At 46.7% G+C, this 129,424-nt stretch overlaps 1 pseudogene; it reads right to left on the bottom strand.

Annotated features, from left to right (window-relative positions):
- Nucleotides 1–22,427: 22,427 nt before the first annotated feature.
- Nucleotides 22,428–63,232, bottom strand: LOC147086921 (Fc receptor-like protein 5; annotated as a pseudogene).
- Between the last annotated feature and the right edge of the window lie 66,192 nt (nucleotides 63,233–129,424).

Genomic DNA, 129,424 nt, shown 5'->3' with positions numbered 1-129,424 from the left:
TGATCACAAACTGACCGAACAAACAGAAACTGACCCATTGACCACAAGCTGACCGAACACAAAGGAACTGACCCACTTTCCACAATCTGACCGAGTACACAGAAACTGACCCACTGACCACAACCTGATCGAACACACAGAAACTGAACCAATGACCATAAGTTGACAGAACACACAGAAACTGACCACAACCTGACTGAATGCACAGAAACTGATCCACTGAACACAACCTGACCGAACACACGGAAACTGAATCACTGACCATAAACTGACCGAACACACAGAAACTGACCCACTGAACACAACCTGAACGAACACACAGAACCTGACCCACTGACCACAACCTGAACGATCACACAGAAATTGACCCATTGACCACAACCTGAACAAATGCACAGAAACTGACACACTGACCACAAACTAACCGAACACACAGAGATTGACCCCCTGACCACAACCTGAACAAACACATAGAAACTGACCCACTGACCACAGCCTGAACGAACACACAGAAAATGAGATGTTGACCACAACCTGACCGAGCACACAGTAACTGACAGACTGAACAACAACCTGACCGAGCACACAGAAACTGATCCAATGAGCACAACCTGACCGAACACACAGAAACTGATCCACAGACCACAACCCGACTGAACACTCAGAAACTCACCCACTGACCACTACCTCAGCGAAAGCACAGAAACTGTTCCAATGATCACAAGCTGACCAAACACACAGAAACTGACCCACTGAACACAACCTGAACGAACACACAGAACCTGACCCACTGACCACAACCTGAACAACACACAGAAACTGACCCACTGACCACAAACTGAATGAACACACAGAAACTGACCCACTGACCACAACCTGAACAAACACACAGAAACTGACCCACTGCCCACAACCTGAACGAACACACAGAAACTGACCCACTGACCACAACATGAACAAACACACAGAAACTGACAGACTGGGCACAACCTAACCGGACACACAGAGACTGAACCACTTTCCACAACCTGACCGAGCACACAGAAACTGTCCCACTGACCACAACCTGTCTGAACACACAGAAACTGAACCATTGACCACAACCTGTCCGAACACAGAGCAACTGGCCCAGAGATTACAACCAGACCGAACAAGCAGAAAGTGAACCACTGACCTCAATCTGACCGATCATACAGTAACTGCCCCACAGACCACAACCTGACTGAACACACAGAAACTGACCCATTGACCAAAAGCTGACAGAACACACAGGAACTGACCCACCTTCTACAACCTGACCGAACACACAGAAACTGACCCACTGATCACAACCTGACCGAACACACAGGAACTGACCCACTTTCCACAACCTGACTGAACACACAGAAACTGACCCACTGACCACAAACTGATCGAACACACAGAAACTGAACCACTGACCACAACTTGTCCAAACACACAGTAACTGACCCAGTGACCACAACCTGACCGAATGCACAGAAACTGACCCACTGACCACAAACTGACTGAACACACAGAAACTGACCCATTGACCTCAGCCTGATGTAACACACAGAAACGGACCCACAGAACACAACCTGACCGAACACACAGAAACTGACCCACTGGCCACAACCTCTCCGAAAATACTGAAACTGACACAATGACCACAACCAGACCGAGCACACAGTAACTGACATATTGAACACAAATTGACCGAACACACAGACACTGACCCGCTGACCTGAAGCTGACCGAACACAAAGAAGCTGACCCACTGAAAACAAGCTGACCGAACACACAGAAACTGATTCATTAACCACAACCTGACCGAGCACACAGTAAGTGACCCAATGAACACAACATGACTGTACACACAGAAACTGCCCCACTGAACACAACCTGACCGATCTTACAGAAACTCACCCAGAGACCACAACCTGACCGAACACACAGGAAATGAGCCATTGACCACATGCTGACCGAAAACACAGAAGCTGACTCACTGACCACAACCTGACCGAGCACATAGAAACTGACCCACTGACCACAACCTAACCGACACACAGAGACTGACCTACTGACCACAACCTGAACGAACACACAGAAACTGACTCACTGACCACAAACTGACCGAACACACAGTAACTGACCCACTGACCACGTGAACAAACGCACAGAAACTGACCCACTGACCACAACCTGAAGGAACACACAGAAATTGACCCATTGACCACAACCTGAACGATCACACAGCAATTGACCCATTGACCACAACCTGAACAAATGCACAGAAACTGACACACTGACCACAACCTAACCGAACACACAGAGATTGACCCCCTGACCACAACCTGAACAAACACATAGAAACTGACCCACTGACCACAGCCTGAACGAACACACAGAAAATGAGATGTTGACCACAACCTGACCGAGCACACAGTAACTAACAGACTGAACAACAACCTGACCGAGCACACAGAAACTGATCCAATGAGCACAACCTGACCAAACACACAGAAACTGATCCACAGACCACAACCTGACTGAACACTCAGAAACTCACCCACTGACCACTACCTCAGCGAAAGCACAGAAACTGTTCCAATAATCACAAGCTGACCAAACACACAGAAACTGACCCACTGACCGCAACCTGACCGAACACACAGAAATTGATTCAATGGCCACAACCTGTCCGAACACGCAGAAACTGACCCACAGCCCACAACCTGAATGAACACACAGAAACTGACCCACTGACCTCAACCTGACCGAGCACAGAGTAACTGACAGACTGAATACAACCTGACCGTGCACACAGAAACTGATCCAATGACCAAAACCTGTCCGAACAAGCAGAAGCTGAGCTACAGCCCACAAACTGTCTGAACACAGAGAAACTGACCCACAGACTACAACCAGACCGAATGCACAGAAACTGCCCCACTGACCACAACCTGACCGAGCACAATGAAACTGAACCACTGGCCGCAACATTTCCGAACACACAGAAGCTGACCCACTGACAACAACAAAACCGAGCAGCAAGTAACTGACCCACTGACCACAACCTGACCGAACACACAGAAACTGACCCATTGACCACAAGCTGAAAGAACACACAGGAACTGACCCACTTACCACAACCTGACTGAACACACAGAAGCTGACCCATTGACCACAACCTGATCAAACACCAGAAACTGAACCACTGACCACAATTTGTCCGAACCCACAGAAACTGAACCACTGACCACAACCTGACCGAACGCACAGAGACTGACCCACTGAACACAACCTGAACGAACACGCTGAAACTGACCTTCTGAACGAACACTGATCAAAAAGACAGAAACTGACCCACTGACCAAAACCCAACAAGCAGACAGAAACTGACCCACTGACCACAACTTGACTGAACACACAGAAACTGACCTACTGACCAAAAGCTCACAGAACACACAGAAACTGTCCCACTGAACACAAGTTGACCGATCAAAAAGAAACTGACACACTGACCACAAATTGACCGAACACTCCGAAGCTGACCCACTGGCCACAACACAGCCAAACACACAGAAACTGACCCATTGACCACAAGCTGTCCGAAGACACAGAAATTGACCCACTGACCACAACCTGACAGAAAATACAGAAAATGACCCACAGGCAACATCCTCACTGAACACACAGAATCTGATCGAACACACAGAAACTGACCCACTGACCACAACCAGACCGAACACATAGAAACTGACACACTGAACACAACCTGACCGAACACATGGAAACTGACCCACTGACCACAACTTGACTAAACACACAGAAACTGACCCACTGACCACAACCTCTCTGAACACACAGAAAATGACCCACTGACCACAACCTGACCAAGCACACAGTAACTGACCCATTGACCACAACCTGACCGAACACATAGAAACTGACCCACAGACCACAAGCTGCCGAACACACAGAAACTGACCCACTGACCACAGCCAGACCGAATACACAGAAACTGACCTACTGACCACAACCAGACCGAGCACACAGTAACTGACATACTGAACACAACCTGACCGAACACACAAAAACTGACCCACAGACCACAACCTGATAAACAAACAGAAGCTGATCCGCTGACCACAAGCTGACCGAAAAAACAGAAACTGAACAACTGAACACAACCTTACCGAACACACAGAAACTGACCCACTGACCACAACCAGACCGAGCACACAGTAACTGACATATTGAACAAAACCTGACCGAACACATAGAAACTGACCCACAGACCACAACCTGACCGAACACACAGAAACTGACCCACTGACCACCACATGTCCGAAAACACAGAAACTGACCCACTGACCACAACCAGACCGAGCACACAGTAACTGACATACTGAACACAACCTGACCGAAACACAGAAACTGACACGCTGACCAGAAGCTGACCGAACACACAGAAACTGTCCCACTGAAAACAACCTGACCGATCACACATAAACTGACCCACTGACAACAACCTGACCGAGCGCACAGTAACTGACTCACTGACCAATAAATGACCGAACACACAGAAACTGAACCAATGACCAGAAACTGATAGAAAACAAAGAAACTGACCCACTGACCACAACCAGAATGAGCACACAGAAACTGCCCCACAGACCACAACCTGACCGAAAACACAGAAACGGACCCACTGAACACAACCTGACCGAACACACAGAAACTGACCCACTGACCACAGCCAGGCCGAAAACACAGAAGCTGACCCACTGAACACAACTAGATCGAACACACAGTAACTAACCCACTGAATACAACCAGACCGAGCACAGAGTAACTGACCCATGGAACACAACCTGAACGAACACCCAGAAACTGACCTGCTGACCGAACACTGATCAAAAAGACAGAAACTGACCCACTGACCACAACCTGACCAATCACACAGAAACTTTCCCAATGACCACAACTGGACTGAACACACAGAAACTGACCCACTGACCACAACCTGACAGAACACACAGAAACTGACCCAATGACAACAACCTGACCGAACACTCAGAAACTGACCCATTGGCCACAACATAGCCGAACCCTCAGAAACTGACCCATTGACCACAAGCTGACCGAAAACACAGAAACTGACCCACTGACCACAACCTGACAGAAAACACAGAAACTGACCCACAGAAAACATCCTCACCGAACACACAGAAACTGAACGAAAACACAGAAACTGACCGGCTGACCACATCATGACCGAGCACACAGTAACTGACCCACTGATCACAACATGACCGAACACACAGAAGCTGACCCAATGACAACAACTTGACCAAACACACGGAAACTGACCTACTGACCACAATCTCACCGAACACACAGAAACTGACAAACTGACCACAATCTGACCGAACACACGGTAAATGACCCACTGACCACAACCTGACCGAGCACACAATAACTGACCCACTGACCACAACCTGACCGAACACACAGAAACTGACCCAATGACAACAACCTGACCGAACACTCAGAAACTGACCATTGCCCACAACATAGCCGAACACTCAGAAACTGACCCATTGACCACAAGCTGACCGGAAACACAGAAACTGACCCACTGAACACAACCTTACCGTTCACACAGAAACTGATCCACTGAACAAAACCTATCTGAAAACACAGCAACTGACCCATTGAACACAATAAGACTGAGCACACAGTAACTGACATACTGAACACAACCTGACCGAATGCACAGAAACTGACCCACAGACCACAAGCAGACCGAACACACAGAAACTGACCCACTGACCACAAGCAGACCAAACACACAGAAACTGAACCGCTGACCAGAAGCTGATCGAACACACAGGGACTGTCCCACTGAAAACAAACTGATGGATCACACAGAAACAGACCCACTGACCACAAGCTGAACGAACACACAGAAACTGTCACACTGGCCACAACCTGACCAAACTGACAGAAACTGACCCACTGACCACAACCTGACCAAAAACACAGAAACTGACACACTGACCAGAACCTGCTCGAACACATAGAAACTGACCCACAGACCCCACACTGACGAACACACAGAAACTGACCCACTGACCACAGCGAGACCGAATACACAGAAACTGACCCACTGACCACAACCTGTCTGCAAACATAGAAACTGTCACACTGACCACAACCAGACCGAACACACAGTAACTGACATACTGAACACAAACTGACCGAACACACAGAAACTGACCCACAGACCACAACCTGACCAAACAAACAGAAGTTAGGAGGTAAATTAAAAAATAGGACTTCAAAGGTAGTAATCTCCGGATTGCTACCAGTGCCACGTGCTAATCAGAGTAGAAATAGAAGGATATTTCAGATGAATACGTGGCTAGTGGAATGGTGCAAGGGGGAGGGATTCACATTCCTGGGAGAGTGGAACCGGTTCTGGGGGAGGTGGGACCAGTGCAAACATGCCGGTTTGCTCCTGGGTCTGACCACGATAGATGTCCTAGGGTGAGTGTTTGCTAGTTATGTTGTGGAGGGCTTAAACTAAAATGGCAGGGGTTTGGAACCTGTGCCAGGAGACAGAGGTAAGTGAAGCAAGGATAGAATCAAAAGACATAAAGGAGAAAATCAAAAGTGGAAGGCAGAGAAATCAAGGGAGTAAATCAAACAGGGCTGCAGTAATTAATAATTCCAAAAGGACTACAAGTTCTAAGAAAACAAGCCTGAAGGTTTTGCGTCTTAATGCAAGGAGCATTCCTAATAATGTGGATCAATTATCTGTGCAAATAGATGTAAACAGATATGATGTAACTGGAATTATGGAGACATGGCTCCAGGATGGCCAAGTCTGGGAAATCGACAACCAGGGGTATTCAACATTCAGGAAAGACAGGCAAAAAAATAAAGGAGGTGGGGTAGCATTGCTGGTTAAATAGGAGATTAACACAATAGTAAGGGAGGATATTAGCTCTGATGATGTGGAATCTGTATGGGCAGAGCTGAGAAATACTAAGGGGCAGGATACGTTAGTGGGAGTTGTATACAGACCTCCAAACAGTAATGCTGATGTTGGGGATGGCACTAAAAGGGAAATCAGAGACGCATGCAATAAGGGCACAGCAGTTATCATGGGTGACTTTAATCTACAGATAGATTGGGCTAACCAAATTAGTAACAATACTGTGGAGGAGGAATTCCTAGAGTGTATACGGGATGGTTTCCTGGACCAATATGTCGAGGAACCAACTAGAGGTCAGGCCATCTTAGACTGGGGATTATGTAATGAGAAAGGATTAATTAGCAATGTTGTTGTGCGAGGCCCCTTGGGGAGGAGCGATCCTAATATGATAGAATTCTTCAGTAAGATGGAGAGTGAAGAGTTGACTCAGAGACTAGAGACCTGAAATTAATTAAAGGAAACTGCGATGGTATGAGGCGCGAGTTGGCAAGGATGGATTGGGGAACGTTACTTAAAGTGTTGACGGTGGATAGGCAATGGCAAACATTTAAAGATCGCATGGATGAACAACAGAATATGTGCATTCCTGTTTGGCATAGAAATAAAACAAAAAAGGTGACTCAACCGTGGTTACCAAGGGAAATTAGGGATAGCATAAGATCCAAGGAGAGGACATATACATTGGCCAGAAAAAGCAGCAAACATGAGGATTGGGAGCAGTTTAGGATTCAGCAAATGAGGTCAAAGGGATTAATTAAGAGGGGGAGAATAGAATATGAGAGTAAGCTTTCAGGGAACATAAAAACTGACTGTAAAAGCTTTTATGGATATGTGAAGAGAAAAAGATTGTGAAGTCAAGCGGAGGTCCCTTGCAGTCAGAATCAGGGGAATTTATAATGGGGAACAATGAAATGGCAGTCCAATTAAATACATATTTTGGTTCTGTCTTCACAAAGGAGGACACAAATAACCTCCCAGAGATGTCGGAGAACATAAGGTCTAATGAATGGGAGGAACTGAAAGAAATCAGTATTTGTAGAGAAATGGTGTTAGTGACATTGACGGGATTGAAGGCCGATAAATCCCCAGGGCCTGATAATCTACATCCTAGGGTACTTAAGGAAGTGGTCCTAGAAATAGTAGATGCTTTGCTGATCATCTTCCAACATTCGATAGAACCTGGAATGGTACCCATGGATTGGAGGGTAGCTAATGTTACCCCACTATTCAAAAAAGGTGGTAGAGACAAAACGGGGACTTACAGACCGGAAAGCCTGACATCGGTAGTGGGGAAAATGCTAGAGTCCATTATAAAAGATGTAATAGCAGAGCACATGGAAAACAGTGACAGAATCGGACAAATTCAAAATGGATTTACAAAAGGTAAATCATGCTTGACTAATCTCCTGGAATTTTTTGAGGATGTAACTGGTAAAATAGATAAGGGAGAACCAGTGGATGTGGTGTATTTGGACATTCAAAAGGCTTTCGAAAAGGTCCAGCATAAGAGATTAGCGTGTAAATTTAAGGGATTGGGGGCAATGTATTGACTTGGATAGAGAACTGGTTGGCAGACAGAAAGCAAAGAGTTGGAATAAACGTGTTTTTTTTCCTGAGTGGCAGGCAGTGACTAGTGGGGTACCGCAGGGATTGGTCCTTGGACCCCAGCTATTCACAATACATATTAAGGATCTAGATGACAGAATTAGTAGGCGGTTAAGAAGGCAAGTGGTATGTTGGCCTTCGTAGCGAGAGGGTTTGAGTAAAGGAACAAGGATATCTTGCTGCAGTTGTACAGGGCCTTTGTGAGACCACATCTTGAGTATTGTGTGCAGTTTTGGTCGCCTTATCTGAGGAAGGATGTTCTTGCCATGGAGGGAGTGCAGTGATGATTCACCAGGCTGATACCTGGGATGGCAGGAATGATGTATGAGGAGAGATTGGGTCGATTGGGCTTATACTCGTTGGAGCTTAGATGAATGAGAGAGGATCTCATTGAAACTTATAAAATTGTAACAGGACTAGACAGACTAGATGCAGGAAGGATGTTCCCGATGGCGGGGGAGTCCAGAACCAGGGGTCACAGTCTAAAGATAAGGGGTAGGCCATTTAGGACAGAGATGAGGAGAAATTTCTTCACCCAGAGAGTGGTGAACCTGTGGAATTCTCTACCACAGAAGGCAGTGGAGGCCAATTCATTAAATATATTCAAGAAGGAGTTCGATATATTTCTTAAGGCTAAAGGGATCAAGGGATATGGGGAGAAGGCAGGGACAGGGTACTGAATTTGGATGATCAGCCATGACGTCATTGAATGGCGGAGCAGGCTCGAGGGGCCGAATGCCCTACTCCTGCTTCTATATTCTATGTGTCTATGTAAATGCTAGAGGTATTAATTACTAATCACAAATTCTTGGACATGAGCTGATTTGGTTACTGTGTTTGAATGCGGTTCAGTAGCCCGCACGGGCCTTGCGCTTTTGTATCTGCGTGCGGTTTGCAGTGTGTGATCACTTAACGTTTTGAGACTGAAACGAAGTGTAGTGTCTGATTCAAATTGCTGCTTCATATGGCATTCGGCTAAATTGAGGCAATTCGACACTACTCGCGGGATTCAAATCGCCTTCCCTCTCGTGTGCAGCTTTTTTCCCTTTATACGGCCACGTGCCTGTCAGAGAATGTGGTTGGAGAATACATCTGCCGCTGTTTGTGAGTGGATGACTTCTTCTTGTCACTGGCACCGCGATGGAGAAGCAAGCAGCCCTTGCAATCTTGTTTTCAGCCAAAAGCTAGAGGTGTAAATTTCTAATCACAAAATCTTTGATGCGAGCTGATTTGTTTACTGTGTTTGAATGCAGTTTAGTGAATAAATCTGCGGCTGCATTGTATTTCCTGCTGCTTGTCCATCCAGTTAAACATTGCTTTCTGTGGTGAAATGAAATCAGCAGACTGCACGAAGAAAGAACATATAAATTCTTTCAGGGCTTCACTGGGCAGATGCTGAGAGGCTGTTTACCCTGGCTGTGGAATCCAGGAATAGGGTTCAAAGTTTCAGAATAAGGGGCCGGTCATTTAGGACTGAGATGAGGAGAAAATGCTTCATTCTAAGGGTTGTGTAACTTTGGAATTCTCTACCGCAGCGGGCTGTGGCTGTTCAGTCGCTGAGTACTTTCCTAACCAAGATGGATTTGGACATTACGGGAATCAAGGTATATAGAGCTAGGTCGGTAATTTCAGTTGAGGTAGAGGATCAGCCATGATCTTATTGAATGGCAGAGCAGGCTCGAGGGCCGCATGGCCAAATTCTGCTGCTAATTCTTAAGTTCTCATGTACCGATCTTGGCCGGCGGGTCTGAGAACTGTGGCTCGTCTGGCTTAGTTCATTAAATAAGCATCGCAGTAGGAAGCAGCATCAACTGGAAGATGGCTGCGCGGACGACGGGCATTTTCTTCAATGGGTTGCAAAATAAATATTTTCGACGATTAAAATTGCTTTCACGGTTTCAAGAGCATTAAACAGTGCAGTATTTCTCCTGTGGCCTCGGCCTCTCGTGTTGCCATGATGCAATAATGTGGTGAAGAGTTTCTTTTACTATCTGCTTGAATCGTTATTTGATTGTAACTTTGAATGTGTCTCGGCACAGGACCCGAAAGGCAGCAGTTAAAATGAAGTAAACACGGGTCGTTTGGGAAGACATCCCCATTTCCGTAGTGATCAGAATTTGAAATCTTTGGGGAAACCCCAATGGATTTCTAGTCCATCACCTTAACCATTCCGCCATGACTACCCCGGCGGTCGATTAAGCCCACGCAGCTTCTCATTTGCTGCAAAATCGGTGCCTCTGATGTGAACGCTCTGGTACATAATCACTTGGGTTCCTGTGGAACAATTTCAATTGCAAAGTATTTCTTGACTGTCTCTGTGGCGCAATTGAACAGAGCACTCGGCTGTCAACTGAAAGGTTAGTCATTCAAGCATACCAAGGGACGTGTGTAAGCACTGTGTGTAAGCATACCAAGGGCAGCAGGGTGGCATAGTGGTTAGCACTGTTGCCTCACAGCGCCAGGGAGCCGGGTTCAAATCCGGCCTCGGGTGACTGACTATGTGGAGTTTGCACATTCTGTGTTTGCGTGGGTTTTCTCTGGGTGCTCCGGTTTCCTCCCACAGTCCAAAAATGTGCGGGTTAGGTTGATTGGCCATGATAAAAATTGGCCCTTAGTGTTAGGGGGGATTAAATACGTGGGGTTACAGGGTTAGGGCTTGGGTGGGATGGCTGTCGGTGTAGGGACCGCGTGCTAGGGTTTGGATAATCAGCCATGATCTCATTGAATGGTGGAGCAGGCTCGAAGGGCCGAATGGCCTACTTATGTTTCTATGAGAGCCTTTTAATTTTTGCAAACATACCTCCTGTATAAAATGGAGTCTTTGATTCCGTGAAATGAACAGTGGTGAGCACACTGCTGCTGCCTTCCTGCTTCCAATGAGAACAATCGCTTCACAATTAGTCTCCTGCCAGGCAGCCTGGATATTCTTTTACACATTTACCAATTGTTCAAGTGACGCGTTTGAGAACAATCGCTTCACGATCAGTCTCCTGCCAGGCAGCCTGGATATTCTTTTACACATTTACCAATTGTTCAAGTGACGCGTTTGAGCACAATCGCTTCATGATCAGTCTCCTGCCAGGCAGCCTGGATATTCTTTTACACATTTACCAATTGTTCAAGTGACGCGTTTGAGCACAATCGCTTCATGATCAGTCTCCTGCCGGGCAGCCTGGATATTCTATTCCACTTATAACAATTTTCCATGTGACGCGTTCTTGCCATGAAAATCAAGCTGGGAAATCGGCCACATTAGATAATCCATTCTGAAAACCCTTTTCTACACTTTCCTCAGTTTACACTTACATGCATAATAACGGAAAGCTTGAAGAAATAACAATTGCCAGACAACTTCAGATTCCTTGCAGCGCCGCACACCCTGATCATGTGACAACAACCAACCAATCACTTACAGCGGCGCGAGAACGCCCCCATTGAATGTGTCCAATCAGGGCCTGAGGATTGAGCTGCTCCATCACAAGCAGGTCCAGTACGTCGGAGGACTCGGTTGTGAGCAGATGATTTGTTCTTGTCGCTGGCGCCACGGCCGAGATGCGAGCAACCAGTGCAATCCTTCTTTTTTCAGCCAAATGCTAGAGGTATGAATTTCTAATCATAAAATTTTTGACGCGAGCTTATTAGGTTTTTACATAGAAGATAGGAGCAGGAGTAGGCCATTCGGCCCTTCGAGCCTGCTCCGCCATTCAACGAGATCATGGCTGATCATCCAAACCCTAGCACCCGGTCCCTACACCGACAGCCATCCCACCCAAGCCCTATCCCCGTAACCCCGTAACCCCACGTATTTAATCCCCCCTAACACTAAGGGACAATTTTTTTTTTTAATCATGGCCAAGCAACCTAACCCGCACATCTTTGGACTGTGGGAGGAAACCGGAGCACCCGGAGGAAACCCATGCAAACACGGGGAGAATGTGCAAACTCCACACAGACAGTCACCCGAGGCCAGATTTGAACCCGGGTCCCTGGCGCTGTGAGGCAAAAGTGCCAGGGACCCAGGTTACAGTGTTTGAAAGCAATTTAGTGACTTGCACGGGCCTTGTGCTTTTCTTTTTCTGTGCGGTTTTCAGTGTGTGATCGCTTAAGCTTTTGAGCCTGAAACAAAGTGTAATGTCTGATTCAAATTGTTGCTTCATATGGCGTTCGGCCAAATTGAGGCAGATCGACACTAGGAACTGGATTCAAATTGGCTTTTCTCTCGTGTGCTGCTTTTGTCCCTTTATATGGCCGCGTGCGTGTCACAGAATGTGGTTGGAGAATATATCTGTGGCTGCATTCAATTTCCGTAAATTCCCGTGAAGATGACCCCGATCCTCCGGTCGCCTGTCATTTTAATTCACCACCCCATTCCCACTCAGACCTCACTGTACTCGGGCTCTTACATTGTTCCACGGAAGCTCAGCGTAAGCTCGAGGAACAGCACCTCATCTTCTGATTCGGCACTTTACAGCCTTCTGGACTCAATATGGAGTTCAACAATTTCAGATCATAACCTCGGCCCCTATTATATTTTTACTTATTTTTTATCCACACCTTTCTTTTGGCCCTTCCCCCCTCCCCTTTGTTTCCTCTCCCACATGGCAGCTGTGTCCCATTCTGGCAGCACATTTCACACCTAATCTAGAAACGTCTTTTGTCTCCACTTGTCCTGTCACCATCTCGTCTCGTTTTGAGTACCTCTTAATGTCTCTTCACTTCTCTTTTGCTCTCTCCCAGCCTGGCCTCTTAATCTATTTCATTTCCTGTGCTTTTCCTGTCTTGACAAAGGGTTTGCCCCGAAACGTTGACTCTATTTTCTCTCCACGGATGCTGCCTGTCCTGCTGAGTTTTTCCAGCATTTTTTGTTGGTATCTACTTATTGCTGTTGCCCTGTGAATAAGTATTTTCTTCTGATCTAGTGGCTTGGAATATCAGAAGAGAGTTTGCAGTCTACGACTTTGATTTCCTTTGTTACTCTTCTTTTCCAATACAAAGCCAAATTTCAATCAGCTGTCAGTAGTTCCAGACCCAAAGCGTGTCTATGTAATAGTGTGGCCCAGCGGTCTAAAGTGCTGGACAGATGTTACAGATATTGCGGCGTTTATAACTCGTCTCTTCACCAAAAGATTTAAAGCATGTAAGCTGGACAGTTTTACTGAATATCTGTATCACTTCTTAAACATTCTATGCAATAATTGCTCTTCAGTTCCTATTGACAGGCAGAAACTAGTTGTACAAATGCCTCTTGTCAATTAGACTCCTGAACTCAGCACTTGGACAGTACGAACTCTGTCAACCAACTGACCTGAGGCCATTCACACACATGTCTCCACACCCGCTGTTTGTTCACCTAATAAGAGATTCCACAATTTTTACATATTTGTTCCTTCCATTTGTTACAATCTACCGACCACGCCCTCCTTGCTGCCACTCTCACAGCCACCATCTCGCAGCCGCTTTCCGATTCGCCCTTCCAAACTTGCCAGTTGAATGACACCTCCCATCTGCTCCTGTGCTCCAATCCGATTAATATAACATGACTTTATTTTCAACCTGACACAGAGAGAGGAATAGATTGGAATTTAGGCGGTGGTACTTTTCCCAGAGAGCAGTAAGCCTCTGAAATGCGTTGCCAGCCGTTGTTGTGGGTGCTGACTCTCTGATCGTCTGATAGGAAAACACATGGCAGACGTAGTTTAATGCAGAGAAATGTGATGTGATATATTTTGGTATGATGAATAAGGAGAGGCAATATGAACGAAATAGTACAATTTTAAATGGGTGCACGAACAGAGAGACCGGGAGGTGCATGTGTACAGATCTTTGAAGGTGGTAGGACAGGATCAGAGGGCTGTTGAAAAGCATATGGGATGCTTGGCTTTCTCAATAAAGGAATAGAGAGGAAAAGTAAAGAAGTTATGCTAAATGTTCATGGTATTATCCCGTAGAAGGAATCGGGCTCATCGCGAATGCCAACCAATTTTAAACCATGCTCAATTGTCCTTTCCACACAGCCTACATTCTCTAATGTGCCACAAATATACCAGCACGTTATAGAAACAACAAATCAATATTTAGGGGAATTAAACGCCTCTTGGAATCCTCAAACCTCACCAGCTTAAATTCTGCATTAGCATACAGAAGCCTAACATTTTTATTTTAATTTTTCAATTCTTTCCCCTATCCTGTAATAAGGAGAAGACTTACCCCGGAACAGTAGTCTAAGGGCAACTCCTATAGATTGTGTCCTTCGGTGGAATAGGCATGTTCCATGTCTGAGTCAGGTGCTGTGTGTCCGATTGCAGAGGGTATAAACATGGACACTGACAGTGTCCTCAGTGGACATCCACTAATCAACACCTGACAATGGGGCCACTTTCTGGAAGGATAGGCAGCAAGGAATAGTAGGTGTGGCAGCTCTGCTGATAAAGGATGAGATCAGTACTATAGTCAGAAATGATCTTGGCTTGGAATAGCAAGGCGTAGAATCGGTTTGGGTAGAGGTAAGTAATAGTAAGCGACATAACTCACAGGTGGGTGAAGTCTGCAGGCCCCCTAACAGCAGCTATACAATAGGACAGCTTATTAATCTAGAAATAATGGGGGCCTGTAAGAAATCTACTGCAATAAACATGGGCGATTTTACGGTTCATATACATTGTGGAAATCAAACTAGCAAAGGTAGCTTTAAGGACGAGTTCATAGAATGTATTCGGGTCGCTTTCCTAGAAAAATACGTTGTGGAACCAACCATGGAACAGGCTATCATAGGTCTGGTAATGTCTAATGAGACTAATTTTAATTAATGATCTAATCGTAATGTATCCTCTAGGAAAGAGTGATCATATCCTGATAGAATTTCATATTAAGTTTGAGGGTGAGAAACAGGGTTCTGAAACTAGTGTCTTTACCTTAGTGAAATGCATTTACAAAGGCATGGAATAGCCTGGGAAAATACATTAAAATGTAATACAGTAGATAAGCAGTGGTAGACATTTAAGGAAATATTTCATAACTCTCAACAAAGGTATATTCTCTACGAAAAGCACCAAACACCCGTGTCTATCTAAAGAAGTTCAGCATGGTACCGAATTGAAAGAAAAGGCACACAATGTTGCGAAGATTAGTGGTAGGCCAGAATATTAGGATTTTTTTAGAAACCAGCAAAGAATGAATAAAAAAATTAAGAAGGGATTGAATAGATAATGAGAGTAAACTAGCAACAAATATAGAAACAGAGAGTTGAAGCTTCTCCAAGTATAAAAAAGGGAAGAGAGTAGCTAAAGTAAACGCTGGTCCCTTAGTGGATGAGATTGAGAATTAATAATGGGAAACAAGGTAATGGCAGAGACTTTCAACAAACATTTTTATTTTTATTCACAGTAGGCGACACTAAAAGCATCCCAATAATAGTAGATAATCACGGGGCAACAGTGAGTTAGGAAATTAAAATGTTCACTATCACGAGAGACAAGTACCATGCAAACTAATGGGACTGAAGGCTGATAATTCCTTGGACCTTATGGTCTGCATCCTAGGATCATAGAAACATAGAAACATAGAGATAGGAACAGGAGTAGGCCATTCGGCCCTTCGAGCCTGCTCCGCCATTCAATGAGATCATGGCTGATCTTCGTCTGAGATCATAGCTGATCTTACCAGTTCAGTACCCCGTCCCCGCCTTTTCTCCGTAACCCTTAATCCCCTTAGCCTTCAGAAATATATCCAATTCTCTCTTGAAAATATTTATTGAATTAGCCTTCGCAGCCCTCTGTGGCAGGGAATTCCACAGGCTCACCACTCTTTGAGTGAAGAAATTCTTCCTCATCTCTGTTTTAAATGATTTGCCCGCTATTTTTAGACTGTGGCCCCTGGTTCTGTGCTCCCCGGCCATTGGAAACATTCTCTCTGAATTCAGCCTGTCCAGGCCTGCCATAATTTTATATGTTTCGATGAGATCCCCTCTCAATCTTCTAAACTCCAGTGAGTACAAGCCCAAACTATTTAATCTCTCTTCGTAGGTCATTCCCGCCATTCCAGGTATCAGCCTGGTGAATCGCCGTTGCACTCTTTCCATGGCAAGAACATCCTTCCGCAGATGGGGCGACCAAAACTGTACACAATACTCCAGATGCGGTCTCACCAGCACCTTGTACAGCTGTAGTAAGGTATCCCTATTCCTATACTCGAACCCCCTTGATATGAAGGCCAACATACCATTTGCCTTCTTAATCACCTGTTGCACCTGCATGCTCTCCTTCAGTGACTGGTGCACAAGAACACCCAGGTCCCTCTGCACTTCCCCATCTCCCAATCTATTGCCGTTTAGATAATAATCTACCCTCCTGTTTTTACCCCCAAAGTGGATAACCTCGCATTTATCCACATTTTACTGCATCTGCCACGTATCCGCCCATTCCCCCAACCTGTCCAAATCGCACTGTAGCCTCCTGACATCCTCATCAGAGCCCACCCCTCCTCCTAGTTTAGTGTCGTCAGCGAATTTGGAAATATTGCATCCAATTCCCTGATCCAGATCATTTATATATATTGTGAACAGCTGGGGTCCCAGGACAGATCCTTGCGGCACCCCGCTGGTCACCGCCTGCCACTCCAAAAACGAGCCGTTTATTCCAACTCTCTGTTTTCTATCCGCCAGCCAGTTCTCTATCCACGTTAATACTTTGCCCCCAATCCCATGAATCGAAAAGAAGTGGCTGCAGAGATAGTGAATGCATTGGATATAATCTTCCAAAATTCCCTAGATTCTGGAAAGGACCCAGCGGATTGCAAAACGGCAAATGTAAATCGCCTATTCAAGAAAGCTGCGAGAGAGAAATCGGGAAACTATAGGCCAGTTAGCCAAATATCTGTCATTGGGAAATTTCTGGAATCCATTATTAAGGGAGTAGTAGCAGGGCATTTATAATACTAGAATGCACTCAAGCAGAGTCAACATGTTTTAACAAAGGGAAATCGTGTTTAGTAGAGTTCATTGAGGATGTAACGAGCAGAGTGGATCAAGTGGCAGCCAGTAGATATAGCGTAATTGGATTTCCAGAAGGCATTCGACAAGTTGCAACATAAAAGGTTACTGAACCAGATAAGAGCTCACTTGGTTGTGTGTAATATATTAGCAAGAATAGAGGAATAGAGGATTGGTAATCTAACAGAAAACGGAGAGTTGGGATAAATGGATAATTTTCAGATTGGCAAACTAACTTGTGGGGTGCCACAGGAAACAGTGCAGGGGCGTCAACTATTAGCAATCTATATTAATGACATGGATGATGGAACCAAGTGTACTGTAGCCAAATTTGCTGATGACAAAAAAACAGTTGGGTAAGCAAGTTGTCAGGAGGACACAAAGAGTGTGCAAAAGGATATAGATAGGTTAAGTGAGTGCGCAGAATTATCGCAGATGGAGTATAATGTGGGAGGGCAGAGAGGGCCTGGGTTTAATGTGTGTTCTGAAAGAAGGCCCCTCCGACAGTGCCGTACCCCTTCACCACTGCCCTGATGTAGGCTGAGAATATCAAAGTCTCCAAACAGTTACTGGGAGCAGTGCTGCTGTCGACCTCTGAGGAGATTGTCTGCTCTCTCTATTAGATCAATAACTTTGGAGCATCATAAAAACAGGACCAACTTCAAAAATATATTGACTGAATTTCAGAAGCAGAAAACGAATGAACTGTGCAAAAGTAGAATTCCTGCCTTCCAACTCTCCTCAGTGGAGAAGAACTGAAATGAAACCTTCTGGCCTCCGATGAAATGATTCGACAATTTTAGAATTTTTTCCGAAACCCATGATGTTCATTTGGAATATGTGAATGAAGATGTGGAAGAGAATCTGTACAGCTCTGCTCCTTAAACATCTTTCCCTCTCCGCAGCCCTGCAGAACCATGTCAGACTGTGACTGGGAGCTCACACTTCCCTAAAGGAAAGCTGTGTGGTTAGTAGAGTACAGTTAAATAAGGGCAATTATAAACTTCACTCAGAATCCAGCGCGATTGCACCAAGACCCAGCATTCCTTCTTGGATACATCAATTTCACCGACATTTATTTTTAGAAGGAACAGGAACGTTTAGCAAAAGAGGCTGAGTTTGATATTTCTTCCTCCATTTGTAGCAGTATATGATCTAATGGGACCGCGTCTGGAGAGTAAAGGAATGGTAACATTCACAGAACGAGTGAATCCCTTATATGTCGTCTGGCAGTATACCTGCCCAAGAAGGAGTTCACTGAACTTCTGAACTAAAGGTGACCCTTTACCGTTGCAGGCAAAGTATCGTTCATTAGGTGACGCTTGCGCGAGATAATCACCAAATTCAGGATCTGCTTCGCATTGCTTGGGCACCAGCATTCATAACTGTGCTGTATCTGATTGTGATGATGAAGAGGTGTTCGATAGTGGTACAATTATAAATTCTCGAGATCACAAGTTACTGTTGGGGAACAGATGTCCTCTGTTGAAGAAAGTGGAAGTTAAATTGTAGCCGAGCACAGATAGTAGAGGAGAGCAGATTTGGCTCTGGGCTTTCCCTGGTTACAGATAACCTCTGAAAGAATTGGCGAGTGCTCGCGATCAATATGGCTGGGTGAGTGACACTGTATTAGAAGAGATTTATTGAAATTTCTTCTCTCTGTTCTGAATTCTTAACGGGATTAGCAGGGTACATGCTGGGAGGATGTTTCTTCTGGGGAGTCTAGAAAATGGGTCACATTCTCAGAAAAAGGGGCTTAGCACTGAGATGAGGAGTTTCTTTCACACAAACGTTTGTGAATCGTCAGGCTGTGGATGCTCAACCGCTCAGCATATTCAAGACAGTGATCGATAGACTTATGGATATTATGGGAAGCAAGAGATATGCAGATAGGGCGAGAAGGTGGAGCTGAGGTAGAAGATCACCGGTGATCTTATTAATGGTGGAGCAGGCTCGATGGGACTCCAATTGCTTATATTTTTATGTTCTTATGAATATCTTTCGCTAAGCGCCGCACCCCTACATCTCTACATGTGCGGTAATCTCTTTAAGTATGGGTCTGCACAAACATTGTATTAAGTCTTCAGCTGGAGCCCGACACTGAAGACCAAAGAAAATACAGTGATTTATGTCGCTGATTGCAAAGTCCAGTAGTCAGTTAGTTTAAGGTTTACTGTTTCTGTGTAGTTTGATTTACCGACACATCCAGTTGCTATTTTATTGTTGAATTAGTTGAACAATTGTTAGAACTGTTAATCTTTCACTGCAGATGAAGAGAGCTTATATTCATATGACTAATAAATAACGCACATTGCATTCCTCGTGAAATTAGCGCAGTTTCCTTTCACAAACCATTATAGCTAGTACAGACAGTGAGCTGATTGGATGTGTAAGAAAAATATTGTTTGCTTAACACTGAATTGAATCATTAATTAACAGTTTGACCAGGAGACACAAATTAAACATTTTTATTGTCACTGTGAAATATTACAAAGTTAAATTGTGACTCTCGGACCCTTCCTTGCCAACAGTTAGCAAACGTGATCTTCATGCAGAATGTACAAAAAGTGGCAGAGATACAATAAGTAAATGGGGGCACTGAACATGAAGATTTGTGCAAAGAATTTCCTTATACAACAGCACGAAATTGCGCTAAGTCATATTTTAACCAACCAATGCAACAAGTGGGTTCGATGGATCTGCACATTATGAATTTCCAACGTTTAATGAGGTAAGGTTTCTCACCATAAATGTAATTACACGTGAGAAGCGTCACTGGATAACTGGAGAGTATTCACCTGCCCAGGTCATTCGTTCACTCATTCATTTATGTCTGTCTGTCTGTGCACCTGTCTGCCTGACTGCCTGTCTCTCTGTCTATCTCTCTCTATTTATTTATCTCTCTATGTAACAGTCTCTCTGTCTGCAAGAACAACTGCCACATAATTCACCGATTTGATTTGGCCAACTCTAATTTCTCTTGAAAAAATATGCAAGTGAAGATGAGTTACAATTTGAAAGAAGTAATGCTCAAGAAAGCTTAAATACAGGCTCAGTTCCAGGAACTCTAGGGACAGGGCAACCGTCTACAAAACTAGACACGCAATATCACATCCATAAGACAGGTACCCTGCAACAATTAACTGCATTGCGCAATTCCAAAAGTTAATGGCTTAAAAGCTAATGTTATCGTTATGGATGTGGATCATAAGAGAGAATGAAACTCTTTGTCTATCTATCTCACACAAACAGGACAAAAACCATTGATAGAAAGAGATATGTACATTTCCTGTATCCACGATTGAAATTAAAATCAAGTGGTTGCGATTCGGTGTACTGTCGAACTCTGATCCGGAAATAATGTCACATGTATATGGCACCTTAAATACCTTCTCTTTACACATCAGTCTCTTCATCGCACCCTTCGACAGAATGTATTCCGGCACTAACATCACCTACCAGAAGATAAAGCAAGTGGGTATCAACAAGGCTGCTCACGGAAGAGATGGACTGTCACTGATATATTCATCACACGAATCGGCCATATCATTGCATGTTATTCGGGTGCACAGTTCTGGGGCACAGAACGTATTTCCAGTTAGCATAATTTTCTGTCGGTGTTTTATGTGAACATTTGCTGTGGCAAATTAACATTTCAACATTTCCGATTCAATTTTGTGAAGTCAGCTGTCATGAGTAAATTAGAGTTCCTAGCCACGAGGTTTCGCTCTATAATAAATTTTAAATGCCCTCTACCGACTTCATCGCCATTTCATAAATTTGTTGAACAACGAATGTTCAACAATTGATTAACGGCAACGCCACTAATCATATACTACCGTTATTAAAACACATTTGAGCGTGCGTGGGTTTCCTGTACAACTTACGGCTGTAATGATTTCTGGGCACCCTCTTATATTTACAGCAGAAATCGACTCTGAGAGCATTTACTATTAATCATGCAGTAGTGGAGTCCGGCCCTTCGGTGGCGCTGTGGAGCCAGATTCCTCTTTTCAACCAGGTCTCAACATTGAATGTGTAACAACCGTATTCATCACCTGAACTTGGCCCAAGTCAGGCAATTTCCGAGCTTATGTCTAAAGCATGGAAAATTACTGATTTCGGCATGTATTTAACTGACACTCTCAGATACAGTATGTTCTCCTTGCTACTACTACCAGAGTCACTTAGTAATTAATTGGATTATAATGGATTAACTCCATTGGTTGTAGTTAATGGTAGAATTTTAGACAAGTCTTTGTATTGGGAGAATGGGCTGATGGTAATCCTAACAATGAATTTGTCTGTGTTGACAGTTTTTGCGTGGTGAAGTGATTATTAACTTTTAAACGGTGCTTTTTGAGTGACTGGAGTTCCAGATTTTTAAAAGGGTTGAAATTACTTGAGCATAATTTTGCAAATAGTTGTAACATTCTAATTTTTGGCAACGGGTCTGAATTGTAACTCTCAGATTTCTGTCGCAACTGGCAATTACAACTGGGTAAATATCAATAAACTGATGCATATCTTGTTTCAGATATAATCGGTGCAAACAATTGAGAGGAATTTGCAAATGTCGAATCTAAATGCATTCAATTCGCTAGTTATTTACAATTCCGCCACTTTTTGATAGGTTCCCGGCAACCGTCACCTCCTTGTTATCTTTATCGCCATGTCTCATGCACTGTCAAAGAGTGAGGAAGTAATTTGCACATTTTGTGCGTAAGAGGAACATTGTAAGGCCCTTGATTTTCAGCATTGGTACTAACTTTTATTGTAATGTCGACATTTAATAATGCGGACATTAATACTTATTTACAGCGCAATGTGAAAATCAAAATCTCTTCCTTTCTGACTTTATTACAACATGAAATATTGCAGGGAATCAATATTCTTCAAATGTACCGTCACGATGTTTGTTTGCCTTTATCGGTTTGCACTCTTCTCCCAGGATAATCAGAGTCCCAAATAGGATAAATGCAGCGAGACACAAACGAATTGTGATTGAATAAGATGTTAAGTAAGATCCTAGAAGATGACAGAAAGAGAAAATGTCAATGGGTAATTCTCCCGTTTCCACTGAGGACACAAATACAGAGTCACTCTGTAATCATATCTAACATTCGCCTGGCAAGTACGGAACCATCGTGATATCCTCATTCAGCATTAATTATCAGAGACAGTCTCACTCTGGGATGACTTTAATCCATTCTTCATTTCACTGTGTGTTTTACCCTGAATAAACTCGAGCTCATCCAAATCTCTGCTGCCCGTATCCTAACTCGCACTATCCCCGTTCATGCCTGTGGTAGCTGATTTCCATTTGTTCCCGTTCAAACAACGCCGTGATGTTAAAAGGCTCGTTCTTGTTTTCAAGTCCTTCCATGGGCCTCGACCACTCTCTATCTGTATAAACTCCTCCAGCCCTACAAACCTGCGAGTTCTCTGCGCTCCTCCAATTCTGACATCTTTCACATCCCCGATTTTATTCGCTGCCCCGTTGGCGACAGTGCCTTCAGTTGCCTGGGCCCTAAGTATTGGCATTCCCTCCCTAAACCTCCAGAATTTCTACATCTGTTTCCTCATTTTACGACGCTCTTTAAAACCCACCTCTTTGACCAAGCATCTGGTCATCTGCCCTAATTTTTCCCTATAGGGCTGGGTATCATTTTTTGATAATTGCTCCTGTGACGCGTCTTGGGACGTTTTATATAGTTAAAGGCGCTATACCAATACAAATTTTTGTTGTTGTTGTCACTGCCGATATATGAATTATTGGAATCTGCAGATTTCTACCGGCAACAGCCGCTGGCCTTTAAACTCGATTCACTCGTTAATTGTTTGTTTTAACGAATTGTTAATATTTAAATACATGTCCATGTACAGAGTGACAGACTTTCGAACATGGTTGGCGGATATTTGCAGCAGAATATCATCAGTGGCACCCATCAGGGTGCAGTGTAATCAGGGGATGAGGTAAGCTAGATTCTCAAAACTGCGGGTTTATTGAACTTCACTACTACACCTGATAAAAGGGAATCTCAAGCGGAATACAGTATGGATAGAGCGGAATATTGTGAGTGAGTGTGTGTCAGTGCCAATGAGCATATGTGTGTGTATGAGAGTGTGTGTGTATGTATGGGTGTGTGTGTATGTGTGTGAGTGTGTGTGTGTGTGTGTGAGTTTGTGTGTATGTGTGTGAGTGTGTGTGTTTGTGAGTATATGAGTGTGTGTGTGCTTATGTGGGTGAGTGTGTGTGAGTGTGAGTCTCTCTGTATGTGTGTGTGTGTGTGAGCGTGTGTGTGTGTGAATGTGTGTGTGGGTGTGTCAGTGTGAGTGTGTGTGTGAGGGAGAGTTTGCGTGTATATGTGTGTGAGTGTCTGTGTGAGTGTGAGTCTGTATGTATGTGTGTGAGTGTGTGTGTGAGTATGTGTGTTTGAGAGTATATGTGTGTGTGTGTGTTTATGTGTGTGTGTGGTTGAGTTTGTGAGTGTGTTTGTGTGAGAGAGTGTGTGTGTGTATGTATGAGTGTGTGTGCATGTGTGTGTTTATGTGTCTGAATGTGTGAGTGTGTGTGTGTGAGAGTGTGTGTGTGTATGTGTGTGAGTGTGTGTGTGAGTGTGTGTTTGAGGGTGAGTCTGTGTGTATGTGTGTGAGTGTTTGTGTGAGTGTGTGTGTTTGTGAGTATATGAGTGTGTGTGTGAGTGTGAGTCTGTGTGTATGTGTTTGAGTGTATGGGTGTGTGTGTGAGTGTGTGTGTGAGTGTGTGTGTGTGTGAATGTGTGAGTGTGTGAGTGTGTTTGAGTGTTTGTGTGTATGAGTGAGTCTGTGTGTATGTGTGTGAGTGTGTGTGTTTGTGAGTATATGTGTATGTGTGTGTGTTTATGAGTGTGTGTGTGTGAGTGTGTGTGTGTGTGAGTGTGTGTGTGTGCATGTGTGAGAGTGTGTGTGTGTGAGTGTGTGAGTTTGTGAGTGTATGTGTTTGAGTGTGTGAGTATGTGTGTTTGTGTGCGTGAGTGTTTTTTCGTTCATGGAATGTTGACGTTCTGGCAAGGCCAACACTTATTGCCCATCCCTAGATGCCCCAGAGAAGGTGGTGGTGAGCCGCCTTCTTTAACCACTGCAGTTCGATTAGTGATGGTAGTCCCACAGTGCTGTTACGGAGGGAGTTCCAGGATTTTGATCCAGCGATGATGAAGGAATGGCGATAAAATTGCAAGTCAGAATTGTGTGTGGCTTGGAGAGGAACTGGAATTGGTGGTGTTCCCATGCGCCTGCTGCCCCTGTCCTTCTAGGTGTTAGAGTTCGCGGGTTTGGGAGCTGCTTCTGATGAAGCCCTGCTGAGTTGTTTCAGTGCATCTTGCAGATTGTACACACTGCAGCCACTGTGCGCCAGTGGTGGATGGCGTGAATAATTGAGGTGGTGGATGAGGTGCCAATAAAGCGGGCTGCTTTGCCTTGGATGGTGTCGAACTTTTTGATTGCTGTTAGAACTGCACTAATGCAGGCAATTGAATAGTGTTCCATCACACTCTTGACTTGTGCTTTGTAGATGCTGGAAAGGCATTGGGGAGTCAGAATGTGCGACAGTCGCCGCAGAATACCCAGCCTCTGACCTGCTCTTGTTGCCACATTATTTATGTGGCTGGTCCAGTTAAGATTCTGGTTAAGGGTGACCCCCAGGATGTTGATGGTGGGGAGTTCAGCGATGCTAATGCCGTTGAATGTCAAGGGGTGGTGGTTAGAGGCTCGCTTGTTGGAAATTATAATTGTCTGGCACTTCTGTGGCGCGAGTGTTACCTGCCTCTTATCAGCCCAAGCCTGAATGTCCTCTAGGTCTTGTTTCTTGCGGGCATGGACTGGCTAATTGTCTGAGGAGTTACCAAATACACTAAACACTGTGCAGTCCTCAGCGAACTTCCCCACTTTTGACCTTATGATGGAGGAAAGGCCATTAAAGAAGCAGCTGAAGATTGTTGGGCCGAGGACAGTGCCCTGAGGAACTCTGGCAGCGATGTCCTGGGAATATGATGATAAACCTTCAACCACCACAAACAGCATCACTTTTGCTAGGTATAAATCTAGCCAGTGCAGAGTTTTCCACCAGATTCCCGTTGTCTTCAATTTTACTCGGGCTCCTCGATGCCAAATTCGGTCAAATGCTGCTTTGTTTGTGTGTGTGATTGTGTGTCTGTGGGTGAGTGTGTTTGAGTGCTTTTGATTGTGTGTGTGAGTGTTTGTGTGATGATATCTGTGAGTGATACTGTGTTTGCATGTGTGTGAGTCTGAATGTGTGTCTGAGTGTGTGTGAGTGTCTGTTTGCGAGTGTGCACGTGTGTGAGTTTTTGTGTGTGTGTGAGTGTCTGAGTGGTTTTCTGTGTGTGATTGTGAGTGTGTGTGTATCTAAGTGATTTTGAGTCTGTGTTTGTATGTGTGTGCGTGTGAGTGCGTGAGTTTGTCCGTCTCTCTCTTTCTGCAATGGAAATAAACTGATCGTTATAAGGCAAGGCAGGCCGTGCTTTAGTTAACCATTACATTTTAGATACTATGAGTTAGGCTGTCAATATGATTGAAACATGCATATGAAGAAGCTAGCGTTAAATGTTGAAGGTAATCGCATTTGCACTAGAGGGCTCTGAGTTAGGGATCATATAGTGCAGACAGCGAGAGCGAGAAACAACACAAAGTCTGTGTTTGCCTGGCGGTAATATTAAACATGTTTAACAGCTGTTACATCTCCATCAAAGTTTTCTGTGTTAACTGGATAATTTTATCCTATTTTACGGTGAAATATTCCAAGAAGAATTGCAACAACAGTTACCAAATTAAATTCATATACAATTTCCCCAAATCTCGTAAGTCTGAATTTTACACAGTGGTTCAGCAGTTCACTGTCACTTACATTTTACAACGAGTTAATAGACGGCCCTCAAGCAAATTAGGAAGAACCATCAAATGTAAAGGACAAACCACAGCCCGGTGTGTTACAGGGACAATCACAACAACAGGATGAGAGAAATTCTATCAATCCTGTAACAGATCATAACGTTGGACGTGGCTGAAAGTAGTGGCAACGTTGTCATGTGTGACTGTTTGTTTGATTCATTAGCTGTTTCATTGAGCGATTGCTTTTTTAAAACTGTTTTAGTCATTCCTTCATTCATTCAGTGATTGATTGATTCATTCAGTTATTCAATCATTCATTTATTCATTCATTCCTTCTGCAATCGGTACATAAACCAGCTAAATGGAAAAGAAATAAACACAGAGACTGTGTGAATCTCACTGACCTCTTACAATTAGTTGTACCGGGTCACTCAGTGCCGATGTTAGCTGTTTCCCCTCCACATTCTCCTTATACAGACAGATGTAATATCCTCCTTGGACGTGATCTATATTCCTGATGGTGAAGGTGACAGAATTGCTCCATGCAGCAGCAGGCTGGACAACCGAGTAATTCTTTTTTCCGTGCCTGTATAAGTAAAATGTGAAGCCACGAAGGTCCTGGGAGATAGTATAGTTAAAGGTGACTTCTCCACCCTTCACAGCAACACTGGAATCCATTGACGGATTTGGTTTGGGTAGACCTGTAGTGCGAATGGAACAAATATTGACAATCTATTCACAATGCAATAACGACTTACTTTTTGGATCGAAAATATTATTGGCCTGGTCATGGGTATGCGGAGCATAATTTAAAATGTTTGCAGTTCTTACAGAACTGGTAAATATAGTGAGCAGTGTGGATGATAGTAAAACACATGAGCTGGGCACACACAGGCTGTTGAAACATGGGTGAATCATTGCAGATTAAATTTAACACAGAGTAGTGTGAATTTAAGAATTTTGGTAGGAAGAATGAGGAGAGACAATGTAAACTACAATGTATAATTTTAAACGGGATGGAGTAAGCAAGAGACACATCGTCTACGTAAACAAGTCTTTGAAGGTGGCGGGAATGATTGAGAAGGCTGCTAAAAAGCTCAATGAATAGAGGTACAGAGTATAAAAGTAAGGACGTTATGCTAAACATTTATACGTCACTGCTTAGGTTCCAGCTGGAGTATTATGTCCAATAAGGGGCATCACACGTTAGGAATGATTTCAAAGCTAAGGCAAATGGACTATTTGGACAGTTCTTTCAGTGCCGGCACAGGCAGGATGGACCAAATGGCCTCCTTCTGTGCTCTGTGATTCTCTGATTAATGGTGTCGCTGACAGGAAAGTGTCACTCTGTGAGTTCAGAATTACTGGTTACAGACAAGAGTTGAGCGCAGTGACACTCTCTGTGAGTATTAAACAATGTTACTGAAATACGGCTGATTTTCTCTACATACCAAGAGCATTGAATATGCATATTAAAATCTCTGCTCCCTTTCACTCACCAGCTAAAGTGACCATCAATTCTAACCACCTGCTATTGAAGGAGGTTCTATATTGGCGTTGGTAACGCCCTCATTGGTTTGTGGTATTAATCGATACACCCTGATGGGTCAGACATGTGGGGGGAAATTGGAAACCAGGAACATAGATCCTGTATTAAGACTCCACAGCCTGCACAAGATTTTATGGACCACACGTGGAGTATTGTGCACAGTTCTGGACTCCATATTATAAAAATGATATAGAGACGCAGGAGAAGGTGAAACTATGATTTACAAGGATGATCCAGAACACAGAGGTTAAAACTATCAGGAAATGTTGAACAGGTTGGGGTTCTTTTCACTATAAAATAGAAGGCTGACGGGTGACCTGATGGAGATCTTCAAGGTTACGAAAGTTTTTGATTGGGGAGACTCAGGGAAAATGTTTCCACTTTTGTGGGAATCCTAATCTGGGAGCCATGAATATCAGATAGTCACTAATACATCCCAGATGGTTGCGATAATGTGGATCTCGCTACCACTTGGAGTGGTTGAGGCGGCTAGTTTGGCTACATTTAAGGGGTCGCTCGTTACACACACGAGGGAGAAGGTAATGGAAGAATATGCAGAAAGGATGAGCTGATGTAATGTGGTAGCAGGCTCATGTGGAGCTGAAATTCCGGCTTACACCAGCTGGGCCGAATTGTTGGAATAAACGGGTCTTTTTCTGAGTAGCAAGTAGTGAATAGTGGGGTACTGCAGGGATCGGTCCTTGGACCCCAGCTATTCACAATATATATTAATGATCTAGACAAGGGAACTAGATGTAATATCTCCAAATTTGCAGATGACACAAAGCTGGGTGGGCATGTGTGCTGTTAGGAGGATGCCGAGAAACTCCAGGATGATTTGAACAGGTTGGGTGATTGGGCAAAAGCGTGGCAGATGCAATATAACGTGGATAAATGTGAGGTTATCCACTTTGGTGGCAAAAACAGGAAAGCTGATAATTATCTGAATGGCAATAAATTGGGAGAAGGGGAAGTGCAACGAGACTTGGGTGCCCTTGTGCACCACCTGCTGAAGGTAAGCATGCAGGTGCAGCAGGCGGTTAAGAAGGCAAATGGTATGTTGGCCTTTGTAGCGAGATGGTTTGAGTAAAGGAACAAGGATGTCTTGCTGCAGTAATACAGGGCCTTGGTGGGACCACATCTTGAGTATTGTGTGCAGTTTTGGTCGCCTTATCTGAGGAAGGATGTTCTTGCCATGGAAGGAGTTCAACGAAGAATCACCAGGCTGATACCTGGGATGGCAGGAATGATGTATGAGGGGAGATTGGGTCGATTGGGCTTGTACTCGCTGGAGTTTAGAAGAATGAGAGGTGATCTCATTGAAATTTATAAAATTCTGACAGGACTGGACAGACTAGATGCAGGAAGGAAGTTCCCGATGGTCGGTGAGTCCAGAACCAGGGGTCACATTCTAAGGATAAGGGGTAGGCCATTTAGGACAGAAAGGAGGAGGAATTTCTTCACCCAGAGAGTGGCGAACCTGTGGAATTCTCTACAACAGGAGGCAGTAGAGGCCAATTCATTAAATATGTTCAAGAAGGAATTGAATATATTTCTTAAGGCTAAAGGAATCACGGGATATGGGGAGAAAGCAGGGACCGGGTACTGAATTGAATGATCAGCCATGATCGCATTGAATGTCGGAGCGGGCTCGAGGGGCCGAATGGCCTACTCCTGCTCCTATATTCTATGTTTCTATGTCTGTTACTGTGGGTAAATTCTATGTCATACTATATGATATATCGCTCACTGATGCCCAGTGTGGGGTCCGCCAAGACCACTCGGCTCCCGATCTCATTACAGCCTTGGTCCAAACATGGATAAAGGAGCTGAATTCCAGAGTTGAAGTGAGTGTGACTGCCCTTGAAATCAAGGCAGCATTTCACCGAGTCTGGCATCAATGAGACCTAGTAATACTGAAGTCAATGGGAATAAGGGGGAAACACTCCACTGGCAACAGTCATACATAGCTTAATGGAAGATGGTTGTGGGGATTGAAGTTCAATCATCACAGCCCCAGGACATCGCTGCAGGAGTTCGTCAGGGCTGTGTCCCCTGCCCAACCATCTTCAGCTGCTTGTTCAATGAACTTCCCTCCAACATAATGTCTGAAATGTTGATGTTCGATGATGACTGCAGTGTTCTGTTCCATTCATAAGAACATAAGAACATAAGAAATAGAAGCAGGAGTAGGCCAATCAGCCCCTCGAGCCTGCTCCGCCATTCAATGAGATCATGGCTGATCTGATCCTAACCGCCAATCTACTATCACAGAACCATCTCCTGAATCTAACAGAATTAGACACACGAAATAGGTGCAGGATCAGGCTACACGGCCCCTGGGCCCGCTCCGCTACCCACAGGGCCATGTCCGATCCGAACCTAGACTCATGTCCAAATTCCTGCCCGCTCCCCATAACCCTTAATTCCCTTTACTTCTAGGAAACTGTCTATTTCTGTTTTAAATTTATGTAATGATGTAGCTTCTACAGCTTTTTGGGGCAACATATTCCATAGATCTGCCACCCTCTGAGTGAAGTAGCTCCTCCTCATCTCAATTTTGAAAGCAGCCCCTTATTCTAAGACTATGCCCCCTAGTTCTAGTTTCACCCATCATCGGGAACATCCTCCCCGCATCCACCCGATCCAACCCCTTCACAATCTTATTTGTTTCAATAAGATCGCCTCTCATTCTTCTAAACTCCAATGAGTAGAGTCTCAATCTACTCAACCTCTCCTCATATGTCCATCCCCTCATACCCGGGATTAACCGAGTGAACCTTCTTTGTACTGACTCGAGAGCAAGTATGTCTTTTCTTAAGTATGGACACCAAAACTGTATGCAGTATTCCAGGTGCGGTCTCACCAATACCTTGTACAACTGAAGCAATACCTCCCTATTTTTATATTCTATCACCCTAGCAATGAAAGCCAACATTCCATTGGCCTTCTTAATCACTTGCTGCACCTGCATACTAACCTTTTGAGTTTCGTGCACCAGGACCCCCAGATCCCTTTGTACTTCAGTACTTTCCAGTTTCTTGCCATTAAGATAATAACTTGCTCTACGATTTTTCCTGCCAAAGTGCATAACCTCACACTTTCCAGTATTGTATTCCATCTGCCAAAACTCTGCCGACTTACTTAGCCTGTCTATGTCCCCTTGCAGGTTTTTTATGTCCTCCTCACTCAGTACTTTCCCTCCCATCTTAGTATCATGTGCAAACTTTGATATGTTACACTCGGTCCCCTCCTCCAAATCGTTAATATAGATTGTAATGAGTTGGGGACCCAGCACTGACCCCTGCGGAACACCACTAATTACTGATTGCCAGTCTGAGAATGAACAATTGATCCCAACTCTCTGCCTTCTGTTAGATAGCCAATCCTCTATCCATGCCAGAATATTACCCCCAATCCCGTGATTTTTTATCTTAAGCAATAATCTTTTGTGTGGCACCTTGTCAAATGCCTTTTGGAAGTCTAAATACACTACGTCCACTGGCTCCCCTTTATCCACTCTATATGTTACTTCCTCAAAGAACTCCAGCAAATTTGTCAAACATGACTTCCCCTTCATAAAACCATGCTGACTTTGTCCTATTAAATTATGATAATCCAAATATCCTGTTACTGTCTCCTTAATAATGGACTCCAAAATTTTACCTACCACAGCTGTTAGGCTAACCGGTCTATAGTTTCCAGCCTTCTGTCTACTGCCCTTTTAAAATAAGGGTGTTACATTAGCAGTTTTCCAGTCTGCCGGGACCTTTGCTGAGTCCATGGAGTTTTGGAAAATGATTACCAATGCATCCACAATCCCTACCGCCACTTCCCTCAAGACCCTAGGATGTAAGCCATCAGGTCCAGGTGATTTATCCGCCTTGAGTCCCATTATTTTACCGAGTACCACTTCCTTCGTGATTTTGATCATGTTTAGCTCCTCCCCCCCTATAGCCCCCTGTTGGTCCAGTGTTGGGATATTCTTAGTGTCCTCTACTGTAAAGACTGATACAAAATATTCATTCAGTGTTTTTGCCACCTCCATGTTTCCCACCATTAATTTCCCGGTCTCATCCTCTAAGTGACCAACATTTACTTTAGCCACTCTTTTTCCTTTCATATAACTATAAAAACTCTTACTATCTGTTTTTATATTTTTTGCTAATTTACTTTCATAATCTATCTTCCCTTTCTTAATCAATCTTTTTGTTATTTTTTGCTGTCTTTTAAAGTTTTCCCAATTCTCTATCCTCCCACTAGATTTGGCTACCTTATATGCCCTTGTTTTTATTCGAATACTATCCTTAATTTCTTTACTTAGCCACGGATGGCTGTCTTTTCTTTTACACCCTTTTCTTCTCAGTGGAATATATATTTTTTGGAAGTTGTAAAATAACTCCTTAAATATACACCACTGATCATGTATCGTCTTACCCATTAATCTATTTTCCCAATCCACTCTACTCAATTCCGCTCTCATACCTTCATAGGCTCCTTTGTTCAAGCTTAGCTCGCTTGTTTGAGATCCAACCTTCTCACCCTCTAATTGAATATGGTATTCAACCATGTCATGGTCAATCATTCCATGACCTGGACGACGTTCAGGCTTGGTCTGTTAAGTGCCAGGTAACATTCTTGCCACAGTAGATCAAGGCAATGACTATCTCCAACAAGCGCCAGTCTAACCACCTCCCCTTGACATTCAACTCCATTTGCATCGCCGAGTCCCCCACCATCAACAGCCTAGGGGTCACCATTGAACAGAAACTTAACTGGACAGCCACATAAATACAGTGGAAGCAAGAGCAGGTCAGAGGCTGGGTATTCTGAGTCAAGTGTCTGACCTCTTGACTCTCCAAAGCCTTTCCACCATCTACAAGGCTCAAGTAAGGAGTCTGATGGAATACTCTCCACTTGCCTGGATGTCTGCAACTGCAACAACCCAGAAGAAGCTCGACACCATCCTGGACAATGCAGCCCGTTTGATTGGCCCTTCATCCACATCCTTAAGCATTCAATCCCTCCACCACCAGCGTACCGTGGCTGCAGTGTGTACCATCTACAGGATGCACTGCAGCATCTGGCCAAAGCTTCTTCAGAAGCATCTCCCTAACCCGTGGACTCTTCCCCCTAGAAGGACAAGATTAGCAGGGACAAGGAAACACCACCACCTCTAAGTTCCCCTCCAAGTTACACACCATCCTGACTTAGAAGTATATCGCTGATCCTTCATCGTTGCTGGTTCAAAATCCTGGTACACCCTCATTAACAGCACTGTGGTCGTACCTTCACCACACGGACTGCTGCGGTTCAAGAATGAGGTGCACCTCCACCTTCTCATGGGCAACTCGGGATGGACAATAAATGCTGGCCTTGCCAGCGACGCCCAGATCCCATAAATGAATTAAAATAAAGGCAATAATGCTCCCTTTCCACAATCGTAAATGCCGACTCTTTACCCATTGTTCAAAGGCACTGTAAGGGGCTGACCGCCATGAGCCTCCGTGTGATATATAAACACTGATCATTGAAACTAGTTAGATTTATTGGTAAAATACCAATATCGTTGAATAGAAATATTAACAGTCTGTATTCCTCTTCACTGACCTGCTTTAGTGACCACCACTGCGTCACTGATCGGGGACCATAACCACCTGCTATTGACGGAGATTCTATGTAGGCATTGGTACCGCCCTCCTTGGTTTGTGCCGGTAATCAGGAATGTTCCAAGATTGTCCTTTGTGACGATTTGAGGAGTGTTCAGACGTTGAGTACCTGTGTAAAAGTAAATTTGACCGCGATACTCTCTGTTCACTGTGCAGGCAATGGTTGCTGTCTCTCCCTTTGTGTATACTCCAGTCAGTTGATCAAGTGATATCCCTGGCGGGGTGAGCCGATCTGTGGTAAAATAAATGGAAAGAACAACAGAAATGGGGTTCTGCATTTTCTTGTGCCATGAAAGTTTGGTAACTCAATAACGATTGTGACGAGTTAAAAGTAAATGGCCCAGAAATTCGGGTCTCCACGGGTGAGTACGCATGGGGTACTCACGTGTAGGCCCAACAGAAGTGCTGGTTTCGTGCATGCACTGAGCATGCGTGGGAAACCGGCACTTCCGTTCCCCTGAAAGAAGGGGTTGAGAGGTCCAACGCATGCGCTGGAGAGGGAGCGTGTGCGCATCAAACTTACGATTTTTTTTCCAGGTTTCTCTGGGAGGGTAAGTCTTCAGCAGTTACACTTTTAAAAAGCAGGCTCAAGGCCTACTTTTAACAAGGTAAGTGGTGAATTAATTAACATTAAATCATTTTCTCCACAGATTTATTATTTTTAAACACTTCAAAGAAAGGTATGTTTATTTTTAGCCCCGTTAGAAAATGTAATAATGTTTTCAAAAATTTAAATGATTGTTTAAAATAGTTATTTCATGTAATTTATAGTTATTTTAAAAATTTGATTCTTTTAAAAATGTATTTGAAGTTTTAATGATGTTTTGGGGCTTATAGTATTTATAGGTTTGACAGCTCTTCCTGTCAAACTTATGAATGAAGCATTCCCTGCTAGCATTGGCTCTCCTTGGCGCACGTGATCCCAGGGGACGCATCGAACTAACTGTGCCCCTGGGATACGCAAGCACTGCGCGCCGGCAGTTGGAGCAGGCCCAGGATCGGAATCCCACGCGGGCCCACAGCTCAACGGCCGGCCCGCTAGGTAAGTGCATGTCGGGGGCTTGCAGCCGCGGGAAGCCCCCGACCGGAATTTCTGGGCAAGTGTTTGCATCGGCGATTCAATTTCTACAAAGATGGTTTCAAATAGAAGTGGGACAGGAAATATACCTGGGGAACTAGTTCCAAAACCTGGTCTCATCACTGAAATGTCCCTCTGTGATATCAGGAGAAGAAGTGGATGGTGTTAGTTTGAAATTTACATTTCTAGGAAACTTATTCGAGCCATAACCTGATTAATAGCAGTGAACAACTCCCATAAACCGTGGGGATTTGCATTTCATATAAAGGAGTTTAGTTTTGCTGGGCTGTAGGTTGTGGGCGTCGCTGGCAAGGCCGGCATTCATTTCCCAACTCCAGTTGCCACTGAGAAGATGGCGGTCGGCCAACTTCTTGAACCAACTTGTGCTCCCACAATGCTGTTCGATACCGACTTCCAGAACTTTGACCCAGCGACGAGGAATGATCACCAGATATATTTCCATGGCAGGATGGTGGGCGATTTGAAAGTGGAACTAGGAGATGATGTTGTTCCCATGCAACTACTGCCAGCTTCCTTTCTGATGATGGAGGTCGCGGATTTGCGATTTGCAGTCGAAATGCAATCCATTAGAGGCATGGAAACCTACAATGTACTTAAGATAAAATATTTCGCATATCAGGATGATTTTGAAAATCTCGTTCTGCAGATTCGGTTATCTGACTAAGAATCTGTAATCTGACAAGACCAGCCAGTCTGACAATGCCTGTTGAGCTGAATATACACTCAGTGGAGTTAAAACTCCGCCGGATGAAGCCATTTGATATTCACCATTTCGCTGTTTTAGTTCCAGACATTTAGGGAGTAAAATTGGAAATCAGGGACATAGATTGTTTGAAGATAACAGACAATTTGCAGTTCCCCTGTCAGAAGGCCTGGTTTTCACATCGCAAATTACCGAGTCTCTCAGCTCCCTAACAAAGCATTCCCTCAGTACTGAGTTACAGGAGCAATTGTAAACAAGCTCGATTTTACAGTCCATTCAAGACAATGGAGGGTATAATTGGGCGTAGTTGAAATGGGAGGCCGATCCATATCCGCCTCCCTCCCACCTGGATGATGTGGATAATTTTACCATCCGCGGGCTGCGAGCTCCTGTTTTAGGAGCAATTGTAATGTAGCACGATATTACCCTCCATTCAGTCAATGGAGGATATAATTGGGCGTAGTTGAAACGGGAGGCCGATCCCTCTCCGCCTCTCTCCCGCCTGGATGATGTGGATAAAATCACCCTCCGCGGGCTGCGAGCTCATGTTTTTCATCGGTGTTAAATTCACAAAATTCTGATGGAATGGGGCATAAATTCGTCTTGTACATTGACCTAAAACAGGCGATGGCTCATCGATAGCCTGTTTTACACATCGCCGGATTTTAGCTCCCATTGCCTACAATGGAATCAGAAATCGGGCGGGTGCGAAATTGGAGACCGATTCACTTTCGCCAGTTTTGCGCTACCGCCCGTGATGCTTTTCACCCTCGTATCTCCAGTAACACCCTTTGCCCATAATAGATTCACAGCGGGTGAATAATGAGCTCAGTGTTACAGGGATCCTGTCTAGAGTTGAGCAATAGGAACAAAACCAGTTCGGTTATCTTCCTCTCTCCTAATATGAAACCATTCATTTTTTTACACTGTTTAAAGCATGATTTCATAAAAATATCAAAAGCTTGAAAAAACATACAAAAACCTCCCTTTCACTCACCTGCTACAGAAATCATCACAGAGTTGCTGCGATGAGATTCTAACCACCTTCTGTTGACGGAGGTTAAATATCCGCACTGGTACTGCCCTCCTTGGCCTTCACTGCTAACCAGGAATGTTCTAAAGTTGTCCTTGGTGATGATTTGTGCGGTGTACAGCCATTGATTATCTTTGTAAAAGTAGAAGGTTTTATCACGATAATCTTCAGTCACGGTGCAGCTAAAGGTAACCGTCTCTCCTATAACATACACCCCAGTTGGTTGGTCAAGGGATAACACTGGCGGTGTTAGCGGATCTGTGGTAAAATAAATAGAAAGTAGAATGAGAAATGTATCTGCGGAATTTCATGTGCAGTGCAGGATTGGGAACCCAATGGTGATTGTGCAGTGATGAAGCGCAGTTTCACATCGGAGACAGAGATTTCACAAAAGGGGATTTCGGGATTTGATTACAAAGAAACAAAGAAAGGCTAGCATTTCCATAGCGCCATTCATGACCTCAGGAAATACCGCCGATGAAGGAGCAGCGATATATCCCCAAGTCAAGAAGGTGTGTGACGTGGAGTGAAACGTGGAGGTGATGATGTCCCCATGCGCCTGTTGTCCATGTCATTCTAGGTGGAGGAGGCCGCGGGATTGAGAGTTGCTGCCGAAGAAGCCTTGGCGAGTTGCTGCAGTGCACCTTGTAGATGGTACACACTGCAGCCACGGACATGTACATCTCGCTGCTCATCCACAGCTCCTAACTTCTCGCCATTTAGAAAATACACTGATCTATTCTTAAGGTACAAAGTAACTGCCCTCACACTTTCCCACATTGAACTCCATCGGCCAGTGATACAGGGATCCTGTCTAGATTTAAGCAATAAGATCAAAATCCATTCGGTTATCTTCCTCCCTCCTAACATTAAACCATTCATTTTGTTACAGTGATTAAAGCATGATTTTATACAAATACCAAGAGTGATTAAAAAAACAAATATCCTCTGCCTCTGTCAATCACCTGCTACAGTGACCGTCACAGACTCGCTGCGATGGGATTCTAACCAACTTCCATTGACAGAGGTTCTATATCGGCACTGGTATCTCCCTCCTTGGTCTTTACTGGTAACCGCAAATGTTCTAATGTTGTTCTCTGTGATGATTTGCTCGGAATAAAGCCAAGCATTATCTTTGTAAAAGTAGAAGGTTTTCTTTTGATAATCTCCGGTGACGCTGCAGGTAACGGTGACCGTCTCTCCTACTACATACACCCCAGTCGGTTGATGAAGAGATATCACTGGCGTTGTTAGCGGATCTGTGGAAAAATAAATAGAAAGTACAATGAGAAATGGTTCTGCCGATTTTCATGCTAAGTCTAAGGTTGGGAACTCAATGATGATTGTGCGGTGTTGAAACGCCGTTTCACATCAGATAGAGAGATTCTACAAAAGGGGAGTTTGGGATTTGATTACAAAGAAACAAAGAAATAGTTGCATTTACATAACTCTTTCATGACCTCCGGACTTCTCAAAGCCCTTTAAAGCCAATGTACTACTTTTAAAGTGTAGTCGCTGTTCTAATGTAGGAAATCAAATGGCGGAGCCGAAGAACCAAAATCATCTCGAGTTCTCTGTCCAAAATCTGGTTTTAGGCCCGAGATTTCACTCTGGAATACGAGCTGCATAAGGAAATGGTTGCTTTGAAATGCCCAGTGCTGCTAATGTAGCCCAGGTTTCGAGTTTGTGAAGTTCTGCCGAGATGCAATGCAGAGAGAGATATGGAAACCCACAATGTAATTAGATTAAATATCCTGCATAACAGAATCATTTTGAGAGTCTCAGCATGCAGATTCTGTTCTCTGACAGAAAAACCTGCACTGTGTCAAGGGCAGTCAGTCTGGAGTGCTTTTATGGCTGACGCTACATTCAGTGGAGTTAAATACCTGGCGCCCTGCTGTCATTGTGGCACTAAACTTTGATAGTTCAAATATGTAGGGGATAAAAAATGTCATAGGCAGTCCTTGAAGCAGGTGGTTTCGATTCGATTTGACAGACATTAATGGCCCGTATTTTCCGATCGGAGGCTTCCTGCGTGCGGAGGAGCCCTATCTGGAATAATCTACGGGTTAACTGAGGGCTTCCGAGATGCGTTACCTCCGCTACTGGGCCTCTCCAAACTCGAACTGCGCAGGGCCCAGGTATGCAAGAGGCGCATTCAGATCGCAAGCGTCCCTGGGATCAGGAGGCCCATGGGGAGCCAATAGGAGAAGGGAATCCCCCTTCATACACTTGACAGATAGACCTGTCAAATCTATCAACGGAGCTCATTTCAAATGAACAGTAAAACATTATTTTTAAAAATCACGTTATTAAAATGAGTTGAAATTATAATAAATTAAACATTTTAAACAAAGTTTAATTTTTTTGAAAAAAATAATTGAAGTTTTTTACGGGGCTAAAAATAAACCTGCCTTTTTTCAAAAGTATTTTAAAATTATAAATGAGTGAAAAGTTCTTTTTTACTTTTTTCCACTCTTATGCTGGTAAACACAGGCCTTACTCCTGCTTTTACCAGGTGTAAGATTTCTAAGGGCTTTCAGCGGGTGGAGGTTCTCCAGAAAGCGGAACTCTCCGCCCGCAGAGGCTCTTCTCGAGGGCAGGCGTCCGAACTGTCAAGATCATTCCTGAAGATCGGAAATACCGGTTTTCAATGCATGCTGAGTGCGTGAAACCGGCATTTCCGATGTCCCTACGGGTGTGTACACAGCTTGTACACACCTGTAGTCATCGGAATATATGGCCCACTGAAGTGGTAAACGAAATCAGGCGGGGAACAAAACCGGCAGCGGACTTGTTTTCTCCCGTCTTGTGATACCGCAGGAGATACATTTCATTCTTGTTTATTTTCTTTATGTGAGAGACAAGCAATGATACCGTTACCTCCAATGTATCCCTTCGCTCTGAATTAATTGGCCGCTCTAACACTGTTTCCCTATACACACAGGAGTAACCTTCTGACCCGGTCTGCACAAGGTCCGCGATGTCAAAGGTGACCGCGGATTCCCATGAACTGGTTGTGTCCATTTTGATTGGTTCATTTTTGCCTCCTCTGTACAAATAGAACATGCTCCCCAAATATGGAGACCGGGCTCCACAGGTAACTCTGACCATCTCCCCTCTCACAAATACTTTATTCTGACGGTTAAGAGAAATTGACGGGTTGTGAGAGTGATCAGTGAGGATAACAAGGAAACACATTAATGTTAAAACCATGAACCCGCCGGGCGCGTGCAGGTCCTTCGCCTGCTTTTCACCACCGGACTATTTTACTCCCCTCGAATTCAAATGAAAGTAAATTCCGACAGGTTGTGAAGCGATCAGCCGACCCGATTTTACACTGCACTAAAGTCAATGGAGGGTAAAATCTGGCGGAGTGTAAAACAGGAGGCCGGCCTGAAACCAGCTCTTTCCCGCTTGGTGTATTTGGTGATAATTACCCACCAAGTCTCACCATGAGCTGTGAGCTGGAAAAATCCAATAAAATTTAACTGGCCACTGGTCAGGTTTCTGCTGAGCGAGTAGAGATAAAAACTGCCCCCAATGGGATCGGATATAAACAAATGGAAACGAAAATCGGAAAAACAGGCTTCCGATTGTCTTTTTTGCCTGTTTTGCTCTACCGCCTGATACAAATTTCACCCGCGATATCTCAGTAATGCTGCGGCTGGCAGTCGATGCACGTCGGGTGAATTCACGGACCATTGTTACTGGGATACTCTAAAGCTTTGAGCAATGAGTTCAAAGATCATTCGGTTTTACTTCTCTCTCCCAATATTAAACGTTCAATATTGTTGAAGTGAATAAAACATGGCTTGTTGAAAATACCAAGTGCATTGAATAGATATATTAACAAAGGCTGTCCACTGTCATTCACTTACTATATTCAGCGTCAAAGCCTCGCTCAGCTGTTAAAATAACCACCTACTGCTCAAGGACATTTCATATCGGCATTGGAGCCGCCCCCCGTGGTCAGAACGGGTAATGCGGATTGTTACAATCTTGTACTTTGCAGCGGTTTCACCAGAGACCAGCTGTCGACCATTTACATATAAGTAGAAGGTTTTATCGCGATAAGCTCCATTCACGGTGCAGGTAATGTTGACCGTCTCTCCTGCTACATACACCCCAGTCGGTTGTTCAAACGATATGACAGGAAGTGTTAGTGGATCGGTGGTATAAGAAATGGAAAGTACAATTAGAGATGGAACTGTGGATTTTCATGTACAGTAAAAGGTAGATAATTCAATTGCACAGTGCTGGAGGGAAGTGTTTGCGTCGGGGACAGAGATTCCACAAAAGAAGAATTCGCGATTCGATTTTTAAAACAAACAGTATATGCTTTCATATTTTAGCACCTTTCAGGAATTCAAAATTTCCCATAACAGTTCACAGCCAATGAAATATTTTTGAATTGGAATCACAGCTGTAATGTAGGAAATCTAATATCAGAGCCATAGAAAATAAATCAGCTGTGGTTCTCTTTCCAAAGTCAGATGTTGGGCCAGAAATTTGACTCAGGGATACAAGCAGAACAAGGAAAATGCTTACTTTGCAATCACAAATTCTGCTATATTTCGCCGAGTTGAAAATGCGATTAAAAATGATGGGTGTCTCCGTTAAACTCAACGGATTCGCATCTGAAACAGTGGGCCAACAAAAATCTCTTTGAAAGAGATTTGCAATTTGTCTCACCCGTTGCTCTGTATCCACAGCCATGCATGTATTCCCTTTTTAAGGCATTTATCCAATTCCATTTGGAATTTAATATTCAATCTGTTTCCGCCACGACCTTAGGCAGTGCATTCCAGATCATAACAACACGCTGTGTAAACCAAGTATCTTTATTTCCTGCCAAGTTCTTTTACCAATTATCTTAAATATGTTTCCTTTTGGTAACAGTTACTTTTTTAAGTCTATCGGTGCCCCTCATAATAACACATCCATTGATTCGCCCCTTACTGCTTTCTGCTCTAAGGGTATAATCCCACCTTATGCAGTCTCTCCACTTCAAACTACCGGTGTTATAAGGAACAGCGCTGTTAGACAATGTTATGTGCTGGATAGAAATAAAACATACCAAAAGAGGGGGAGAGATAGGGACAGAGACAGTGTGAGAGAGGGAGACAAAGAGATAGCATCCAGAGAGGTTTTCGAAAAATGAACGTGATAAAGGAACCGCAAAACATGATGAAGAGAGGACACGATAGAAAGTGAATATGAGTAATTGGAGTCGTCGTACGTGTCTTCACACTGTTCCCTTTGGGGAACTGTATGAAGTGGTGGAAGGATTTCTGGCTGCGTTAATGCTCCTTCCGTGACCGTAACCATCCTCGTACCAGCCATTAGGGTTGATAGTCCTATGACTGGAGAGTTTTACGGGCTCCCACAACCGATACGAGAGGGGGGACCACCCACACACGCAAGTATCCCGCTGGATGTCAACGCAGAATTTAGAACCGGAGCTCCGACTCCACTTGCGGGGATTGTCTGGAGCGGGGTTCGAAACCTTACGCCTTCTAGCCCAGCGGTGGGGATGCTACCGCTACGCCAAAGGCCCATTCCAATAATTGGAGTGAAAGAGAATCAAAGTGAAAAGGATAGCGCGAGAGTCATTGAGCAATGGAACTGGAGGAAATCAGCGAGACTGGATGTGGTAGAAAAAAGAGAGCGGGGACGGAAGGTTAATGAGACAGAGTCATAGAGGCATAGGCCTAGAAATTCAGTTAGGGGCGCCCAGCTCGCCTGGGCGCCGGAATTACCGCTGCGCGCGGAGCCACTTGCGCCAGCGGTAAATTCAGTTTCAGCGCCCCAAGTGGAAGCCGGCCGCTTAACAAGGGTTTCGGCGCCCCGCTTGGGACGCTGAAACTGAATATCGGCGTGTAAAGTGCCGCAGCGCCACCCACTGCGGCACGGCAGCCTGTGGTACTGCAGGCCTTCCTCTCATTCTTAAGGGGGAGGTGCCTGCAACAGCGCGATCCCCGCTCGCGAGTGCCGGCAAATGAGCCCGGCACCAAGGAGAAGTGCCGGGCTCTCTGGAAACAGCCGGCAATGCCGCGGGGGGGGGGGGGGGGGAGGTGTAGGAGGCCGGGGAAGGAGGTGCGGGCAGGCGGCCGCCGAAAAAGCGGCCGGCCGCACCTCCACCTTAACTCGCCCCACTACCGGCACAGGTAGGCCCCGTGTACCGGTCGCTGTTTGCGGCCGGCGCGGGGGAGGCGGCAGCAACCAAACATGGCCAGCGGGGCGATAGCGGGGCGCTGCGCACACCGATGCTGTCATCGGTGGCGGCGCAGCGCTACTGGCTAACGCCGCCATTAGCGCACCGCTAAATATCGCGGTAGGTTTGCACAGTGGCGCAAAAGCCCTCTTTGGGCGCAAACTGGTGGTGCAGGCCACTGAATTTCTAGGCCACAGAGTCATAACGGCGCAGAAGGAGGCCAGTCGGCCCATCGATTCTATGCCGGCTGTCTGTAGAGCAATCTAGTCAGTCCCATTCCCCTGCTCTATCCCCTTAGCCCTGCAAGTTTAGTTCCCTCAAGTGCCTATCCACACTCACCTAGAAAACATTGAGGCCTAGAAATTCACTATGGCCCCGCCAGCTGGCTAGCGCCCAAAAGTTAGCGCTGGGCACGGAGCCAGTTGCGACTGTCAGATATTCAGTTTTTGCACCCCAAGTCGGAACCGGGCACTATTCCAGGGTGTGCCCGCCCACGCTTGGGGCGCTGAAACTGAATTTCAGCGCTCTAGGCGCCGCTGCGCCACCCGCTGCGGAGCGGCAGGCTGCGGTACTGCAGGCCTCCTCCTTCTCTTAAGGGGGAGGTGCCTGCAACGGGGAGATCGCCGTTGGATAGTGCCGGCAAATGAGCCCGGCAGCACGGAGAAGTGCCGGGTTCATGGAAAGCAGCCGGCAATGCCGCGGGGGGGGGGGGTGGAGGAGGCCGGGGAAGGAGGTGCGGGCAGGCGGCCGCCGAAAAAGCGGCCGGCCGCACCTCCACCTTAAAGCGCCCCACTAAGGCTACAGTACGGCCCCGTTTTCTGGTCACTGTTTGCGGCCGCTGCGGAAGAGGCGGCCGCAACTAAATATGGGGATCGGGCCGGTATCGGGGCAGAACTGGGGCACTGCGCACACCGATGATGTCATCAGTGCCGGCGCAGCGCTAATGGCTACCGCCGCCATTACCACTGCGCTGAATATCAGCGCAAACTCCTGTATTGGCGCAGAAGCCCTCTTTAGGCGGTAACTGGCCGCAAAGCTGGCAGCGCCTTACTGAATTTCTCGGCCTGAGTGTCTCCGCTACCACCAAATCCGTCAGCAGCTAGTTCCAGGCCCTCACCACTCGCTGCATAAAAACGTCTTTCCATCACATACCCACGTATTGCTTGCCAAAACATCAAATCTGTGTCCCAGAGTCCTTGTACATCCCCCAAAAAACTGTGGTGACTAGAACAGGACGCATTACTCCAGTTGTGGCCTAACCAGCGCTTTATAAAGGTGCAGCACAACATCTCTACTTTTCCACTCAGTACCTCTATTTATAAAACCCTAGAGACCATGGGCTAGATTTTCAGTATAGACAGTTTTGGGGCGCTAACCTTAGCGCCCGCCCGAAGTTAGCGCCCGCCCCAAAGTAGCGCCCCGTTGCCGGAAATTCAGTGGCTTCACCCTAAGAGAGTGGTGGAGCGCTAAAAGAGGCGTTGCACTCCTACCTTTAGGCGCTAAGCCGGCGGTCCAGAGGGATAGCGCCCAGGCGGGGCGCAGCACGGGTGCGGTCATTTTTGCACTGACAGCAGACCCCGTGGTGCCGACCAGCTCTTAAAGGGGGAAGGGACGAATTGGTCTGCTGCCACGCCCTGCACACTGCAGCCTTGCAAAGAGGCCTCAACACTGCTGCTCAGCCCCAGGGAGTCATGGCAACGCCAGAGAAGGCCCGTCAGCGTGCCCTGCGCTTCTCAGAGGGTGATCTGGACATAATGGTCACAGCTCTGGAGGTGAGGCGCAAGATCTTGTTTCCAGAGAGTGGGAGGAATCCAACCCACCATGACTACACCAAAGCCTGGAAGCAGATCGCCCAGAGGGTGATGTTCACCGGCGAGGCCCCCAGGACCCACAAACAATGCCGTAAGAAATACGACGATCTGACCAGGATTGTGAAGGTGAGTAGCCTTTCCAGTCTCCTCCTCATTCTTGCATGTACACCTGACATGATGGGCAAAGGGACCTGAAAGTCCTATTGGCCAGCCCTCAGCCAGCAGCATTGGGACAGTCATGAGCATCAAATGGCCATTCGGCACTCTACACTTTGGCCAAGCTATTCCACCATGGGAGGCAGTGCACACTACATCAGGGCTTCACTCTGTCCAAGCTATTCCACCATGGGAGGCAGTGCACACTACATCAGGGCTTCACTCTGTCCAAGCTATTCCACCATGGGAGGCAGTGCACACTACATCAGGGCTTCACTCTGTCCAAGCTATTCCACCATGGGAGGCAGTGCACACTACATCAGGGCTTCACTCTGTCCAAGCTATTCCACCATGGGAGGCAGTGCACACTACATCAGGGCTTCACTGCGCACTTACAGCCCGTCCTTTCTCTTGCAGGCTAAAGTAGCGTTTAATCGCCAGGCCCGTGCCAGGGGTGGCCGCGCCAAGCTGCAGAAGCTCACTCGGCTGGAGGAGCGCGTGTGTGTGCTCATGGGAGCCCGTGTGATTGTCCCCACAGCGTGCGGTGTATCCGACCCTCCACTGCCCGGCAATGGTAAGGACCTCGCCTTTTGGCCCTCTCGCGTCGCACTGGTCCATCCGAGCTACCTCCTTTGCCACTGTCCCACCAATGCGCTGAATCCCACCAGTCCTAACTCCCTCGCTGACGCCGTCTCCTCACTCTGAAGCTACTCTTGTGCATTCCTGCTTTCAGCTGGTGACGACCAGGACCCTGAAGCTGCCAGTGACAGCACCTCCGACCAGGAGGAGGAGGAAGAGCAAGCCGGACCTTCGGGGGAACAGTCACGTCCCGCAGGAGAGGAGGAAATGCTTGACACCTCCTCACTGGACGAGTGCCTGGAGGAACTGTCGCAGGGCAATGCAGCTTCTGGGACCAGTGGCGTCCAGCCACCCAGCAGCCGTGCGCGTGGCCCGCGGCCTTCCCCCCAAAGGGGGGAAGGATCAGAGGGGAGTGCTGCTGCTCGGCACACTCGCCATCACCAACGCGGCAAGGGTCCCCTAGTTCGGCCCCCTCCTCCCCAGCGGGAGAGTCGCGACTCCAGTCCGGACACCTTCACTTCGGAGGAGGTGCGGAAGCTGGATAAGATGGCCGACGACTCGGACCGGCGCCACACGGAGCTCATGAGCGTGGTGGGGCGCATGCCTGAGGCCATCGAGTCGCTGGCGACCAGTGTGCGCGGGTTCGGGGCAGCAACTGCCACGACTGGCCGCATGCTGACTGATGCCATCAAGACCCTGGCGGATGTGATGCGCGCGCACACCAGGACCACAGGGCCACTCACTGCTGCCACACGCGCTGTCTCAGGCAGGCATCGCCAGGGCAGGCGCCGCGCTGGACCATCCCAGCAAGCCGCCCGTCGGCTGATTGCTGCGGATCCTGCAGTGCGGGCCCGGCCGAGTGCCACCGTGCCACAGCACCAGCCAGCGCATCCCAGACGCCAGCTGGCCCACATTGCGCCATCCGTCACCGCCATTCCCCCTCTGGGGCGTCAACGGCAAGCGGCTGCAGCTGATGGTGGCCAGGCTGAGGTGCGCCACTCAGCAGACGGCCCCTCGAGGCCCAAACGCCGTGTAGGCCGCCCCCCAGCGGCATCTGGCGGAAGGGCATCTGAGCCTCAGGCGCCTTCCCCCAGCCTCGCAGCAGCCACTGGGCAGAGCTTGCGAAGGAGCAGCAGGCAGGGCAGGGGAGGCAAAATGCTGGCCAAGGTCTCGCCCTCGCGGGCCACTCAGTAGAGGGTGTGGGCAGCTTTCCTTTAATATGGCGGTGGCCATCTTTATTTTGCCCATGGTTGTGCTTTTGGAGGGCTTATTTTTTGCGTTAGGCCGACGTTGAGGCCCGGTTTGAATAAAGGTGGAGTGACTCCTCCCCAGTTTGTGCGAGTGAGTCGTTTGTTGGGCTTTTTGTGGGGCCCGTTTATTGTTTTTGGGGATTCATGTGGGAAGGGCTTTTCATTTTTGTGCAATAAAAAATTATCTTTATTCATGCAGTCTCCATGGTTGTTCTTCTTAGTGTTTGTTGGCTTCGCCGGCTGAGGGCTTGTGGAGCGGCTGCATTCATCTTCCCTCATGGCCCCTGGCCATTCCCTGACAGGGGGCTTAGAAGTACCGTGTAATAAGGTGGCGTCGTGCGGCCCTTGGCCCTGGTTGCTCCCTCCTGGGAACGTACTCCTGCTCCTCCTCCTCCTCCTCATGCTCCTCCTGCTCCTCCTCCTGAGGTGCTGGTCCAACGTCAGGTGGCAGTGCCTGAGTCCTGTGGATAGCCAGGTTGTGTAGCATGCAGCAAACCACCACAAATTGGGAGACCCGGTCCGGCGAATACTGGAGAGCTCCTCCGGAGCGATCAAGGCAGCGGAACCGCTGCTTGAGGACCCCAATAGTTAGCTCGATGATGTTGCGGGTGGTTTGATGGCTCGCGTTGTAGGCCTCTTCAGCAGCGGTCCTGGGCGCGCGGAGCGGGGTCATGAGCCAGGTGCACAAAGGATAGCCTTTGTCCCCGATGAGCCATCCTCTTGGGGAAGGCTGTGCCTGGAACATGTCATGCACAGTACTCTGCCGCAGGATAAAGGCACCGTGGCTGCTGCCTGGGAAGCTGGCATTGACTGCCATGATGCGCTGCTTGTGGTCACAGACCAGCTGCACATTCAGAGAATGGTAGCCCTTCCTGTTGCGATACTGCTCGCCATGCTCCAGAGGGGCCCGCAAAGCCACATGCGTACAGTCAATGGCGCCCTGCACCAAGGGGAATTCCCCGAGTCTGGCAAATCCCAATGCGCGCTGATGCTGGCTCTCGAGGGCCATGGGGAAGGAGATGAATTGGCTTCTCCTTCTGAACAGTGCTTCGGTCACGTGGCGGATGCAGCGATGTGCGCCATACTGGGAGATGTTTGCTATGTCCCCAGCAGCGTATTGGAAGGAGCCGGTGGCATAGAAGTTCAATGCCACCGTCACCTTCACTTCCACCGACAGAGACGTCCTGCACCTGAGCTTTGGCCGCAGATCTCGGCGAAGCAGGTGGCAGATCTCTGCAATCACCTCCTTTCGGAATCGGAGCCTTCTAACACATCGCGCGGCACTCATGTTTAGGTAGGAGCGCTGCTGGCGGTATAGCCTGACTGGGTAAGGCCTACGTGGCCGACGCCTGTAGCCCCCTCTGCCTCTAGCCAGGCCTGCCCCTCTCACAATGCGTCTGCGAGCCCTACGGATATGGCGCTGCAGCTGCGCGTTGGCACCCCATGCAGCCCCCATCAAATCCTGGCAAACAGTCTAATTTCCAAATGGCCACTTGCAGCGCTATTGCCTGAGTCCAAAAATACCTGGCTCTTGCTGCTTGAAACCAGTTAGCTATCCTCCTTGTTGTGTCTCCAGAAATGCGTTGCACAAGACTGTTTTCTGAAAAAAGGATGGCCTTTATACTGGAGAGGACGTTCCCTTTAATTAGCGCCCCCCGGGGCCCGCGCTGGTTGTGTTGCGTTCCTTTTTCCAAACGCTCCGGCTGCCCACCGCACAATGGGGCGGTCCGACTGAAGTTTGCAATCGGGGCGGCCAAAGGGCGTTGCACGAGGATGTGACGTCATTTTCTGCGCGCGCATCCGGGCGGGCGCTAAACTTTGCGCCGGCGCTAACGGGCAACTTAATTTGGGGCGGGGCGCAAACTGCGCTGCGCCCGGGCGCTACACGCATAGCGCCCGGAAATCACTTCTCTTAAGGCGCTAACTGCTGGCGCAAGCTACTGAAAATCTAGCCCCATGTGCTTTGTGCACCACTCTCGCAATCTGTCCTGCCACCTTCCGGGACCAATGCACATTAACTCTCAGGTCCCTCGGACCAGCACATTCTTTAAAACTGTACAATTAAGTGTAGATCACCTCTCCCTGTACCTTCCGGCAAAATGCATCACAACCACACTTCTCTTTATTAAATTCCATCTGCCATTTGTCAGCACATTCTGCTAGAGTTTCTATGTGCTGTTGCAGTCGATCAGTATCATCCTCAAGTTTGGTGCAATCAGCAAATTTAGAGAAATTCAACTTTGTATTGCAATATTCAGGTCATTTATATATATATATATCAGAAAGGCAGTTGCCCCAGCACTGGCCCTTGAGGATCACAACTGTCTACCATCCTCCCGTCTGAAAAACAGCCATTTACCACAATTCGCTGTTATTTATCCTTAAGCCAATTCCTTATCCAAGCTGCCACTGACCCACCTCTTCCGTGAGCCTCAATGTTGTTAAACAGCCTTCGATGTGATACTTTGTCAAGTGACTTCCTAAAATCCATGTAGACAACATTCGTTGCATTCCCATCATTGATCCGCGCTATTACTTCATCAGAAATTCAATTAGAATAGTCAAACATGATTCGCATTTTAAAAATCTGCGTTGGCTCACCTTAATTAGCTTAAACCTTTCCAAGTGCCCTTTAATTTTTTCATTGAGTATTGTTTCTAAAACGTCACCCACAACTGATGTTAAACTGACCGGCCTGTAGTTACTAGGATTGTCCTTCCAACCTTTCTTGAACAATGGTGTCACGTTGACAATTTCCAATCTTCAGGCACGTCCTCCGAATCTAGGGAAGGTTGGAAAATTATGGCAAGCCCTTGCGCTACATACTCCCCCAATTCCCTTAGCAATCTGGGATGCAATCCATCTGCACCAGGCAATTTATCCACTCGATGCATACCCAGCTATTCTAGTAAATTGTGTCAATCAAATTCCACTCTTTCCATTGCTTCTAACTTTTCCACTGCTGTCGATACTTTGTCAGCATCCATCGCCTTATAAAACGCCGATAAAAAGTACTCATTGAATATTCTAGCCTTTTCCTGCGCCTCTAAGCACATATCACCATCTTTGTCTATAATAGGCGCCACCCTGCCTCTTACTTCCTTCTTACTATTTACATGCCGGTAAAAAAGGGTTGGGTTCCTTTTTATGTTAACTGATATTCAACTCTCAGTTCTCGCTTTGCCAATCTTATTTCCAGCTTCACTTCGCCTCTGAACTGCATGTATTTTTGTCCGGTTCTCTCGTGAAGAAAACACCTGACATGCATCATACACCGGCCTAGAAATTGGGTTTTGGCTTAGCCAGGGCTTTAGCGCCGGAAGTTAGTGCCGGCGCTAAGTTCCCCTGCGCGCGCCAAAAATTCAGCAGGGCCGCGCCCAAACGGCTGCCGGCGCTACTGCAGGGTCTTTGCGGCGGTAAATCGGCGCTAACTGCCGTTTCGCGCCGCAATTCCGGCGCTGCGGCACCCGATGCGGTGCGGCAGGCTCGGGAAGTGCAGGCCTCCTCCTTCCGTTAAGGAGGAGCTGCCTGCACCCGGCCGCGGCCTGCGCAAATCTGTCTAAAAATGAGCCCGGCACCTCGGACAAGTGCCGGGCTTGCATCTGTTCCGGGGGGTGGGGGGGAGAAGTCCGGGGAGGGAGCTGCGGGCAGGCGGCCGGCGGGAAAGCGGCCGGCCACCGCGGGGCCTTTAATGCGCCGGCGCAAACTCATGCAAGACTCTGTTGCCAGAGTCTTAGTTGCGGCTGCCACGGGCGAGGCGGCCGCAACTGAATTTCGGCGCTAGGGCCCGTCGGCATGGCAACCGGGACGCTGCGCACACCGATGACGTCATCGGTGCCAGCGCAGCGCTACCGGTGCAACGCCGATTTAGGGCCCCAGGGAATTTTTAAACTGGCCATAACTCTGGCGCTAGTCCCTCTAGCGCCTCAAAAGCGGCGCTAAGGCAACTGAATTTCTAGGCCACCGTCTTTTATGTTCCGGCATCTTTTCTATCTCCCTCATTATCCATGATACCCTTGCTTTGCTTCCCTCACCCTTCCCTCTTGTTGGAATTTACCTGGCCTGTACTTGTAACATCTTCTACTTAAATATCACCAATTGTTCCATTACTGTTTTTCCTGTCAGTCTTTGGTTCTATGTTACCCTGACTAGATCCTTTCGCATCCCATTGAAAATAGCCCTATTCCAGATTCAAAGTTCCACTCTAGATTGGTCATTGCAGCTCTGCATTGCTAATGTAAGTTTTATGATTCAATGATCAGTCGCTCCAAGTGTTCTCCAACAGACATTGGTCTACCTGGTCCACCTCAATCCCCAGCACCAAATCCAGCAATACCTCCTTCCTAGTTGGCCCAAGAACATACTGGTCAAGGAAATTCTCCTGAACACATTTCAGATATTCATCCCCCTCCTCTCCCTTTACCCTAGAATTATCGCAATCGAGATTTGGCTAATTAAGGTCCCCCAATATCACCACACTATAGCTCTTGCACCTCTCTGCGATTTCCCTGCAGATTTGCTCCTCTATCTCGCTCTCGCTTTTTAGAGGCCTATAGAATACCCGCAAAAGCTTGATCATACAATTTTGCTCCTCAAGTGTGTTGTATCCGTGTGTTAATGGAGACACGGAATGCAGGAGTTGGTTTAACAGGTGTTTACTGAACAAAGTCTGGAGGTGAACTAAAAGATACAAGATGCTATACAGGCTTATATACCTGAGTGGGCACTACCGGTATTACAGTACACAGGGGCTCTTAAAGGTACATACACTACAATTCCTCCCCTTTTAGATAATTAGTACATAACATTTTAAGTAATCATTAATTAACATGTTTACAAGAACAATAATCTACACATTTGCTGCAGTTAATCGGCGGATTCAGCAGAGGTGAGGTCAGAGAGCTTGGACCTGTGGGAGAGCAGCAGCGCGACCGGTGGCACTTAAAACCAGCGGATTCAGCAGAGGCGAGGTCAGAGGGCTTGGACCTGTGGGAGAGCAGCAGCGCGACCGGCGGCACTTAAAACCGGCGGGTTCAGCAGAGGCGAGGTCAGAGAGCTTGGACCTGTGGGAGAGCAGCAGCGCGACCAGCGGCACTTAAAACCGGCGGATTCAGCAGAGGCGAGGTCAGAGAGCTTGGACCTGTGGGAGAGCAGCAGCGCGACCGGCGGCACATAAAACCGGCGGATTCAGCAGAGGCGTACCAAATCAACAGCAGAGGAGAGAGGTAAAAAGTAATCAGAGTGTGACGTCACCAGGGAGCAGGTAAGTGATTGGTTGGTGAGTATTTCTCTTTTTTGAACTTTAACTCTGTAGTTTATAGTTACTAGGGTCTTTTCTGGTGTAGCAGGGGCTGTTGGTAGACTATACAAGCGCCTTAGAGATATTTTTAATTGGTGATAGTAAATTAATTTAAATTAATTAAAGGGAAGGTCATGCCAGGTGAGCCCAGCCCCGTGATATGCTCCTCTTGCTCTATGTGGGAATTCAGGGACCCCGGTGCCCCTGATGACCACGTGTGCCGGAGATGCATCCATCTGCAGCTACAGACCGCATTGAGGCGCTGGAGCTGCGGGTGGATGGGTTGTTGAGCATTCACGATGCTGAGAGGGTCATGGATAGCACGTTTAGTGAGTTGGTCACACCGCAGGGAAGGGCTGCACAGGAAGACAGGAAATGGGTGACCACCAGGCGGAGCAATAGAAGCAGGCAGGTAGTGCAGGAGACCCCTGTGACCATTCCCCTCTCAAACAAGTATACCACTTTGGATACTGTTGAGGGGGATGACTCACCAGGGGAAGGCAGCAGCAGCCAACATCCTGGCACTGGGGGTGCTCCTGCTGCCCAGGAAGGGGGGATAAAGAGTGGGAGAGCAATAGTGGTAGGGGATTCTATAGTAAGGGGAACAGACAGGCGTTTCTGTGGCCATAGACGTGAATCCAGAATGGTTTGTTGCCTCCCTGGTGCCAGGGTCAAGGATATCACTGAGCAGCTGCAGGGCATTCTGGAGGGGGAGGGTGAACAGCCAGAGGTCGTGGTCCACATTGGTACCAACGACATAGGTAAAAAGAGGGATGAGGTCCTGCAGCAAGAATTTAGGGAGCTAGGTGAAGGATTAAAGAGCAGGACCTCAAAGGTTGTAATCTCTGAATTACTCCCGGTGCCACGTGCTAGTGGGTATAGGAATAGGAAGATAGAACAGATGAATGCATGGCTAAAGGGATGGTGCAGTGGGGAGGGCTTTAGTTTCCTGGATCACTAGGTCTGCTTCTGGGAATGGTGGGACTTGTACAAGTCGGACGGTTTACACCTGAACCAGAGGGGAACCAATATCCTTGCGGGGAGGTTTGCTAGCACTGCTGGGAGGGGTTTAAACTAACTTGGCAGGGGGATGGGGTACAGAGTGGAGCTATAGTAGGGGTGATTTACAGCCAAATACAGAGGAAAAAACAAGTCAGCTGGGAAGGCAGAGCAAATATGTGAAGGCAAAAATGGAATATGGCAGGGCTGGAAGGCATTTATTTTAATGCAAGGAGTCTTGCAAATAAGGTGGATGAACTGAAGTTGTTGTTGAACACATGGGAGTATGATATTGTTGCTATCACGGAGACATGGTTGAGGGAGGGTCAGGACTGGCAGCTCAATATTCCGGGGTATAGAATCTTCAGGCGAGACAGAGGGGGGTGTAAAAGGGGAGGGGGTGTTGCAATATTAATTAAGGAGTCAATTACTGCTGTAAGGAGGGATGATATATTAGCGGGTTCCTCTAATGAGGCCATATGGGTAGAACTTAAAAACAAAAAGGGGGCAAGCACTTTGCTGGGAGTGTACTATAGGCCCCCAAACAGTCAGGGGGAGATAGCAGAACAGATATGTAGGCAAATCTCAGAAAAGTGCGAAAATAATAGGGTAATAATAGTGGGGGATTTCAACTTTCCCAATATTAATTGGGAAAGTCAGAGTGTGAAAGGCTTAGAGGGTGCAGAATTCTTAAAGTGCATCCAGGAGAGCTTTTTGAGCCAACATGTAGAAAGTCCTACAAGAGAGGGGGCGGTACTGGACCTAATTCTGGGGAATGTAGCCGGGCAAGTGGTGGAAGTGTCAGTAGGAGAGCATTTTGGCGGCAGTGACCATAATTCGGTGAGATTTAAGGTGGTCATGGAAAAAGACAAAGACGGCCCGGAAATAAGGGTTCTAAATTGGGGGAAGGCCGATTTTAATATGGTAAGGCAGGATCTGGCCAAAGTGGACTGGGAGCAGCTACTTATAGGAAAATCCACATCAAAACAGTGGGAGACTTTCAGAAGGGAAATAGAGAGAGTACAACGCCAACATGTTCCTGTAAAGGTCAAGGGTGGGACCAACAAGCAAAGGGAACCTTGGATGACAAGGGATATACAAAAATGCATTAGAAATAAAAGGGGGGCTTTTGGCAGTTGCAAAAGACTAAAGACGGAAAAAGCCCTAGAGGAGTGTAAAAAGTGCAGGGGCATACTTAAAAAAGAAATTAGGAGGGCGAGGAGGGGCCATGAAATAACACTGGCGAGCAAAATAAAGGAAAATCCTAAGATGTTTTATAAGTATATTAAGGGCAAGAGGATAACCAGGGAAAGGGTAGGGCCCATTAGGGACCAAAGTGGCAATCTGTGTGTAGAGCCAGATGATGTAGGTGGGGTTTTAAATGAATTTTTTGCATCTGTGTTCACTCTGGAGAAAGACGATGCAGACATAGAAATCGGGCAAGGGGACTGTGACATACTTGAACATATTAGCATCGAGAGGGAGGAGGTGCTAGCGGTTTTAGCAGGCCAAAAAGTGGATAAATCCCCAGGCCCGGACGAGATGTATCCCAGGCTGCTGTGGGAGGCAAAGGAGGAGATTGCAGGGGCTCTGACACAAATTATCAGAACCTCTCTGGCCACAGGGGATGTACCAGAGGACTGGAGAACAGCTAATGTAGTACCATTATACAAGAAGGGTAGCAGGGATAAACCAGGGAATTACAGGCCAGTGAGCCGAACATCTGTGGTAGGGAAATTATTGGAAAAAATTCTGAGAGACAAAATTAGTCTCCACTTGGAGAGGCAAGGATTAATCGGGGATAGTCAGCATGGCTTTGTCAAGGGTAAATCATGTCTGACAAATCTGCTTGAATTTTTCGAGGGGGTGACTAGGGGGGTGGATGAGGGAAATGCTGTGAATGTGGTTTACATGGACTTCAGTAAAGCTTTTGACAAAGTCCCGCATAGGAGACTGGTCAAGAAGATAAGAGCCCATGGGATCCAGGGTGCCTTGACGCATTGGATCCTAAACTGGCTGAGTGGCAGGAGGCAGAGGGTGATGGTCGAAGGTTGCTTTTGTGACTGGAAGCCTGTGTCCAGTGGGTTACCTCAGGGATCGGTGCTGGGTCCCTTGTTGTTTGTGATCTACATAGATGATTTGGATGAGAATGTAAAAGGTATGATCAGTAAGTTCGCAGATGACACAAAAATTGGTGGGGTGGTAAATTGCGAGGAGGAAAGCCTCAGGCTACAGGACGATATAAACGGGTTGGTCAGATGGGCGGAAAAGTGGCAAATGGAATTTAACCCTGAAAAGTGCGAGGTGATGCATTTTGGATGGACAAAAAAGGCAAGGGAATACACAATCAGTGGTAGGACCCTAGGAAGTACAGAGGGTCAGAGGGACCTTGGTGTACATGTACATAGATCCCTGAAGGCAGCGGAACAGGTGGATAAGGTGGTTAAGAAGGCATATGGGATACTTGCCTTCATTAGCCGAGGCATAGAATATAAGAGCAGGGAGGTTATGATGGAGCTGTACAAAACGCTGGTGAGGCCACAGCTGGAGTACTGTGTGCAGTTCTGGTCACCTCACTATAGGAAGGATGTGATTGCTTTGGAGAGGGTGCAGAGAAGATTCACCAGGATGTTACCTGGGATGGAGCGCCTCAGCTATGAAGAAAGACTAAACAGGCTGGGGTTGTTTTCCTTGGAGCACAGAAGGCTGAGGGGGGACCTGATTGAGGTGTACAAAATGATGAGGGGCATAGATAGGGTAGACAAAGAGGAACTTTTCCCCTTAGTAGGGGGGTCAATAACAAGGGGGCATAGATTCAGGGTAAGGGGCAGGAGATTTAGAGGGGATTTGAGGAGGAACTTATTCACCCAGAGGGTGGTTGGAATGTGGAACTCAGTGCCTAAAAGGGTGGTAGAGGCAGGAACCCTCACAACATTCAAGAAGCATTTGGATGAGCACTTGAAATGCCATTGCATACAAGGCTATGGACCAAATGCTGGAAAATGGGATTAGACTGGACAGGGATGGATGGGCGGCGCAGACACGATGGGCCGAAGGGCCTCTTTCTGTGCTGTAAAACTCTATGACTCTATGACTCTAATCAATTATAAGTCAGTCTCTCTGGAGGCTTCCTGACTCGGTCCAGATAACGCCTCGTGGTGTAGTAGTTTTTGGTGGTGTAGTAGGTTCTTTTGGCAAGGTCGATTCGGCTTGAATGCCAGTGTCGGGTTCATCTGGTTCCAGTATCACCGGATCGGAGGTAGATACTATGGGTATCTCTGCTTCATCATTAGGCGTATAGAGTTGTGGTGTAGGTTGTCCCTTTTCGGATGACTCTATGATCTGGTCAGCATGGCGCCTTATTCTGCTTTCTCCAATGTCCACGGTATACATCAGCGGTCCTAGTCGTGTGCAAATAGTTCCAGGCTGCCATTTCTCGGTACGGTAGTCCCGGGCCAAAACTTGTTGACCAATCTGGAAGGTTCTAGTTGGCCTTTCATTCATGCCTTGAAATTGCCGGTTCTCTACGTCCCTTCTGATGTTTGGCTTGATCAAATCCAGCCGGCATCTTAGTCTTCTATTGAAAAACATCATGGCGGGAGTTTGGTTTGTAACCACATGTGTTGCATTCCTGTATGCAAACAAGAAGTTATCTACCTTATGTTGTAGATTTATGTCTTCATTACCCATGGCCTTTATGGCCTTCTTGAAGGTCTGGACAAACCTTTCAGCTAATCCATTGGTGGCGGGATGGTATGGGGCGGACGTGTAGTGTTTAACCCCATTGTTTTTTAAGAACTTCCTGAATTCTTCGGACACAAATTGCGGTCCATTATCAGAACAGATCTGTTCAGGCAGCCGATTCCTGGCAAATATGGTCCTTAATACTGTGATGGTTTTTTCCGTGGTGGTGGAGGACATTTTTATTACCTCTGGCCACTTGGAGTGTGCATCCACCGCTATTAGGAACATTGAGTCCATAAATGGACCAGCAAAGTCGATATGTACCCTTTGCCATGGAGATGAGGGCCACTCCCATGGATGTAGAGGGGCTTGTGGTGGGGCGTTTTGGACCTTCTGGCATCCTAGACAGCTCTTGGTCATTTCTTCGATGTCTCCATCGATACCTGGCCACCACACAAACGCTCTGGCTAGCTTCTTCATTTTCACTCCACCCAGATGCCCCTCGTGAAGCTCCTTTAGCACTTTATCCTGGAGTTTGGGTGGAATCACCACTCTGGATCCACACATCAAGGTTCCTCGGCACACTGACAGCTGTTCTCTTCTTTGCGAGAATGCTGGCAACAGTGGTTCGCCATGTGCTGGCCATCCCTTCACCGTTAAATCGTAGACTCGTGAGAGAGTCGGGTCATTTCTCGTTTCCTTTTCAATGGTAGAATTTGTTACTGGTAGACACTCCACTATGGTTGAGTGCAACATCTCCACTGGGGGGGCCTCTTCTACCATTGGCAACGGTAGGCACGATAAACCGTCAGCATTCCCATGCTGTTTTGATCCTTTGTATTCTATGTCATATTGGTGTGCCCCTAGGAAAAGGGACCTCCTCTGTAGCCTTTGCGCTGTCATAATGGGAACGCCCTTTTTAGGGTTGAATATGGAGATGAGGGGTTGATGGTCAGTCAACAAGGTAAATTTTTGTCCGTGTAGGTAATGGTTGAATTTCTTCACTCCCCACACCAGGCTGAGTGCTTCCCTGTCGATCTGGGCATAGTTATGCTCAGCTGAGTTCAATGAGCGTGACGCAAAAGCTATCGGCCGCTCCGAGCCATCAGGGAATCTATGCAATAATACCGCTCCTACGCCATAAGGGGATGCATCGCACACCAGTCTGATTGGCAGTGATGGGTTGTAATGAGCCAACACTTCCTTGGGCGTGATGAAGCCTTTGCATTTATGGAAGGCACGTTTACAATCTTCGCTCCATTTCCAAACTACTCCCGTTTGTAGCAGTGCGTTAAGAGGGTGCAGAACAGTTGACAAGTTCGGTAAAAATTTATGATAGTAATTTATCAATCCCAGGAACGACCTTAATTGTGAGACATTTTCAGGTGCTGGGGCTTTTATGACCGCTTCAATTTTTTCAGCTGACTTATGCAACCCTTCTTCGTTAATTATATGGCCACAATATGATATTTGTTTCTGGAAAAGTTCGCACTTGGGGCGATTTGCTTGTAGGCCCCGTTCTCTCAGCCTAGTGAGCACCTGCTCCAAATTGGCAAGGTGCTCATTGTCGTTTTCCCCTGTTACAAGGATGTCGTCTAGGTAGCATTGAGTCCCCGTAATCCCTTGCAGGACTTGCTCCATAGCTCTTTGCCAGACAGCTGGAGCTGATGCTATTCCGAAAACCAGTCGATTGTTCTGGTACAGGCCTTTGTGTGTGTTTATCGTGAGATACTTTTTAGAGGCCTCCTCAAACTCCACCTGTAGATATGCCTGTGCCAAGTCAATTTTGGTGAAACGTTTCCCTCCGGATAGTGAGGCAAAAATATCTTCTATACTGTACCGTGCGAAGGACCGGGTTTAGTCACCCTGAAGTCCCCACAGATGCGAATTTTTCTCTGTTCTTCAGATTTATCATTATTCAACGTTTTCTTCATGACTGGGACGATGGATGTTGCCCACTCGCTCCAATCTACCTTGGATAACACGCCTGCCTTTTCCAAATTCTCCAGCTCCGCCTCGACTGCTGGACGAATTGCGTATGGCACCGGCCTTGCCTTAAAAAACTTGGGAATTGCCGCATCTTCCACTTTTATTGAGGCGGTGACGCCTTTTAAGGTTCCTAGTTCCTGTTGAAACACTTCTTTGGTGTTGGCCAAGATGTCTTTTAATCGTTCAGGTATGACGTCATCATCATTTTTTTTCTTACTGATCACCGTCAGTGCCTGAATGGAGTGCCAGTCTAAACGTATCTTCCTGATCCATTCACGTCCCAATAGCAGTTGACCACCCTCTTGCAGAACGTATAAATACAACTTCTGTATTTCCTTGCCGTTGTATACAACAGGCACCCTTATTTTCCCTCTGGGGTATACTTGCTGCCCCGTATATGTCTTCAAGATAATGGATGTGTCTTTCAAAGGTATATGCGGAAATAGCCGCTCGTAATCCCGTCGACTTATGACGGTCAGAGCTGATCCTGTATCTAGCTCCATTTTAACTGGGGACCCCGCTTTCGTGAGGGTAACCCAAATGGTCTGGTAATCTTCTTTGGCAATTACATTATGTAATTTGAGACAGCTTAGTCTCTTGTTTCCGGAGTCGCTATCGCTCTTCTGGTCTTCGGAGCTACTGTCCGTCATCATTTGTACCTTTCTGTACTTTTCCTTATTGATTTTTTTTCTGTCAGTGGATTTTTTGTTTCCAGATCGGCATACACGTGCAATGTGACCCATCTTTCCGCATTGCCTGCATGCTTTGTCCGTGAACCAGCAGTCCCTCTGGTCATGGGTGGATCTGCCGCAGCGATAACATCTCTCGAAACCCCGTGTCATTTCATGGGTGCCGAAGTCCTGTGGCTTTTGCTGTATCTCTGCAGCTCCTCTTGCTGCTGCTTCGTATGATACAGCCACACTGAAAGCCTTGTCCAGTGTCAAATCTTCCTCAGAAAGTAGCCTTTTCTGTGTTCCTTCACTTAGGAGACCGCAGACGAATTTGTCTCACAGAGAATCTGCCAGTCCTGCCCCGAATTGGCAGTGCTTTGACAGCTTTCTTAATTCGGTGAGGTAATCAGCGTTACTTTCATTCTTGTGCTGATTCCTCCTGAAGAATTTGAATCGTTCTGCTATCAGCAGCGGTGTTGGGTTTAAGTGCTCCTGTAGGGTATCAACAATCTCCTTAAAATTCTTGTCCATCGGTTTGGCTGGAGTGATTAAGTTCCGTAACAACCCGTATGTCCTTGCGCCCATCAGATTTAGAAGTACCGATGCCTTTTTATCATCCTCTACTTCATTTGCTGTGCAATATACCTCCACTCTTTCCACATATGTGGTCCAATCCTCTATATTACTAACGAAAGCAGTAATATTGTCAGTCTTAGGCATCCTGAAAATCAGAAATGGCACCTCCCGCGCTTTCCTTTCTTCCCTGCTGAGACAAAATGGCGCCTCCCGCGCTTTCCTGCCGCTGCCGCTGCTGACAACGCTGTTCTCCGCGGTTTTTATTTACACAGATATTTTTAATAGTTGGAGACTCGTTCCTGCCGGACTCTCTGGGACTTTTCCGTCCCTCTGCTTGGTCCGAACACCGACCTGCTTTGCAGCGCCGGCCGTCACCCGAGTGCTCCACCCTCCGTCTCTGTTTGCCTCCACTTTCTGACTCGCTGCTCGGCCCCGCTGCAGAGCCACCCGATCGAGCCCCAGCCCACCGCCCAGGAAGAATTAGTGCAGTACCTGCCACCAGCCCGGCTAGCTGGTGAAACCACAGTTTTTTGTTTTTTTTCTTCAACCTTCGTCTGAGGAATCGATCTCCTTGAGGTGCTGCCGAATTGCAGGTAAGTCCATTTCCAATTCGTCGCCACTGTTGTATCCGTGTGTTAGGGAGACACGGAATGCAGGAGTTGGTTTAACAGGTGTTTACCGAACAAAGTCTGGAGGTGAACTAAAAGATACAAGACGCTATACAGGCTTATATACCCGAGTGGTCACCTACCGGTATTATAGTACACAGGGGCTCTTAAAGGTACATAGGCCTAGAAATTGAGTTTTGGCGCAGCCAGGGCTTTAGCGCCGGAAGTTAGTGCCGGAGCTAAGTCGCGCTGGTCGGGCCCAAAATTCACTACTTCTGCGCCCAAACGGCTGCCGGCGCTGCTGAAAGATGTTAGCGCCTGAAAACTGGCGCTATGCGCTGAATTTCGGCGCTATTCCGGCGCTGCGGCGCCCGCTGCGGTGCGGCAGGTTCGGGAAGTGCAGGCCTCCTCCTTCCCTTAAGGAGGAGCTGCCTGCACCCGGCCGCGGCCCGCGATAATCATTTTAAAAATGAGCCCGGCACCTCGGACAAGTGCCGGGCTTGCTTCTGTTCCGGGGGGGGGGGTGGGGGAAGTCCGGGGAGTGAGCTGCGGCCAGGCGGCCGGCGGGAAAGCGGCCGGCCGCCGCGGGGCCTTTAATGCGCCGGCGCAAAGTCATGTAAGACTCTGTTGCCAGAGTCTTAGTTGCGGCTGCCACGGGCGAGGCGGCCGCAACTGAATTTCGGCGCTGGGGCCCGTCGGCATGGCAACCGGGATGCTGCGCACACCGATGATGTCATCGGTGCCGGCGCAGCGCTACCGGTCTACCGCGGCGGAAGGGCCCCAGGCAATTTCGGCGCCGGCGCCAATTGCAGCGCTAGGCCCTCTAGCGCCGCAAAATCGGCGCTAAGGGCACTGAATTTCTAGGCCATACACTACAAAGTGTAGCCAAATGGATTCTGTCCTTGGTCCCTCAAGAACTTTCTCACTTTCCAAAGAAATTCGGTGGGGTTAGCGCCCAATTAGAGGCGTTAGAGGGCCTTGCGCCGGAATTATAGCCGCGATCGAAATTGCGTTGGGCCCTACCATTGGCGTTAGCTGGTAGCGCTGCGCCGGCACCGATGACGCCATCGGTGTGCGCAGCGTCCCGGTTGCCGTGGTAACGCGGCCGGACGCCCAAATTCAGTTGCGGCCGCCTCGCCCGTGGCAGCCGCAACCAACGATTGTTCAATGGGATGTTGCAGCACGTAGTGCCGGCGCATTAAGGTGGAGCGGCGGCCGGCCGCTTTCCCGGCGGCCGCCTGCCCGCACCTCCCTCCCCGGACTCCTCCACCACCCCCCCGCGGCACTGATGTGTGTGGCCCGCGAGCCAGGCACTTCTCCGAGGTGCCGGGCTCATTTGTCGGGCGAATCGACCGGTCAGCGGTCGGCTGCAGGCAGCTCCTCCTTAACAGAAGGAGGAGGCCTGCAGTACCCCAGCCTGCCGCACCGCATCGGGTGCCGCAGCGGGGGATTAGCGCCGCAAACCTGCATTCAGCGCCCATAGCGAGGCACTGAAACCCTCCATTAGCGCCCGCAGCCGTCTGGGCGCGGGGCAGCTGAATTTTTGGCGGGCGCAGCGGCAATTATCGCGGGCGCAAAGTTTCGGGCGCAAAAGCCCTGGCGGAGGCAAACCTAATTTCTAGGCCACAATGTCTTCCATAAACAGCACTACCACCCGCCCCCTTTTTTCCTTCCCTATTTTTTCTGTACTCCTTGTACACTTGAATACTATGTGCACAGTCCTCACCGTTTTAAGCCACGTTTCCGTTCTTATCACAACATCATATTGCCACACGGCTAATTGTGCTTGTAGCTCACCAACTTTATTGACCAAACATTGTGCATTTACGCACTTGATTTCTAAACACATTTTTGAATTTTTAGTAGTCTTTCTTACACTACTCCTATCTAATGTGTTTTTTTTTTACCGCCTCTCGTACTATCTTCTCTAGTACTATGCAACACACATACAATTGTATGCATTTTCTTCCTCTTTTCTGTTCATATATGCTGGTGCCCAGCCCCCTGCCAATCTGGTTTAAACCCTCCCCAATAAGCGCTAGCAAACCTCCCGACGGGAATATTCTTCCCGGCAGTGTTGAGGTTTAATCTGTCCAGCTTGTACAGGGCCCACATTCTCCAGAAATGGTCCCAATTTCTCAGGACGCTAAAGCCCTCCCTACCGCTCCATCTCTCCAGCCATTCATTCATCTATTCCCATATTCCTGTACTCACCAGCACGGGGCAACAGGAGTATTACGGAAATTGCCACCTTTGAGATAATGCTTTTAAATCTCTCTCCTAGCTCCCTAAACTCTGCCTGCAGGGCCTCATCACTCTTTCTGTTGAGGTCATTGGTACCAAAATGGAGAAGAACCTCTGGCTGTTCACCCTGCCCCCTCAGAGTGTCCTACAGCCGCTCAGTGTCACCCTAGACCCTGGCACCAGGGAGGCAACCTACCATCCTGGAGTCACAGTTGCAGCCGCAGAAACGCCTATCTGCTCGCCTAGCTATCGAATCCCCTACAATTATTGCTCTTCAACTCTTCTTCCTCCCCACCTGTGCAGCTGCACGAGCCATGGTGCTGTGTACTTGTCTCTGGCTGCACTCTCCTGAGGAACCATCACCCTCACCATTATTCAGAACAGAATATTGGTTGGAGAGCGCGATGCACTCTGGGGACTCTGGCACCACCTGACTGGTACCCCACTTCTGTCTAGCCGTCACCAATTTGCTCTCTGCCTGCACACTAATAAGCTGTGGGGTGAACACCTCCCGAAACGTGCTATCCACGGAACTCTCAGCCACGTAGATGCTACACCGTGAATCCAGCCGCCCAAGCTCGAGATTCTGCAGCTGGCGACAGGTCCTGCACATCCAGGACTTCCCACCTGGCACAGGATGGGTGCTCTACGGGATCAAGCTGCACTGCCATGCCTCTAGCTATTAGATCAATTAGCTAAAGTATTTAGAGTAATCCACGTCCCTTAGTGAAAGACTAAAAGACTACAAACAAAGAAAAGGTGATGCTCAAAAAATGAAATAAGCTTCAAAATAAGCCACTCACCAGCTACTCACCAATCAGCTCCTTCCCTATTGCCGACGTCACTTCTTTCACCCTAACATCACTCTTTTGAATGTTTCCTCTCAGGTCCCACTGCCGCTCCAACACAGATCCGATTCCTCCAGTGCCAGGCCTCCCCTGCCACGTTCCTTTATGGCCGCTCCGCCTTCTCTCAGCTCCCGGTGCCTCTCCCACGCAGGCCCGCCTCCCCCAGTGTCGGGCCTCCTCTCAAATGTTTGAAAGTGAGTGTATAAAACTGAGCTGCAATGGGTAATGAGAGAGCGAAAGTGTAGAGAAATGGGAGGGGCGACCAAAACGTGAAGAACGTGGAAAGTGGGCTTGAGAGAAAGAGAAAGAGAGAGATAGAAGATGTTTCTATAACCCCTCAGCTCTCGGTGTTGATGATTGGCTCACCGAGCTACCAATCTATCTAGCACCAGAAATATCTCCCAGGTTGGTTCGGGATCGAATGCAAGCTGTTTGTCGGTTCAGATGATAATTTGCGAGGAACTTCTTCACACAGGGAGTGATGAGAATGTGAAGTCGCTGCCCCGTGGAGTGTCTGAATGAGCTGGCATTGCTGCCTCTCAGTCGAGGCAAGATGCACACCCGAGGGAGATGTGGGGGCAGGGGCATAAGAGGTGATTAAAATGTGGACCAGGGACACCGGCAGAGAGCACTGGGGTAGAATGGACTGTTCCTGTGCTGCACGTTCTTTGTAATTCTCTGCAATCAGACCCCTACTGAGCGGTTCTCAATTAAATCCGGTGCAACATTAAATCTGTAAATAACATAGAAAATTACAGCACAGAAGGAGGCCATTCGACCCATATTGCCTTTGCCAACTCCTGCACAGAGCGATCCAATTAACCTTCTCCCCACACCCCTGCTATTTCCTCGTAGTCCTGCAAATCTTTCTTTTTCAAGTGTGTATCCAATTCCTTTTAAAATTACAATTGAATCTGCTTCCACCGCCATTTCAGGCAGTACAGCCCACATCAGCACAATTCGCTGCGTATAAACATTCTCCTCTTCTCCCATTGTCTGTTGAACATTTTGGGCCCTCTCCTATTGGCTGAAATTAATGTGATATGTTACAATGCACCTTTCTGAGATTACTAACACTCCAGCTAATTTCCCCTGAGCAAGAACCCAGACAGCGTGGGTCAGTCTGCGAGTTAAATTTTCTGAACTATAGGTAATGACAGGATATTACCGTAATATTCTCTTCGCACTGATATAAAGCAGCGAAACTACTGCTGCAATAATTTGATGTATGAGCTAATTAGTTTGTGGTGCATTATTTCTTCTGTGTGTCCTTTTAATGAGATTCGCTCCGCAACTCAAATCGGGCACATCCTAGTTGCTGAGGGGAACATGCTTCTGATTGCAGAAGCAGTGACTACATTCTTTCATTCTCCTTGGAGATGGGAGTGGTGCTCGTGAACTGGAGCACTGCAGGTGTTACACCGCTAGGGGAGAGGGATAAAAATGGTAACTACAGAACAATCAATTTTACGTTAGAAGTGAGAAAACTACTGGAGACCATTATCAAGGATCTATCAAATCTCAATTGGAGAAACATGGGTTAGTAAGGGACAGCCAACACGATTTGTTAAAGAGAAATCGTGCCTGACTAACCCGAATGAGTTACTTGATGAGGAAACAGAGAGTACTGTTGAAAATCGTGCAGTAGATGCTGTATGTATCGACTTTCAAGAAAATAATGTGATAAAATACCAAATGAAAGCCTTATTCGGTCAATAGAAGCACATGAAATTACAAGGGCGGTAGTAACTTAGATATGGCATTGACTAAGCGATAGGAGGCTGAGAGTAATTTGAATGAATTTTTTTCCTGACTGGCGAATAGCATGCAATGGCGTCCCCTAGTGATCGTTATTATTACCATTGTTCCTGTTGTTCGATATAAATTATATGGACTTGCTTATAAAGAGTACAGTTTCGAAGTGTGCAGATGAAAAAAAATTGGCAACTTAATAAATAGTGAGGAATATAGTAGCTGTATTCCGGAGCACATAGAAAGGCTGATGAAATTGGCATGTACATAGCAGATACAATTTAATGTGGATCAGTGTGAAGCGATCCAACTTGTGATGAACTACGTGTATAGGCCTTATAATAGAAATAGTTCTATTTGAAGGAGGTGCAAGAGCAGAGTGATCTAGATCTGCATATCCATAAATCTTTGAGGTTTGCAGGGCAAGCAGTTAAGACGGTTAAGCAAGCGTTTGGGATACTTGGCTTTGTATATAGGAGCATTGAATACAAAAAAGCAAGTCAGGCTAAACATTTATAAATCATTGTTTAGGCCTCAGCTTGAGTACTGTATACAATTCTATGCCGCACACTTCAGGAAGGATAACTAGGCCTTGTATTGTGTTCAACTGAGGATTAAAATGATGCTACAATCGATGAGGGACGTTTGATATGTGGAGGAATTGAAGACTTTGGGATTGTTCGCCTTTGAACTAGAAAAGGCGGCATTGTAAGCACTGAAGATGGAAGCATAAAAATACAAAGCTATAATAAGAGCATTAATGAATTGACAAAACTGAAAAATTTATTTCAATACAAGCAAGTCTGCCTCGTCCACTTTGGACCTTAAATGTTTAGATCAGAGTAATTTCTAAATTGTGAAAAGCTAATAACAATGGAGGGCCAAAGAAATTAGGTATCCATATACATAGGCCATTAAATGTCAGGTACAGCTTAAAAAAACAATTAAAAAGGCTAATTGAAAGCTGGACTTTAGTTCAAGTTGACTAGAATACAAGGGGTTGGAGGTCATGCTACAGCTATACAAAGCCCTGGTTACACCACACCTGGAGTACTGTGTTCAGTTTTGGCACCACAACTTAGGAAGATGTATTGCCTTTGGAGGGAGTTCAGCGTAGATTTGTTAGAATGATACCTGAACTGCAAGGGTTAATTCACCAGGAGACATTACATAAAGTAGCGTTGTATTGCCCGGAATTTAAAATATTAGCAGCTGATTTGATTCAAGTTTTCAAGATATTAAGGGGAGCCGTTCAGGTAGATATAGAGAAAATATTTCCACTGATTAGGGCGTCTAGGACTAGTGCACATAGCCTAAAAAGAGAGTTAGGGCTGTCAGGAGTGAAGTTAAGAAACAGTTCTACACACAAAGGGTGGTAGAAGTGCGGAACTCTCAAACAAACAGCAGTTGATGCTAGATCACTAGTTATTCTTAAATCTAGAATTGTTAGTTTTCTGTTAACCATAGGTATTAAGGGATATGAGGCACAGGCTATGAGGTCACAGAGCAGCAATGATCTCATTGAATGGCGGATTAGGCTCGAGGCGCTAAATGGCCTCCTGCTGTTCCTATGTTCCTAGAGTGAGGAAGCAAAAGGTGATCTAATAAAGATATTCAAAATTATGAAGGGTTTTGATAGAACCAGTTGGGACCCTCTGTGTAGTGGGTCAGTAAACACCGTTTACAGATTTAAGTTATTTTGCAAACGAGCTAGAGGGGAAAGGTGGAGGAATATTTTCAGACAGAGTACCTTTAACATCTGTAAAACCCAACCGGAGAGGATGGTGGGAGCATGTTACATCGGAACTTTCTCAATAATGTTGAACATGAACTTGAAGAGGAAACATTTGCACGATTGAGGAAAAAAGGTGAGGATTGGGAATAAATTGGAAAGCTGTCTCAAAGAGCCAGCACAGTCACGACCGGCCGAATGGCCCCTTCTGTGCTGTAAGATTTTCTGTTTCTATGATTCTATCAGCCAGCGAGGGATAAAACGATTGATATGGATGATCTGCATTTACTCGCCGACAGATGGCGCTAACGCAGATTTTAGGCAGCTAAAGCTGCAACGAAATACTGGGATAACACGTCAAAGCGATTCAGAAGGCATCCCAGTATTCTCGCCCTTTGTGACATGCGAAAATCAGTGCAGTGATAAAAGAAAAGTGTTTACCCAGGCTTATTGGTCTCAGTCTCTCGTCCCTGAATCAGACGACAGTGGTTTCGAGCCCCATTCCTAAAACTTGACTTCCTAATCTAGGCCGACATCCCAGTGCACTGCTGAGGAAGTTCTGTACTGTGGGAGATAACATCCCCTGGATGAGATGTTAAACTGAGGTTCTTTCTGGCCTACCAAAGAAATGTAAAGATCCCTTGATTCTTTCGGAAGATCAGGGAAGAGTTTAGGATGAGAATTAATGACTAGGGCCACAGTGCTGTCACAGTGGCTTTGGTGGGAAAGGTGGTGCAATGTGTAGGCATGTCGAGAGGCTTCTGCACGGTTCACGATGTTGCCATTATGAGCCAAGTCTCAGTCAGTAACAAGGAGCATGCATAGATACATAGATACATAGAAGATAGGAGCAGGAGTAGGCCATTCGGCCCTTCGTGCCTGCTCCGCCATTCGATGAGATCATGGCTGATCCTTTAATTCAGTATCCCGTCCCCGCCTTCTCTCCGTAACCCTTAACCCCTTTTGCCCGTAGAAATATATCTAATTCCCTCTTAAATATATTTAATGAGCTGGCGTACACTGCCCTCTGTGGCAATGAGTTCCACAGGTTCACCACTCTCTGAGTGAAGAAATTCCCCCTCATCTCTGTCCTAAATGGTTTAGCCCTTATCCTTAAATTATGTCCTCTAGTTCTGTTCTCACCCGCCAAGGGAAACATTCCTTCTGCATCCAGTCTGTCTAGACCTGTCAGAATTTTATACACTTCTATGAGGTCCCCTCTCAATCTTCTAAACTCCAGTGTGTACATCCCTAAACTACATAGTCTCTCCTCATAGGTCATTCCCGCCATTCCTGGTATCAGCCTGGTGAATCGCCGCTGCACCCCCTCCATGGCAAGAACATCCTTCCTCAGATGAGGCGACCAAAACTGTACACAGTACTCGAGGTGTGGTCTCACCAGTGCCCTGTACAGCTGCAGCAAGGTATCCCTGTTCCTGTATTCTAACCCTTTTGCTATGAAGGCCAGTATACCGTTTGCCTTCTTGACCGCCTGTTGCACCTGCATGCTCGCCTTCAGTGACTGGTGTACAAGAACACCCAGGTCTCTCTGTACTTCCCCCTCTCCCAATCTATTGCCATTTAAATAATAATTTGCCCTCCCGTTCCTGCACCCAAGGTGGATAACTTCGCACTTGTCCACATTATAGTGCATCTGCCATTTATCCGCCCAATCGCCCAGTCTGTCCAAATCGCTCTGGAGCTTCCTGGTCTCTTCCTCTGAGCCCACCCCCCCTCCTAGTTTAGTGTCGTCTGCAAATTTGGAAATGCTGCATCCGACTCCCTGATCCAGGTCATTAATGTAAATTGTGAACAGCTGGGGGCCCAGGACAGATCCCTGTGGTACCCCACTTGTTACTGCCTGCCATTCAGAAAATGAGCCGTTTATTCCAACTCTCTGTTTTCTATCTGACAGCCAGTTCCCTATCCACGCCAAAACTTTCCCCTTTATCCCATGAGCCTCAATTTTCCATGCTAATCTTTTATGTGGGACCTTATCGAAGGCCTTTTGGAAGTCCAGGTACACCACATCTACTGGCTCTCCCCCATCTATTCTACCAGTTACTCCCTCAAAAAATTCCAATAGATTAGTCAAGCACGATTTACCCTTTGTAAATCCATGTTGACTCTGTCCTATCCTGTCCCCATTTGCTAAGTGCTCCGCTATTTCATCCTTAATGATGGACTCCAGCATTTTGCCCACAACTGATGTAAGGCTTACAGGTCTGTAATTACCTGCTTTTTCCCTACCCCCCTTTTTGAATAGTGGGTTAACGTTAGCTACCCTCCAATCCATCGGCACTGTTCCCGAGTCTAATGAATTCTGAAAAATCATCCTTAGTGCATCCGCTATCTCTAGGGCCACCTCCTTCAGTACTTAAGAACATAAGAAATAGGAACAGGAGTAGGCCATTCGGCCCGTTCCAGCCTGCTCCGCCATTCAATGAGATCATGGCTGATCTTCTGCCTCAACTCCATTCACCAGCCCCATCGCCATATCCCTTGATTCGCTTACTAGTCAGAAATCTATCGACTTCTGTTTTGAATATATCCAATGACTGAGCCTCTGGGGTAGAGAATTCCAAAGATTTACCACCCTCTGTGTGAAGAAATGTATTTTCATCTGAGTCCTGAATGGTTTGCCCGTTATCCTGATGCTGTGGCCCCTGGTTCTGGACTCCCAAGCCAAGGGAAACATTCTCCCAGCCTCCACCCTATCAAGTTCTGTAATAATTTTGTATGCTTCCATGAGATTCCCCCTCCTCCTTCTGAGGGGCAGCACGGTGGCACAGTGGTTAGCACTGTTGCCTCACAGCGCCAGGGACCTGGGTTCGAATCCGGCCTCGGGCGACTGTCTGTGTGGAGTTTGCACATTTTCCCCGTGTTTGCGTGGTTTCCTCCGGGTGCTCCGGTTTCCTCCCACAGCCCAAAGATGTGCGGGTTAGGTTGATTGGCTATGATAAATTGACACTTAGTGTTAGGGGGATTAAATATGTGGGGTTACGGGGATAGGGTGGGATATGTGTTGGTGTAGGGGTTACGGGGATCGGGTGGGATATGTGTCGGTGCAGGCTCGATGGGCCGAAATGGCCTCTATCTGCACTGTGGGGTTTCTGTGAAGTTCTGTGAAGTACAGGCCTAGTTTACTCAATCTCTGCTCACACATCAGTGCCGCCATCCCAGGAATCAATCTCGTGAACCTTCGTTGCACTCCCTCTATGACAAGTATATCCTCACTTAGGTAAGGAGACCAAAATTGTACCAAGTGCTCCAGGTGTGGTCTCACCAAGGCCCTATATAATTGGAGTAGGGCTTCTTTACTCCTGTCCTCAATTCCTCTTGTAATGAAGGCCAGCATCCCATTTGCGTTTCTAATGGCTGCTGCACCTGCACGTTCACTTTCAGTGACTGAAGGTCACTCAGGTCCCTTTGAGCACCTGCATTTCCCAATTTTTCACGATTTAGGAAATACTCTGCCTTTCTGTTTTTTCTACCAAAGTGGATAACTTCACAGTTATCCACATTATCTTCCATCTGACATGTTCGCACCCACTCACTGAGCTCGTCGAGATGCCCTTGAAGCCTCTTCACACCCTCTTCGCAACTGACACTACCATCTAGCTTTGTATCATCAGCAAATTTGGAAATGTAACATTTTGTCCCCTCATCCAAATCATTGATATAGAATGGCAATCTGTGTTTAGAGCAGCAGATGTAGGTGAGTTTTCAAATGAATATTTTGCATCTGTGTTCACTATGGAGAAGGGTCATGTAGGCATAGAAATCAGGCAGGGGTATTGTGAAATACTTGAACAAATTAGTATTGCGAGGGAGGAGGTACTAGCGGTTTTAGCGGGCTTCAAAGTGGATAATTCCCCAGGGGCTGATGGGATGTATCACAAGCTGCTGTCTGAGGCAAGGGAGGAGATTGCAGTGCTCTGACACAAATGTTCAGAACCTCTCTGGCCACAGGGGAGGTGCCAGAGGACTGGAGAACAGCTAACATAGTACCATTGTTCAAGAAGGGTAGAAGGGATAAACCAGGCAACGACAGGCCAGTGAGCCTAACATCAGTGGTAGGGAAATTATTGGAAAAAATTCTGAGGGACAGAAATAGTTTCCACTTGGAGAGGCAGGGATTAATCAGGGATAGTCAGCATGGATTTATCAGGGGGAGATCATGTCTGACCAAATTGTGCGAATTTTTCAAGGGGGTGACTAGGTATGTGGATGAGGGAAGTGCAGTTGATGTAGTCTACATGGACTTCAGTAAGGCTTTTGTCAAAGTCCCACATGGGAGAATGGTCCAGAAGGTATACAATATTTAGGAAGGATCGGCAAAAAGGTAGGGGAGGTGGGGTAGCATTGCTGGTAAAGGAGGGGATTAATGCAATGGAAAGGAAGGATATTAACTCGGATGAAACGGAATCTGTATGGGTAGAAATGAGAAATAGCAAGGGGAGGAAAACGTTAGTGGGTGTGATATATAGGCCTCCAAATAGTAATATGGAGGTGAGGGAAGGCATAAAAAGGGAAATTAGAGAAGCGTGCGATAAGAGCACAGCTGTCATCATGGGTGACTTTAATTTACATATTGATTGGACTACCCAAATTAGTAAAAATTCTGAGGAGGAGGAATTCCTGGAATGTTTTCGGGACGGTTATCTGGACCAATATGTCGAGGAGCCGACTCGAGATCAGGCCATTTTAGACTGGGTATTGTGCAATGAGAAGGGACTTATCAACAATCTTCTTGTACGAGGCCCCTTGGGTCAGAGCGATCATAATATGATCGAGCTCTCAGTCGAGATGGAGAGTGAGGAAATTGAATCAGAGACTAAGGTCCAGAACTTAAATAAAGGGAATTACGAGGGTATGAGACGGGAATTGGGTAAGATTGATTGGGTGGTGTTTCTGGGGGGATTGACAGGGGATAGACAATGGCAAGCATTCAAAGATAGAATGGAAGAATTCCAGAACATGTTTATACCGGTTTGGCATAAAAATAAACCTAAAAAGGTGGCTCAACCGTGGATAACGAGGGAAATTAGGGACAGCATAAAATCAAAAAAAAGGGCATATCAACTGGCAAAAAAAAGCACCAGACCGGAAGATTGGGGGCAGTACAGGATACAGCAAAAGAGGACAAAGGGATTAATCAGGAAGGGGAAAATAGAATACGAAAGTAAACTTGCAGCAAACATAAAGACAGACTGCAAAAGCTTTTATCGGTATATCAGGAGGAAAAGACTGGTAAAATCCCAAGTCGGTCCCTTGCAGTCCGATTCGGGAGAATATATAATGGAGAATAAGGAAATGGCAGACCAATTAAACTCATACTTTGGTTCTGTATTCACAAAGGAGGACACAAATAACCTCCCAGGAATATCGGCAAACATAGGGACTAATGAGAGGGAGGAGCTGACAGAAATTAGTATCTCTAGGGATATGGTGTTGGGTAAGTTGAGGGGACTGAAGGCTGACAAATCCCCGGGGCCTGATAAACTACATCCTAGGGTACTTAAGGAGGTGGCCCTGGAGATAGCAGATGCTCTAAGGATCATCTTCCGGAACTCCATTGACTCGGGAACAGTACCCGTGGATTGGAGGGTAGCTAATGTTACCCCAATATTTAAAAAGGGGGGTAGAGAGAAAGAAGGGAATTATAGACCAGTAAGCCTTACATCGGTTGTGGGCAAAATGCTAGAGTCCATTATTAAGGATAAAATAGCGGAGCACTTGACAAATGGGGAAAGGATCGGACAGAGTCAACATGGATTTACAAAGGGTAAATCGTGTTTGACTAATCTGCTGGAATTTTTTGAGGAAGTAACTGGTAAAATAGATGGGGGAGAGCCAGTGGATGTGGTGTACCTTGACTTCCAGAAAGCCTTCGATAAGGTTCCACACAAAAGATTATCATGCAAAATTAAGGCTCATGGGATTGGGGGCAAAGTATTAACGTGGATAGAGAACTGGCTGGCGGATAGAAAACAGAGAGTTGGAATAAACGGCTCGTTTTCGGAGTGGCAGGCAGTGACCAGCGGGGTGCCGCAAGGATCTGTCCTGGGACCCCAGCTGTTCACAATATATATAAATGATCTGGATCAGGGAATTGGATGCAATATTTCCAAATTCGCTGACGACACTAAACTAGGAGGAGGGGTGGGCTCTGATGAGGATGTCAGGAGGCTACAGTGCGATTTGGACAGGTTGGGGGAATGGGCGGATACGTGGCAGATGCACTATAATGTGGATAAATGCGAGGTTATCCACTTTGGGGGTAAAAACAGGAGGGTAGATTATTATCTAAATGGCAATAGATTGGGAGATGGGGAAGTGCAGAGGGACCTGGGTGTTCTTGTGCACCAGTCACTGAAGGAGAGCATGCAGGTGCAACAGGCGATTAAGAAGGCAAATGGTATGTTGGCCTTCATATCAAGGGGGTTCGAGTATAGGAATAGGGATACCTTACTACAGCTGTACAAGGTGCTGGTGAGACCGCATCTGGAGTATTGTGTACAGTTTTGGTCGCCCCATCTGCGGAAGGATGTTCTTGCCATGGAAAGAGTGCAGCGGCGATTCACCAGGCTGATACCTGGAATGGCGGGAATGACCTACGAGGAGAGATTGAATAGTTTGGGCTTGTACTCACTGGAGTTTAGAAGATTGAGAGGGGATCTCATCGAAACATATAAAATTATGGCAGGCCTGGACAGGCTGAATTCAGAGAGAATGTTTCCAATGGCAGGGGAGCACAGAACCAGGGGCCACAGTCTAAAAATAGCGGGCAAATCATTTAAAACAGAGATGAGGAAGAATTTCTTCACTCAAAGAGTGGTGAGCCTGTGGAATTCCCTGCCACAGAGGGCTGTGAAGGCTAATTCAATAAATATTTTCAAGAGAGAATTGGATATATTTCTGAAGGCTAAGGGGATTAAGGGTTACGGAGAAAAGGCGGGGACGGGGTACTGAACTGGTAAGATCAGCTAAGATCTCAGATGAAGATCAGCCATGATCTCATTGAATGGCGGAGCAGGCTCGAAGGGCCGAATGGCCTACTCCTGTTCCTATCTCTATGTTTTCTATGTAAGAGCCCATGGGATCCAGCGCAATTTGACACATTGAATGCAAAATTGGCTTACTGGCAGAAGGCACAGGGTGATGGTCGAAGGTTGTTTTTGTGACTGGATGCCTGTGTCCAGTGGTGTACCACAAGTATCGGTGCTGGGTCCGTTGCTGTTTGTAGTTTACATTAATGATTTTGATATGAATGTAGGATATATGGTCAGTAAGTTCGCAGATGACACAAAAATTGGTGGAGTGGTAAATAGCGAAGAGGGAAGCCTCGGGCTACAGGACATAGACGGGATGGTCTGATGGGCAGAACAGTGGCAAATGGAATTTAAAGCTGAAAAGTGTGAGGTGATTCATTTGGGGAGGACAAACAAGTCAAGGGAATACACAATGAATGGTAGGGTCCTAGGAAGGACAGAGTATCAGAGGGACCTTGGTGTGCATGTACATAGATCCCTGAAGGCAGCAGGACAGGAATATAAGGTGGTTCAAAATGCATGTGGGATACTTGCCTTCATTAGCCGAGGCATAGAATATAAGAGCAGGGAGGTTATGATGGAGCTGTACAAAACGCTAGTTCGGCCACAGCTGGAATACTGTGTGCAATTCTGGTCACCACACTATAGGAGCGACGTAATTGCACTGGAGAGAGTGCAGAGGAGATTCACCAGGATGTTTATTGAGCTGGAGCGCTTCAGCTATGAAGAGAGGTGGGGCAGGCTGGGGTTGTGCTCCTTACAGCAGAGAAGGCTGAGGGGGGACCCGGTTGAGGTGTACAAAATTATGAGGGCGTAGATCACGTAGCTATAAATGAAATTTTCCCCTTACTAGAGGGGTCAATAACCAGGGGGCATTGGTTCAAAGTAAGGGGCAGGAGATTTAGAGGGTATTTGAGGAAGTACTTTTTTACACAGAGGGTGGTTGGAAACTGGAACTCACTGCCGGATAGGATGGTAGAGGCAGGAACCCTCACAACATTCAAGACACATTCAGGTGAGCGCTTGAAACGCCATAGCTTACAAGGCCATGGACCAAGGGCTGGGAAATGGGGTTAGAATAGACAGGCATTGATGGCCGGCATGAACACGATGTGCTGAAGGGCCTCTTTGTGTGCTGCGTAACTTTATGACTATGGCTATGACTTTTTGTGTAAAGGTGTTTTCTGTTATGTAGAGATGTTCTCTGTTATGTAAAGGTTTTCTCTGCTGTGTAAAGACGTTCCCTCTTGTTTAAAGATATTCTCTGCTATGTTAATATATATTCTGTTGTGTAAATATGTTTTCTGTTGTGTAAAACTGTTCGCTGTTGAGTAAAGATTCTTCCTTTTGTGTAACGGAGATCCCTCATGTGTAATCAATATCCTGTTTTGTAAAGTTGTTCCCTGTTTTGTAAAGGTGGCCTCTGTCGAGTAAAGCTGTTCACTGTTGTGTAAAGATGTTCCCTGTTTGAAGATGTTATCTGCTGTGTAAAGATATATCCTGTTGTCAGTACAGTGCAGTGTAATGGTTTTCTCTGCCATGCAAAGATGTTCCCAGTTGTGGAAGTGTGTTCCCTATTGTGTAAACGTTTTCTATGTCGTGTAAAGATGTTCCCGGTTGTGTAAAGCTGTTCCCTTTTGAATAAAGATGCTTCCCGCTGTGTAAAGGAGGTTCCTCCTGTGTAATCAATTTCCTGTTGTCTAATGATAAACCTGTTGTATAAAGGTGTTCCTTTTTGTGCAAAGAAATTATCTCTTCTGTAATGATATATCCTGTTTTTGGGGAGAAAGTAGCGACAGGGTACTGAATTTGGATGATCAGCCATGATCTCATTGAATGGAAGAGCAGGCTCGAGGGGCCGAATGGCCTATTCCTGCTCCTATCTTCTATGTTCCTATGTTTCTATGTTTGTGTGAGTTGCACACAGACCCCCAAACAGTAATGCTGAGGTTAGGGATGGCATAAAACGGGAAATAGAGACGCATGCAATAAGGGCACAGCTGTTATCATGGGTGCCTTTAATCTACATATAGATTGGGCTAACCAAATTAGTAGCAATACTGAGGATAAGGAATAACTAGAGTGTATACGGGATGGTTTCCTGGAACAATATGTCGAGGAACCAACTAGAGATCAGGCCATCTTAGAGTGGCTATTATGTAATGAGAAAGGAACGTTACCCCACTATTCAAAAAGGGGGGTAGGGAAAAAGCAGGTAATTACAGACCTGTAAGCCTTACATCAGTTGTGGGCAAAATGCTGGAGTCCATCATTAAGGATGAAATAGCGGAGCACTTAGCAAATGGGGACAGGATAGGACAGAGTCAACATGGATTTACAAAGGGTAAATCGTGCTTGACTAATCTATTGGAATTTTTTGAGGGAGTAACTGGTAGAATAGATGGGGGAGAGCCAGTAGATGTGGTGTACCTGGACTTCCAAAAGGCCTTCGATAAGGTCCCACATAAAAGATTAGCATGGAAAATTGAGGCTCATGGGATAAAGGGGAAAGTTTTGGCGTGGATAGGGAACTGGCTGTCAGATAGAAAACAGAGAGTTGGAATAAACGGCTCATTTTCTGAATGGCAGGCAGTAACAAGTGGGGTACCACAGGGATCTGTCCTGGGCCCCCAGCTGTTCACAATTTACATTAATGACCTGGATCAGGGAGTCGGATGCAGCATTTCCAAATTTGCAGACGACACTAAACTAGGAGGGGGGGTGGGCTCAGAGGAAGAGACCAGGAAGCTCCAGAGCGATTTGGACAGACTGGGCGATTGGGCGGATAAATGGCAGATGCACTATAATGTGGACAAGTGCGAAGTTATCCACCTTGGGTGCAGGAACGGGAGGGCAAATTATTATTTAAATGGCAATAGATTGGGAGAGGGGGAAGTACAGAGAGACCTGGGTGTTCTTGTACACCAGTCACTGAAGGCGAGCATGCAGGTGCAACAGGCGGTCAAGAAGGCAAACGGTATGCTGGCCTTCATAGCAAAAGGGTTAGAATACAGGAACAGGGATACCTTGCTGCAGCTGTACAGGGCACTGGTGAGACCACACCTCGAGTACTGTGTACAGTTTTGGTCGCCTCATCTGAGGAAGGATGTTCTTGCCATGGAGGGGGTGCAGCGGCGATTCACCAGGCTGATACCAGGAATGGCGGGAATGACCTATGAGGAGAGACTATGTAGTTTAGGGATGTACACACTGGAGTTTAGAAGATTGAGAGGGGACCTCATAGAAGTGTATAAAATTCTGACAGGTCTAGACAGACTGGATGCAGAAGGAATGTTTCCCTTGGCGGGTGAGAACAGAACTAGAGGACATAATTTGAGGATAAGGGCTAAACCATTTAGGACAGAGATGAGGGGGAATTTCTTCACTCAGAGAGTGGTGAACCTGTGGAACTCATTGCCACAGAGGGCAGTGTACGCCAGCTCATTAAATATATTTAAGAGGGAATTAGATATATTTCTACGGGCAAAAGGGGTTAAGGGTTACGGAGAGAAGGCGGGGACGGGATACTGAATTAAAAGATCAGCCATGATCTCATCGAATGGCGGAGCAGGCACGAAGGGCCGAATGGCCTACTCCTGCTCCTATCTTCTATGTATCTATCTATGTATTAGCAATCTTGTTTTGCAGGGCCCCTTGGGGAGGAACGATCATAATATGATAGAATTCTTCATTAAAATGGAGTGAAGTGGTTGACTCAGAGACTAGGGTCCTGAATTTAAACAAAGGAAAGTACGATGGTATCAGGCACGAGTTGGCTAGGATGCATTGGGGAACATTACTTAAAGGGCTAACGGTGGATACGCAATGGCAAATTGTTAAAGATCGCATGTGACTCAACCGTGGTTAACAAGGGAAATTAGGAATAGCATAAGATCCAAGGAGATGACATATAATTTGGCCAGAAAAAGCAGCAAACCTGAGGTTTGGGAGCAGTTTAGGATTCAGCAAAGGAGGATAAAGGGATTAATTAAGAAGGGGTAATAGATTATGATGGTAAGCTGGCAGGGAACATAAAAACTGACTGTAAAAGCTTCTATAGATATCTGAAGAGAAAAAGTTTGGTGAAGTCAAGCGTAGGTCCTTTGCAGTCAGAATCAGAGTAATTTATAATGGGGAACAAAGAAATGTCAGAACAAGTAAATACATACATTGGTTCTGTCTTCACAACGGAGGACACAAATAAACACTCAGAGATGTCAGGGAACATTGGGTCTAATGAGAGGGAGGAATTGAACGAAATCAGTATTTGTAGGGAAATGGTGTTAGGGAAATTGACGGGATTGAAGGCCGATAAATTCCCAGGGGCTGATAATCTACATCCTACGGTACTTTTGGAAGAGGCGCTAGAAATATTAGATGCATTGCTTGTCATCTTCTAAAATTCGATAGACTCTGTGCAGTTCCCATGGATTAGAGGATAGCTAATGTAACCCAACTATTTAAACAAACTGGTCGAGTGAAAACGGGGAATTAGAGACCGGTAAGTGTGACATCGGTAGTGGGGAAAATGCTAAAGTCCATTATTAAAGATGTAATAGCAGAGCACTTTGAAAACAATGACGGAATCGGACAAATTGAACATGGATTTACAAAAAGTAAATATGTTTGACTAATCTACTGGAATTTTTTGTGGATGTAATTGGTAGAATAGATAAGGGAGAACCAGTGGATGTGGTGTATTTGGTCTTTCAGAAGGCTTTCGATAAGAACATAATAACATAAGTAGGAGCAGGAGTAGGCCATACGGCCCCTCGGGCCTGCTTCACCATTCAATAGGATCATGGCTGATCTGAACCTAGACTCACGTCCACTTCCCTGCCCGCTCCCCGTAACCCCTAATTCTCTTATCAGCTAGGATACTGTCTATCTCCGTTTTAAATTTATTTAATGTTGCAGCTTCCACCGCTCTCTGAGGTAGCAAATCCCATAGATTTACTACGCTCTGAGTGAAGAAGTTTCTCCTCATCTCAGTTTTGAAAGGGCAGCCCCTTATTCTAAGATTATGCCCCTCAGTTCTAGTCTCACCCATCAGTGGAAACATCCTCCCCGCATCCACCCAATCAAGCCCCCTCACAATCTTATATGTTTCGATAAGATCGCCTCTCATTCTTCTGAATTCCAATGAGTAGAGGCCCAACCTACTCAACCTTTCCTCATAATTCAACCCCCTCATCTCCGGGATCAACCGAGTGAACCTTCTCTGAACTGCCTCGAGAGCAAGTATATCTGTTCTTAAATATGGAAACCAAAACTGCACGCAATATTCCAGGTGTGGCCTCACCAGTACCCTATAGATCTGAAGCAAGACTTCCCTGCTTTTATACTCCAACCCCCTTGCAATAAAAGCCAAGATTCTGTTGGCCTTCCTGATCACCTGCTGTACCTGCATACTAACCTTCTGAGTTTCATGCTCCAGGACCCCCAGATCCCTTTGTACTGCAGCACTTTGCAGTTTCTCGCCATTTACATAATAACTTGCTCTTTGATTTTTTCTGCCAAAGTGCATAACCTCAAACTTTCCAACATTATATTCCATCTGCCAAATTTCTGCCCAGTCACTTAGCCTGTCTATGCCTTTTTGCAGGTTTTTAATGTCCTCCTCGCTCACTGCTTTCGCTCCCATCTTTGTATCGTCGGCAAACTTGGATATGTTGCACTTGGTCCCCTCCTCCAAATTGTTAATATAGATTGTAAAGAGTTGGGGACCCAGCACCGACCCCTGCGGAACACCACTAGTTACTGATTACCAACCCGAGAATGAACCATTTATCCCAACTCTCTGTTTTCTGTTAGATAGCCAATCTTCCACCCATGCCAGTATATTACCCCCAATCCCGTGACTTTTTATCTTGTGCAGTAATCTTTTGTGTGGCTCCTTGTCAAATGCCTTTTGGAAGCCGAAATACAACACATCCACTGGTTCCCCTTTATCGACCCTGCTTGTTACATCCTCAAAGAATTCGAGCAACTTTGTCAAACATGACTTCCCCTGCATAAAACCATGCTGACTCTGTCCGATTAAATTATGTTTATCCAAATGTCCTGTTACTGCTTCCTTATTAATGGAGTCCAACATTTTACCAACCACAGATGTTAGGCTAACTGGTCTATAGTTTCCAGCCTTTAGTCTACCTCCATTTTTAAATAAGGGCGTTACATTAGCAGTTTTCCAATCTGCTGGGACCTTTCCTGAATCCAGGGAGTTTTGGAAAATTATGACCAATGCATCCGCAATCCCTACCGCTACTTCTCTCAAGACCCTAGGATGTAAGCCATCAGGTCCAGGGGATTTATTCTCCTTAATCCCGTTATCTTACCGAGTACCATCTCCTTAGTGATTTTAATCGTGGTTAGCTCCTCCCCCCCTATAGCCCCCGGTTTGCCCAGTGTTGGGATATTTTTAGTGTCCTCTACTGTAAAGACTGATGCAAAATATTTGTTCAGCGTTTCTGCCATCTCCATGTTCCCCACTGTGAACTTCCTGGTCTCGTCCTCTAAGGGACCAACATTCACTTTAGCCTCCCTTTTCCTTTTTAAATAACTGTAGAAACTCTTGCTATCTGTTTTTACATTTATTGCTAGTTTACTTTCATATACTATCTTCCCTTTCTTAATTAATTTTTCAGTTATTCTTTGCTGGCTTTTAAATGCTTCCCAATCTTCTATCCTCCCACTAGATTTGGCTACTTTATATGCCCTTGTTTTCAGTCGGATACTATCCTTTATTACTTTACTTAGCCACGGATGGCTATCTTTTCTTTTATGCCCCTTTTTCCTCAGTGGAATATATTTTTCTTGAAACTTGTAAAATATCTCCTTGAATGTACACCGCTGCTCATGTACCGGCTTACACCTTAATCTATTTTCCCAGTCAACTTTAGTCAACTCTGCTCTCATACCTTCATAGTCTCCTTTATTTAAGCTTAGTACACTGGTTTGAGATCCAACTCTCTCACCCTCCAACTAAATTTGGAATTCAACTATGTTATGGTCACTCATTCCAAGGGGTCCTTACTAGGACATTTTTTATGAATCCTGTCTAATTACACAGGACCAGATCTAAGATTGCCTGCCCCCTTGTTGGTTCAGTAATACACTGCTCAAGGAACCCGTCCCTAATGCACTCTATGAACTCTTCCTGAAGGCTGCCCTGCCCATGGTCCCGCATAAGAGATTAGCGTGTAAAGTTAAGGCACATGGGATTGGGGGCAAGGTCCTGACTTGGATAGAGAAATGGTAGGCAGAGAGGAAGCAAATATTTGTAATAAACGGGTCTTTTTCCGAGTGGCAGGAAATGACCAGTGGGATAATGCAGGGATCGTTGCTAGGACCCCAGCTTTTCACAGTATATATAAGTGATCTAGAGGAGGGAACTAGATTTAATATCTCCAAGTTTGCAGATGACCCAAAGCTGGCTGGCCGTGTGTGCTGTGAAGAGGATGCAGAGAAACTCCAGTATAATTTGGACAGGTTGGGTAATTGGGTGGATGCATGGCAAATGCAGTATAATGAGGTTATCCACTTCAGTGGCAAAAACTGGAAGACAGATTATTATCTGAACGGCAATAGATTGGGAAAAGGGGGACGTGCAACGAGACCTGGGTGTCCTTGTGCACCAGTCGCTGAAGGAAAGCCTGCAGGCGCAGCAGGCGGTTAAGAAGGCAAATGGTTTGTTGGCCTTCATAATGAGAGGATACGAGTACAGAGCAAGATGTCTTGCTGCAGTTGTACAGGGCCTTGGTGAGACCACACCTTAGCCTAGAAATTCACTTTGGGGCGGCCAGCTCGCTCGCGCCCAAAAGTTAGCGCTGTGCGGGGAGCCATTAGCGATCATCAGATATTCAGTGTTAGCGCCCCAAATCAGAACCGGGCGCTATACCAGGGTGTGCCCGCCTCCGCTTGGGGTGCTGACACTGAATTTCAGCGCTCTTGGCGCTGCTGCGCCAGCCGCTGCGGAATGGCAGGCTGCGGTACTGCAGGCCTCCTCCTTCTCTTAAGGGAGAGCTGCCTGCAACGGGGAGATCGCCGCTGGAGAGTGCCCGCAAATAAGCCCGGCACCACGGAGAAGTGCCGGGTTCGCGGAAAGCAGCCGGCAATTCCGCGGGTGGGGTGGAGGAGGCCGGGGAAGGAGGTGCGGGCAGGCGGCCGCCGAAAAAGCGGCTGGCCGCACCTTCCCCTTTAAAGCGCCCCACTAAGGCTACAGCACGGCCCCGTTTTTTGGTCGCTGTTTGCGGCCGCTTCGGAGGAGGCGGCCGCTACTAAATATGGGGATCGGGCCGGTTTCGGGGCGGAACCGGGGCACTGCGCACACTGATGACGTCATCGGTGCCGGCGCAGCGCTAACGGCTACCGCCGCCAATACCGCTGCGCTGAACATCAGCGCAAACTCATTTTTGGCGCAGAAGCCCTCTTTAGGCGGTAACTGGCCGCAAAGCTGGCAGCGCCTTAATGAATTTCTAGGCCCTTAAGTTTTGTGTGCAGTATTAGTCACCGTATCTGAGGAAGGATGTTCTTTCCATGGAGAGTGTGCAGCGAAGGTTCACCAGACTGATACCTAGGATGGCAGGAATGACGTATGAGGAGAGATTGGGTCGATTAGGCTTATATTCACTATAGTTTAGAATAATGAAAGGGGATCTCATTGAAACATAACATTCTAAAAGGACGAGACAGACTAGATTCAGGAAGGATGTTACCGATGGCGGGGGAATCCAGAACCAGGGGTCAGATTCTAAGGATTCGGGGTAACCCATTTAGGACTGATATGAGGTGGAATTTCTTCACCCAGAGAGTGGTGAAACTGTGGAATTCTCCACCACACAAGGCATTTGAGGCCAATTCATGAAATATATTCAAGAAGGAGTTAGATATATTCGTTGTAAAAGCACCAGTATCCATTGAATTCAAACACCATTTGGTTCCAATAATTTAGATTCCATTTCCTCCTTCAGTGTGCTCGAGTTGTCCATATAACTGGCATATAGATCTGCAGAGTGGGTGGAGAATTATGTCCTTCAATAAAGACAATTATCCAGATGCTCGTTGTGCTCCATATTTACACCTCAATCTCCAAGTAAACCTTCAGAGAATTGTGTACGTGAACCACCAAGGCTCTGTTCGTGCTTTGCCTGTGTAATTTGAGAATTTATGTTATATTACCATTCCTCCATATTCTTTCCAAAATGCATCACTTCACACTTCGCTGCATTAAATATCAAATTTTAGCCCATCCTCTTCCCTACCGGGTATATTTATTTCCACAAATATCTACCCACTTTTATTTCTATAGCTTGTCTCTCTTCCGAAAATCATGGATTCTCTGAAGGGAAGCAAGCTGCTGATACATCTCTGCATTACACAATATCACAACTGCTGCCTTTTTTCTGTTAGGTAGTATTTCAGTCCTCCAGTTTTGCGCATCATCCACCAGTAGAAACAATATTTTGCGTTTTTCCTGAACTAAACCCATCATAATTTTGATCTCCTCCATCAGATCTTCTCTTCACATTCTTTACTGAAATGACAATTCCTTTTCCTCTCCATATATTTTAAGCGTCTTGAATTTCAATTGTGTTAATAAGTAAATGCCTGAGAATTAGTCTGTTGCTGCATCTCCAATTGTGACTTTCAAAAGGAAACTGGACAAATATTTGAAAAGTATAAAAAGCAGGCTATGGAGAAACAGCAGATGGGAGAGACTAATTGGATAGCAACTTATAAGAGCCAGTACAGGCACGATGGGCCGAATACCCTCCTTGTGTACTGACAGAATCTATCATTTTATTATTCTAATTGTGGTGGTATTTGAAAATTTAATTAATTATGCGGTTTCAATGTTTCAGAAAGACTGCAACAATGTATGTTCATTCAATATTTTTGAAGATATTCTTATTCTGACGCACTTTTCTTATTGTTAACATCCTGTTTATCTGAGGTGAAGTGTTGCTGAGCTGAAACCACGGGTTTCCTTTATAAACATTTTCAGTCACTGTCAGCAAGAACAACAACAACTTATATTTATATAGCGCCTTTAATGTAAAACATGTCCCAAGGCACGTCACAGGAGTGTTTATAAAAAACAATGTTTGCACCCAGCCATATAAGGAGATGTTAGGGCAGATGAACTAAAGGTTGGCCGAAGAAGTAGCTTTTAAGGAGCGTCTTAAAGGAAGAAAGTGAAGTAGAGCTGCCAGAAATATATTAAAATTCTGTAATTATTGACATTCACTTTTCCTCATCATTCCATGTCGAGGGCTCCCACGTTGTGGAATTTGTGGAAGTGACTATACTGACTGTAAAAGGTTCGATTTAAAATGAATTGAAATACCATTGGGTTGTAAATATTAGACTTAACTTCCTCCTTCAGCATAATAGTTTTCACCATCTCAGTGAAATATAGAGCTGCACTGTGGAGACTATTGCCCTTCAAAAAGCAGTTCTGCAGCTATCCCTTCTGCTCCGCATTTATTGTTTAATCTCTCTCCTGGTTTTATTGCCAACAATCCTCAGGTTACAGGACCTTCTGCCAGTGGAAACAGTTCTTGCTTATTTACTCATCTATTAAATCTCCTCTTAACATTCTCTGCTCAAAGCAGAACAAGCCCAGCGTCTCTGGTCTCTCAACACAACCAAAGACCCACACCCGTGGAACCATTCTAGTAAATCTCCCCTTCACAATCTCCAAGGCCTGGATATCGTTCCTAAAGTGTGGCGCCCGGAATTGGACACAATTCTCCAGTTGAGGCTTAACCAGTGCTTTATAAAGGTTTAGCACAACTCAGCACCAAATACTGCTATTTCTGTAATGGGGTTTAGAAGGGGGAGGTTAACCCAGGCAGTTGGAAGTCTGAATGAGACCGTGAGCTGAAAGAAGCGCATTTGGAGCGGAGAGGCAGGAACATGGGCCTAGAAATTCAGTATAGCCACGTTTGGGGCGCTACAGCCGGGCGGCCGCTAAAGTTTGTGCCCGGCGCAACTTCGCGCCACCTTCGCCGATATTCAGTTGCATTGCCCCAAGAGATTGCTGCTGCGCTAAAGCAGGCGATGCACGACTATCATTAGGCGCTAAGCCGCCGATCCGGGGCGCTAACACCGAGGACGGGCGCAGCGCAGGAGCGGCGAGTTGCTCAATGAAGGCAGACACGCTGGCGCCAGTCAGCTCTTAAAGGGGAAGGGTCGACTTGTTTGGCTCCCATGCCCAGCACACTGCAGCCCTGAAGCAAGGCCTGACCATTGCTGGTTCATCAGTTCTACGCCCTCAACCATGGGGAAGCCCGCTATTCTTCCAAAGCCGATTGCACGCTCTTGCTGCTTGTCCAGGGTCATGGGGATGGAGATGTACTGACGTCTCCTTCTGAAAAGGGCATTGTTCACCTGGCGGATGCAGCAATGTACCGCAAACTGGGAGATGTTGGCAATGTCCCCAGTAGCGGATTGGAAGGAGCCAGTGGCATCGAAGTTGAGAGCTACCGTCACCTTCACTGCCACTGACAGAGACGTCCTGCTCGTCAGCTGTGGCTGCAGATCTCTGCAAAGCAGGTGGCAGATCTCAGTGACCACCTCCCTTCTGAATCGCATCCTCCGAACACACTGCTCCTCAGACATGCTCAGATATGAGAACTGCTGGCGGTATACCCTGGTTGGGTAAGGCCTCCTGTGCCGACGCCTGTTGGCCAATCTCCGTCTGGCCATGACTGGCACTCTCTCACGGCATCTCTGATCCCTTTGAATGCAATGCAGAAAGCCAACGTTTCCACCCATTGCAGCCCCCATTATATGTGGCGACTCAAGGCTATGTCACTGAAAGTGAAATCCAAGTGCAAAGAGTCATAGAGTTTTTACAGCACAGAAAGAAGCCCTTCGGCCCATCGTGTCTGCGCCGCCCATCCATCCCTGTCCAGTCTAATCCCATTTTCCAGCATTTGGTCCATAGCCTTGTATGCAATGGCATTTCAAGTGCTCATCCAAATGCTTCTTGAATGTTGTGAGGGTTCCTGCCTCCACCACCCTTTCAGGCATTGAGTTCCACATTCCAACCACCCTCTGGGTGAAAAAGTTCCTCCTCAAATCCCCTCTAAATCTCCTGCCCCTTACCCTGAATCTATGCCCCCTTGTTATTGACCCCCCCACTAAGGGGAAAAGTTCCTCTTTATCTACCCTATCTATGCCCCTCATTATTTTGTACACCTCAATCAGGTCCCCCCTCAGCCTTCTCTGCTCCAAGGAAAACAACTCCAGCCTGTCCAGCCTCTCTTCATAGCTGAGGCGCTCCATCCCAGGTAACATCCTGGTGAATCTTCTCTGCACCCTCTCCAAAGCAATCACATCCTTCCTATAGTGAGGCGACCAGAACTGCACACAGTACTCCAGCTGTGGCCTCACCAGCGTTTTGTACAGCTCCATCATAACCTCCCTGCTCTTATATTCTATGCCTCGGCTAATGAAGGCAAGTATCCCATATGCCTTTTTAACCACCTTATCTACCTGCTCCGCTGCCTTCAGGGATCTATGTACATGTACACCAAGGTCCCTCTGACCCTCTGTACTTCCTAGGATCCTACCACTCATTGTGTATTCCCTTGCCTTATTTGTCCGTCCAAAATGCATCACCTCGCACTTTTCAGGGTTAAATTCCATTTGCCACTTTTCCGCCCATCTGACCAACCCGTTTATATCGTCCTGTAGCCGGAGGCTTTCCTCCTCGCAATTTACCACCCCACCAATTTTCGTGTCATCTGCGAACTTACTGATCATACCTTTTACATTTTCATCCAAATCATTTATGTAGATCACAAACAATAAGGGACCCAGCACCGATCCCTGAGGTACCCCACTGGACACAGGCTTCCAGTCACAAAAGCAACCTTCGACCATCACCCTCTGCCTCCTGCCACTCAGCCAGTTTAGGATCCAACGCGCCAAGGCACCCTGGATCCCATGGGCTCTTACCTTCTTGACCAGTCTCCTATGCGGGACTTTGTCAAAAGCTTTACTGAAGTCCATGTACACCACATCCACAGCATTTCCCTCATCCACCCCACTAGTCACCCCCTCGAAAAATTCGATCAGATTTGTTAGACATGATTTACCCTTGACAAAGCCATGCTGACTATCCCCGATTAATCCTTGCCTCTCCAAGTGGAGATTAATTTTGTCCCTCAGAATTTTTTCCAATAATTTCCCCACCACAGATGTTAGACTCACTGGCCTGTAATTCCCTGGTTTATCCCTGCTCCCTTCTTGAATAATGGTACTACGTTAGCTGTTCTCCAGTCCTCTGGTACATCCCCTTTGGCCAGAGAGGTTCTGAAAATTAGTGTCAGAGCCCCTGCAATCTCCTCCCTTGCCTCCCACAGCAGCCTGGGACACATCTCGTCCGGGCCTGGGGATTTATCCACTTTTTGGCCCGCTAAAACCGCTAGCACCTCCTCCCTCTCGATGCTAATATGTTCAAGTATGTCACAGTCCCCTTGCCCGATTTCTATGTCTGCATCGTCTTTCTCCATAGTGAACACAGATGCAAAAAATTCATTTAAAACCCCGCCTACATCCTCTGGCTCTACACACAGATTGCCACTTTGGTCCCTAATGGGCCCTACCCTTTCCCTGGTTATCCTCTTGCCCTTAATATACTTATAAAACATCTTAGGATTTTCCTTTATTTTGCTCGCCAGTGTTATTTCATGGCCCCTCCTCGCCCTCCTAATTTCTTTTTTAAGTATGCCCCTGCACTTTTTATACTCCTCTAGGGCTTCTTCTGTCTTTAGTCTTTTGTAACTGCCAAAAGCCCCCCTCTTATTTCTAATGCATTTCTGTATATCCCTTGTCATCCAAGGTTCCCTTTGCTTGTTGGTCCCACCCTTGACCTTTACAGGAACATGTTGGCGTTGTACTCTCTCTATTTCCCTTCTGAAAGTCTCCCACTGTTTTGATGTGGATTTTCCTATAAGCAGCTGCTCCCAGTCCACTTTGGCCAGATCCTGCCTTATCATATTAAAATCGGCCTTCCCCCAATTTAGAACCCTTATTTCCGGGCCGTCTTTGTCTTTTTCCATGACCACCTTAAATCTCACCGAATTATGGTCACTGTCGCCAAAATGCTCTCCTACTGACACTTCCACCACTTGCCCGGCTACATTCCCCAGAATTAGGTCCAGTACCGCCCCCTCTCTTGTAGGACTTTCTACATGTTGGCTCAAAAAGCTCTCCTGGATGCACTTTAAGAATTCTGCACCCTCTAAGACTTTCACACTCTGACTGTCCCAATTTATATTGGGGAAGTTGAAATCCCCCACTATTATTACCCTATTGTTTTCGCACTTCTCGGAGATTTGCCTACATATCTGTTCCTCTATCTCCCCCTGACTGTTTGGGGGCCTATAGTACACTCCCAGCAAAGTGCTTGCCCCCTTTTTGTTTTTAAGTTCTACCCATATGGCCTCATTAGAGGAACCCGCTAATATATCATCCCTCCTTACAGCAGTAATTGACTCCTTAATTAATATTGCAACACCCCCTCCCCTTTTACACCCCCCTCTGTCTCGCCTGAAGATTCTATACCCCGGAATATTGAGCTGCCAGTCCTGACCCTCCCTCAACCATGTCTCCGTGATAGCAACAATATCGTACTCCCATGTGTTCAACAACTACTTCAGTTCATCCACCTTATTTGCAAGACTCCTTGCATTAAAATAAATGCCTTCCAGCCCTGCCATATTCTCTTTTGCCTTCACATATTTGCTCTGCCTTCCCAGCTGACTTGTTTTTCCCTCTATATTTGGCCGTAAATCACCCCCTACTATAGCTCCACTCTGTACCCCAACCCCCTGCCAAGTTAGTTTAAACCCTCCCCAGCAGTGCTAGCAAACCTCCCCGCAAGGATATTGGTTCCCCCCTGGTTCAGGTGTAAACCGTCCGACTTGTACAAGTCCCACCTTTCCCAGAAGCAGACCCAGTGATCCAGGAAACTAAAGCCCTCCCCCTTGCACCATCCCTTTAGCCACGCATTCATCTGTTCTATCTTCCTATTCCTATACTTACTAGCACGTGGCACCGGGAGTAATCCAGAGATTACAACCTTTGAGGTCCTGCTCCTTAATCCTTCACCTAGCTCCATAAATTCTTGCTGCAGGACCTCATCCCTCTTTTTACCTATGTCGTTGGTACCAATGTGGACCACGACCACTGGCTGTTCTCCCTCCCCCTCCAGAATGCCCTGCAGCCGCTCAGTGACATCCTTGACCCTGGCACCACAAGTACCTGTGCAAGCGCTGAGTCAAAGCAGAAAGTTCTCTGCCTTTGTCTCTCTCCAAATATCCGTCTCTCACACAGAGGGATTGGCACAAAATGGCTGCCACTTATACTGCAGGAGGAGTCCCCTTTAAATAGCATCCCCCGTGCCCCGCAGCGACTGGGAACCGTTCCCCTCTACCAGTCGCTGGGGGCGCCAGGCGCAAAGAAGGGTGGCGCCACTGAATTTCCGGTTCGTGGCGCACAAAGGGCGTTACATGATGAAATGACGTCAGGATCTGCGCGCGCAGCTGAGCACGCGCAAAGTGTTTGCGCCACCGCTAAATCTTTACTGAAGTTGGGGAGAGGTGCAGATCATGCTGCGCCCGGCCGCTAGCCGCCTAGCGTCCCACATCTCCTCCTTCTAAGGCGCTAGCGGCTGGCGCAAACAACTGAATTTCTAGGCCTTGCTGTGTAACCGTGCATAAACACACCTGCACAGCCCAGACATCACTTGCTTCCCACTTGGCACAAAAGGCATATATTAAATGCAACAATGCATTTGAATGGTTTAGTTTATGAATTGGATCATTTTTCTATAATTGTATTTCCCAATTCAGAATCAAGGCCTCTTATTATTCCTCTGAGCCCGTGAACGTCATCTGGCAACGAAATTATGACAAGTGTTGATGGGTGGCCCTGGAAACCAACAGGAAGAGAGTTCAGATGCTGGAGGGCCAAGGGAGCAGCGGGTCCTGCAAGCCATTGAGGTGCTTGAGTCGGCCAGTAGGCTGAGTCAGTGTGAAACCCTGTTAAACTATTTATCTTTTAATAGTTAAATCGAGATTTATTTGTCAAGGAAACAGTTTAACATTTGTCATTATTTAATTTTCCTGGAGTTCAGATTATGAGTGTCAGACACTTCATGCCAAGTGGACCATAGAATCATAGAATGGTTACAGCATAGAAGGTAGCCATTCGGCCCATCGAGCCTGTGCCGGCACTCAGCAACAGCAATTCAGCTAGTCCCGCTCCCCGACCCTTGCCCTATACCCCTGCATTTTATTTCCTTCAGGTACGTATCCAATTCCATTTTAAAAGCCACATTTGAATCTGAATCGACCACCCATTTAATCAGTGCATTCCAGATCCTAACCAGTCGCACTATGCTGGTCTGTCTCCAACCCCAACTATCTCTCTCTGGCTCCCTCTGTCTGTTTCCCCATCTGTCTCTCTCAGTCATCACTGGTCAGTTTCCCCTGGTCTGCCTCCCCCAGTTTAGATCTCTCTGTCAACCCCGGTCTGTCTCACTCTCTGTCTCCCCCGGTCTGTCTTTCCGTTTGTCTGTCTACCCCCAACCATCTCCCCCGTCTGTCTTCTCAAGTCTGGCACCTCCATTTGGTATCCCACAGTCTGTCTCCCCAGTTTGTCACCCATGGTCTGTACCCCCGGTCTGTCTGCCTCGGTCTGTCACCCCCCCACCCCATCTGTCTCCCTCTGTCTCCCCCAATTTGTCTCCCCCAGTCTGTATCCGCCATCTGTCACTCTCTTCCTCCCCCCGGTCTGCCTCCCCCGCTCTGTATCCCCCAGTCTGTCAACCCTAGTCTGTCTCCCCCGGTCATTCACGACTGGTCCGTCTACCTCACTCTGGTTCATCTCCCACTGTCTGTCTCGTCCGGTCTTTCACCCCCGTTTGTTTCTCGCTCTCTGTCCCCTCATCTTTCTGCCGCGTAAACCTGGTGCCGGGTCTCTCTCTCCCCGGGTTGGGATGCTCGGGCTCCAGCAGGACAGGCTGGGTCTGGCTTCTCCCCCTTGTAGCCCGCTCCCATGTTAACCGGGGCTCCCGCTGCTGCCGCCACACTCCGGCTTCACTTTTGGGAAAGGGGAAAGCTCAATGGTGGCAAAACGCCTGCGAGGAATGGTCCCGAGTGAGAGCCGCCATCATTGTGCGGGTCACCAGAACTGCCATGTTTTTGTGGGCACCAGAGACACCATAAGTGTGCGGGGATCCAGAGCCGCCATTTTTCTGCTGTGCATCAGAGCCACCATCTTTGTGTGTGGCCCGAGAGCCGCCATCTTTGTGTGTGGCCTGAGAGCCGCCATCTTTGTGTGTGGCCCGAGAGCCGCCATCTTTGTGTGTGGCCCGAGAGCCGCCATCTTTGTGTGTGGCCCGAGAACCGCTCTCTGTGCGTGTGGCCCGAGAGCCGCCATCTTTGTGTGTGGCCCAAGAGCCGCCATCTTTGTGTGTGGCCCGAGAGCCGCCATTTTTGTGTGTGGCCCGAGAGCCGCCATCTTTGTGTGTGGCCCGAGAGCCGCCATTTTTGTGTGTGGCCCGAGAGCCGCCATCTTAGTGTGTGGCCCGAGAGCCGCCATCTTTGTGTGTGGCCCGAGAGCCACCATCTTTGTTCGAGGCGCCAAAGTCGCCATCTTAGTGCTGGGCGGTGTGCGTCCCGCTCCTTTACTCATTGAGCGGCGCTGCCCTCTTCTCTGGTGCACTGGTGCCATTTCAGAAGTGCCTGAAGAATGGCTGCGCCCCTCACAGGGAGTCCATTGTAGACAGTGTATGAGTGACCATGTGAATGTCCCCGATCACCGGCACTGCGAGCGGCCCAACCGGGGTGGGAGAGCAGCTCCTACACAATATCAGGCCGAGGGTGCTCAGCGTAGAAAGTGTGGGAGTGAGCAAGTTAATGTCCCCAATCACTGGCTCGGCCCGTGGGAGAGCAGCTCGCTCACAATATCATGCCCAGGGAGCTCTCAGGCTGCAAAGTCTCCGATTCTTCTCATCCTTTAATGAATTTTCCAAACCGAGTAAAGGGATATTTCCCCACATTCATCAACTGCTCTCTGAACTTAGTCTGTGTCACGGCATAAATCCCAGTGTTTGTGCAGCAACTCAGCACCTGCAGCCCGAATCCCATTTCCAGTAGATAACGAGGAAGATATACAGACCGAGACCCCAAATACCACGTCTGGCTCCATACAGAATTCACCGTAAACATTGCCCATAACAGGATGAAATTGCCCGAGATAACAAGCAGTAAAATGATGGATTTCCTGCGGCTCTCCATCTCTGGGTCTCTGGGACACTCCCCACTGCTGGGACCCCGGAGTCTCCTGCGGGCTTTGCTGGCCACTAAAATGTATCTGATGGTGACAGCATTGAGTAGCAGAATCACAACAAACGGAAAAATCGGGGTGAGAATATAATGAAGGAGCTGGATTGCTGTCCAGATCCATGAAGTCCGAATGCCCATTGTTACTTCACAAAACCAGGGTATGTTCGCAAGCCAATACCGACCTGTGAACATAAAATACCAGGTGATGTCCTTTAAACCGCTCAGCACAGTCACTGTTCCCAGAACAACAGCCGCCGTTTCCTTGGTGCAATATTTAGTTTTCAGCTTCTGACAACAAATAGCCACAAATCGATCAAAGGTGAAAGTGACGGTGAACCAGACAGAACAGCCTGTGGCTGCATAAAGCAGAACTGCGTGGATATTACACACGGGGATGTCCCACAGGAAATGAAACTGTTCCCAATAAAGAATCGGAATCTGCCGCAATGTCAGGTCGAGGATAACGACCAGTAGATCCGCCACTGCCATGGCAACCAAGTAGCGAGTGACACATTTGGAGAGACAGCACTTTCCCCGAGACAGGATAACAATCGCCACCAAGTTAACTGTGAGGAAGGGACATAAAAAGGGAAATTATAAATCAGGCTGGGAGCAAGACCAGGAGTTTGATGGAAATCGTGGTGAAATCTGCACATTATTAGCGACATTACATGATATAATCTAATTCTATTATCTGTGGAGCTGAATATAGGGATTACTGTAAGAATAACCGGTAATACTTTGTGGAATCAATAATTGAAATGTGGATAAATACAATATGAAATAACAAATGTTTGATGAATGAGATTAAATGGTAGATCCAGCTTTCACCCAGCAGACAAAAGCACTGCCCGAGGTGCCAGGGACACAAAGGACCAGATATTCTCAGGAAACCTTCATATCCCGCAATCAGTCAGCATTTGGAGTGGCGCAACTCGAGTGTGTGCCCCTGTGTTGGGCAGGTCGAAATCCCACTTGGATTCCTAGTCCTCTTTAGAATATCCATTGTATTAGAATTGAAAATGAATGCAACAGGAAAATACAAAAACTGCAACTTTGGCATGCAATAATTACAGGCAATAGTATGTAAAATGTACGGATGTAATATGACAATGCTAAGGTAATAAATACAAGTGCACTGCAGTTATAAAGGTCACTGGGCTCTAATATAGAATCTGACAGCACAGAAGGAGGCCATTCAGCCCATCCTGCCTGTGCCATCTCTTTGGTAGAGCTCTCCAATTAGTCCCACTCCCCGTGCTCTTTCCCCATAGCTCTGCAACTTTCTCCCCTTCAAGCTTTTGTCCAAATCCCATTTGAAGGTTATCATTGAATCTGATTCCACCACCCTTTCAGGCAGTGAATTCCAAACAAAATAACGTGTTGCATAAAAAAAAATCTCCAAACCTCACCTCTGGGTTTTCTTGCCAATTACTTTCAATCTGGGTCATCCCATTGCCGGCCCAACTGCCAATGGGAACAGTTTCTTCTTATTTACTCTATTAGAATCATTCATGATTTTGAACACATCTATCAAATCTCCCCTTAACATTCCCTGATCTAAGGAGAACACTCCCAGCTTATCCACTCTCTCCACATAGCTAAAAATCCTCAACCCCGTTACCATACTAGTAATTCTCCTCTGCACTCCCTCCAAGGCCAATATGCACTTCATAAGATATGGTGCACAGAACTAAATACAGTACTCCAGTTGATGCCTAGCCAGGGCTTTGTACAGCTGCAGCATAACTTCAGCCCCCTTGTATTCTAGTCCTCCAGATTTAAAGGCCAGCATCACATTAGCATTTTTAATTATTTTCCGTACCCGTCCATGACATTTTAATGATCTATGCACATGAAGCCCTGAGTCTTTTTGCACAAAGGGATGCAAATAACTTTGTCAAAGGGGAATATGAGAATAAACCTGCAAAAAGTTTTTACGAGTATATTATTTTAAAGAGGGAGGCGAAGGAGAATGTGGGACCCTTAAAGAGAGAGGCGTGTGATAATATGAATGAAAATAAGGACAGGGCAGACATGCTAAATAATGGCTTCGCATTGGCCTTCATAGTAGAGGAAGAGGATAAACAAGCAGAGACATGTGGAAAACGAAAACTGAATCAATGGGAGGGATTTTCTAGATTTAATATGATGACATCGAGCTTGCATTTGATATGTTTTCACACAAAAGTGTTATTAAAATACTGCATACTTCATTAAATTTGTAACTTAATAATATATTAGGTTAATAACTTGAATAATGTAAATCTTAGTCTTAATTTTCTGTAAATAATATGTGTTAAAGAATGAGTGTTCAAAACAATCGAGGAAATACACGAACTGTAGCTCATTGAAAGGAAGATTTTTCAAATAACATTAGGAATAATATTAATAAGAATGGATTCTGAATTAAAATAAATAGTTATCTTTGACCAGATAATATACCACTAAATGCATTTATTAGCATCGAAGTCAGACGACATATCAAAAGGCAAAGAGCCACCGAAAGCTGTTGTAAAGTTTCTGAAGACCAATGAAAGAGAATTATCCTGGTACTTTTTCTCCTAAATCTGAAATAAAAACTGTAAATGCAGGAAACACTCAGCGGGTCAGGCAGCATCTGTGGAGAGAGAAACAGAGCTAACGTTTCAGGTCGATGAACTTTCACCATTAGGTGATACGTCTCCTAAACCAAGACAACATTCTTCTGATTGATTACAAATGTTTAGTGTAGATAGCAGACCGCAATTCGTTAAATGAAGATTCTCCTCCATTATCTTGGCCTGAGTTGACTATAGAACATTTGAATCTTGATCACCCCGTATCAACTTCAGAATCAATAGCCGACCGCTGTGTGGATGGAATGGGGAATGACAAGGAGAGAAATACTATTAAGCAATATTTACAAAATTAATATCTGGCTGCAGAGACTTACCAGGAACACCAACAGCAGCGAGGGTTGTGGGGGCGGAAATGACTAGAACAGTAACACAGGTAAACATTATTTACAGAATTAATATTTGTTTAGTGAGACTTACCAGGAACGCCAAAATCGAGGATGTTCCAGTATTTTTAAACAACAACACATTTGTTAACAATGATGTAACAACTTGAAACACAGAATACCGCTAATAACTGAGTATCCCACGGTAAATAGCAAGAATAATATTAGAGTGCGATATGGTTTATAGAATTAATAACTGGACATAGATACTTACTAGGAACACTGAGAGCAGTGAGGAGGGGGATAGTAAATATTTTGTATATTCCAACATATTACTCTTATCTGCTCCCCTTCAGTGTACGTACTGGTGATCAAAGCCACGACTTCCATTGTGTGTGGCTGGTGACATTTGTGCTGGAGGTAAGCGCTAATTGTGTCAGGTAGAACTGTGAAGGGAGATCCTTATTTAGAGCAGAGAGAAATCCGCGAGTGACATCATTATGCCTCATTAATTACAGTTATTGAAGGAACAGTCTCATTGAGCCATTGTCACCACAACACTTTACAGCAACACAATCTAGTTCACCTTATTGTCCACAGCTTTAAATAAAAAGTGAGCGAATGAACAATATTTCACCCACCCAGAAAATCCCGAGGACAGAGCAGAGACAATGGAGTTTCCCTCGTTGTACTGAACTCAAACTGAGAACAAAAGACCAGAAAGTGACAGAAAAAATGAAGGAATGAAGATGATAAAGATGGATTGCTCCAATCGTGTTCCCTGACTTATTCCATCTTAGGCCATCAGGGTAAAGATATACACAATAATAAATGTTCCTAAATGGCAGGACCTTAGACCGAACCCCAGTGATGGAACAAGCGGACTCACCTACATGAGACTGCTCCCACCACAGTCCAGGAATTTAATACCCACAGCCGCCTAGATTACAGTGCTCCTGCCTCAGTCAATGAATTTGAATCCCAGGGCGGTCTAGATTACACTGCTCCCACCTCAGTCCAGGAATTTCATTCCCTGGGCCGCCTATATTAAACTGCTCCCCCTCAGGCCTGGATTTTCATTCCCAGGGCCGCCTAGATTAAACTGCTCCCACTGAGTCCAGGAATTTAATTCCCAGGGCCGCCTAGATTACACTGCTCCGGCCACAATCCAGGAATTTAATTCCCTGGGCCGCCAAGATTACACTGCTCCCGCCTCAGTCCAAGAATTCCATTCCCTGGGCCATCTAGATTACACTGCTCCCAGCTCAGTCCAGTAATGTCATTCCCAGGGACTGATACTAGAACAAGATAAACAGAATGTTTCTAAACACTGACCTTACCCAACCAATCTTGTAATGGTGCTTTGCAAATCGATAGAATAAATAACACCATCATAGTTTTGACACAAAGGAATCAAAGGAAAACGCTTAAAATATTAGCCAATGAGATAAGTGCTTTGCAACCATCTCAATACTCCATGAAACGTTCTGGAACCTTTGAATACTCGCACAATCATAGTGACAGAACCATACTATCAGTCAACATTCCCGACTGCTCCCTCACCATCCCAGGGTATGTCCTGTGACACTAATAGGATAGACACATCAGAGGTGTGAGCACAGGTGGATACAGTAGGGTGGGAGAGATCCCGAGAGTACTCAACATTGATTAAGGACATAAAGAATTCTAATGGCTTCCAGTCAGCCATGGGCAAGGTAACTTTCTGCTGATACCGCCATCCGTCAGCTGATGAATCGGCATATCTTCATGCAGAATATCATTTGATGCGTGCACCGAGAGCAGAAAATGCACAAAATAATCTCTGGTTTGGGAGGGGGAGATTTCAATATCCATCGCCAAGAGTTGCTCGGAATCACCATCATTAACCGAGCCGTGAGGAACACACCTTCCAGACTGGGATTGCGGCAGGTGCTGGGAGAACCAACATGAGAGAAAAGCTTGCTTGTCCTCGTCCTCACCAATCTATCTATCACATATTAATATGTCCATGACGATATTGGTAGGACTGATCACTGCACAATTTTTGTGGAGAATAAGTCTTGCCTTTACACTGAAGGCATCCTCCATTGTATCATGTTCAACTACCATCCTGCTCAGTGGGATGACATTAGACAGAGCCAAGCGATCCCTCAACTTACAGATCAGATTATTTCAAAGCTGTCCTATCTAGCCGTGAATGGTATTGAACAAGTAAGCTGTTTCCCCATAGCCATGAATGTTTCTCCTTTTCAAGTAAATATTCAATTACCTTTGGAAAGTAACTATTAAGAAATAAAGATTTGCATTTATAGAGCGCCTTTCACGACCTCGGGATGTCCAAAAGCACTTTACTGCCAATCGTGTACTTTTGAATTGTAGCCAGTGTTGTACTGTAGGACACACGGCACCAGTTTGTGCACGCATTTCCCACAAACAGCAATGTAATAATGACCAATCATCTGTTTTCGTGATGTTGATTGAGAAAGGTATCGGCCAGAACATTTGGGATAACTCCACTGCTCTTCTTCGAATAGTGCCATGCGATCGTTGCCGTCCACCTGAGAGACAGCAGATGGGGCCTCGGTTTAACATCGCATCAGTAAGACGGCTCCTCCGATAATACAGTTTCCCCTCAGTACTGTCCCTCTGACATTGCAGCGCTCCCTCAGTACTGTCCCTCCGAAAGTGCAGCACTCCCTCAGCACTGCCCCTCTGATAGTGCAGTGCTCGATCAGTACTGCTCCTCCCGCAGTGCAGGGTTCCCTCAATACTGCCCTTCCGACAGTGCAGCAGCCATTCCATACTGCCACTGCGACTGTGCAGCGTTCCCTCAGTATTGCACCTCTGACAGTGCAGCATTCCCTCAGTACTGCCACTCCGACAGTACAGTGCACCTCCAGTGCTGTCCTTCCGACAATGCAGCGATTCCTCAGTACTGTACCTCAGACAGTAAAGCGCTCCCTCAGAACTGTCCCTCCGACAGTGCAGTGCTCATTCAGTAATCTCACTCCGACAGTGCAGCTCTCTACTAAGCACTGCACTGAAGTGTTAATTTAGATTTATTTTCTCATGTCCCTGGAGTGCGAGTTGAACCCACAACCTTTTGACTCAGAGTCGAGTGTGCTGTGACCTGGGCCTATTGAATCTGCTTCCACCAGCCTTTCAGAGAGTTCATTCCAGGTCCTAAAAGCTCACTGCTGACCAACGTTCATCCTTTTGCTAAAGACAAGTCCGCCAGTGGAAACAGTTTCTCCTTACTTACTGTATCAAAGCCCTCATCATTTGAACGCATCTAATCAATCTCCCGCGAACCTTCTCTGCTCTAAGGAGAACAATCCCAGCTTCTCCAGTCTCTCGACATAATGACATTCCTCATTATGTCAGCAGCACGGTGGCATAGTGGTTAGCACTGTTGCCTCACAGCGCCAGGGACCCGGGTTCGAATCCGGCCTCGGGTGACTGCCTGTGTGGAGTTTGCACATTCTCCCCGTGTTTGCGTGGGTTTCCTCCGGGTGCTCCGGTTTCCTCCCACAGTCCAAAGATGTGCGGGTTAGGTTGATTGGCTATGATAAATTGACCCTTAGTGTTAGGGGGATTAAATACGTGGGGTTACGGGGATAGGGTGGGATATGTGTTGGTGTAGGGGTTACGGAGATCGGGTGGGATATGTGTCAGTGCAGGCTCGATGGGCCGAAATGGCCTCTATCTGCACTGTGGGGTTTCTGTGATTTCTGTGATTTCTGTGATCCCTGGTGTCATTACGTTAAATTCTCCCATCACAAGCGGCAGACGATGACCACCTCCAAAAAGCGCTAGTCTCAGATCCCCCACTTGAGCGTTAATGGCATTTCCATCACCGAATCCGCCACCATCAAATTCCTGGAGGTTACCATTGATCAGAAAATCAAGTGGACCAGCAGCAGCTCAGAGACTGGGTATTCTGCGGTTTGAAACTCCCCTCCTGACGCCCAACAGCTACAAGGCAAAACTCAAGAGTTTTATGGATTACTATCTTTAGACATCGGGTACGTTAGCATAGCTGTTATTTTACTGCACTAGTAAACCTAGAAAATTGGATTTGTAATCCGTGAGTCTCTTAGGTCAAATCCCATAATGGCATTCGGGCAATTTATATTCAGTTAATTAAATACATTTCGAATTAACAATCTAATTTCAGTAATGGTGACCATGGAAATACCGGATTGTCAGAAACATGGCCTAGCAAGCCACTCAGTTGTACCAAAGTCAGCACTGTGGGAGTACCTCCAGCACAAGGACTGCAGCGGTTCAAGAGGCAGCTCACTGTCACCTTCTCAGGGGTAATTAGGGATTGGCTTGCTTTGCCAGCAATGTCCACATTCCATGAATGAACCAAAGCATTTCTCAACATTAAGGACACAACTAATCTTAATAAAACTAAGAGTCTGCAAAATAAGCAGGTTCTAAGGTGTCGTCTTCAGGATAGGACTAGAATCTGTGAACGAACATTAATGGTCTAATAATCTGTAAGGACAGATATGGGGGCCTCAAATTTCCGATCTGGAACGTTTGTTTTGTGCCGTCACCTGAGAGGAATTTCTAGGCCCTTTTGTTTCCAGTGTGTTTTCCTGTTTAAAAAGCCTGGGTGAAATGGCCTGTCTCATTAAAAAGCCTGTGTGACAGGGCCTGTTTTAAAAGAGCCTGTTTGTCGGCTCTCTTTAAAAAAACCTATCAGGCTGGGCCTGTCTCATTAAAAAGCCTGTGCGACTGGTCCTGTTTCTTAAAAAAACCCGTGTGGCTCGAACTGTCACTGTAAAATGCAAGTGTGCCTGATTCTGTCTCAGTAATAAGCCTATTTGTCGGGTTCTGTCTCATTAAAAAGGCGGTGTGTCTGGTCCTGTCTCTTTATAAAGCCTATGTAACTGGTCCTGTCTCGTTCAAGGCTGAGAAACTTCACTGACGAACTTCAGCACTGATTTTTTGAGGTAGAGTCTGAGGCCCAGACATTGCAGGGCATCAGGGTTATTGCGAGTTACCTGGTGATGTGCCTTCAATAACCACAAAACTAGAAGTTATACATAGATACATACATAGAAGATAGGAGCAGGAGTAGGCCATTCGGCCCTTCGTGCCTGCTCCGCCATTCGATGAGATCATGGCTGATCTTTTAATTCAGTATCCCGTCCCCGCCTTCTCTCCGTAACCCTTAACCCCTTTTGCCCGTAGAAATATATCTAATTCCCTCTTAAATATATTTAATGAGCTGGCGTACACTGCCCTCTGTGGCAATGAGTTCCACAGGTTCACCACTCTCTGAGTGAAGAAATTCCCCCTCATCTCTGTCCTAAATGGTTTAGCCCTTATCCTTAAATTATGTCCTCTAGTTCTGTTCTCACCCGCCAAGGGAAACATTCCTTCTGCATCCAGTCTGTCTAGACCTGTCAGAATTTTATACACTTCTATGAGGTCCCCTCTCAATCTTCTAAACTCCAGTGTGTACATCCCTAAACTACATAGTCTCTCCTCATAGGTCATTCCCGCCATTCCTGGTATCAGCCTGGTGAATCGCCGCTGCACCCCCTCCATGGCAAGAACATCCTTCCTCAGATGAGGCGACCAAAACTGTACACAGTACTCGAGGTGTGGTCTCACCAGTGCCCTGTACAGCTGCAGCAAGGTATCCCTGTTCCTGTATTCTAACCCTTTTGCTATGAAGGCCAGCATACCGTTTGCCTTCTTGACCACCTGTTGCACCTGCATGCTCGCCTTCAGTGACTGGTGTACAAGAACACCCAGGTCTCTCTGTACTTCCCCCTCTCCCAATCTATTGCCATTTAAATAATAATTTGCCCTCCCGTTCCTGCACCCAAGGTGGATAACTTCGCACTTGTCCACATTATAGTGCATCTGCCATTTATCCGCACAATCGCCCAGTCTGTCCAAATCGCTCTGGAGCTTCCTGGTCTCTTCCTCTGAGCCCACCCCCCCTCCTAGTTTAGTGTCGTCTGCAAATTTGGAAATGCTGCATCCGACTCCCTGATCCAGGTCATTAATGTAAATTGTGAACAGCTGGGGGCCCAGGACAGATCCCTGTGGTACCCCACTTGTTACTGCCTGCCATTCAGAAAATGAGCCGTTTATTCCAACTCTCTGTTTTCTATCTGACAGCCAGTTCCCTATCCACGCCAAAACTTTCCCCTTTATCCCATGAGCCTCAATTTTCCATGCTAATCTTTTATGTGGGACCTTATCGAAGGCCTTTTGGAAGTCCAGGTACACCACATCTACTGGCTCTCCCCCATCTATTCTACCAGTTACTCCCTCAAAAAATTCCAATAGATTAGTCAAGCACGATTTACCCTTTGTAAATCCATGTTGACTCTGTCCTATCCTGTCCCCATTTGCTAAGTGCTCCGCTATTTCATCCTTAATGATGGACTCCAGCATTTTGCCCACAACTGATGTAAGGCTTACAGGTCTGTAATTACCTGCTTTTTCCCTACCCCCCTTTTTGAATAGTGGGGTAACGTTAGCTACCCTCCAATCCATCGGCACTGTTCCCGAGTCTAATGAATTCTGAAAAATCATCCTTAGTGCATCCGCTATCTCTAGGGCCACCTCCTTCAGTACCCTAGGATGCATGTTATCAGGCCCTGGGGATTTGTCCACCTTCAATCCCTTTAGCTTCCTTAACACCATATCCTTAGAGATATTGATTTGCGTCAGTTCCTCCTTTGCCAATGTCCCTATTTTTCCCGATATCCCAGGGAGGTTTTTTGTGTCTTCCTTCGTAAAGACTGACCCAAAGTATGCATTTAGTTGATCTGCCATTTCCTTATTTCCCATTATATATTCCCCCGTATCTGACTGCAATGGACCAACTTTGGTTTTCACCAGTCTTTTCCTTTTGATATACTTATAAAAGCTTTTGGAGTTAGTTTTTATATTTTCCGCCAGCTTGTTTTCGTAAGCTATTTTGCCCCTCTTGATTATGCCCTTTGCCCTCCTTTGCTCTATCTTAAACTGTTCCCAATCTTCCGCTCTGGCGCTTTTTTTGGCTATTTTATACGCCCTATCTTTGGATTTTATGCTGTCTCTAATTTCCCCTGTTATCCACGGTTGAGTCACCTTTTTAGATTTCCTTTTATGCCAGATTGGTATAAACAATTTTTGCAATTTTGTCATTCTATCTTTAAATGTTTGCCATTATAGACTTTAACAAGTTGGCTTTTAATCACTAAGATCAGAGCTAGAGATACTGTTGAGGGGGATGACTCACCAGGGGAAGGCAGCAGCAGCCAACTTCCTGGCACTGGGGGTACTCCTGCTGCCCAGGAAGGGGGGAAAAAGAGTGGGAGAGCAATAGTGGTAGGGGATTCTACAGTAAGGGGAACAGATAGGCGTTTCTGTGGCCGTAGACGTGAATCCAGGATGGTTTGTTGCCTCCCTGGTGCCAGGGTCAAGGATATCACTGAGCGGCTGCAGGGCATTCTGGAGGGGGAGGGTGAACAGCCAGAGGTCGTGGTCCACATTGGTACCAACGACATAGGTAAAAAGAGGGATGAGGTCCTGCAGCAAGAATTTAGGGAGCCAGGTGAAGGATTAAGGAGCAGGACCTCAAAGGTTGTAATCTCTGGATTACTCCCGGTGCCACGTGCTAGTGAGTATAGGAATGGGAAGATAGAACAGATGAATGCGTGGCTAAAGGGATGGTGCAGGAGGGAGGGCTTTAGTTTCCTGGCTCACTGGGTCTGCTTCTGGGAAAGGTGGGACTTGTACAAGTCGGACGGTTTACACCTGAACCAGAGGGGAACCAATATCCTTGCGGGGAGGTTTGCTAGCACTGCTGGGGGGGGTTTAAACTAACTTGGCAGGGGGATGGGGTACAGAGTGGAGCTATAGCAGGGGGTGATTTACAGCCAAATACAGAGAAAAAAACAAGGCAGAGCAAATATGCGAAGGCAAAAGGGAATATGGCAGGGCTGGAAGGCATTTATTTTAATGCAAGGAGTCTTGCAAATAAGGTGGACGAACTGAAGTTGTTGTTGAACACATGGGAGTACGATATTGTTGCTATCACGGAGACATGGTTGAGGGAGGGTCAGGACTGGCAGCTCAATATTCCGCGGTATAGAATCTTCAGGCGAGACAGAGGGGGGTGTAAAAGGGGAGGGGGTGTTGCAATATTAATTAAGGAGTCAATTACTGCTGTAAGGAGGGATGATATATTAGCGGGTTCCTCTAATGAGGCCATATGGGTAGAACTTAAAAACAAAAAGTGGGCAAGCACTTTGCTGGGAGTGTATTATAGGCCCCCAAACAGTCAGGGGGAGATAGAGGAACAGATATGTAGGCAAATCTCAGAAAAGTGCGAAAATAATAGGGTAATAATAGTGGGGGATTTCAACTTCCCCAATATAAATTGGGATAGTCAGAGTGTGAAAGGCTTAGAGGGTGCAGAATTCTTAAAGTGCATCCAGGAGAGCTTTTTGAGCCAACATGTAGAAAGTTCTACAAGAGAGGGGGCGATACTGGACCTAATTCTGGGGAATGTAGCCGGGCAAGTGGTGGAAGTGTCAGTAGGAGAGCATTTTGGCGATAGTGACCATAATTCGGTGAGATTTAAGGTGGTCATGGAAAAAGACAAAGACGGCCCGGAAATAAGGGTTCTAAATTGGGGGAAGGCCGATTTTAATATGATAAGGCAGGATCTGGCCAAAGTGGACTGGGAGCAGCTACTTATAGGAAAATCCACATCAAGACAGTGGGAGACTTTCAGAAGGGAAATAGAGAGAGTACAACGCCAACATGTTCCTGTAAAGGTCAAGGGTGGGATCAACAAGCAAAGGGAACCTTGGATGACAAGGGATATACAAAAATGCATTAGAAATAAAAGGGGGGCTTTTGGCAGTTACAAAAGACTAAAGACGGAAGAAGCCCGAGAGGAGTATAAAAAGTGCAGGGGCATACTTAAAAAAGAAATTAGGAGGGCGAGGAGGGGCCATGAAATAAGACTGGCGAGCAAAATAAAGGAAAATCCTAAGATGTTTTATATTAAGGGCAAGAGGATAACCAGGGAAAGGGTAGGGCCCATTAGGGACCAAAGTGGCAATCTGTGTGTAGAGCCAGATGATGTAGGCGGGGTTTTAAATGAATTTTTTGCATCTGTGTTCACTATGGAGAGAGACGATGCAGACATAGAAATCGGGCAAGGGGACTGTGACATACTTGAACATATTAGCATCGAGAGGGAGGAGGTGCTAGCGGTTTTAGCAGGCCAAAAAGTGGATAAATCCCCAGGCCCGGACGAGATGTATCCCAGGCTGCTGTGGGAGGCAAAGGAGGAGATTGCAGGGGCTCTGACAGACATTTTCAGAACCTCTCTGGCCACAGGGGATGTACCAGAGGACTGGAGAACAGCTAATGTAGTACCATTATACAAGAAGGGTAGCAGGGATAAACCAGGGAATTACAGGCCAGTGAACCTAACATCTGTGGTAGGGAAATTATTGGAAAAAATTCTGAGGGACAAAATTAGTCTCCACTTGGAGAGGCAAGGATTAATCGGGGATAGTCAGCATGGCTTTGTCAAGGGTAAATCATGTCTGACAAATCTGATTGAATTTTTCGAGGGGGTGACTAGGGGGGTGGATGAGGGAAATGCTGTGGATGTGGTTTACATGGACTTCAGTAAAGCTTTTGACAAAGTCCCGCATAGGAGACTGGTCAAGAAGGTAAGAGCCCATGGGATCCAGGGTGCCTTGGCGCGTTGGATCCTAAACTGGCTGAGTGGCAGGAGGCAGAGGGTGATGGTCGAAGGATGCTTTTGTGACTGGAAGCCTGTGTCCAGTGGGGTACCTCAGGGATCGGTGCTGGGTCCCTTGTTGTTTGCGATCTGCATAAATGATTTGGATGAGAATGTTAAAGGTATGATCAGTAAGTTCGCAGATGACACGAAAATTGGTGGGGTGGTAAATTGCGAGGAGGAAAGCCTCAGGCTACAGGACGATATTAACGGGTTGGTCAGATGGGCGGAAAAGTGGCAAATGGAATTTAACCCTGAAAAGTGCGAGGTGATGCATTTTGGACGGACAAATAAGGCAAGGGAATACACAATGAGTGGTAGGACCCTAGGAAGTACAGAGGGTCAGAGGGACCTTGGTGCACATGTACATAGATCTCTGAAGGCAGCGGAACAGGTAGATAAGGTGGTTAAAAAGGCATATGGGATACTTGCCTTCATTTGCCGAGGCATAGAATATAAGAGCAGGGAGGTTATGATGGAGCTGTACAAAACGCTGGTGAGGCCACAGCTGGAGTACTGTGTGCAGTTCTGGTCGCCTCACTATAGGAAGGATGTGATTGCTTTGGAGAGGGTGCAGAGAAGATTAACCAGGATGTTACCTGGGATGGAGCGCCTCAGCTATGAAGAAAGACTAAACAGGCTGGGGTTGTTTTCCTTGGAGCAAAGAAGGCTGAGGGGGGACCTGATTGAGGTGCACAAAATGATGAGGGGCATAGATAGGGTAGATAAAGAGGAACTTTTCCCCTTAGTAGGGGGGTCAATAACAAGGGGGCATAGATTCAGGGTAAGGGGCAGGAGATTTAGAGGGGATTTGAGGAGGAACTTTTTCACCCAGAGGGTGGTTGGAATCTGGAACTCACTGCCTGAAAGGGTGGTAGAGGCAGGAACCCTCACAACATTCAAGAAGCATTTGGATGAGCACTTGAAATGCCATTGCATACAAGGCTATGGACCAAATGCTGGAAAATGGGATTAGACAGGACAGGGGTGGATGGGCGGCGCGGACACGATGGGCCGAAGGGCCTCTTTCTGTGCTGTAAAACTCTATGACTCTATGACTCTAACATCTCAACACACTGACTGGCTCGCAGGAATGAGTCATACAGATCCTGGGATCTTTATGTAAGAGAAGTCAGGGGCGGAGCCAAGAGCCAAGACCTGGAACCTTCCAGGTTAGTCAGGAAAGAGGAAGTGAAACTATACACTGTGTGGGGGAGGGTAATATACATGAGTGCAAAACGAATACAGGCAAGAACGAATACAGGCAATACAAACAGATTTCATTACATTCACCCCTTCTTTAGATTTAGTCCATCGGGGTGATGTTTCTTAAAAGTTGGTATAAGTGAGTCTGTCAGGAGGTTTTGCGGTTCTCAGTGATCGGCGCAAAGCCGGTTGGGGTGCCTCTACGGGAGTGGATTCTGGTTCCTCCGCTGTCCGGGCCTCTGCAGTGTCTTCCAGGTTATCTGCAGTGTCCTCCAGGTTAAAGTTGGGTATTGATACCTCTGGGCGTCCTGTCTCTTTTTGGCGTAGGTCTTCCTCGGGTAGTCTCTCATCGTTCTCTCTGCTCCCCGAGGGAGCGAGGTCCTTTATGGAAACAGTGCCCTCTCGCCCGTCAGAGTATTCGATATAGGCGTACTGAGGGTTTGCATGGAGGAGCTGTACCTTTTCCACAAGGGGGTCCGTTTTATGGCCTCTCACGTGCTTCCGCAATAGTACTGTCCCCGGAGACGTCAGCCACGTGGGTAGAGACATGCCCGAGGTCGATTTCCGGGGGAAAACGAACATCTTTTCGTGAGGGGTAGCGTTAGTGGCTGTACATAACAGAGACCTTATGGAGTGGAGCACGTCTGGGAGGACTTCCTGCCAATGGGAGGTCGGAAGGCCTTTTGACTTTAAGGCTAATGTGACAGCCTTCCAAACAGTAGCATTCTCCCTTTCCACTTGCCCATTACCCCGGGGGTTGTAGCTAGTGGTTCTGCTAGTGGCTATCCCCTTTGAGAGCAAGAACTGGCGCAGTTCGTCACTCATAAATGACGTCCCCCTATCGCTGTGTATGTAGTTCGGCATGCCAAACATGCAGAATAGATTACCGAGACACTTGATGACCGTAGCACTGGTCATGTCTGGACAGGAATAGCGAAGGGGAAGCGGGAATATTCATCGATGATATTGAGGAAGTATACGTTACGGTCGGCAGAGGGAAGGGGTCCCTTGAAGTCCAGACTTAGGCGCTCGAATGGCCGTGTGGCTTTGATAAGGTGTGCACGGTCAGGCCTGTAGACAGATTTCATTACACCTGGGTACTTTGAACCTGGAAAGCAGTCACACCTCTTATGTTACGTAGTGGCACAGGTCTGGTTAGTGCACATGGAAAGGAGTGTGTGACTGCATTTCAGGCAGGTAAGGAGACCCCAGGTTCAGTGCTGGAGGAGCCTCAACTTTTGCCAATGTCCAACAGGTTCTTGCAGCCTGTGTGGATGAGGGAAAAGCCTGTAGGATGGATGAGCAGGCTGACCATGGCACCGTGGTGCAGGAGGATGTTTAAGTGGGGGGAGTGTCATTGAATGTAGTTGTGGAATTGGACAGTATAGTCAGTGGGATAGAAACTTTTCACTACAGCAACGAATGAGATTTCCAAAGGTTGTGTTGCCTGCCCGGTGCCAGGGTTAAATACAGCTCCTCACGGCTGGAGAAGAATTTGAGGTGGGAGGGGAAGGATCCTGTTGTCGTGGTCCACGTTGGAACCAAGGACATAGGCAGAACTAGGAATGAGGTTCTTTTGAAGGAGTTTGAGGAGCTGGGAGCCAAATTAAAAAGCAGAACAAGAATGGTAATAATCCCTGGATTGTTACCTGAGCCATACGCCCATTGGCATAGGGACAAACAGATTAGAGGTTTAAATGCGTGGCTCACAGTGTGGTGTGGGAGGAAGGTGTTTCGGTTCATGGAGCACTGGCACCAGTACTGGGGAAAGAGGGAGCTGTTTCCTTGGGACGGGCTCCACTTAAACCGGGCTGGGACCAGTGCCCTGGTGAACCTAATAACTAGGGCAGTAGACAGGGCTTCAAAATAATGACGGTGGCGGAAAGAGTAAATTTAAAAGCAGCGATAGAAATGTAAAGGCTCTAGAGCAGAGTAGAGTTTTGGGTAAAAATCAGCAGAGTGGATCATTAAGGGACAGAGAGAGTAACAAAGGTAATAAGGCAACAGTGACAAAGGTGACATCAGGCAAAAAGAGAAATAAGTGAAAGCTAATGGCACTGTATCTGAAAGCAGGAAGCATTCTCAACAAAATAGATGAATTAATAGCGCAATATAGAAATTTACAGATTTGATATATTAGCCATTACTGAGGCATAATTGCAAAGTGGCCAAAGTTAGTAACTAAATATCCCAAGATACATAACTTTCAGAAGGGATAGGCAAAATGGGAAAGGAGGAGGGCTAGCCCTGATAATAAAAGTGGGATAAAGACAGGAGGGAGAAAGGATCTTAGCTCCGAAAATCAAGAAGTAGAATCAGTTCCGGTGCAGCCAAGAAACAGCAAGAGGCAAAATATTTGTGGGAGTTGTTTATACGCACCCGAACAGTAGTTGTAATGTAGGGCAAAATATACATCAGGAAATTAGAGGCGCATGCAACAAGGGTAATGTAGTAATCTAATAGGCTGGGCAAGGCAAATTTGCAGTATTTGTGTGGTGGACGAATTAATGGAATGCATGCAAGATAGTTTCCTAGATCAGTATGTTGAGGAATTAACTAGGGATCAGGCTATTTTACATCTAGTATTGTGCAACGAGAAAAGGTTAATTAATAACCTTGTTGTAAAGGGGCCTTTAGGGAAGAGTGACCACGTTAAGATAGAATTTTATATTTAGTTTGAAAGTGACTTGGTTAAATCCGAAACTAGGGTCTTAAATCTCAACAAAGCAAACTACATAAATATGAGAGGCGAGTTGGCTAAGGTAGATTGTGAAATTGCATTAAAAGGTATGAAAGAGGAAGATCAATGGTTAACATTAAAATAATTAATACATAATTTGCAATAAATATACATACCTGTAAGGCAAGAAAAACAGGAAAGCCTTGGTTAACAAGAGAAGTTAAAGGCAGCATTAGATCAAAGGGAAAGGCTTAGAATGCTGCCAAAAAGAGTTGTAAGCCTAACTATTGGACCGATTTTAGAATTCAGGAAAGGAGGGCCAAGAAATTGATACCGAAATTGAAATTAGAATATGAGAGGAATCCAACGAGAGACATACACACAGATTGTAAAAACTTCTATAGCTATGTAAAAAGGAAAATATTAGTGAAAGTTAATGTGGGTCTCTTACAGGCTGAGACAGGAAAAATTATAATGGGGAATAAGGAAATGACAGAGAAATTAAAAAAGTACTTTGTGTCTGTCTTCACAGAAGAAGACGTAAAAAACTTCCCAGAAATGGTGGCCAACCAAGGGTCCAGCGAGAATGAGGAACTGAAAGATATTAATATTAGTAAAAAAGTAGTACTGGAGAAATTAATGTGACTGAAAGCCGTTAAATCCCCTGGAACTGTTGGCCTACATCCTAGCATTTTGAAAGGAACTGGCTATAGAAATAGTGGATGCATAGGTTGTTAAGAAAGGAGGGAGAGTGTAAACAGGGAACAAAAGACCAGTTAGCCTGGCATCAATAGTAGGGAAAATGCTGGAATATATTATTGAGGACGTGGTAACAGGGCACTTAGAAAATAATAATAGGATTGGGCAGAGTAAACACGGATTTATGAAAGGGAAATCACGTTTGACAAAGTTGTTAAGAGTTTTTTGAGGTTGTTAATAGATAAGGGGAACCAATGGGAACCAATGGATGTAGTGTATTTGGATTTTCAGAAGGCATTCGATAAGGTGCCACACAAGAGATTATTAAACAAAATTAGGTCTCATGGGTTTTGGCGTAATATACTAGCATGGATTGAGGATTGGTTAATGGACAGAAAACAGAAAGCAGGAGTAAACAGATCATTCTCAGGTTGTAACTAATGGGGTACCGCAAGGACCAGTGCTTGGGCCTCAGCAATTCACAATCTACATCGATGATACAAAGCGGGGTGGGAATGTTAGTTGTGTGGAGGATGCAAGGAGACTTCAAGGGGATATAGACAGGCTAAGTGACTGGTCAAGAACATGACAAAATTAATCTATGTGGATAAATGTGAAGTTATCCACTTTGGTACGAAAAATAGAAAAGCAGAATGTTTCTTAAATGGTGAGAGATTGGGAAATGTTGGTGTTCAGAGGGACCTGGATGTCCTTGTACACGAAACACTGAAAGTTAAAATGCAGGTACAGCGAGTAATTAGGAAAGCAAATTGTATGTTGGCCTTCATTACAATATGATTTGAGCATGAGAGTAAATACGTCTCACTGCAATTATATAGGGCTCCGGTGAGAGCCCCGAGACCGGAGAGGCAGCGGACCTGTGAGGGATCACCAGAGGTGGCGGAGGTACTTAAACAGCAGCCCGAGGCAGCGAGCCCCAGAGCCCCGAGACCGGAGAGGCAGTGGACCAGCGAGGGATCACCAGAGGCGGCGGAGGTACTTAAACAGCAGCCCGAGGCAGCGAGCCCCAGAGCCCCGAGACAGGAGAGGCAGTGGACCTGCGAGGGATCACCAGGGGCGGCGGAGGTACTTAAACAGCAGCCCGAGGCAGCGAGGCCCAGAGCCCCGAGACGGGAGAGGCAGCGGACCTGCGAGGGATCACCAGGGGCGGCGGAGGTACTTAAACAGCAGCCCGAGGCAGCGAGGCCCAGAGCCCCGAGACGGGAGAGGCAGCGGACCTGCGAGGGATCACCAGAGGCCCGACCAATCCAGGTTCCGGGAGAGGGGTAAAAAGTAATCCAAGTGTGACGTCAGCAGGAAGCAGGTAAGTGATTGGTTGGTGAGTATTTCTCTCTTTTTTAAACTTTAACTCTGTTTTATAGTTTCTAAGGTCTCTCTGGTGTAGCGGGGACTGTTGGTAAACTATTTAACTGTAGTGTAATTAGTGGGATTGATTGATTTAATTTAAACTCAATTTATTAAAGGGTAAGTCATGGCAGGAAAGCCGGGCCCCGTGATCTGCTCCTCCTGCGATATGTGGGAACTCAGGGACACTTCCTGTGTCCCTGACAACTACATGTGCAGGAAGTGCACCCAGCTGCAGCTACTGACAGACCGCATTGCGGCGCTGGAGCTGCGATTGGATGCATACTGGAGCGTTCATGATGCTCGGGACATCGTGAATAGCACGTTTAGGGAGTTGGACACTCCACAGGTAGAGGTTGGACAGGAAGAAAGGGAACGGGTGACCATCAGGCAGAGTACTAGGCGCAGGCAGGTAGTGCAGGGATCCCCTGTGGCCATCCCCCTCTCCAACAGATACACCACTTTGAGTACTGTTGGGGGGATGGCTTATCAGAGGAAGGCAGCAGCAGCCAACTTCCTGGCACCAGGGGTTGCTCTGCTGCACAGAATGGAAGGAAAAATTGTGGTAGACCTATAGTAATAGGGGATTCAATTGTAAGGGGAATAGATAGGCGTTTCTGCGGCCGCAAACGAGACTCCAGGATGGTGTGTTGCCTCCCTGGTGCAAGGGTCAAGGATGTCTCCGAGCGGCTGCAGAACATCTTGGAAGGGGAGGGTGAACAGCCAGTTGTCGTGGTGCATATAGGCACCAACGATATAGGTAAAAAGCGGGATGAGGTCCTAAAAGCGGAATATAGGGAGTTAGGAGGTAAATTAAAAAACAGGACCTCAAAGGTAGTAATCTCAGGATTGCTACCAGTGCCACGTGCTAGTCAGAGTAGAAGTAGAAGGATACTTCAGATGAATACGTGGCTAGAGGAATGGTGCAAGGGGGAAGGATTCAAGTTCCTGGGACATTGGAACTGGTTCTGGGGGAGGTGGGACCAATTCAAACCGGACGGTCTGCACCTGGGCAGGGCTGGAACCGATGTCCTAGGGGGAGTGTTTGCTAGTGCTGTGGGGGCGGGTTTAAACTAAAATGGAAGGGGGTTGGGAACCTGAGCAGGGAGACAGAGGAAAGGCAAACAAGGATAAAAGCAAAAGAAAGGAAGGAGAAAAACAAAAGTGGCAGTCAGAGAAATCAACGGTTTACATCAAACATGGCCACAGTCAATAATAATTCCAATTGGGTTAAGAGCATTAAAAAAACAAGCCTGAAGGCTTTGTGTCTTAATGCGAGGAACATTCGGAATAAGGTGGATGAATTGGCTGCACAAATAGAGGTAAACGGATATGATTTGATTGGGATTACGGAAACATGGCTCCAGGGTGGCCAAGGCTGGGAACTCAACATCCAGGGGTATTCGATATTCAGGAATGATAGGCAAAAAGGAAAGGGAGGTGGGGTATCATTACTGGTTAAAGAAGGGATTAACACAACTGTAAGGAAGGATATTAGCTCTGATGTTGTGGAATCTGTATGGGTAGAATTGAGAAATACCAAGTGGTAGAAAACGTTAGTGGAATGGTAAATAGACCTCCAAACAGTAAGGCAGAGGTTGGGGATGGCATTAAAAGGGAAATTAAAGAAGCGTGCAATAAGGGCACAGCAGTCATCATGGGTGACTTTAATCTACATATAGATGGGGCAAACCAAATTAGTAACAATAATGTGGAGGAGGAATTCCTGGAGTGTTTACGGGTTGGTTTCCTGGACCAATATGTCGAGGAACCAGCCTGAGGTCAGGCAATCTTAGACTGGGTATTATATAACGAGAAAGGATTAATTAGCAATCTTGTTGTACGAGGCCCTTTGGGTCGGAGCCTTCATAATATGATCGAATTCTTCATTAAGATGGAGAATGAAATAGCTGACTCAGACACTAGGGTCCTAAATTTAAATAAAGGAAACTACAATGTTCTGAGGCGCGAGTTGGATTGGGAATGTCATTCAAAGGGTTGACGGTGGATAGGCAATGGCAAACATTCAAAGAACGCATGGATGAACTACAGAAAATGTTCATCCCAGTTTGGCACAAAAATAAAACAAAAAAGGTGACTCAACTGTGTCTAACAAAGGAAATTAGGGATAGCATAAGATCCAAGGAGAGGACATATACATTGGCCTGAAAAAGCAATAATCCTGAGGATTGGGAGCAATATAGGATTCATCAAAGAAGGACAAAGGGATTAATTAAGAAGGGGCAATAGAATATGAGAGAAAGCTTTCAGGGAACATATAAACAGACTGTAAAAGCTTTTATAGATATATGAAGAGAAAAAGGTTGGTGAAGTCAAGCGTAGGTCCCTTGCAGTCAGAATCAGGAGAATTTATAATGGGGAACAAAGAAATGGTGGAGCAACTAAATACATATTTTGGTTCTGTCTTCACAAAGGAGGACACAAATAACCTCCCAGAGATGCCGGGGAACATAGGGTCTGATGAAATCAGTATTTGTAGGGAAATGGTGTTAGGGAAATTGAATGGATTGAAGGCCGATAAATCCCCAGGGACTGAAAATCTACATCCTCGGGTGCTTAAGAAAGTGGCCCTAGAAATAGTAGATGCATTGCTGATCATCTTCCAACATTCGATGGAATCTGGAACAGTACCCATGGACTGGAGGGTAGCTAATGTTACCGCACTATTCAGTAAAGGTGGTAGAGAGAAAACGGGGAATTATAGACCGGAAAGCCTGACATCGGTAGTGGGGAAAATGTTAGAGTCCATTATAAAAGATGTAATAGCAGAGCACTTGAAAAACAGTGACAGGATCGGACAAAGTCAACATGGATTCACAAAATGTAAATCGTGCTTGACTAATCTACTGGAATTTTTTGAAGATGTAACTGGTAAAATAGATAAGCGAGTACCAGTGGATGTGGTGTATTTGGACTTTCAGAAGGCTTTCGATAAGGTCCCGCATAAGAGATTAGCGTGTAATGTTAAGGCACATGGAATTGGGGGCAAGGTATTGACTTGGATAGAGAACTGGTTGGCAGACAGAAAGCAAAGATTTGGAATTAGCGGGTCATTTTCTGAGTGTCAGGCAGTGACTAGTGGGCTACCGCAGGGATCGGTCCTTGGACCCCAGCTATTCACAATATATATTAATGATCTAGACAAGGGAACCAGATGTAATATCTCCAAATTTGCAGAAGACACAAATCTAGGTCGGCGTGTGTGCTGTGAGGAGAATGCTGAGAAATTCCACGATGATTTGGACATGTTGGGTGATTGGGCAGAAACGTGGCAGATGCAATATAGCTTGGATAAATGTGAGGTTCTACAATTTGGTGGCAAAAACAGGAAGGCAGATTATTATCCAAATGGCAGTAGATTGGGAGAAGGGGAAGTGCAACGACACCTGGGTGTCCTTGTGCACCAGTCGCTGAAGGTAAGCATGCAGGTGCAGCAGGCAGTTAAGAAGACAAATGATATATTGACCTTCGTAGCGAGAGGGTTTGAGTACAGGAATAAGGATGTCTTGCTGCAGCTGTACAGGGCCTTGGTGAGACCACATCTTGAGTATTGTGTGCTGTTTTGGTCGCCTTATCTGAGGAAGGATATTCTTGCCATGGAAGAAGTTCAGCTGATACTTGGGATGGCAGGAATGATGTATGAGGAGAGATTGGGTCGAGTGGACTTGTACTCCATGGAGTTTAGAAGAATGAGAGGTGATCTCATTGAAACTCATAAAATTCTGACAGGACTGGACAGACCAGATGCAGGAAGGATGTTCCCGATGGTCGGGGAGTCCAGAACCAGGGGACACAGTATAAGGATAAAGGGTAGGCCATTTAGGACAGAAATGAGGAGGAATTTCTTCTGCCAGAGAGTGGTGAACCTGTGGAACTCTCTGCCACAGAAGGCAGTGGATGCCAGTTCATTAAATATATTCAAGAAGGAGTTGGATATATTTCTTAAGGCTAACGGCATCAAGGGGAATGGGGAGAAAGCAAGGACCGGTTACTGAAATTGGATGATCATCCATGATCGCATTGAATGGCGGAGCAGGCTCGAGGGGCCGAATGGCCTACTCCTGCCCCTATCTTCAATGTTTCTATGTTTCTATAGATTGAGAATTGGTTAACAGACAGAAACCAATGAGTAGGGATAAACGGTCTTTTTTCTGGATGGCAGGCTGTGACTAGTGGGGTACCGCAAGGATCGGTGCTTGGGAACCAGCTATTCACAATCTATATCAATGATTTAGATGAGGGGACTAAATGTAACATTTCCAGATTTGCTGGTGATACAAAGCTAGGTGTCAGTGTCAGCTGCAAAGAGGATGTGAAGAAGCTTCAAGGGGATCTCGATAGGGTCAATTTGTGGGCGAGAGGAGGGCAGATGGAATATAATGTGGATAAATTGAAGTTATCCACTTTCGTAGAAAAAACAGAAAGGCAGAGTATTTCCTAAATGGTGAATGGTTGGGGAATGCAGGTGCTCAAAGTGACCCGGGTCCCCTTGTGCCTGAGTCGCTGAAAGTGAATGTGCAGGTGCAGCAAGCAAATGGTACTCTGGCCTTCATTACAAGATGATGTGAGTACAGGAGTAAAGGAGTCTTACTCCAATTATATAGGGCCTTGGTGAGAACACACCTGGAGTACTGGGTACAATTTTGATCTCCTTACCTAAGGAAGGATATACTTGCCATAGAGGAAGTGCAATGAAGGTTCACGGGATTGATTCCTGGGATGGCGGGACTGCCGTATGAGATTGAGTAAACGAGGCCTGTATTCTCTTGAATTCAAAAGAATGAGAGGGGATCTCATTGAAGCATACAACATTATTACAGGGCTTGATATGGTGGATGCTGGGAGAATGTTTCCTTTGGCTGGGGTGTCTAGAACCAGGGGCCACAGCCTCTGGAAAAGGGTAGGCCATTCAGAACTGAGATGAAATAAATTTATTCACACAGAGGGTGATGAATCTTTGGAATTACCGATCACATAGGGCTGTGGAGGCTCAGTCATTGGGTATATTCAAATCAGAAGTCGATAGTTTTCTGACTGGTAATTGTATCAACTGATATGGTGATAGATCCGGTGAGTCGAGTTGAGGCAGAAGATCAGCCACTGAATGGCGGAGCTGGCTCGAAGGGCCGAATGGCTTACTCCTGCTCCAATTTCTTATGTTCTAACGTGGATGGCACGCTCCTTGTTAGTGACTGAGACTTGGCTCACAATAGCAACATCTTGACCCGCGCTGAAGGCTCCCGACATATTACACATTCCACCACCTTTCCCACCAAAGCCATTGTGGCAGCGCTATGGCCCTAATCACTAAATCTCATCCTAGACTCTTCCCTGATCTTCCGAAAGCGTCAAGGGATCTTTACATTTTTCGGAGAGGGCAGAAAGAACCTCGGTTTAACGTCTCGTCCAAGGGACATTATTTCCCACAGAGCTGAACTCCCTCAGCATTGCTCTGAGCGTGCCGGCCTAGGTTATGAAGTCAATGTTATGAAAGGGGCTCGAACCCACAATCATCTGACTCAGAGACGAGAAAGTGAGACTAGAGAAAGCACTTTTCTTTTCTTTACTGCACTGATGATCGCATGTAACAAAGGGTGAGAATACTGGAATGCCTTTCCAATCGTTTTGACGTGTATTCGCAATATTTCGTTGCAGCTTTAGATGCCTAAAATGTGCGTTAGCGCCATCTGTCGGCGAGAAAAGGCAGATCATCTATATTAGTCCTTTTATATTTCGCTGGATCATAGAATCATAGAAACAGAATATCTTACAGCAGAGAAGGGACCATTCACCCGGTCGTCCCTGTGCCGGCTCTTTGAGACAGCTATCAAATTTAGTCCCAATCCTCATCTTTCTCCCTCAAGCATGCAAATTGTTCCTCTTTAATTTCATCTTTCACAGCACTGTGAAAGTTCGGGTGTAATCTTCTTCCACCATCCTCTCCGTTTGTGTGTTACATATGTTAAAGATACTCTGTCTGAAAATATTTCTCCACCTTTCCCCTCCAGCTCCTTTGCAAAACAACTTAAATCTGTGACCTTTGTTTACTGACCAACTTGACAGAGGGTCACAACTTGCTCTATCAGAACCCTTCATAATTTTGAATATCTCTATTTGGTCACCTCTTAACTTTCTCACTCTATGACCATAGGAACAGCAGGAGGCCAGTTAGCGCCTCGAGCTTATTCTGCTGTTCAATGAGATCATTGCTGCTCTGTGACATAACTCCATATATCTGCCTTTGCCCCATATTCCTTAATACCTTTGGTTAACAGAAAACTATAAATTCCGGATTTAAGAATAACTAGTGATCTAGCATCAACTGCGGTTTTTGTATGAGAGCTCTACACTTCTACCAACCTTTGTGTGTAGAACTATTTCTTAACTTCACACCTGAAAGCCCTTACTCTATTTTTAGGCTATGTACCCCAGTCCTAGACTCCATAATCTGTGGAAATATTTCCTCTATATCTACTCGAACGGTTCTCCTTAATATTTTGAAAACTTGGATCAAATCACCCGCTAATAATTTAAGTTCCTGGGAATTCAACTCTACTTTATGTAATTTCTCCTGGTGATTTAACCCTTAGAGTTCAGACATCATTCTAATAAATCTACGCTGCACTCCGTCCAGTGCCAATATATGCTCCCTAAGTTTTTGTGCTCAGAACTGAGCACAGTACTCCGGGTGAGGTGTAACCAGGGCTTTGTATAGCTGTAGCATGACCTCCAACCCCTTGTATTCTAGTCAACTTGAACTAAATTCCAGCATTCGGTTAGCATTTTAAATTAATTTTTGAAACTGTATCAGACATTTTAGTGGCCTATGTATATGGACACGTAAGTCTCTTTTAACCTTGCAATGTTTTTAGCATTTCACAATTCAGACATTTTTCTGATGTATACATTTAAGGCCCAAAGTGGACGAGGGCACACTTGCCTGAATTGAACTCCATGTTTTAGTTTTGTCAATACATTAATGCTATAATTATAGCTTTGTAATTTTATGCTTTCATCTTCAGTGCTTACAATGCCGCCTTTTCCTGTTCAAAGGCGAACAATCCCAAAGTCTCCTAACCCTCCACATATCTAACGTCCCCCATCTATGGTGTCATCCTTGTAATCCTCATTTATACCCACTGCAAGGCCTAGGCATCCTGCCTGAAGTGTGCGGCAGACAATTGTAGACAATACTCAAGCTGAGGCCTAAACAGTGATAAATAAATGTTTAGCTTTTTTGTAATCAATGCCCCTATTTACAATACCTGTTATCCCAAACGCTTGTTTAACCGGCTTATCCACTTGCCCTGCAAACCTCAAAGAGTTCTGAATATGCCCTTCTAGATTACTCTGCTCTTGCACCCCCTCTAAATAGGACTTTTTCTATTATAAGGTCTATGCCCGTTGTTCCTCACAAGGTGGATCGCTTCACACTGATCCACATTAAATTGTATCTGCTATGTGTCTGCCAATTTCACCAGTCTGGCTATGTGCTCCAGAATACCGTTATTATTCTCCTCACTATTTATTAAGTTGCCTAGTTTTTTGTCATCAGCAAATGTCGAAATTTTACTCTTTACAACCCAGTCCATATCATTTATAACGAAAAGCAGAAACAATGGTAATCATACCGACCCCTAGTACCGCACTGGCTATTATTCTGCAGTCAGAAAAAAACGTTCACACTACTCTCCGGCTCCTATCCCTGAGTCAATTGCGTATACAAGTTACTAACGTCCCGTTAGTCTCATGTGCTTCTAATGACCGATTAAGGCTTTCATGTGGAACTTTATCACATTCATTTCATCAACGTCGATACATACAACATCTACTGCACGATTTTCAAAAATACTCCCTGTTACCTCATCAAATAACTTAATCGGGTTAGTCAGACACGATTTCTCTTTAAGCAATCCATGTTGGCTGTCACTTATGAACCCATGCTTCTCCAGTTGAAATTTAATTGATGTTTGATAATGGTCTCCAGTAGTTCTCCTACTACTGATGCAACACTGATTGTTCCGTAGTTACCAGTTTTATCCCTCTCCCCTAGCGGTGTAACATTTGCAATGCTCCAGTTCACGAGCACCACTCCCATCTCCAAGGAGCAATGAAAGAATGTGGTCACCGCTTCTGCAATCTCCAACCTTGCTCCCCTCAGCAAACTAGGATGCGCCCCTTTTGTGTTGTGGACCGAATCACATTAAATCGACACAGATAAGAAATAATACACCACAAACTAAATATTTCGTACTTCAAAATATTGCATCAATGATTTTGCTGCTTTATATCACTGCGAAGATAATATTATGGTACTATCCTGTTATTACCTATAGTTCAGAAAATCTAAACTCAGAGACTGACCCACGCTGTCTGGGATGTTGCTCAGGGGAAATTAGCTGGATTGCTAGTAATCTTTGAAATGTGCGTTGCAACATATCACATTCATTTCAGACAATAGGAATTGGCACAACATATTCAACAGACAATGTGAGAAGAGGAGTGTGTTTATACGCAGCGAATTGTTGTGATCTGGACTGCACTGCCTGAAATGGCGGTGGAAGCAGATTCTATACTAATTTTAAAAGGAATTGGATACATATTGAAAAAGAAAGATTTGCAGGTCTAAGAGTAAAGGGCAGGGATGTGGGGAGAGGGATTTATTGGATATATCTGTTCAGGAGCTGACACAGGCAATGTGGGTCCTCTTTCTGTGCTGTAACATTCTATGATACTGCGAACAGATATTTACTGATTTACACCGGATTTAATTGAGAACCGATCAGTCGGAGTCTGATTACAGAGAATTACACAGAACATGTAGCACAGAAACAGTCCATTCTACCCAGTGCTCTCTGTCGCTGTTATTGGTCCACATTTTAATCATCTCTTCCCGCCCTGCCCCTACATCTCCCTCGGGTGTGCATCTTGCCTGTACTTAGAGGCAGCAATGCCAGCTCATTCACTCACTCCACCGGGCAGGGATTTCACATTCTCAGCACTCTCTTTGTCAAGAAGATCCTCGCCAATTCTCAGCTAAACCGACAACCTGCTTGCATTCGATCCGGAACCAAGCTGGGAGATGTTTCTCACGCTAGATAGATAGGTAGCTCAGTGCGCCATCATTGACACGGATAGGTGAGGGAGGGGTTATAGATACATCTTCTATCTGTCTCTCTCTCTCTCTCTCTCTCAGGCCCCCTTTCCACTTACTTCACGTTTTGCTCGCCCCTCCCATTTCTCTACACATTCGTTCTCTCATTATCCATTACATCTCAGATTTATACACACTCTTTGAACAATTTGAGAGGGGACACGACACCGGGGGAGGCGGACCTGTGTGGGAGCGGCAGTGGGACCTGAGAGGCAACATTCAAAAGAGGGACATTAGAGTGAAAGAAGTGACGTTTGCAACTAGGGAAGGAGCTGATTGGTGAGTAGCTGGTGAGTGCATTTATTCAGAAGTTTATTTCTTTTTTTGAGCATCACTTTTTATTGTTTGTAGCCTTTTAGTCTTTCACTAAGGGAAGTGGGTTAAGCTAAATATTTAGTTAATTGGTTTTTATAAATAGAGGCATGGAAGAGCAGCTCGGTCCCGTGGAGAGCACATCCTGTGCCATGTGGGGAGTCCTGGACACTTCACGTAGCCTGGACGACCACATGTGCAGGAACTGTCGACGGCTGCAGAAACTTGAGCTTAAGCGGCGGTTGGATTCAGTTTGGTGCATCCATGAGGAAGAGAGTTACGTGGATAGCACGTTTCGGGAGGTGGTCACCCAGCAGCTTAAGACTGTGCCGGCAGAGAGCAAATGGGTGATGTCTAGAGAGAAGCGCATTACCAGGCAGGTAGTGCTGGAGTCGCCAGAGTTCATCGCACTCTCCAACAAGTATTCTGTTCGGAGTACTGGTGAGGGCGATGCTTCCTCAGGAGAGTGCAGCCAGAGAAACGTCCAAGGCACCATGGTTCGTGCAGCTGCCCAGGTGGGGAGAAAGAAGTGTTGAAGAGCAATAATTGTAGGGGATTCGATAGTAAGGGAGCAGATAGGCGTTTCTGCGGCTGCAGCTGTGACTCCAGGATGGTAGGTTGCCTCCCTGGTGCCAGGGTCAAGGATGACACTGAGCGGCTGCAGGACACGTTGAGGGGGGAGGGTGATCAGCCAGAGGTACTTCTACATTTTGGTAGCAATGATATAGGCAGAAAGAGTGATGACGTCCTGCATGCAGAGATTAGGGAGCTAGGAGAGAGATTAAAAAGCAGGATCTCAATGGTTATAATCTCCAGAGTACTCGCGGTGCCCCGTGCTGGTGAGTACAGGAATAGAAGGATAGAATAGATGAATGCATGGCTGGAGAGGTGGTTCAGGAGGTAGGGTTTTAGCGTCCTGAGTCATTGGGACCGTTTCTGGGGAATGTGGAACCTGTACAAGCCAAACGGATTAAACCTCAACAGTGCCGGGAACAATATTCTCGTGGGGAGGTTTGCTAGCGCTTTTTGGGGAGGGTGTAAGCTAGATTGGCAGGGGGATGGGCACCAGCATATTGAACAGAGAAGAGGCAGAAGATGCATAAAAGTGTAAGTGTGTTGGATAGTACTAGAGAAGCTAGAACTAGAGGCGGTATAAGAACAACATTACATAGGAGCAGAGTAAGAAACACTAACAAATTCAAAAATGGGTTTAGAATGCATGTGCGTAAATGCACAATGTTTGGTGAATAAGGTTGGTGAGCTACCAGCAAAATTAGCCGTGTGGCAATATGATGCGATAAAAACAGAAACGTTGCTTAAAACGGTGAGGACTGTGCACATATTATTCAAGTATTCAGAATGATACGGAAGGAAAAAAAGGGGGGCGGGGTGGCAGTGCTGTTTAAGGAAGGCATTATAATTTTGGAAAGTGAGGATGTTCTTCAGCTAGCAAGGACAGAATCCATTTGGTTAGACTTGAGGAGCAAAAATGGTATGATCAAACTTTTGCGGGTATTCTATATGCCTCTAAATAGTGAGAGCGAGGTAGTGGAGCAAATCTGCAGGGAAATCGCAGGGAGGTGCAAGAGCAATAGAATGGTGATATTGGGGGAACTTAATTACCCAAATATCGATTGGGATAATGCTAGGGTAAAGGGAAAGGATGGTGATGAATTTCTGAAATGTGTTCAGGAGAATTTCCTTGACCAGTATGTTCTTGGGCCACTAGGAAGGAGGCTCTTCTGCATTTAGTGCTGTTGAATGGGGTGGACCAGGAAGACCAATGTCTGTTGGAGAACACTTGGAACGACTGATCATTGAATCATAAAGCTTACATTAGAAATGGAGAGCTGCAATGACCAATCTAGAGTTGAACGATAGCAAAATACTGCAGATGTTGGAAATCCGAAATAACAACAGAAAATGCTGGAAAAACTCAGCAAGTCAGGCAACATCCGTGGAGAGAAATTTGAGTTGACGTTTCGGGTTTGACCCTTCTTCAAAACTGGAGAGAAAAGGAACAAGATCGAAGGCAGGGCTGCGATCGGACAAAAGAATAAAAGAACCAAAAGAAGTAAAAGAGATTAGAAGCTGGACGAGATGGTAATAGGCTGTGATTAGGTGTAAAGTGTACTGGCAGGGCAAAAGATAGCTGCCAGGTGTGAGAGAGAAACAAAAGGGAAGGGGGGGGGGAAAGGAAAGGAGTGGAAAAATATAAGTGAAAATGAAATAGGGGCCGAGGTTATGATCTGAAATTGTTGAACTCGATATTGAGACTGGAAGGCTGCAGAGTGCCTAATCGGAAGATGAGGTGCTGTTCCTCGAGTTTACGTTGAGCTTCCGTGGAACAGTACAAGAGGCCAAGGACGGTGAGGTCCGAGTGGGAGTGGAATGGTGAATTGAAATGACAGGCGACCGGAAGCTCGGGGTCACCCTTACGGACTGAACGGAGGTGTTCCGCAAAGCGGTCACCCAATCTGCGTTTGGTCTCCCCAATGTAGAGGAGACCGCATCGTGAGCAGCGAATACAGTATACTAGATTGCGAGAAGTACAAGTAAATCGCTGTTTCACCTGGAAGGGGTGTTTGGGGCCCTGGACAGTGGGGAGGGGGGAGGTATAGGGGCAGGTGTTACATCTCCTCCGCTTGCACGGGAAGGTGCCAGGCGAAGGGGAAGGGCTGTTTGGGGTGATAGAGGAGCGGACTAGGGTGTCTCGGAGAGAGCGGTCCCTGCGGAATGCTGAAAGGGGGAGGGGAGGGGAGGGGAAGATACGTTGGTGGTGGGATCACTTTGGAGGTAGCGAAATGCCGGAGGATGATCCGTTGAATGTGGAGGCTGGTGGGGTGAAAGGTGAGGACAAGGGGAACCCTATCGTGGTTCCTGGAGGGAGGGGCAGGGGTGAGGGCAGAGGTGCGGGAGATAGAACTGACACGGTCGAGGGCAGTGTCAACCACGGTAGAGGGGAATCCTCGGTTGCGGAAAAAGGAAGACATGCCTGAAGCACTGGTGTGGAAGGTGCATCGTCGGAGCAGATACGGCGGAGGCGGAGAAACTGGGAGAATGGAATAGAGTCCTTACAGGAAGCGGGTGGGAGGAAGTGTAGTCCAGGTAGCTGTGGGAGTCAGTGGGCTTGTAGTAAATATTGGTCGATAACCTATCCCCAGAGTTGAACTTTGAATCTGGAATAGGGCTACCTTCAATAAGATGCGAAGGGATCTAGCCAGGGTAAAATAGAACCAAGTCTGACAGGAAAAATTGAAACGGAATAATTGATGGTATTTAAGTAGAAGATGTTCCAAGTAGAGGCCAGGTAAATTCCAACAAGAGGGAAGGGTAAAGGAACAAAAGTTAGGTTTTCTTGGATGATGAGGGAGATAGAGAAGATGCTGAAACAAAAAAGACGGTGAATGTTGCATGTCAGGTGCTTTCTTCAAGGGAGTAACAGACAAAGTATATTAAATTCAGAGGCGAAATGAAGAAGAAAATAAGATTGGCAAAGAGAGAATCTGAGAGTAGAATTTCAGTCAACATAAATAGTAGCCCAAAATTTTTCTAACGGCATGTATACAGTAAGGGTGTAGTAAGAGGCAGGGTGGCGCCTATTACAGACAGAGAAGTTGATATATGCTTAGAGGCGCAGGGCAAGGCTAGAATACTCAATGAGTACTTTTTATCGGCGTTTACTAAGGCGATGGATGCTGACAAAATATCGATAGCAGTGGAAAAGTTAAAAGCAATGGAAAGGCTGAAAATTGATTGACACAATTTACTAGAATGGCTGGGTATGCTTAGAGTGGATAAGTTCCCTAGTGCACATGGCTTGCATCCCAGATTGCTAAGGGAATTCGGGGAATAGATAGCGGAAGGGCTTGCCTTAATTTTCCAAACTTCCTTAGATTCGGAGAACGTGCCTGAAGATTGGAAAGTGGCAACGTGACACCATTGTTCAAGAAAGGATGGAAGGACAATTCTAGTAACTACAGGCTGGTCAGCTTAACATCAGTTGTGGGTGATGTTTTAGGAACAGTACTCAATGTAAAAATTAACGGGCTCTTGGAAAAGTTTAAGCTAATTAAGGAGACCAGCACGGCTTTTTAAAATGCAGATCATGTTTGACAAATTTAATTGAATTTTTTGATGAAATAACAGCGCGGAACGATGACGGGAATGCAACGAATGTTGTCTGCATGGATTTTAGGAAGGCACTTGACAAAGTATCACATCGAAGGCTGTTTAACAACATTGAGGCTCACGGAATAGGTGGGTCAGTGGCAGCTTGGATAAGGAATTGGCTTAAGGATAAAAAACAGAGAATTGTAGTAAATGACTGTTTTTCAGACTGGAGGATGGTAGACAGTTGTGATCCTCAAGGGCCAGTGTTGGGGCCACTGCTTTTTTGATATCACAGAATCACAGAAAGTGATTCTGTGATCACAGAAATCACAGAAACGCCACAGTGCAGATAGAGGCCATTTCGGCCCATCGAGCCTGCATCGACACATATCCCACCCGATCCCCGTAACCCCTACACCAACACATATCCCACCCTATCCCCGTAACCCCACGTATTTAATCCCCCTAACACTAAGGGTCAATTTATCGTAGCCAATCAACCTAACCCGCACATCTTTGGACTGTGGGAGGAAACCGGAGCACCCGGAGAAAACCCACGCAAACACAGGGAGAATGTGCAAACTCCACACAGACAGTCGCCCGAGGCCGGATTCTATATCTATATATATAAACGGATCGATCTGTCTGTCTGTCTGTCTATCTGTCTATCTGTCTGTCTGTCTGTCCTTCAGTGTGTGTCTGCCTGGCTATGCACTCGAAAGTTATAGAGCGTACCTACACGTGCGTTACATGAAAGAAAGCTTACGATTCCAAAACGGTTGTAAGCATATTTATGTTTCGGCCGGACAAAAATTGCGCCTGCGGTATCCAAAAAACGTTCAAAATTCCACTCATTAGCACCTTATTATCCGCTCATTCGCGATAGAGTGACATCGAGGTCGACCAATCGTACGCCGGGTTCCTGGCGCGTGTGTGCGGGCCCTCCTACAGTCGAGTGATGGGACGATTGACCAATCCTACGCTTCGGTGACCTGACAGTCGACCAATCGGTGCGTGTGTGGGCGGGCCTTATCGTTCTGAACCGAGGTGAGTGTCAGCCATCTTGATTCCATTCTTTTTCCTGCTTTCTGCGTTTTTCTTTTCAAAACTACATTTCCAGCAAAAAAAAATTGCTTTTATTAAATTGTTTTCAAAAAAACTTCATTCATTTGTAAATATTTTCTCTAACCTGAAGATTCTTTTTCCTACCTTTCCCCGTTTTTGTAAGGCCTCAGAACCTAGGCATCAAAGCCTGGGCCTCTCCTGCCCAGCCACGCCCGAGCTAGGTAATTGTCCAACGGCTTCTGCTAAGCTCCCCCCCCACCCCGTCAGGTTACCCGGGGCAATGGCGTCAGCCACGAGGGTCACGGGACATACACAGGGTGCAGCGCAGCAGGAGCAGCTGAGACGCGGCGTCTCTCTCTGTTCCCCGCTCAGCTCGGGTGGGGGGCGGGGCTCTCGGGAGTGCGGAACTCGGGCGGGGCTTGGAGAGCGGGAAGGGTTACCCCGGCAACTGGGCCCACCGGCCGTCTCTCACAGCTACAATCGGCGGTCTTGAAGCCAGCTCGGGAGGGCGGGGCTCCGGAGAGCGGGAGGCCGGTGCTCGGGAGGGCGGGGGGCGGGGCTCGCGACATCGGGGGCGGGGCTCGCGACATCGGGAGATCGGGGGACGGGAGATCGGGGGGGGTGGGACATCGGGAAATCGCGGGGTGGGAAATCGGGAGATCGGGGGCGGGACATCGGGAGATTGGGGGTGGGACATCGGGGGCGGGACATCGGGAGATCGCGGGGTGTGACATCGGGAGATCGCGGGGTGGGACATCGGGAGATAGTGGGGCGGGCGATCGGGGATGGGAGATCGGGGGGGCGGGTCATCGGGGGGGCGGGACATTGGGAGATCGTGGGGTGGGAGATCGGGGATGGGAGATCAGGGGGCGGGACATCGGGAGATCGGGGGCGGGACATCGGGGGGGCGGGACATCGGGGGGGCGGGGCTCGGGACTCCCCCTCTCCTCCTCCCCCCCTCCCCCTCTCCTCCTCCCCCCCTCCCCCTCTCCTCCTCCCCCCCTCCCCCTCCCCCCTCCACACCCCCCCTCCCCCTCCACACCCCCCTCCTCCCCTTCCCCCCTCCCCCCCTTCTTTCCCCCCTCCCCCAATTCCCCCCTTTCCCTCCTACATTCGAGTGACGGGACGATTGACCAATCCTACGCTTCGGTGACCTGATGGTCGACCAATCGGTGCGTGTGTGGGCGGGCCTTATCGTTCTGAACCGAGGTGAGTCGCCGCCATCTTGATTCCAAACTTTTCATTTCTTTTTCCCGCTTTCTGCGTGTTTCTTTTCAAATCTACATTTCCAGCAAAAAAAAAGTTGCTTTTAAAACACAAATTGTTTTTAAAAAGTTAATTAATTTGTAAACCTTTTCTCTAACCTCTATAATTCTCCTACCTTTCACTGTTTTTCCAGGCCCGGGGCCTAGGCTTCTCCAACTGCCAGCAGTGCAACTCTAGACCCAGGCTCCCGGCCTAGACAGGGACAAACACTGGCAGAGGGGAGAGGGTGTACTGCCTCAGCTCCATTCCCGGGTCAGTAGGTGCGGAGGCTTCATAAGCAACTGGGGTAGGTCGCAAGCCCCGAATAATAATCTGAAGATCCTGTGTTTGCAGCTGAGGAAATTTCTTCTGCTGACAGCCCCAGGTTAACGGCAGCCATCTTTGTCAAGGAGGGCGAAAAGTTTCAGTGCAACGCCATTTTGATTCAGTGTGTAACAGAGTGCATGTGCAGCCATCTTAGTACAGGAGCATAGAGTGGGTGGGGCTTCTGTGCTCCAAATCGGGTGCTGGTGACCGAGACAGACAATCGACTGTGTGGGCGGGGCCTAGTCTTTCCAACTGAAAAGCAAGCGGTGGCCATTGTTTGTGATACAACACACTGAGAGGTGAGCACTCCTTTTTTAATAAAAGATTGGTGAGGTTGTAAAGTGTATGTTATAGAAAGATTTACCAAAAATGTTTTATAAGTACTTTAAGTTTCATGTTTCCCCACCCCTTGCTACCCCCGCTCCCTTCCACCCCACCTCCCTTTCCCCCCCTTACTTCCCCCCTCCCTTTCCCTCCCAACCCCCTCTTTCCCCCCCTTTACCTCCCTCCCTCTCCCCCCTCCCTTTCCACCCTTCCCCCCCACACCCCTTCCCCCCAACCCTACTTTCCACCCACACACACCCTTCCCCCCCACCCCCCAACCCCCCTCCCCCCTTCCCCCCACCCCCCCTTCCCCCCTTCTACCCCCACCCCCCCTTCCCACCCCTTCCCCCCCCACCCCCCCAGAGATCAGGAGGCGGAGAGGGGAGGAGGGTTACCAAGGCAACCGGGGCTCGGGAGGGGAGGGGGAGCGGAAAGGGTTACCCCGGCAACCGGGCTTGCCAGCCGCAATCGGCCGCTCAGGCCCAGAGATCGGGAGGAGAGGGGAGGAGGGTTACCAAGGCAACCGGGCCCGGCCAGCCGCAATCGGCCATCTCAGGCCCCCCTCCCTCCCCCCTCCCTCTCTCCCCTTCCCCCTCCTCCCCTCCCACCCCCTCCCCCTCCCTCCCTCCTCCCCCTTCCCCCTCCCCGCCACCTCCCCCCCTCTCCCCACCCCCCCTTCCCCTCCCCCTCCACCTCCCCCCTCTCCCTCCACCTCCCCCCTCCCCCTCCCCCTCCCCCCCTCCCCCTCCCCCCTCCCCCTCCATCCTCCCCCTCCCCCTCCACCCTTTCCTCCCTCTCCCCCCTCCCTCCCCCCTTCTCTCCCTCACCCCCTCCCTCACCCCCCTCCCCCTCCCCCCAGTCGCTCTCTCTCTTCCCCCCAGTCACTCTCTCTCTTCCCCCAGTCGCTCTCTCTCTTCCCCTCCAGTCGCTCTCTCTCTTCCCCTCCAGTCGCTCTCTCTCTTCCCCCCCAGTCGCTCTCTCTCTTCCCCCCCAAGTCGCTCTCTTCCCCCCAAGTCACTCTCTTCCCCCCCAGTCGCTCTCTCTTCCCGCCCAGTCGCTCTCTCTTTCCCCCCCAGTCGCTCTCTCTCTTCCCCCCAGTCGCTCTCTCTCTTCCCCACCCAGTCGCTCTCTTCCCCCCCAGTCGCTCTCTCTCTTCCCCCCAGTCGCTCTCTCTCTCTTCCCCCCCAGTCGCTCTCTTCCCCCCAGTTGCTCTCTCTCTTCCCCCCAGTCACTCTCTCTCTTCCCCCCCAGTCGCTCTCTCTCTTCCCCCCAGTCGCTCTCTCTCTTCCCCCCCAGTCGCTCTCTCTCTTCTCCCCCCCCCCAGTCGCTCTCTCTCTCTCTTCCAACAACAACACGTCCTCGAAAAAGCCTCGGCACTGCCGGGCACTCCAGCTAGTCTATCTATATATATAAATGGATCGATCTGTCTGTCTATCTGCCTGTCTGTCTGTCCTCAGATGTGCGTCTGTCCAGCTAGGCGCTCAAAAGTTATAGAGCGTACCTACGCGTGCGTTACGTCGAAAGGAAGCTTACCGTTCCGAAACGGTCGTAAGCGTATTTACGTTTCGGCCGGACAAAAATCACGCCCGCGGTATCCAAAAAACATTCAACATTCCACTCATTAGCATCTCATTATCTGCTCATTAGCGATAGAGTGACCTCGAGGTCGACCAATCGTATGCCGGGTTCCTGGCGCGTATGGCCGGGCCCTCTTATGGTCGAGTGATGGGACGATTGACCAATCCTACGCTTTGGTGACCTGACGGTCGACCAATCGGTGCGTGTGTGGGCGGGCCTTATCGTTCTGAACC

This window comes from Somniosus microcephalus, unplaced genomic scaffold (genome assembly GCF_052327205.1).
Source record: "Somniosus microcephalus isolate GS21.2 unplaced genomic scaffold, FLI_Smic_1.0 unresolved_chr6, whole genome shotgun sequence".
NCBI lineage: Eukaryota > Metazoa > Chordata > Chondrichthyes > Squaliformes > Somniosidae > Somniosus > Somniosus microcephalus.
The sequence above is the reverse complement of the archived record's forward strand: the minus strand, read 5'-3'. Positions and strand labels throughout refer to the sequence as shown.